The 144,179-nt window shown below is 35.2% G+C and overlaps 1 protein-coding gene across 2 annotated transcripts; it reads right to left on the bottom strand.

Moving 5' to 3' along the window:
• Positions 1 to 53,078: 53,078 nt before the first annotated feature.
• Positions 53,079 to 124,615, bottom strand: LOC126816431 (sal-like protein 1). 2 transcript variants are annotated; one of them, XM_050542982.2, is made up of 5 exons: positions 123,856 to 124,614; positions 94,941 to 95,966; positions 74,724 to 74,840; positions 58,640 to 59,623; positions 53,079 to 58,460 (listed from the first exon to the last, which is right to left on the bottom strand). In XM_050542982.2, the coding sequence occupies exons 1-5, from the start codon at positions 123,944 to 123,946 to the stop codon at positions 56,302 to 56,304; spliced, it is 4,377 nt and encodes a 1,458-aa protein (XP_050398939.1). In that variant the 5' UTR covers positions 123,947 to 124,614; the 3' UTR covers positions 53,079 to 56,301. The 2 variants fall into 2 exon arrangements, with proteins under 2 accessions (XP_050398939.1, XP_050398940.1); XM_050542983.1 differs by lacking the exon at positions 74,724 to 74,840 and having other exon boundaries at positions 123,856 to 124,615.
• Between the last annotated feature and the right edge of the window lie 19,564 nt (positions 124,616 to 144,179).

Here is a 144,179-nt window from a genome sequence, read left to right as displayed (position 1 = left end):
GCTTGATAACGATACCTGTATGTGTATTGAAACGTAGCATGTTAATAAAATTCAGAAGTGGTATATCCATACAAGTGTGTTTATTTTTGCATTTGTATCTGTCTATTAAATATCAAGTTGTAGAAACCCTAAAGTAAAGTAATTTTAAAATAGGTATCTTTACTACTCATCTATCATATTAAAAATGAAATCATAACTGATAATTTCTTTTTTAATCTGATATTTATTTTCCTATTATTATATTCACTAACAAAATAACCCAACCGTAAATTATTGCATAACGTGGTTTAAAATATCAAAGCAAGTTAGAAATATTATAGTTGATGTTTTATGTAGAATATATCTTTATTACCGATCTAAAACTATTATTTGTACCAATTGCCTCTTTATGTGATGTGTGTGATATAATTTATTGGTGCAGAATGTTTGGTAGTCATATAATTAGTTAACAAGAACCCACACAGAATTATGATTTATAGAGAGAGAGAGAGAGAGAGAGAGATGGGGTTCAACGTCCACTCGACACAAACTAGGTCATATCGGGACTAACATATGGTAATTCGATTACGCGTAGGGGTCTTTAGCAGTGGGAGGAAACCGGAGGACCCGGAAAAAACCCACGAGGTTGGTTGAACAGTCGACATATTTCCTGGATGAGTTATGGTTTAATTTTATTTTAATAATTTGTTTGTGCGTACGGGACTTTAGCAGTGGGGGGAACCGGAGGACCCGGAGAAAATCCACGTGGTTGGTTGGACAGGCGACCTTACTTCTTGCCGCGTACAACCGGGGAATCGAAACCACGCCAGTTGACTCAATAGCAGACCTTATTGTAAAATACGATTTTTTAATAACTTTAAACAAAAATATCGACAAAAAAACCCAAAAAAAACTTAAGGTCCATCGCTGCCTAACAATGAAATTTCGAAATAATTTCCTTAATACTTTGGAAAAATCCATGCTAAATTGTAGCAGAATTCCATCCAGTCAAATCCATGGCTTTTTCTAAAATAACTAAAAACGACGCCATTATGCAAAAAACATTAAAAGAGGACATGATTTAGATCAAACTTCGAAATGTATCTTACTAAAACAAAATTATTATGTTTCATTTTAAATAAAGTTTTATAAAGACTGCTGACCCTAGTGGAGACTACAACCTGAAAGGAAACTCTTCTTGTTTGTTTTATTTATTGGCCTGACAATGACAGCTGTCTAGCCGTTCGAATGGGACGAAAAACATAGGTCCCGTGTACACATTTGCGTACACGTAAAAGATCCCTTGACAGTTGGAATTCGATATAAGAGTAGGCCGTAGTGCCGCTGTCCGGGCAAAATTTCTCTCATGTGCGTATGGCGTATGCCCGTCTTCATAATCCCAGTTCGGAGCAAAACTGTAGGACGTTAAACCCCATTTCATTTCATTTCGTTTTATTTATTCTTTGGTTATGTTTTTTTTTCTCTTTTTTACACATTATTCTAGGTTCCCACTATCCCGATTCGTGCTACGATTGAAATCATGGTTTAAATCGTGGAGTAATCGTGGGGATCCTATCAAGTCTTATCATATATTGAGGTCAGTCGTAGCAATCGTGTTGATCGTATCGAAAAGTTATCGAAAGTATCTGCACGTCGCACATCGTGGACTCAATAGGCACGATCCTATCGTAACGCATCGCATGACAGTGGGAAACTAGCATAAGAATAAATGGCCGTTGGCACAGTTTGGCACAGTACCCGGGTTGGCTCGGTAAACTAGTGTTTGGCACGATACCCGGGTTGGCCCGGTAAACTAGTGTTTGGCGTGGTACCCGAGTTGGCCGGTAAACTAGTTTTTGGCACGACACCCGGGTTGGCCGGTAAAGTAGTGTTTGGCACGGTACCCGGGTTGGCCGGTAAAATTAGTTTTTGGCACGACACCCGGGTTGGCGGGTAAAGTAGTGTTTGGCACGGTACCCGGGTTCGCCGATAAACTAGTGTTTGGCACGGTACCCGAGTTGGCCGGTAAACTAGTGTTTGGCATGCTACCCGTGTTGGCCCGGTAAACTAGTGTTTGGCACGGTACCCGAGTTGACCGGTAAACTAGTGTTTGGCACGATACCCGTGTTGGCCCGGTAAACTAGTGTTTGGCACGGTACCCGGTTCGCCGGTAAACTAGTGTTTGGCCCGGTACCCGAGTTGACCGGTACTCTAGTGTTTGAGATAAAAACAAGAGACAAAATCTTTGATACCTCGAATCAAGTAATACAGTACTCAGTAGACCGGATGCATAATACTCAGTGGGCATAAAAATATACATTACTCAGTAGGCATAAAAAATATACATTACTCAGTGGGCATAATGTACATTACTCCGTAGGCATAATATACATTACACAGTAGGCCATATGCATAATACCCAGTAGGCCTAATATTCAATAGCCAGTAGGCATAATATACATTACTTGGTAGGCATAATATACATTACTTGGTAGGCATAATATACATTACTCGGTAGGCAGTGGACATAATATGCATTACTCAGTAGGCATAATATAGATTACTCAGTGGGCCTAATACACATTGCTCAGTAGGCCTAATAGTAGGCTAATGAATAAAAGAAATATAAATTATTACCAAGGCAACACTACATAAACAGATTATAATAACAATAAAAACAATTGGGGACTCAGAAAAATCATCCTGGTTAGAAATCAATCAGTTCTTGTCTGTAATGAAATAAGTGCCAATTACGAAGACGTTGATAAAATAGATACGTAACCATTCGACAGAGAGAAAGAGAAATGGGGTTTAACGTCCACTCGACACAAATTAGGTCATTTCGGGAATAACATATGGTTCTTATTTTATTTCAATAATTCGCTTGCGCGTAGGGGTCTTTAGCAGTGGGAGGAAACCGGAGGACCCGGAGAAAACCCACGAGGTTGGACAGGCGACCTTTCCTCGAAACCACGCCAGTTGACTCAATGACAGGCCTTGTGATACAGCGCGCACGTGCTAACCATTCGTCCATCCAACCCCCCATACGAATCCATTCGAATACAATGTCTAGTGAACTTAGCCAAACCGAATACCGAGCCAAACCGGGACTTGATCTCCATTTTGAATGTCAAAATACTATCATCTTTAGATGGACAAAGAGATAATATATTTAGATAATGGTATATTACTATAACCATATAATATAATATAATATAAATCTTGTGACAGCCATCAAACCCAGATTATCAAACAAAGACAAGAAATATACCGCGAAATCTGATCCCAAAAATCATAAATTTGTTTATTAGTTTTCGACATATATCTTATCTAATGGTACGTATATATATCAATGATAAAACCTTCTTAATTCGTTTCGTTATATATGCTAGACGTAATCCGATATTTGAATCTATCTGTCTAATGAACGTGTATGAATGTTATTTGCGTTCTTTCGTTCCGGTAGATATTGAAATTAAAGGGTGATAATTATGGGTCGTATTTTAAAATTTGCCAAGATTACTTGTCATAAATATACCATCATTCTCCGCTTCGGCTCATAAACATAATTAAAACTTTGAAGTATATATTTTTTCTTAAATTGGGTTTTTGTTATTCCAAGTGTAGATATGAAAATGAATCGTAGTGTATTAATTACCATATCTCAGACACAAGGGTGAAAACTCGCCTATCTTGTTTTTTTATAGGCTGTCATTTTTTGTAACTTGTAAAAATTGTTCTGCTATGAAATTACAACGGATTATGACACAGTAATGTCATGTTAAGTATAGCTGTATGGTGGTCTATATTTACACGTGAAGCAGTCCCTCGAAAGGCAAAAATATGAAATTATAGTAAAATGAGCTCTTAGTAATTTAAATAAACTTTGTGTTCATTTGTTAACTAGTTATATTTTTCTCATTATTAAACATATATTATGCAAGCGCTAAATCTGCCTATTGCAGGTCTTTCTTTGGGCCTGAAATGCTATCTAAATTATTAATTGGGCATTGATTAACTTATCCAGACCATATTCAACTCTCGGTGCCATCGTTACCCTTACGATATTTATTGGATTTGTATATATTTTGTGATGGATTATTTAATATAAAAATGGTTAATCGATACTTTATTTGTTATCGTACCAACGTCAGTAATAACGACCGAGACTAGCCTAAAATTCCGTGGCCAATATCACGGTTCAGAGTGATGCAATTTGAAATTTTCAGCATATTTTGTTTTCATTATCTATTTTTTTTTAACTATTATAGTGAGAATTGTCAGCTCTTTTTCTAATCTTATCTAATGTCCCTCTAATTATGACACCGTGGCTCGGTGTAGCATACTGATTGGTGTAGCATGCACCTCGTCATAATGCCCCCGTCAGATCTGGGTGGCGTCCTTACTGCGCTGCCGCGACCGTACGGCGACTAGAAAATGCACAAGGTCGCCGGCAAACGTGAACACAACACGAGAAAATGTCCCAAAAAATTACAAACTTGAAAATTCTCATAGCTTTCCAGTTCAGATCGCAGAACCCTGGTGTTTGTTTTGAACATGCTCACAACAAACGCCGTGACTCAGCGATCATTGGCGACCATGGAGACGACAGCACGATAGCTGGCGTTTCTACCACGCTTATGGCGATCTTGATGCGTTCTAAAACCATTTTCCATCACCTTTGCAGCGCAGTAAGGACGCCACCCCGGTCTGACGGGGGTATTAGCCCGGTACGATTTTAAACAGATTTGAATCCGATCTGATATTCAACGACTGTGCATGATTAACGGTAAAAATGGATAATCGAGACTTTGTTTATTAGTGAAACAACGGTAACAATGACAATACAGTGTTTTTGAAATTCGTTTTTTCGGCTCAGAGTGAAGTAATTTTCAGCATATTCTCTTTATGTTATCTACGTTTTAACTATTATAACTAGACCTATCAACTCTTTGTATAATCTTCCATAATGTTCAGGGGTGGATGGCCGGATGGTTAGCACGTGCGCGCTGTATCATAGGGTCTGTCATTGAGTCAGTTGGCATGATTTCAATTCGCCGGTTGTACGTGACAAGGAATAGGGTCGCCTATCCAACCTAGTGGGTTTTCACGGGGTTCTCCGGTTTCCTCTCACTGCTAAAGACCCCTTCGCGCGAGCGAAATATTGAAATAAAATTGAACCATGTTAGTCCCGAAATGAATGGTTACGTATCTATAGGATCTGTGTTTTAATCAGATTGGGCAGAGGGCGTCTATGCAGACCGCTCCGGGATCACTTCACTTAGTTTGATAGTATTCTTATTGATAATTACTTGTGCGATAATATTCTTATTGATTATCACTTGATTTGATATTATTCGTATTGATTATCACTTGATTTGATAGTATTCGTATTGATTATCACTTGATTTGATAGGATTCTTATTGATTATTACTTGATTTGATAGTATTCTTATTGATTATCACTTGATTTGATAGTATTCTTATTGATTATCACTTGATTTGATAGTATTCTTATTGATTATTACTTGTGCGATAATAATCTTATTGATTATCACTTGATTTAATAGTGTTCTTATTAATTATCACTTGATTTGATAGTATTCTTATTGATTATCACTTGATTTGATATTATTCTTATTGATTATCACTTGATTTGATATTATTCTTATTGATTATCACTTGATTTGATAGTATTCTTATTGATTATCACTTGATTTGATAGTATTCTTATTGATTATCACTTGATTTGATAGTATTCTTATTGATTATCACTTGATTTGATAGTATTCGTATTGATTATCACTTGTATTGTCCATTTATTGTGTGTTTTATCTGTCGGTTTATCTTCTGAGGCTATATTTGTTTACGTTTGTAGCTGTTCTCGTGGACTCACTATTAAGATCAGCGTTAGCCGAGAAAGTTCGTCGGGATTTTTCGGCGTGGTTTCCCCTTGTCAGTGGTGCAGGGCAGGGGGCCTGACAAGGACAGCTGTCTAGTCTTTCGGATGGCGTGCACATAAAAGATTCCTTACCAGTTGGAATTCGATATAAGAGTAGGCCGTAGCGCCGCTGTTCGAAAATTGTCTGCGATATCATTTCGGTGAAAGCGGACGTTAAATAAAGCTATTTCACACACCGCTGTTCGGGCAAAATTTCCCTTATAGCACACGCGGTGGCGTATTCCCGTCTTCATTAGCCCAGTTGGGACAGAACAGTAGGACGTTAAAATCCATTTCATTTATTTGTACTTGTAGATACAAACAAAAACATTAGAAATGCAGAAATCATGCAATTTATGAGAATTGAGTCAAACTTTCTTTTTCTAGAGATAAACAAAATTGCGTATATTTCTGACTTATGTATTAACGTCCATGTGGACAATGTTTCGTCACAGCTGGAATTCGATATAAGAGAAAAAGTAGTGCCGGTGTCCGTGCACAAATGTCCCCGTAGCGCATTGTATGCTCGTCTTCATACCCCCCCCCCCTCAACCATACACATACACACATACACACAGACCACACACTCAACACAATCACAACAACATATTCACCAATGATACCCAACTAAATCGCCTAAACCAGAGATAGGGGTCCAGAATGAAAAACTTCGATTAGTATCGTGAAGATCATTATAAGCTATGTGTAAAAGTTATTGGATGATATTGAAGTATCTGGCATAATTTACATGAAATTCAATTAAAACTTAAAACTTATATTTATTTTCGGGGCTACAGACCTACGTGATACATGGAGACCAAACGAAAAAAAATGTGATTTTTTTCTTGTTAAGAAGAAGAAAAATGATTGTGTGTTTAATATCGGTGGTGTTAAGGATAAATAGTATTTTGGTGTCGATTCTATTATATAAATTGTATGAAATGAATCCTCACTGACAATAACTAGTCACAATTGACGAATGAAGTATGAAATATAAGCTAAAAACAAGCGATCGGAGATACACCAGTTAAATCTTAAACAATGCCCACACCAAATAAATAATTTCATTTTTGACACGACAGCACAATGATGTTTCATTCATAAGATATTTTGTCTAAGTCCCTTTCGGATTTTTATTACGTTCTGTTTAATGGGCGACAAGTTAAGAACGCCCAGAAACTTCTCAGACCAGATTAGGTGCAAGCAATCGGATCTGACTGAAACTCATAATTTTAACACGGGGCATCAACAGGGGGTGGAGTAAGGGACTCTCCTTGTCGCACTCCGGAGATTGATGAAACGACTTAAGTTCTTACTGTGACCCCTTGAGAAATACAGCCCATATTTGCAGGTGTTGTCAACGACGATTTGACTGTTTATATCCATTGTTAGTGCGTCTACGCGTGCATTCTAAATACATAATTAGTGGAAATGTGCACGCTATAATAAACATCCTCGAGACAGCCAGATTTCCGTGACACTAAGTCCTCACCGATTCATCTATGTATCAAAGATTAGGTGAAATTGTTGGATATATATATATATATATCATTTTTATAAACTAGAAAAAAAATGACCATTGAAATTTTCTGCGATATCGCCAAGTAAAAATTGTTTCAATGACAATTATTAATTGAACTGAAATAAATTGCTTATGACTGAGCAACGTTTCAACTAGGTCTCTCTAGTCATTATCAAGCAATGATAAAATATGAAAATATAACAAGGCAACATTATAATCCTTAATTAAATTAGATTTCCTTTAGGTACATGTAATTATCTCTAGTTGGTTAGCATTAAGCAAGTATTGTTGTGTACATATATATATTGTCTTGTTATATTTTCATATTTTGTTATTGCTTGATAATGACTAGAGAATCCTAGTCGAAACGTCGCTCAGTAATAAGCAGTAATTGTATTTCATAGAATTGTGACCTGGCTATCACCATGTGTAAATAGGTTCACCATATGGAAGCGGGCGATAATAGTACCTAGTTAGTCGGCCAGTTTATAAGCCTCGGTCAACTAACAAAAACCACCGTATATATTCATCATTACTTATTAAAACATTAAAACAGCATGTTTCAAAAATCTAATCCGGGCATCAAAATTAATTTTGATAGCGGACGTAAAACCCTACGAACGAAAAGAAAACACGGTATATATTCGTCCTTAGTAAAACAGCATGTGTAAAATCCAATCCGGACACCAACAATTATTTTGATAGTGGCGTGTATCTATATTATAATAGGCCTTATTATGTAATAATCCCCTCGGTTTAGCTGTTAAAGATACATCTACAAAACTATGTGATATTCTGACGAAGTCAGTTCTTTTGGACTCTTGCGAGGGGGCGGTGACGAAATATTATGTGATAAAATTTATATCCAGTTCCACAAGGGTATTATGCATTTAAAGAAATTAAAAAATATATAGTTTTTATTTTTCTCAAAAGACATACTATCTATCTAACATGCCATACCTGTTATGTATATCGTCGGTGAAGTGTCAAAAGGGTATATCTCGGGGAATTAGTCAAATACACTTTTTTGCATTTTCAAACTTTCCCAATTAATATGCACATTTCTATCTAAGCTGTTCTGTGTATCATGTGTCCAAATGTTGTATCTTGATCTGTGGAAATTTTGAAATGCAAAAAGTTCAATTTCTTAATCTTTAGAAATTCTTAGATACACCCTTTGGACACTTCACCGACAATATACCATTTCTTCTGACAATGCTGGTGACTTTGAGAGACCGGTGCCAGATTTGTTCTATTGATTTCATATGACGTTGATAAATTCCATTTCATTTTATCTGTGCAATGAAAACAACAATAATCACGTCCTTTATGTTGGCTGTATACGTTGAGTTGTCTCTGACTGATTGTGTTTACTCTCAAATGAGGAATTCACATTTTAATTATATATAAAAAAAAATTATCGACATTCAGGAAAATGACTCCTTTCAAAAAATACACTGGAATTTTCTTTGTATATTTAATTTTAATTCAAATTCAAATTTGATTGAGAATGCAAAAAATAACACTTTGAAGGATTATTTAACTTCTAATCCTACTACATGTATTTATTTCAAATCCATTAGCGTTACATTAAGATTCTGTAATTCATTTTCTCTAAATCAGTTCAGTGACGGATTCAGAGGGTGGCTGGCTAGGATGAAGTAAGGGTCCTTCAAATTAGTTAACAGAAATTAAATTAAACTGTATTGCTAGTTTTAAATTAATACATTTTATGGTAGATCATTTCTTCTTTGACTGTATAGATTTTGCAGATGAACGGATGATTTCGCATTTAATGATAAATATTTATTATGAATTAATTTTACAGCTAAGTAACCGACATTCGACTCTGATATACAGCCCGGGGTGGGTGGTATGCGACCGAAATCCGGCTGTATATCAGACATCGCGTGATAACTTGAATCAATCCATCAAATCTATACTAGAGGACAACTTTGCTGATTTGTTCTGGAAGTAAATAACCATAAGTGAGGCTGGGATGCACAAGGATTTATGAACATTTAAAAAAAACTAATGTTTTGTAAAAAAAAAATAACATATTAAGAAGAATATAATAATTGAATAGTACAATAACACATATTAATGGTCTGGCTCGCTAGCCTGGAGGTCGGGTGTTCGATCCCTGCATTGGCCGAGAAAGTTTATCCAGATTTTCCGGCGTGGTTCCTCCTTGTCAGTGATGCAGGACGGAGGGCCTGACAAGGACAGCTGTCTAGTCCTTCGGATGAGACGAACAACCGAGGTCCCGTGTATACATTGGAATGCACGTAAAAGATCCCCTGGCAGTTGGAATTCGATATAGGAGTAGGCGATAGTGCCGCTGCCCGGGCAAAATTTCCCTCATAGCACACTGTATGGCGTATGCCTGTCTTCATTAGCACAGTATAGGAGCAGAACAGTAGGACGTTAAACCCCATTTCATTTCATATTAATGGCAGAAAACTTACTAATTTATTTCAGCACCGTTTCGAAGACTTTTCTCTCGAAGTTTTAAAGCTAGTTACCCAATTAGATTAGTAATTGTTATTCCATAGTTATATTCATAACAAACACAACCCAAGTTATATATGGATATAACTACTTGTCTATTATTTAAAGAGAGAATTTCAAGTTTTCTAAGAAAGTCAAAACATAATTATTTCTATGTCTTTTGCTCAATAGGTTATCAATTCACTATTATACGATCATGGGCATTATTTCCCACCCTTAAAAATCTATGACACAGGAAATAACAACACAATTACCTTCCCTGTTTTGCTATTGACAACATGGGGCAGCCATTTTCCAACTTTGGATTTTGAAGTTGAAAATGATATTTTTGCCAATTTCTCAGCTGGCAATAGCGAATTATAGGATTAATAGGATTATTCTTTAACAAGGTAGGACTGTTTATGGATACCATCTATTTTAAGGCTTTATTTTAATACATTTTAAAAATATAACTTGAAAATTTGCAATTTCCGCTTTAATAACAACGTTTCGTAACACATACAGGTCACGTTTTTAAGTTTAATAAATAGAGAAGTAGTTATATCCATATATACCTTGTGTTTTGTTAGGACTAGATGAATATTTATCATTAACTTGAAAGCGTGACCTGTATGTTACGAAACGTCGTTATTAAATAATAGAAAAGTAGTTATATCCATATATACCTTGCATTGTGTTTTTTTCTGAATAGTTAACAGTGCATCTAAAGAATTGATATATCTTATAGCTTATTAGTTTTAAAGATCCATATTGTCAGAATAAATCGCAACAATAAGTGACATTGTTTCTAGAATTATCTTTTGTTGGGGGGGGGGGGGAAATTGATCAAATATACCGTTATCGAGCATCTTCTTATAGTAAATTACTCCATAATATTAAAGACATTCTGTTTTCAAACCTGAAAAGATAAAGCAAAAATATTTGCGACTCCATTTTGTATTTCGTGTTGAATGTTATCAACAATATTTACCTTGAAAACTTTTAATCACAAACAAACGTGTTCTCGTCTCGGTACAAGATAAAATGTTTATTGTTTACTTCTGTGGCTCTCTTACCCTCGTAGTATTTGCATATCTGGTCACGTGATTCACAGGTAAACAAGGTGAGGGGAGGGACAGTTGTGTAATGGATTGAGGTAGATTGGGGCAGTTTTGTGAATGTGGTAAAAAGATGTCCACAGCTCCCCCCACCGAATGGATAATCGAAATATAATTGCAGTCGGGTTCATAAACTATTTAATCCGACACATCGACACATACATTTGTATTCCCCGTGCAGTCGTTTGTCAACGGGCGCCTTGCGCCGCTCCGCTCCCCCACCCCCACCCCACCCCCACCCCAAATCCGTGATAGAACAATATAACATACTTATGGATGAAAAGTTACTAATTGCAAGAATTATGACACTGAAAACCACGAGTGTTGCTAGCAGATCATTCTTGTAAAATAGTTCTGTTTGATTAGGAATACAATTTAGCTAACAATTAAGAATACAAATTCAATTTTTTTTTTATCATATTGGGAAATATTTATATATTTTTATTAAGTTCGGAAATATTTATAAATATATATTAGTAAGCATATTTTTTATATTTTACGACTTTCAAATACACAATACCTGCAGGCGAGAGAGAGAGAAAGAGAGAGAGAGGGAGAGAGAGAGGGATGGGGTTTAACGCCCGCGCGTAAGGGTCTTTAGCAGTGGGAGGACACCGGAGGACCCGGAGAAAACCCACGAGTTTGGACAGGAGACCCTACTCCTTGTCACGTACTAGCTAGGAATCGAAACCAGACAGTTGACTCTATGACAGACTTTATAATACAGTGCGCACGTGCTAACCATTCGGCCATCCAACGCCCCTCCCAATACCTGCAGATAGAACCCTACCCACGTTTGAAAGACACTAACTCCCGTAGGACCCCAGTTTACCTACAACCCTATGATCACCACGCGACGGTGTCAGTCAACCCCAATGTATCCCCACCCCTTTCGTCAAGATGTGTAAGAAAATATTGGCAATTGACAAAATTCGACAAATCAACCGGAGGTCGACACAAAACGAAGAATCTGTAAAATTTTAGTTCGGATAAAGATTTATGCTTAGATAAACTATACACCTAGGCTAACCGTGGGAAAAATAATATTAAAACCGCGAGGGTCGGGCTGGTTCAACTTCAAGGGTTTATAAGAAATACATGAAAAATAAACCATGCAACCAAAACGTACATTTCCTTTGTGATCCGAAGTACGGTATTTTAATCTCAGCAAGCCGTAAACAAACTGATAAACATTGTATTATTGGCCTTCTCTTATTCTCTAAATTATAAAAATGTCGAGAAAAATTTACTTAGAATGAAAGGTGTTTTTATTTTCTTTCGGGAAAGGTTTTGTAATTTCCACACTTTGCTTTGATAAAGGTATTATCGTTTTCAGGTGTTTTTGTTCCTTCATCCCAATGCAGAATTAGAAATAAGAATTTCAAATACCACCTCCCTAAAAAAACGAGAAATGCTGTTTGTGGATTAAGATTCTTACCTCCACTGTTTCTGAATGTCGAATAAAAATCTATTTGGATTAAAAAAGACTACTAGCACCTTTCCAATGTTGCTCTTTTGAAATTTAATCGAAGATTTTTAAGAAAATTTGAATGTTAAAAGGTTTGACAAGATTCTAACACAGTATAATACTGAAACTGGCTAACTAGAATTTAAAAAAAATAACTTGAAATGGTCTCAAAATTTTTGAAGTATATTCAACAATCATATTGTCACACTATGTTAGTTAAGATCGGATTTTATTGAATTGGGTATTATGTTCGATTTAGGTCTCTTTACGGATCGTCTTTGAATTAATAGTGATAGTGAACAAGGTAGCGTTTATCTGTGTTTATGTATGTTTGTTCTAATGTGATTTTTCTTTTTTTCTCCTTACATTTAGTAATTGTATGCTGCTCCCCGTGGGCGTTTTATGCAATAAAACTTACTTATAAGAATTATATAGCTTTTGTAACTATATATTTCAGTGTGTCTCCATGAGTAAGGTTCTGATCCGCTAACTAAGAGGTTACTTATTCGATCCCGCTGTTAATCGAGAACATTCCTCGGTATTCTCCGGCGTGGGTTCCTCTGTCAATTGTGCAGGACGGAAGGCGTGTCAAGAAACAGTGTCTAGTCGTTTGGATGGGACGCTTGACGTGTGCCCGTTTTTCATTAGCCTGGATTGAGCAGAATAGTAGGACGTTTTAAACCCCATTTCATTTAAGTTGAAAATCAACAATTCTATCAATACCACACGACACGCATAAATAAACCAGATACACAGATGTACGTCGTGCGTGAGACAGTGCATGCGGCCCTGCAAGAACACCTGAAACCACATTTCTCTTTTCTGAAAAAAAACCCACTTATTTTAATATCTGTATTTAATTGTTTGCTTTCCAGACTGATTACTTTCTTTTTCCGGAATTAAAACTCAACTTTTTTAAAAACAAATTATGTTTACTGTAAATATTGAAAAATATTTGTATTTGTGTGAAGATTTGGGTTTTTGTTTTCTCAAAAATAACAAATGCGACAAATAGAACAAAGCTGTTAGCGTTGTTTCATTTCTTGAGTAATAAAACAAACATTTCGACATTGTAGACCTAACACAATATGGTATTTATCTCAAATAATATAGTATTTACCTTACACAACATAGTATTTACACAATGTACATAGTATTTACTACAAATAATATACATGTAGTACATAATATACATAATATACATATAGTATGTGTCTCACATAATATACTACATGTATTCACTATACATAATATACATATAGCATGTGTCTCACATAATATATTACATGTATGTACTATACATAAAATACATATAGCATGTGTCTCACATAATACACTACAGGTATTCACTATACATAATATACATATAGCAAGTGTCTCACATAATATACTACATGTATTTACTATACATAATATACATATAGCATGTGTCTCACATAATATACTACAGGTATTCACTATACATAATATACAGATAGCATGTGTCTCACATAATATACTACATGTATTCACTATACATAATATACATATAGCATTTGTCTCACATAATATATTACATGTATTCACTATACATAATATACATATAGCATGTGTCTCACATAATATACTACATGTATTCACTATGCATAATATACATATAGCATGCATGGTGTCTCACATAATTTAGTATTTACACAATATATAATTTACTATACATAATATACTTGTAGTATTTGTCTCACACAATATATTACTTACTATACATAATATTCTTGTAGTATTTGTCTCACACAATATATTATTTTTTATACATAATATACTTGTAGTATTTGTCTCACGTAATATTATTTATTAGTATGGTGCACACCCGTCTTCATTAGCCCAGTTGGAGCAGAACAGTAAGACGTTTAACCCCATTTCATTTCAGTATCCATTTCACATTATCCGGTTTCCTCCCACGGCTAAAGACTCCTACGCGCAAGCGAATTATTGAAATAAAATTGAACCATATGTTAGTCTCATTTATCTCTCTCTCTCTCTCTCTCTCACACACACACACACACACATTATCCAGGCTAGTTCATCTTACGTCGCACTCTACACGTTACCATAGAAATTTTAGAAAAAATAACCATGTCGTTGTCTCAAAATGACCAAATAATTGCTTTGGCTAGACATTTGACCCTAGTCGTATGAATGGTTATTTTCCAAAAAAATATTTTTAAAAATCCAGAAACAAACAAATTTAAGGAATAATAATAATACAATTAACAAGACGTTGACTTATCCTTTACCTCGGGGATGTTCCAAATAGATTATAAGTAGAGAGGGTCCTAGGATAGAAAATAAAATGGGGTTTAACTCCCACGCTACTGCACAATCCGGGATATTGAAGATGTGAATACGACATGCAGTGTGCTACGAGTGAAATTTTGCCTGGGTAGCACCGCTTCTGCTTACTCTTCTTTGTATTTCTACTACAAGAGAATTTTTATGTGTTGGCCAATGTGGACATGTGGAGTTTTCATTGTCAGGCCTCCACACGACACAAACTATGTCATTTCGGGACTAACATATGGTTCAATTTAATTTCAATAATTCGCTTGCGCGTAGGAGTCTTTAGCAGTGGGAGGATACTGGAGGACCCGTAGAAAACCCACGCAGGTTGGACAGGCGACCCTACTCCTTGTCACGTACAGCCGGATTATATAAATGCATTTCTTGTGGAAATTGATGACTCCTCCCTAATACATTAACGAATTCGGGACGTAAACACCCTCAAGCTTCTATGTTATCACCTTTCCAACCTCGTGGGTTTTCTCCGGGTCCTCCGGTTTCCTCCCACTGCTAAAGACCCCTACGCGCAAGCGAATTATGTAAATAAAATTAAACCATATGTTAGTCCCGAAATGACCGAGTTTGTGTCGAGTGGACGTTAAACCCCATTTCTCTCTCTCTCTCTCTCCATGTTATCAGGTATTTAGAAAATGTGTATTTTTATCGAGACGTTGAATGACATATTTTGAGTTTCGGTCATACAGACATGGCGTCCAGGTTTTAATCTGGTCAATATTGGTCCAGTACGGACTGACAGTGGACTTAGGATCGTTACAGCTCCATGGTATGTCATCTGACAATGGACTTCTTTTTACTCTTGAATTGTAACCCATCGCCTTGAAAACTCCCGACAATTCCAACCAGGTGAAATAACTCGAACACTCAGCTTAACAGGTTAATAAAGAGAGGACAATTCTGTCTTAAAATTGAAACGGAATACCTGGCATACGTGGATAAAAGGCATGCCTCCAAGGAAATTCTCGCTTACCTGAGAGATAAATGGCGAACAAGTGTGCCATCATCCGAAAACACACCCCCCCCCCCAAACACACATAAAGAAATATGACATACGAAGGGTGTTAGTCGTGGTAGGGCGGTGCTGGGGTGGTCCGCGCCAATGCTACCCACTGTAAAAGAGTGGTAATTTACTCGTTCCTGGCATCTTTTTACCAATGTAGGTGGTTAATTAGAACACTCAAATTTGATTCAGAGCCGTATATGTAAGGGAGAGAGAGAAATGGGGGGGGGGGGGGGTAACGTCCACTTGAAACAAGCTAGGTCCTTTCGGGACTAACACATGGTTCAGTTTTATTTCAATAATGCGCTTGCGCGTAGGGGTCTTTAGCAGTGTGAGTAAACCGGGGGACCCGGAGAAAACCCACAAGGTTGGACAGGCGCCCCTACTCCTTGTCACGTACAAACGGGGAATCGAAACCACGCGTTAACCGAATACATGGCATATCCTGGATATGACTTCAGTCCGTTTAGCTTTTTACTTTTTATTTGTTTTGTTCTGATGTTCATATATCAAGCGTACAGACTGGACAACAAAATGGCGACCTTGACAACGTTTCAGTCCGTTTAGGTAGAATGCCTGGCATACCTCGCAGAGCATGTTCCTCCCCGGACGAACTATCTCCTATATCTCCAGCAATCCAGATATTTTGGTGATATTTTATATAAAAAGGATGATTGCCATTCCCGACATAACCCATCGATTAGAAAAGCAACTGTTGGCTTTTAATGTTTAAATTCCTAACAGCACAGTCATATGAAATTCCACAAAAAAAAATCGACGGACATTATGACCTCGTGTCGTGTCTCATTCATTTGGTTAAAAATTATGAAGTTTGGGGAAAACAATAGCGCTAAAGAGAAATAAGAACTTTAGAGATTTCTGCTGACTGGTAAAAGGTACCGTCTTTAGTAGCCCAATTGGTGCAAAAAACGTGAGCTTTAAACCCCATTTCATTCATTACGTAATATAGCCTGTAGTGCAGTGGACGCTAGTGAACAATGTTTGTTCCACGTTGAGAGAGGGGGGGGGGGGCATGGGACTCCCAATTATTGGAACTATGTAACAATATTTCGTCGACAGTTGAAATATATTACCATTAATTGGAAAACATACCCAAACGACCGGGGAAAATACACTTTTTACGAACAGGCCTGTCTTTCTGGATACTTAAAGATTAGCTCAATTTACATGGCAATATGTGTATTATATGCGAAAATCCAATGAAATGGGGTTTAACGTCCTACTGTTCTGCTCCTAAACTGGGCTAATGAAGACGGACATACGCCATACAGTGTGCTGTAAGGGACATTTTGCCCGGACAGAGGCACTCTGTCCTAATGTTATTTCGAATTTCAACAATCAATGGTTCTTAGACGTGCACATCAATGTGCACACGGGACCTCGGTTTTTCATCCCATCCGAACAACTATGCTTTGTCCCTTGCCTGGCTCTCCGTGCTACGCCACTGACACCACTGGAACCTTTCCAGACAAGATAAAAAGTGGTAATGCAAACACAGTTTTTAATTCCAGTTTTCCAGGTTAAATCACCTAAATAGATCGAACATATGACCTAAATATTCCCGAAGAAACAGACCTTTAATACATAGACAAACGATAAAGGCCTGGGAAAATTAATTAATGAATTTATTCGCCGATAAATTATACTCCGTGTGTTATGTTCTATCATAGTTTAAAACTGTTTCATCACTCAACGGATGGGGGAAGTATCTAATCTAATCACATTATAAACTAAATAATTCACCCACTTCACTGACCTTTGTCAAAATCACCTGTACTATATCGCCAGTCCTCGGTTATATATTAATGTTCTTATGCCTCCTGTCAGATGGCATATCTAGACAAAACAGCCATAAAGTAAACTTAATTAAAAATAATGAGCGGTGAGAAAATGAGGGAAATTAACCGTGAAGTACATAGAATTATATTATGAACAATTATTCTAAATAGTAGATTTAAAGAACATTAGATTTCGCCGTCCTGTCATGGCTCTATCTAAAATCATCCATAAAAAATGACAGAAGATAACTCATCAAGGATCACGTGATCATATATAAAAACCTATTGCTCCATCTAGCGGTGAAACGTGGGATCCGAACAGAAGCCAACTATTGTTATTAACTTTAGGGGATGGTGGGCGATTTGTTGCAACTTTGTAGAAATGGATCTCGCACACACACACACACACCCACACACACACACAAATAATAATAATTATTACGGCAATGGTTACAAAATTATATTGGAACAGATATGATTCATAAACAGAAAATACCTAATTATGTCTCTTTGATGAAATAAATAAAATATTACACATACAATAATCCGGCGTTGCCCCCCCCCCCCTCCTCCCCTCCCGTCCTTGTCAGTGGTGTACGACTGAGGACTAAGCAAGGGGAAATGTATAGTCGTTCCGATGGGACAAAAACATAACTGCACCCGATAAAATGGATATTTTTTTTTTAATTTCAAATGTATTTTGGGGCTAGTTTAATTGTGTTAAAGCATGCTCATAAGAATGACTAAAATTACTATTGCTATGTTAACAAACTTTGGCTTTGGCTTTATTCTTTCTGGATTGTTTGGTGTTTTGGGGGGTGTTTTTTTTTTATTTGTTGTTGGTGGGTTTTGTTGGGGTGTTTTTTTTTTGTTTTGTGTTTTTTGTTTTCAATTTTATTTTGACTTTATTTTATTATTTTTTTCGAGCGGGTGGGGTACATTGTATATAAACCCAAGATATGTCTGAGTTATGATCTTACATTGGATTTAATTGCAAATGAGTGTTTTTTAGCAAAAGATGTTCCTGGAAGCCGTCTTCCACTACTGGTAGGCATTGGCACAATCTAAGGTTTAGGCCGTTGTTTCCTCTACAGGGGTGTGCGTCTTCATTAACCTAGTAGGAGCATAACAGTAGGACGTTAAACCCCATTTCATTTCATTTCTTCTAAAGGGGAGTTGTAATGTCCCCCTGAATTACCAATCTCATAACAAGCACTTTATCTTTGAACATACATAAATATATATATGGTAAAAAGATCAACAGAATGAAAACCTATCAATCTGTGTTATCTTTTTGCGTCATTTTATTTCAAAAGCAATTTATAAAATTATAACGATGTGTGTTGTTTCCATGAATCATCTAGGAAAGAAGATCAGAGAGATGAAAATGGAAATTATGATCCTGGACAGCGTGGTTCGGTGGCTTGCAGGGGTTTGATGATGCCCCAGATCTAACACCTTGATTATATGCCCTTTATACTCAAGTAAAGTGTCCCGTACAGTGAAATAGGAGAATGGAAGATGAAAGCATAAAGTAGGACGGGGCCACGGTGGCTAAGTGGGTAAGAAGCTGGCTCGCTAGCCTGGAGGTCGCGTGTTCGATCCCTGCATTAGCCAAGAAAGTTCACTGGGATTTTCTGACGTGGTTTGCCCTTGTCAGTGGTGCAAGATGGAGGGCCTGCCAAGGACAGCTGTCTAGTCGTTTGGATGGGACGAAAAACCGAGGTCCCGTTTATACATTGGCGTGCACGTTAAAGATCCCCTGTCAGTTGGAATTCGATACAAGAGTATGCCATAGTACCGCTGCCTGCGGAAAATTTCCCTCATAGCACACTATATATGCGTATGTCCGTCTTCATTAGCCCAGTCGGAGCATAACAGTAGGACGTTAAATCCCATTTTATTTCGTACGTAGACCACCTTGTAAGTTTTTGGAACATAATCAAATAACACACTATTTATGGTTAACAATTGGTTATTTCATTTCAACAAGATTTCAACCATGTTCATAAATAGATAACAACTTGTGAAATCTTGTTGAAACGTTGCAGTGAAATAAACCATAGTAATTGTTATTCCATAAATAGTGTTTTATTTGGCGATACCTTGTACAGCGACGTTAACCACGGTAATTTTAAATTCATAATTGTTTAATTCCATTCTTTGATTGGCCACCCCCATGAAATGAATGTCTGCTCGTCGCTTTACTTCTCTACACGTCACTGCAGTGGCGGGAAACCTACTGGGATAAAGATGCATAAGTAGTCTTAGATAAACATGATAAATACATACATATCCACCTCATCCCACCTCATACGCCTGTCTTCTACCCTGAGCAGTTTTTCGTTTAGTTTTTTATGTGTACGGTTAAGCCTCCAACATCAGATAAATAATGTGTGCAGTGGAATTGTTAACATAAGAAAGTTCGACAAAGAGTACTGGCATATTCATAAGGATGGTACACCCCCCCCCCACCTCAACCCCAACAACGGTAAAGAGCCTACTGGGGGAAAAAAATCTAAATAATGGGTTAGCCCAGTTTAGTTCGGACCACGTTACATTAGCAGCCGGATGCTATAAAGATTATCATATTTGTTTTGTAGAAGAATAATAACATAACAGCAATACACCGCAACATTTTTACCTTTGTGAACTCCTCAACTTGAAGCGAGGGGGGGGGGGGGCGAATGGTTAGCACGTGCGCGCAGTAGGTCTGTCATTGAGTCAACTGGCGTGTTTTCGATTCCCCGGTTGTACGTGACAAGGAGTAGGGTCGCCTGTCCAACCTCGTGGGTTTTCTCCGGGCCCTCCGGTGTCCTCCCACTGACAAGGACCCCCACGCACAAGCGATTGGGATAAAAGTTAACCATATATTAGTCCCAAAATAACATAGTTTGTGTCGAATGGACGTTAAACTCTATCTCTCCCTCTCTCTCTCTCCCCCTCTCTCCCCCTCTCTCTCTCTCTCTCTCTCTCTTAAAATCCACTTTCACCTATGGTGATATCGCAGACAATATGTGAACTCATCAAACTAGAAGTGATAGAATTAGTTTAAAATAGCACACGTGATATTCATTAACCAATCAACACATTTATTACTAACTAGAACAATTAAATGGCGGCAATGTCCATTAAGTTTGTCAGTAGTGGAATGTTAAGGATAATGGGCGATGATTCCTAGTTTTTATAGCTTATATTAACTGGTTTATAGATAAACCTAGTATATTAAAACTTCTTTAAGTTTATAATATATCTACAGGTAGACACAGGCATACACAGGTATATCGTTCATCTGGTCATCTCTTTTTTTCTTTCTGAATGAGGTGTGGGGGGATGGTTAACGGGTGCGCATTATATTACTAGGTCTGTCATTGAGTCAAGTGGCGTGTCGTGGAATACTACCGAACAAAAGTTAGGACATGATCTAGGTCTATTAAGGATTTTGGCCTCATCTTAATCTTACTAGGGTTCCGACCACATCGAAATGTGTTAAGAGGGCTAGGGTTGACTTGATTCCGGATTAGTGGCCCTATCTTACCCGGATATATCGAATCGGCAGGACGATTAGGGTAGGCTTGGTTCAGGATCTGTTTTTCCCATCGAATTGACAGTACGGATAAGGCTGTCCTGGACTGGGACTAGGGTAAGTCTGCTGCGGAACTGGTATCATTAGTTTAAGCCAGGGGTATCACGAGGTCGACATACATTTTGGCCCCGGGAGGACCATGTAATATTTGGAGTTGGTTTAGGCTATAGTTACCTTCCATCTTGTCTAGGCCTATACCAGGGGGTACCTTGAAACTGGTCCGGGTTAACAGACTGAGAGTATTGGTTTAAGCCAGGGATAACAACTCATGGTTACATCGAACGGAGGCAGATCACCATTCATTTCCCCAATGACTTCAATGTTATTTCTGGCCTCTTTGTCCACCTCCAACTTTTCCCCAAATTTTCGTTGGGCTGAATGCTTTTCACTACAGACAGAGGAACAAATGGTCATGTTTTTGCACTAAAATTTGTATGAGGTTGACCACCAAAATTTTGAGATACACAAACTTGAGGAAGCATACTAAAAACATGTAACTAGTTGCCGTACATATCACCGTAACCAACCTGATAACCCCGTTATCCTTCCGCCTCAAAATCATGAATATTTACCAAAACCTGGCAGAAAATGTTAATTCAAACTCTCGTCGTCCATTCTAGACCAAAAAATCAACAAAAATGGGCCTGCAAAGGGGGACAAAAGAGACAGAGAGAGAATTGCTACAAATAGACGAACTTTAATTTGTGGGTACCGAGATGGTGAAATTTAATGGTGGTCTGCCTCCGAACTGGGTGTATTTCGCTATGGTTCCTATTGACCTGTTTATCTCGAGATGTCATATCTAGATATATTGTCCTCGCTACTGAGATAGTAACTCATCTGTTTTGGAAGACATTTATTTTCACACAGTGGTTAAATCTAAACTTGTATATCATGTATACCACTGCCACAAGGGTTTACTTGTAATAATCTACATGTATTTGATCTGTTGACATGGGTTCTAACAGTAACATTAACTCTGTTCTGTGTTTTCATCTACAATCCCAAGCAGGAGTGTCAGCTTCAATAACAGACAATAGCCGATAATGTATAGAACCTGCGAAATCCGACCAGACACAGGTTAAAGGTCAGAAATTGGTCGTGTTAATGGGGTGCATTGTTGATAATATATACATTTTAACATTTAAACATCTCGAATCTTTTTCTCGTCAGATTCTCGTTTCCTTTCACTGGTTATAATAATTACATCTTCACCAGTAGTCTGTCCAGAACACCTGATTCCAACTCCCGTTTGCTTACCCGAATTCACACAGCTTACAAGGTGCGTTTCTTCTGGGAAAACCGTAAGGTGCGTTTCTGTGAAAACAATAAGGTGCGTTTCTTCTGTGAAAACCGTAAAAGTGCGTTTCTTCTGTGAAAACCATAAGGTGCGTTTCTTCTGTGAAAACCGTAAGGTGCTTTTCTTCTGGGAAACCCGTAAGGTGCGTTTCTTCTGGGAAATCCATAAGGTGCGTTTCTTCTGTGAAAACCATAAGGTGCGTTTCTTCTGTGAAAACCATAAAGTGCGTTTCTTCTGTGAAAACCATAAGGTGCGTTTCGTCTGTGAAAACCATAAAAGTGCGTTTCTTCTGGGAAAACCATAAGGTGCGTTTTCCATGTAGGCGTTTTTCCGGTTAATGCAAATGTAATAATTTGTTTGCATGTAACTAGCGAAAACGCGCCCGCACACGCCACGCAAACGCGTACATGGAAAAAGGGAGCCTAAGCCGGAACCAAGTTTTAATTTTGTAGAGTTGCAATCCCTGTGCACTGTTTATCAAACTTCAAACTATCACTCAATTCTCTGATCGACGGAGGCGATGGGTGGTCTAATACATCCGCTTTAGAACATAAGATCTGTCAGGTCATGTGGTTTCGACCTCCGGCTAGTACGTAGGGTAGCCTCGTGGGTTTTCTTTCGGTCCTCCGGTTTCCTCCCACTGCAGTGGGAATATAGTATATAAATTGGTCTGTATTTTGAAATTACGAGGCAGGCTATGCTTGCTCGTTTTTGAACATCCTATACCACTTCAGTTTTGAAACATTCACCAAAAAAACAACTTTTTTTCCACTTTTGTATTTAATTAAAAAAAATAGGGACTACAGACAAAATTGTTTTCATGGGTGTTATAAGTTAAAACAATGTTTGTCGACGATGGCTATTCTCAGAAGATAGTATTCGGTACCAGATAAAGACAACTGGTCATAATGAGTTGAGTGGAAGGGGAAATTAAAACTATAAAGTTGCTATTGAATATGTCATACAGACAGACGATATGCTTTATCACTGAGAAGAAAAACATGGTTTATTTCAATGTCAAAATCTTATCATTCAGCTCAACCCTCTAAATCTTACAATAAACATTCTCTTCATGGCGGTCAGAAATGACCAATAGATTAAATAGCCACACCCACTCGCAGCGAAACAACTTAAATTGGGCGTGTCAGGGTTCAAAAGGTCTCTGTTCAAATTAAAGTACCGCCGAGTGTCGATAAACCTTGTTTTGTGTTATGATTATTTATGACGGGGTTTTCTCTACTTGCAAAATTCCCATTTTCTGTTTAGCATTTTTCATAGGTTCGTTTTAGAACAATGAATATTTTTTTTATAAATATACCAATTATTGAAATTTTAAAATTTTCTGAAGCTTAAAGTAACCAAACCTTTTGGGTTTTTGGTCTAAATAAAGTATGGAAGAAGGTTGATCGATTAGTCGCTGAAGGTATTATTATTTCGAATAATTAAATGCTGTGGCGTGTAGAGAATGGGAGGGGGGGCGTGGGTCAGAGAGTGCACCGTGGTTCATTTCAGGGAGGTATCTAATAATGGGGTGAAATTATAACTCTTATCAATAACAAACAAAAGTCGCATATAAATATTCGCCAAAACTAACGTTGTCGGGTGCTACAGTATAGGCAGGGTCGTAACTAGCTCAAAGCAACGAGGGGACGGGAATTGTTCTCAGGGGTGCTATAAAATTGACGGAGGACGGCCAAATCCATTGATGGATTCATGAGTTCGATTCCATGCTTCCTGTGGAGGATGCTATAAGACCCCCCTGCCCCATCCCCCACCCCCACCAAATCACCTACTGATAAATCATTAAGGTAATCGATTCTACTCGTAACCATGCATTTCGTAAATAATCACGCTAAGCCTTTAACGCGCCATTGGCTCAATTATATCTCTATTTCCTAGCTATCAATGAATCTATTAGCTTCCAAAAACAATATTTCTTAATTTAACTCCAGCTGTTACAGGGACTAAGAGTAAACTATACGGTGGTCATCGGGGGATGAGAGAAACGGGCGGGTAGTTTATGGGCGATTCGACGCCGTTCATCTAATCTAATTGTAATAATACAATAAAATTTAAGGACCCGATAATTAAATTTTCGGTGTCCGTATGAAATATGAGGTCTCCCTTTATCAAATGTTTTCTTTTGGCTAACAATACTAAATAAAATAAGAAAACGGCATAAATACGCCATGATGGATGGTGTAGACGCCATTTTAACTTGTAACGACAACGTGAAATTAGATTACTGAAATAACTATTGTCCTTTGGCTATTGATGGGCTATTCACAGACTTGTTAGATACGATATAACTCCTTATTACAAAATTATACATTCTCACTCCCCGATAGAAACACCAAAAACATTTTCGATATGGCGGGCACTGGTCTAGAGTGATTGAATTATTGCCAACGTTCCACGACTGAAATCTGGAAATTTGAAGGAGAAATATGAGAATTATCGACCTCTACGCACCGATTGAAGAGCTGTGTCCAGTAAAAGACGAAGACCACTCGACAGAAAATTTAATAAAATTTGGTCATTTATTTCAATAGGTATCTTGATTTGGTTCTACAACCAATAATTTTGTTTATATTGGGATATCATAGCCTTCGTGATTTAATATAAGTCGAGATTTCCCCGCGGTTATTCACTAGCATATATTTTAAAACAGAAAACGAGAAAAAAAACAATTTAGACCAATTTGTCATTATGAATCTGTAGTATTGAGATTGGGTTAAAAGTCTGATTTTAGTTCAATACCACACAAAGGAATCTCATAAACTATCAGTAAAAGATGAAATAAATCAGCCCTTCTTCTCAGATATTTACCATTTTCCGGAAATGACGTCATATTTTTTTTTTTGCCACAGTGGACACATTTAAGCGGTTCAGAAAGTACAAAAGGGTTTCTATTGTTATTCAATTTCTGCCAACCCCATAAATACGTATCAATTTCTGAGATCAACGATTGCGGAGAGAAAACTGGGGTTTAACGTCCACTCGACACAAACAAAGTCATTTCGGGACTAACACATGGTTCAGTTTTATTTCAGTGGAAGGAAACCGAAGGATCCGGAGAAACCCCACGAGGTTGGACAGGCGATCCTACTCCTTGTCACGTACAACCGGAAAATCGAAACCACGAAAGTTGACTCAATGACAGACCTTATCATACAGCGCCCACGTGCTAACCATTCGGCCATCCAACCCCCACCCTCACCCCCCATAAACGTTTGGTCTTAAATACAATTTTGAAACTGTGTAGACTAAGAAATGAAATGGGGTTTAAATTCCTACTTTTCTTCACAAACTGGGATAATGGCTTCTATTCCTCGCTTGTACGTGACATGGAATGGGATCACCTGTACAATATCGTGGGCTTTCTCTTGGGTCCTTCAGTCTCTACCCTCACGTTTTTATCGAGTGGACGTTAAGCCCCATTTTTCTACCTCTCTTGCTGAACTACCATGGCTCCCTGTAGCAGTCCAAGACAAATGGAAGGTTTGAAAGCCTAAAGAACTTCCATGGGTAGTATTGGTCAAATGTGATAAAAAAAAATATAATAAAACGGCAGAACAAATGTTGATGTTGATTAATTTCATTTTAAAAATTTATGAAAAAAGACAATAATCTGTTTCTCAGTTTATTTTTAAATTCTCAAGAATGTCCATGACTAATTTTCCAAGATGGCCATCGACAGGAAAGCGATTGCTTTTGTTTAAACTATGCCAAGATCTTAGACATTATTTATCTGACCAATATTACATCGCCTAGTCGCCTGCTCATTAATTATTTGTGTCCGGTGAAAAACAAATGATATTTTTGTGGCCCTTGTCGCCAGTATGGTGTGATGTCCAATTTGTCTGTACACCGTCGACGCCACGACAAATTATTTTGAAATGTTTGACGTTTCCCAATTCACGACAGGGTCATCAATTTGCGTGGAATACGAAATGGTGAAGATGGTCTTTATTTTTCATATACTTTCTTGGATATGTCTCTAGAGAAAGATTGTTAGATTTTTTATTTAATAATAATTTAGATTAAGAAGTAAATATTTAAAGATAATGATCTTTTAGAGACATTTAATAACTGGGGAAAGCAATAAACTATAACCCATTCTAATGGAGAGAGAGAAAGAGAGAGAGAGAGAGAGGGGGGGAGAGAGAGATGGAGTTTAACGTCCAGGGGAAAGCAATAAACTATAACCCATTCTAATGGAGAGAGAGAAAGAGAGAGAGAGAGAGAGAGAGGGGGGGGAGAGAGAGATGGAGTTTAACGTCCACTCGACACAAACTAGGTCATTTCGAGACTAACATATGGTTTAATTTTATTTCAATAATTCGCTTACGCGTAGGGGTCTTTAGCAGTGGGAGGAAACCGGAGGATCCGGAGAAAACCCACGAGGTTGGACAGGCGACCCTACTCCTTGTCACCATTCTAAAGGAAGAATAATTACTGATTTGCTTAGGCGACGTTTCGAAGAGTATTCTCTCAATGTTTTCAAGCAAGAACAGTAACAAATGTATTGAAAACGTTGAGAGAATAGTCTTCGAAACGTCGCCTAAATAAATCAGTAATTGTTCTTCCATAAGTATGTGTTATAGTTTATTATTTGAAGATATATTTTCAAGACAGCTATACATATATTTCCAATTTCTGATTAAAACGGTCGGTTTCCTTTAAAATCAGCAAAAGTAAAATAATAAAGTTCGGTATCAAAGTTTTTAAAATATATTTTTCTATTTGAATATCAGCTGCTTTTAATTTATCAGAGATTGGTGTTTCGAATTAAAACAATGAAAAGGAAAACAAGAAAACAAAAACAATTTTTATTCAATTTACATTATCTATTTTTTTAACTATTATAGCGAGAACTTGCAGCTCTTTATCCAATCTTACCTAACGCCCCTTTAATGAAAAAAAAAACAACGTACCGGTTTGTGATGTTTCCCATACATCTGAACGATATGACTTACCTGGCTTTTACGTGAGTAAAGCAATGACTTAGACGCGATTTGATTTTTGAGGGGGGGGGGGGGGGTTACGGACGGCTTAAGAGGGTAAGGCGCTGGCTCGCAAGCCTGGAGGTCGGATGTTCGATCCCTGCATTGGTCAAGAAAGTTCATTGGGAATTTCCGGCGTGGTACCCCCTTTGTCAGTGATGCAGGGCGGAGGTCCTGACAAGAACAGCTGTCTAGTCGTTCGGATGGGACACAAAACCGAGGTCCCGTGTACACATTGGCCTGCACGTTAAAGATCCCTTGACAGTTGGAATTCGATATAAGAGGAGGCCGTTGTGCCGCTGTCCGGGCAAAATTTCCCTCATAGCACACTGTATGGCGTATACCCGTCTTCATTAGCCCTGTTCGGAGCAGAATAGTAGGACGTTAAACCCCATTTCATTTCATTCATTCATTGATTTTTTGTAAAAGAAAACAAAAACAATTCGTATTCAATATCTCCCACTTTTAACTTATCGAGGCTGATTTGAAATGTAATAACTTGTTTTATTTTTTCTCATTTTTGATTTTTAGGATTTTTTTTTCTGCTAATCGGCCTCCCACCGCGGCTGCCACCGTCTCTAGATAGTTTGTATATTAGTGTACGCGTTTCTCGACGAGGATGCTGTGTTAATAAAGAGGAAAGCGAAGGAAACTCGATTCGCGGTTATCGTACATCAAACGGCTGTTGTAGCATCTTTATATGTTCTTAAACCGTTAGAAATAATATATCTGGTCCCTGGGTCGTTCATCAGGCAGAAAGAAAGGAAATTCAGTCTTTAGAATAAGAAATAAAATCACCATAATGTATAAAATATGTGTGTGATTGCCCGGATGTTGGGGTATAAGATGGAAACTAGTATATGAATGAATCTAGTTAATTTACGAGTTAGTTTGTTCCCCGTTCACCTTTAATTACATACAGATTAATATACTCTGATCCCATCATCATAATATCACCTGTTCTTTGTGTATATAAGTTATATGTTTTCATGTTCCAGGCCCTTCCCCCCCCCATTTTGTACCGACCGCACCCAGAGATAAATTATCATACACACAGACACATTTATACACTATACATCATAGACAAAAACATCATACATCATTTATTTAATATATTATACACACCGATCCATTTATTCAATATTATTACATACACATTTGTTCAATATTTTATACACATAGTCACATTTATTCAATATATAATACACGTGCACACCTACTCAATATATTATACACACCGATCCATTTAATCAATATAGTATACGCACGTACACATTTATTGAATATAGTATACATACATACATACATACAGGCACATTTAAACCGATCCATTTATTTAATATTTTATACACACCGATACATTTATTCAATATTATTACATACACATTTGTTCAATATTTTATACACATAGTCACATTTATTCAATAAATCATACATGCAATCCCGTATTTTCGTGACATGGAATGGGGTTTGGGGGTGTTGAGGGCGGGGGGGGGGGGGGCGACCTCCCCTACCCGAAAATAAACTCTCCATCTTTCATAATCAGCACGATAGAAGCTGAAACTTAAAATTATTTATTCTTCCATTATCGATATTAAAGTTATAACTAACTGAAATCGAACCCAGCCCCTCAGTAGCAAAACTAAGATTCATCATCCTATGTACAGGTTAAGTGCTTATAGACCTGTCCCGCTGCAGCAAATCGTTAATTTCGTCGGCTACTAAGATAAATATCTCTCACCCACTAAAACATACTTGAACATTATATTCAAATTGACAAATTTCACAGACAGGGGGCGCTTCAATCGTTACTATTATCTGAGAGGGGCTATTTAGCAAAATGGCGGATTTAATATGTTGTGATAACATCATGGAGAGAAGTCGTTTGACATCTGCCTGAAAGGAGGAAGATAAAAGAGAAATGGCGGGAAAAGAAGCCTAACTAGGTATCGTCTGTTTTATTCCTGCACGTGGTCGGTGATAAAATATTCACCAGGGATTTACGATATTAGGACGAAAAAGTTAGCAAGTATTTGATCTAAAGTGATTCAGTGAATGTTGATGTAACGCGATCTAGCTAAATGACTTTCTCAAGCCCGGATATAAGTGTTTCATAAAATCTTTGATATGATATTTTGTATCCTAATAAACAAAAAACCTCCTGATTTAGGTCTCTGTGGTGGAAGCCAAATCTCTCACCAACCAACAAACTCACAAGAGTATCCAATTCTTCTAGAGTATTCCCAGGAATTAATATCGACGGCGTTTTGATATTCGAATTATTGAAGCGGAATGGACTGTGTTTGTGTTTTTTATTTACACTGGAAAAGAATCTGATGGCCATATATTTATTTTATTACTCGTTTCATCGAGTGCAGCGCCCCCTTTTTTTCTTTCTTTGATATTCAAGAAATCTGTTGTGTGAGTTTCAAATACGAAATTAATTACTTGGAAATAAAGAAGTTACATCTCGTTGTTTTAATGTGGTGAGCGAGTGCTTCGTGTTTTACAAAAGAACAAGCATAATAGACTGTACGTTCTTTAATATAAACCACAATCTGTCAAAAATCTAATGACGTCATATTACCCGGGGTTTATATTTGTATACACATATCGGCCATGTTATAAAACAATGTTGCTATTTAATCAGGCTTTATGTAACAATATTTCTTGATAAACACGACTAATTACCAAAAATTCCGTTATCCAGTGCTTTTTATATCCGTTTGATATTTGAATGAACCGACAAATATCTTAATTAGTAATTATAAAACAACCCGTGCAGAGACAGAGAGAGAGAGAGAGAGAGAGAGAAAGAGAGAAATAGAGAGAGAGAGAGAGAGGTAACGCCCAATCGACACAAACCAGGTCATTTCGGGACTAACATATGGTTCAATATTTTATTGCATTTACACGCTTACGCTTAGGGGAATTTAGCAATGGGAGAAAACCAGAGGACCCTGAGAAAACCCACGAGGTTGGACAGGCGACTTCACACCTTGTCACGTGCAACCGGGAAATCGAAACCACACCAGCTGATGAAATTTAAGTTCCAGCGTAGGCACCGCTGCATTAATGGTGGATAAGAAAATATTTAATTTATGAATTTTTTCGTTTATTCTGTTCAGAACTATCTTTTGAAAGGCAGAATCGTATTTTAATTATTTCTTTTTTTTTAAATAAATCTAAATGGGTCGAAAAGGGGATCACTTTCAATAAACATAATTCGGTATTAAATCAATATATTTGAACACCCGTTAAAGACTATCGGTTTGACTGTGACGGAAAACATTCCCTTTAATAGAATCAGAGAATTCATTACATTTTAAATTGTCAAATAATGAAAATAACGAAAATAAAACAAAGTACCAGTTTGAGTTTATTTTTTAAAATTTTAACGAAGAAAATCTGATCAGTGTTAGTCGTAAATCTACAATTTGTACAATAAAAAATACATTTTAACAATTTTAATCCCTTCCTTCAAAATTTTAACGAAGGAGATAAAAATAATAAAATAACTTTATTGATGTAATAAACATTTTTTTAGAATCAACAAATCCAATAATTTCTATAAATATGGGTAATTATGATAGTTATTTAATAGTCGTAAATAACTCGTGGCCGACATAACTCGAATTTGTGGTAATTATGTCGATACTGTATCTAACGATATCACCGGCATATATCTATCCCAGCATACATCTTTACCTCATCAAAATTCACTCCCTCATTAGTTTTGGCAGCGCACGTGGTTAATATTTAGAATATTTCTCCTATATCAATCATATGCCTATTAACTGTTTGTTTTTATGGTGGAGGCAGGGGTTCAACTAACGTTCACAAAGAGATGGGTAATTTCAAATCTCGGCTATCTTTTAGAAGAACTTTTCCCTCCATCATAATCAGGCTAATCATAGAAGCAATGGTTAGCTGGGGAGTCTGTGGAGCATCGAGACCAACCACGTGGTAGCGCGCGTTCGTGGTGCGTGGCGCGTGAAGTATGGAATCCTGTTATTCTATCAAGCTTGTTAGCAACTTCACTGACAGGTAAAGATGTAATCGTTGAAATACCCTTCAAAATATACGTAACCTACCTATAATAATACTATTCAAAATACACGTAACCTACCTATAATAATACTATTCAAAATACACGTAACCTACATATAATAATACCATTCAAACTACACGTAACTTACCTATAATAATAACCTTCAAAATACACGTTACATGCCCACAATAACACCCTTCAAAATACACATAACCTGCCCAAAATAATACGTAACCCTACCCAAAATAATACGTAACTTGTGACGTTTCGTCGAAGCTGCATGAGCAAGTTACCAAAACGAGAGAGAGAGAGAGAGAGAGAGAGAGAGAGAGAGAGAGATGGGTTTAACGTCCACTCTACACAGAATAGGTTATTTCAGGACTAACATATGGTTCAATTTCAATTTCCTAATTCGCTTGCGCGTAGGGCTCTTTAGCAGTGGGAGGAAACCGGAGGAACCGGAGAAAAACCACGAGGTTGGACAGACGACCCTACTCCTTGTCACGTACAACCGGGGAATTAACGAAATGGATGTAGCGCTCCTTTAAAAGAACTCGTTAAGGCAGAAAAAAAAATCGGCAACTGGACATTTCTTAATATTTGCCAATTCGTTCGGACAGAGCTCCGGAAACGGAAACGAGACGTGGTTATAATAAATATAACAATTTCACTTCGTTAAAACCGAACAAATAATTGGCAAAGGTCAGGCGGGGTCATGTAGTATAACTATTTCTAGTTATCTATATTAATGATAAGAGGAAGGACTATAAATAAATCTCTGGACACTGCACGTGTTTTATGTCTAATTTAGACGAGGAAAATAAAAACAATGGCACCTATAAAACTAAGATGATACTTCCAATTAGTCCACAATATATGTCTACTTTATTATCGGCAGATTTCAACAATATACAATGACACAGGAACATGCGTCATGTAAAGAGAGAGAGAGAGACAGACAGACAGGGAGAGAGAGAGAGAGAGACAGACAGGGAGAGAGAGAGAGAGAGAGCGAGAGAGGGGGGTTAACGCCAACTCGACACAATCTAGGCCATTTCAGAACTAACATATGGTTCAATTTTATTTCACTAATTCGCATGCGCGTAGGGGTCTTTAGCAGTGGGAGGAAACCGGAGGACCCGGAGAAAACCCACGAGGTTGGACAGGCGATCCTACAACCGGGGAATCGAAACCACGCCAGTTGACTCAATGACAGACCTTGTGAGACAGTGCGCACGTGGTTACCATTCGGCCATCCAGCCCCACTAACTCGCCATGTAAACGCTGTCAGTAAGCCTACACTGCCATTTAGTGACGTGCTTTATTTTTAATGACGTATGTATTCTATAATATCTCACAATATAAAAAATACCACGTAATATATAATACACAAAAATACGAAAACAGAATGTAAAGGGACTCGGTCCTAAAACAGAAAGTTAGCTATGTAAGTGTGCCTGGTCCTAAAACTGAGAGTTAGCCATGTAAACGTACCTGGTCCTTAAACAGAGAGTTGGCCATGTAAACGTACCTGGTCCTAATACAGAGGGTGTGTTATGTAAATGTACCTGGTTTTGAAACAAAATAATTGCAATGGAAACCTGCGGACAGACCCACCCACCCCCACGCCCCGTTTGGCACTTAATAGAAACCGCAAACATTTTATTCCATAATGATCCCTTTTGACCAACTGATTTTCTTTGGCGTAAGAAAAAGGGTTAGAATACATTATTCTTGATAATCTCGGGGGGGGGGGCAAATTAGAATTGTAACAATAAAAGCACGTCAAGTTAAAAAAAAAATCAATTACTTCTATTTTTTCATTCATTTATATTTTTTGAGCGGCTTCAGATGTTATAAGTAGAACGTTAAACCCCATTTCATTTCATTTCAGATGTTATAATGCATACATCTGTTATTTACATAAACTTGTTCCTGTTTCGTTGCCTGGCAAACTGTCTTTATTTATTGTGCATCTGTCAATAATCTTTGCTAGAGTGCAGGCGCTCTATAATAAGTGAATTATATTATTATAATAAAATCGGATGGACAGGAACTGATGTTTTTTTTTATTGTGCATCAATTGTATTTATTTATTGTGCATCTGTTATTTTTAAATATGTAATAATGTCGAGGAGTAGTAATCTTTACTGGAGTGCATGCGCTCTATATGTTCATTGCATATTATTATTATACAACCGGGTGAACAGGAACTAATGTTGTCATTCCCTTGAATACCAATACATTAATATACCCCAGTCTAACTGTCTCCAACTTCTACATCTAGAACCCACGCTCACATTAAACCACGAACTCGCCCAATATTTGCCCTTTTGACCAGTCTCCATTCATCAAATATCGTCTCCTGTATTATACAATAAATAAACAATGGCCGACTAATTATACAATATGGGCATCAAATCAGTCCTTATCTCAGATTTTTACAAAAATTCTGATCATTTCAAGGACAAACGTGAATTACTATAATTAGAAGTCTTTCACACCTCGCCTTGTATTCCGATCTTTTGTTTCCAGTCATGTTCGGCGCCAATATTTAACAAAATTTGAAATGATCACATTAATGACATAATATCTTAGAGCATTTCTTAACCGGAAGCACGAAACTTTGTCTATAAATGCCGATGTATTCAGGATGGTGACGTAATGGTGTTTACAAAATGACGTAGTTTAAATGGAGCCATGTTTGTTGATGATGACGTACCGTTGGTTATCGGTGATCCGGGGTATTTTAAAAATTGACTGACCCCGCTACTCCGTGACTTAAAACAATTTCTATGTAAATATCTTTTAAATGCTTCAGTTACTTTCCAAATACTAATCACCTCGTTTAAATTTCTAGATGATTATGGGTTTAAGGATGTGATATGATGCGCATGCTTAATTTGTATAACTGTTTGACCAGGGTGTTTATTCTGTACAAATAAGGAATGGGGATGGGTTTTGGGAGAATAACTGACAGATTTTAAATATAACCGGATAATGGATATACGAAATAAAAACTCGAACACATTTATTAAAAATATATAAGCTTATTGAAGAAAGATTCCTGAAAATATAATAAAACATATTCAATAGTATTCATACCTATTGCTAATCGATTATCCATTTTTACGTTTAATTATTTTTCAAAAAATGTATTTCAATCCGCTAAATATCGCAGGCTAGCGGTGACACCGAGAGTTGAATATGGTCTGGATAAGTTAATAAATGTCTAATTAATAATTTTGATAACATTTCAGGCCTAATTATTTTTAAAAAATGTTTTCCAATCCGCTAAATATCACAGGCTAGCGGTGACATCGATAGTTGATTATGGTCTGGATATGTTAATTAATGTCTAATTAATAATTTAGAAAACAATTCAGGCCTAAAGAAAGACCTGTTATAGACAGATTTAGCTCTTACACAATGTATGTTTAATTATTTAGATATCATTTCAGGGCTAAAGAAAGACCTGCAATAGGCAGATTTACCTCTTGCATAATGTATGTTTAATGAACAAGAATACAATTTATTATAAAATGTAGATAAATCATCTACCGAATCTCAAGCGAACAGGATACTAATTTTTTTTTAAATATTAATGAAGTTTTACTGAAAGAAAAGTGAACAAAAGTACAATTTCTAATGGATAATTATAGATGATAGTCAAAATGGCGGAATCGTCTGTTAAACTTACTAAATAAAGATGGCACATTTTAACAGAGAAGGTTGTTATATGTAATTCTGTTATTTGATGAAATAATGCAGATACTTCACTGGTTAGATATTTCGGTGAGAAAATGTCATGACTGTAAATTAATCAAGACTTTCCCTTAGCGTTTACCTGTGTCAATAGAGTCTTAGATTCAACATAAACTACCTGAAGAAGTTAAAGGTAAGGGAGAGTTACTAAGTACGCTAAGCACGTTTTAAACTTAATAGGTTTTTTAATTACATATTTAACATGGCAAAGGCCTGTCGTTTCACAACTGGCGATATATAAGGGAGAATAAACATGAGTAATCCTGTTCTAAATGGCGTCTCCAGATCACTGAAATTAATATGTTGATTGAGTTTCTATTCTACACATTTAACAAGAACGCGATAGATTTATTTGGGTTTGTTTTCGCCATTTTCAGCCAAAAAACTATTATCAATGAATGTCTTCTTAAAAGCGCGTGCTGTGTATCATATGAGTGCGAGACTGTGGTCAGCGCGTGCATTGTTAAGGGGAAGAAACTTTGATGTGACGATGATGGCCGTCCGCCCAGTATTAAGACAAACCGTCGAACATAGAATTAAAATTAGTTTTTAGTTGATTTACGTGCTGGGGATATTGTGGCTAGATTTTTCTTTGTGTATAGTAGCATTACTGATTTGTGAAAACTTCGAAATAAATCTAGTTGTCATGGGCTCGGCAAATTTGCAATCTTTTTCCAAATTTCACAGAAAACGTGTATGTTACAATCCTAATCAAGTTTAATGTATCGTATATGGGGGGCACGCCTCTTTACAGAATCCCCCCATGACATTTCCACGCGTTTTATTTTCAAAACGTGATATTTGAAATTAGGGAAAAGTGCGGATATACCTGTGAAAAAGACAAACACCTCTGCGAAGATTAAATTGTCATTTGGAAGGCTGCCTGAGAAATGTAACATTCAACATAGAAATAAGTAAATTCTATTTAAATGATTCGTTAGATAAGTATTGAGATGGGAATAGACTTAAATTAATCAAACACACATCATGGCTGACATTTAGAACTTAGATATGAAAAAAACATCCCAAGTTGAAATACAGACCAAGGTACTAAAATAAACACACACGTGGATGGGTTTAATATTTTGATATGTTCAGAATTAATTAGGTCTTTAATGTGTGACACTATCACCCCTCTAGTATTACGACAGTTTATTTAACTAGACAGCTACTAGTGTCGTGTAAAGGGCAGGGTATGTTGTCCAAATACAGATACCCTAATTGCCATTCTGATAGGTTTGTATGCTCTGTGATTACATCAAAGAAAAATTGTAATTTACAAACGAAATAAAATGGTGTATATTTTTCAGACATATTTAATTATTTAACAACGATATGGACAGATCGTATAAATGAGAGGATGAATGAGTGGATGAATGAATGGATGATTTTCCCGGGTAGCAATTGAATTCCAATTGTCAAGGGTTCTTTTACGTGCACACCAACGTGTGACCTCGTGTTTTTCTTCCCTTCCGGCAGATCGTAAAATTGTATTTTACTACAATCGTATGTTTCAGGGATAAAAGCCGCTTTGATTTAAGAATAAGTAAATTGTTGACATAGGTTGATCACTAGGGTTAGGGTTAGGGTTATCTTTATTTCACTTATTGGTTTGCGTGCTGGGGTCTGTAGCATTGGAAGAACACCGCCTCAACGTTAGGCGTTATGATATATGTGCACACGTTAGACAACGTAACAATATACTCCACACCTCGTTAATTCCCATAGGCTGAGAAAGTTCATCGGGACAGAGGGTCTGACAAGGACAGCTGTCTGGTCATTCGGATGAGACGAAAAACCGAGGTCCAGTGTATACATTGGCAGTTGGAATGTTGGAATTCGATATAAAACTCGGCCATAGTGCCGCTACCCTGGCACAATTTCCCTCATAGTACACTGTATGGCGTATGCCCGTCTTCATTAGCCCAGTCGGAGCAGAACAGTAGGATGTTAAACCCCATTTCATTTCATTTCGTTAACTCCAGCGTGCACCTCAAGCAATAACACCTTGGATAACAATAACAACGATTCGCCCCATTTCTGCCCTTCCTCTGGGTAGCACCTGCGGAACTGACAAATGACTTATTGCCCTGTCGGTCGGAAAGAAAAACATCCACGCGTTGCTGTTGTAAATCGTCGAAGAGTAGGCTGAAACGTCAGTGACGTCATTCTAAAATCCTTTTACTTTTAGCCTTATTTATAATAACCCAATCCAGTCGCATATAAAGCAAACCTGGCCAAAATGATTTTAAATTAAATGACTTTAGTACTGAGTTCATAAGAATCTACATTCCAGTCATTTTGTTTTATCAACCGATCATAGCAATGACGTCAGCAATTCTCTCCATATTTTTATTACTGTGAATCAACTCGATCATCATGACGATCACCATCCGTTTATTTACAGTATTAAGGAAGGTGTAGAAAGTTCGATTAATAGTTGTATATGTTCTCTATAATAACACAAGTTCAACTCGATTCATCTCTGTTTACTGCCTTCTGTCATCCGCCATCTTCCTTCCCGATGATGGATGACAACGGGTAGGCCGTCTGCTATTTTTCACCCTTTTTCCAAATATCACTTTCGAACAACTATCAACATTCCTGATTGATTATTTAAACAATAATCTCATATCAAAGAAAGCAAAATGGCTGACACGTTGATGTACGTCGTTCTTGAGTTCAAATTTGACAATAAGTGTCGTCTGCTGGCAATAATAGAAGCGGGAATCATGACGGAGCAATAACTTTTGGATGTAGCCGTATGACATTAGTTACTATAACTATGTTTGATTTGGAGTCATAATCTCGGCCACAAGAGCCATTATCCGTCACTGTATTATAAATGGTCGTCTGATCAATATCTTCCCGCGCTTTTCGTGCTCATAACGAGATTTTACCCGCCAAATTCACCTCATCAATATGAGCGTGATGAGAGCATATCTCATAGCCAAAACTCCTGATAGCGCATGATCGTTTTCATGATTCCTGGTGTTTCTTTGACTGTTAAAAAGAAGAAACTTTCAAAGGGTTTAAAAGCAGGCTGAGTTTTGGTTAGCGTAAATTTATATTCTAAAGCCCTGGTCAAGCGTCCGCGGCCGGACACTGACTTCTCGACTATAATTTCCGGACCAAGAAGACTTTGACAGATGTGACGTGGCGCCCGTGACATTGACAGGGGTGTAAAGCCAATGCATTCGTACTGGACCGAAATTGATGTCCACCCGTGTCGATACATTGACGTGCACGTGGAAGCCTTGGCAGATGGAATTGGAATATAAGTAGTCGGAATACCGCTGCTGGGCAAAATTCTACCCTTCTCACTGTATATTATGTAACCACATGGTAATCGCTAGAGCGTCGTGCTGCTTTAACGAGAAGTTAAACCCCCATTCCGTGCCTTCTGACTTGGTGGATAACCCGAACTCTAAATCAAGATTTGTCCGCCACCGTGAACCCTTTAACTATGGGGGACAGACAGATAGGCAAAATATAACCACAATCTTAAGACGACGTGTGTTACTGGTGTCAGTTCCTCAAATGAGAAGTTGCATCAGGTGTTCTAGGAAAATTAAGCAAATCCTGGCTCGTGCACAACAGTCATTACTAGCTATATTTAGCAGCAGGCTACTGGATAAGAGATAACCTTGGGGTTACAGACCACCTCCAGCATCAACAACCCAAGGTTACAAATCAGCCACCAACGTCATCTTTTTTTAAGATCTTCTTAGCTGCGCCATACATCTAATGTCAACCGATTTCGTTTGGGAGGGGGGGGGGGGGTGATGGCAGAATGGTTAGCGTATGTGCACGCTGTATCATAAAGTCTGTCATTGAGTCAACTCGCGTGGTTTCGATTCCCCTGTTGTACGTGACAAGGAGTAGGGTAGCCTGTCCAACCTCATGGGTTTTCTCCGGGTCCTCCGGTTTCCTCCCACTGCTAATTATTGAAATAAAATTAAACCATAACTCATACAGGAAATAAGGAAAAACATAATGCTAATCTCTGAATACCGAACGGGTAGCTGAAATCTATTCAATTTGGACCGGGTGTGTGAATGGTATTGGAAGGTTTGATGGAGCTTTATGGTAAATTGACAAAGTGAAGACAGGATAAATTGACAAAGGCCACGACACGGAAAGACACAGATTATTTATAAAATGTTGTACAATTGACCTCTTGATATCCCATCTCGCCACCATATTGAGCAACGCAGCAAATTTGTCATATCGCTTTTCGCAAACAGTTCCTTTGAGATCTGTGCTGCAGACGATATGTCAGTTTCCCGCCGTTCGTTTGCCGTCTGATGCACGGCACGTGCCGAGGAATAACTACCGATCATGTTAAGAAAGGATCAAGATTTATTATGCATTTCATAAGTATTCCTTTACACGACCCGGACTGTTGACACTGGCCATGATTGTTTTCCAACTTCAGAAAATTAGACAAAGCCAATATTTTATTCTTTTATTGAACATAGATCAGCTTAATTTAATTCTGAAAAGAAAAACGTCGGGGATTGAAATTTCTTCATTGTCATACTTGACCTGGTAGTAATTATATTTGGCTCGATGATAGATGAAGGGTTACTCATCGGTTGTCGGAGGCCAGCAGTCAAAGACACAATGTCAATTATAATACAGCAGTCCCTTTAACCAGAGAGAGAAGGGCTAATAATGATGAAAAGGGACTTAACGTTCTATTTTTCTAATGAGAGAAAGAGAGAAAAGAGAGAGAGAAATGGGGTTTAACGTCCACTTGACACAAACTAGGTCATTTCGGGACTAACATTTGGTTCAATTTTATTTCAATACTTCGCTTCAGCGTAGGGCTCTTTAGCAGTGGGAGGAAATCGGGGGACCCGAAGAAAACCCACGAGGTTGGACAGACGACCCTACTCCTTGTCACGTACAACCGGGGAATCGAAATCACGCCAGTTGACTCAATGACAGATCTTAGGATACAGTGCGCACGTGCGCACGTGCTAACCACTCGGCAGGTCATGCAGTATGCTACGAGAACATTTTGCCCTGGCATCGGCGTTTTCCTCTTTTGATCCTCGTGGGTTTTCTCTGGGTCTTCCGGTTTCCTCACTCTGCTAAAAAAAACCACACGCAAGCCAATTATTTAAATAAAATTTAACAATATGTTAGTCCCGAAATGACCTAGTTTGCTAAAGACCCCCACACGTAAGCCAATTATTTAAATAAAATTGAACAATATGTTAGACCCAAAATGACCTAGTTTGTGCTGAATTCTCATCTCTCTCTCTCTCTCTCTCTCTCTCTCTCTTAAATCCTACAAAATACCAATATCAAGATGAATTAGGAAAACAACTTCTAAACAAATAGTAGTGTCATGAACGAATAATTTGCTAAGTAAAAATTCCTATTTTGAAAGTTATTTCTCTACACGTGGCCCATGCCAGAAAAACGTATAAAATTCCCTTCGCATAGATTCACCAAACATCTAAATTATTTACCAAATTTATGATTGTTATTGTCGAATCTCCGCCAGATGTCTGCCCGAAATGATTTAATGCGCATGCTCCGTTTACACGATAATTATGACGTCTAAAATTTTGACACGGAACAGATTTCAAGAGTTGAAGCATTTTCATGGAATTGGATCGCCTCTGGTTTATAATGAGATTGTGTTAAAGTGTTTATACAATATATTACAAAAGTTCTCGCCTGTCTATGACATAATAATGCATTTGTATTTCTTATGAAGCTATAAATAATATTACTTACGTATACAGCAAGCCATCTAAATAGTCACTTTATCTATAAAACGTTCAAAATGTCATGCCAGCCTCGTTATGAAAGCCAGTATATCACTCAAGTCTAATTATTCGCGCCAAATAACACGTGCACCTGTAAAAAAATACCTCAAACATACAATCGTTATCATTATTCCCGCTCATTAAATTTGGAATATTTCTTCTTTATTTCATTTCTTTCTCGGCAATTATTTTAGAACGAATGGATTTAAAAATATTAATATATTGTTTACCATGAACTTCTTGTTAATGGTGAATATGCCATTAACTTTCTCGATTAAAACATCTGCAGATTTGAATTGTAGACTAGGTTGTACTAACCATAATTACGTCGAAAATGCAAGAAACATGGCGTCATTTAATGAACGAAAAACAATTAAAACTTGAGATGGCAATAATTTAATTGACGAATGATCGATTTTAATTATTTATTTTGGGATTGCTCGATTTTAATAATTCAGGTTGGGATTGGACGATTTTAATAATTTATTTTGGGATTGGTGGATTTTAATCATTTATGTTGGGGGTTGGTGGATTTTTATGATTTTATTTTTTTTTTGTAAGGATAGGATTGATTGATATTAATATTTTTTTAAGTGTTACCGGTATGCTATTTGGTAAGATCACTGTGGATTGTCTGTGGCTAGAAAGTCTATGTCTGCCCTTTAATATTTCTGTGGCCATAAAGTAGGTATCTGCCCTTTAATATTGGGAATTGATCAAATTACAGTTAATTAAATAAGAAGGTATTAGGGATCGTTAAATAAAAAGAAAGGGGGTTTAACGTGTGACAAGGAGTAGGGTCGCCTGTCCAACCTCGTGGGTTTTCTCCGGGGCCTCCGGTTTCCTCCCACTGCTAAAGACCCCTACGCGCAAGCGAAGTTTTGAAATACAATTGAACAATATGTTAGTGCCAAAATAAACTGGTTTGTGTTGAGTGGACGTTAAACCCCATTCCTCTCTTTTTCTCTCCTCTCTCTCTCTCTCTCTCTCTCTCTCTCTCACACACACACACACACACACACACAGCGTTATGGATAACAATCACTAGCAAATTTAATAGTGCAACGTTTCAACAAGACTCCTCTTGTCGCTATCAAGCACAAGGTAAATACCTCCAATACAAGTTGTAAAGACAATGTATTTTAAGTTTAGATGACGGTGTAATTAATGATGTATGCCAGCAGGATCTCTATATGCTATTAAACTATCATATATTATTAACATCACATATCATAATGGGTACCGATTTAGGTTTCTCACTGACACGTTATTGTGGAATCTGTAGTATGTATTAACTGCGAATCGTTCTATTTAGCTAGTAGTGACGAGCAGTGGCGGACTGGGTCTGAAAATATTGGTTGCCAGGAGACAAAGCGGGCCCACCCACCAATACAAATCTATCATTTAATTTTTAAAATGAATAAATTAAATTTTCAAAAAGTATGTAAGTGAAAACAAAAATATGTAATTAGAATTTTCCCGATTTTATTATTTTTATTTTTGATATTTTTTGATAATTTATATTTTAAATATATTGTCTAATGTCTAAGGGTGTACAATTCCTCAGGGCCCACTTGCCATTGGGCAAGCTGACAACCTGGCCCTTCCGCCACTGACGAGGGTCGTGCAGGCCAACATGGCTGTTCCCTGGTATATTCTGATATTAAGCTGCTACGTTTCTTGTAGATAATCATTACTGAATACGTTAACCGTATAACGACGTTGGTCGCATTGCAAACTATCGTGTGTGGGAGGGGGGGGGGGTGAATGGCCGAATAGTTAGCACGTGCGCGCTGTATCATAAGGTCTGCTGTCATTGAGTTGACTGGCGTTGTTTCGATTCCTCGGTTGTACGCGGCAAGGAGTAGGCTCACCTATTCAACCTCGTGGGTTTTCTCCGGATCCTGTGGTTGTTTCCTCTCACCGCTAAAGAACTAGTTTGTGTCGAGTGGACGTTAAACCCCATTTCTCTCTCTCTCTCTTCCCAACCCCCCAACCCCCCACTTGTCTGCACCAATCGGACTATTAAAGCTGGGTATACATCACGACGACTAGCGACATTTTGTCCCTGACCGCCTACTCTTTGTCGGGGTTTCCTGAGATCCGATGGAATGATGTTCTTTTTCAACCCATCCTTGCTGCACCACTGCCAAGGGGGAACTCTTCGGCCAACACCGGGATCGAACCCCGTACACCCTGGTTAGTAAACTAGTGCCTTACTCCCGTCCCGTGGCTCCCTACCTGGACAGAAGTTATTTACCTGGACATTATAAGTTATATTGTATAAACATGTTTGAGAACGGTAAGCGTTATTAATCATCATACGTACATCTGAGCTCTTCTACACATGTATATATATTATATAGGTATGTGATGTTTTTATCGTTATGATGTACGCCTATATATCATAACGGGAAAAACATTACAATCATAGAAATAAACATGAGCAAGAGATAAATACGATGTGTGAATAGCGAGGTTAATCACCCTGACCCTCTACCTGCACTAGAAACATTAGTTACCATGGGAATATTGGCATTGTGGCCATTTTTGATTTGCTACGTACCAACCTAGGCATTTGATTGGCCCCAGACCGGAAGTTTTGTGATTGTGGCCACACTAGACATTTAATAGGCCCCAGATCGGAGTGATGTTATTGTAGCCAAGGTAGACTTCCATTTGAGGCCAGATGAATTGAGATTTAGTACCAAACAAAGTATTTAATTCGTCCTAGACTGAACGTATTGAAATAGTCACCAAACGTGGTATTTGATTGGTTTTCAAACCGGAAGTACTGAAAGTATTGAGAATGTGAGAAAACATTGCATACAGAGAGAGAGAGAGAGAGAGAGAGTGAGATGGGGTCGACACAAACTAGGTCATTTCGGGACTAACATATGGTTCAAATTTATTTCAATAATTCGCTTGCGCGTAGGGGTCTTTAGCAGTGGGAGGAAACCGGAGAACCCGGAGAAAACCCACGAGGTTGGATAGGCGACCCTACTCCTTGTCACGTACAACCAGGGAATCGAAACCCCGCCAGTTGACTCAATGACAGACCGTATGATACAGCACAGAGCGCACGTGCTAACCATTCGGCCATCCAACCCCCCTAAATCGTTATATAGTCATGTGATTTCTCTCTAAATGACCTGACGTTTCCAAGAGAATCCCTTTCTCCAAAGTTTCGTATCCAGCGGAGTCTGCGCAGTCTGCCGTGATAAAATGAATCCTGTTAGAGGCGCGAATCCGAGGGGGGGGGGCACCCCCCCTCCCTTCTATTTTGTGCGGTGGCGAACAATGTTTTCCTCATATTTTCTCGCGGGAAAGGAGAACAAAAATACTTAAAAATGGTAGTGATCCCCGTCGTAATTTACTCCGAAACGAGCCGGTTGGTGACTTGGTTGATTGCCAGTCAGTTCGCCCACCGAGGGCCGGGCTTCGCACTCCCAAGTGGGGGCAGCACCCCCCTCCCCTTTCTGAAAATCCTGGATCCGCCCCTGTCTTCATCCTGATGTTGGATTCTTCATTAATTTGTGTTGCTTTAAGAACAGTTATCTGATGCATACACCTTTAATAAAAAACAAAAACGAATATCATTTTCCAAGTTAAAACATCGACTTCGTTAGAGGCGACTTTTTTCCCTCGATTGTTTGACATCAAATGAATGAGGTGACATCCAAGTTCAATGGTCGTTCAATCATTCCTGGTTTACGGAGGAGTCTAAATTTCACGCTTATCGATAAGACTTGAAAACATAATTATAGCTCAAACCTACAGTATCAGCTTTATTCAGATTAGCTACAATAGTCGACATAAAAATAGTCTCATCGGTATTTGGCGACTACACTCCAATTTTAGTGCCATTTCAGATAATTTCGTGTGTTTTCCTGCTCTTTTTATATCTTGGTCTTAAAAATGCCAAGAAACATGTCGCGGTTTATGCATAAATATCCGTATAATTGTTACGATTTCTGAGGCACCACGCTCTTGCGTTCTAATTCAACAATCGCAGTTGTGGCTGTTCACTACAATCATACGCACGCCATTTTGCGGTGACGCAATGGATTTGTTTGTTTGAAATTTTTCTATCGCAAATCACAGAATTACCTACCCCCACTCCCCACCCCTGTTTTACGATATAATTGATGAAAATCTCGTGCACGTTCAACAAAAAGGCGTTATAAACAGATTCGGTTTAAAACTTGGTGAAGTTGTTTATCGGGGTTTAAGGAAATAAAGATTAAAATGAATACTAAGTTTATCTATCTATTTATAAGTTACTATGGGAACGGTTTTGATTTGTCCGACGGTGAACGTCAGTTCTACGACGTAACACCCGGTGTGCTAAGTTTCGGAATTAAAGCGGAACAAGGTTGTATGTCATCTTTTGCGTTGTTGAAGGAAATTTAAATCTAGATCGCCCATTTAACGTCGTCGGTTGTCTCCGGGTCCTCTGGTTTTCTCCACTGCTAAAGACCCCTGCGCGCAAGCGAATTACTGAAATAAAATTGAACCATGCGATAATCGCGAAATGACCTAGTTTGTATCGAGTGGACGTTAAACCCATCTCTCTCTCTCTCCCTCTCTCTCTCTCTCCCTCTCTCTCAAATCTAGATAATAAGTAAAATATTCCTGTAAAAAAAAAACATAACGACCAATGTTGTCCTTTAAGTGCGTGCGATTCAGGTTACGTACAATGTCGAATATAGAGAAAATAAATCACGCATGATCAAAATATTTGAGAAAGGTTTTAAAAGCTATGAAATAAAGAAAAGGAGAACGTGTCATTTATGATGAAAAGTGTGAAAAATCGATGAAAGGAATTGTCGTCTGCAAATAGCTGGCAACACCTTTTATTTCGCTTCTTTCCGAGTGAATGATTTCAGCGCGAAATCTGTAATACCATTCTGTAATGATGCCATACAAGTGTTGGAATCATCCGCCCATCTCACCAAGATCAAATTTTCATCTAAAAGCACTCCAGACTATTTCTTCCCTTGTCACTAATTATAAACACACGGTTTTCATCCTACGACAACTGGCGCGCGAAAATGAATCGTCTTCCATCACGTGCTTTTATTCCAACTGCAGGCTATTTCCGGACCTTTTAACCTCAGGGAATATCAATCCGCGCAAAAGGCCAACGAAGTCAATTGTTATATTGATCATTCCGCGCTAAAGAGAAGTCCCTTGAAACAGTTTGTAACGGAAATAGAGCGTTTGATGAGGGAATATGATAGCTTGGATTTACCAGGCGTGAACAAGCATATTGTTAATTACATATTATAGCTTTATTAACATTCACGTTAACACGGACATTTCATGGCGAATTGACTGGCTCATTATGGAGTCGTAAAGATGGCGTATCGAGTCAAGTTTTTACAAAAAGCTTAATAAATTTCAATATAAGAAGGACAAGTTTGGCTACGGGAGTAATATGGGGATTCTTTTTTTAACCCAAATCAATGCGGTCCGGTCATTCGTGCGCAGAACAAATCGAGTTATTTGTTAGTGAGTTTGTTTTAATTGTCGATCTTCGGGGTTGAATTCTTACGAATTTTTTTTTTGCCTTAAGACATTTTAACGGCCCGAAATTGCAGGTGATTAAAGACTTTGAGAAATAACATTATAAAGTTGATTTTCCTCATCGCCACTCATTTCTTACTTAAGATGGCGTCTTTCATTTTCGTTTTTCTTAATAATCAAAGTAGAAAATATGACGAAATGATTTGTGACATTGGCGTGTATATAGTTATCATCATGCTCGCGGTTGAGTTAAAAGACATTACTGTTTTCAAAAAAAGTCTAATTACTTGGAGAGTTTGGTGGAAAGCTTATAATTGTGTGAGGACAATTTACACGTTCTGGGACGAAATGACCAAAAGAAAAAATCCTCGTGCACGATACAACACCTGCTCGCGCGGGACCAGACGACAGCTATAATTTGTCATGTCGATTTCATTTCAATCCCTCGTTTATTCTTTTGGCCATCGTTTCAATTTCTTCATCGATTTTTATTTTTAGCGAGAATTTGTGTTAAAGTGACGTCCAATGTGAAGATAAATGAAGACATTATGAAAATGGCGCGAAAGTGACGATGAGTAATAAACCATCGTCGATAACCAAGTTCATACACCACGTAGGAAAATGTTTTTATTGGGAATTACGACAGGGCAATGTTGTCGCCATGCTGTCTTTACCTTTGGAAACTGAGAATCATTGAAGTTCAAGTATGGATATGGGAGTACTTAAAGGAACTAATATAGATTACAATTAATGAAATGTTGTTTAACGTCCAACGTTTATTCACCAACCGGGTTAAAGGAAACGCCAAGCTGTGTTTTTTATGGGGAATTTTGCCCGTAAATCATTAGCAAATACCGTATTGAAACATATTTATTTTATTTATCTGCTGGGCGTATATTTTTGTCTTTTGCTCTGTCGCCACACACACACCCACCCACACACACACACACACACACACACACCCAATGGTTGGAACCCTAATTAAAAAAAAAATTAAGCCATGGCTCACGACAGCTGCAGTGGTTATTTCTAAAATTATTCACTCTCTATTTCAGAATTAGTATTTTAGGATGAGCCAATCTAGGGCGACAACGGGGTTAGGAACCACAGCAAAGAAATCCAGGTACACAAAGCAGATCCGATTCCAAGGAAGTGACGAACTGTGATACCAACCAACAACAGCAAAATATAAACTATAGGAACAAGCCATCTTGGAATTGTGACGTCATACCAAAAAATGAAAGTTCACCAATCGATGCGCAAGTGTCCAAAGAGCATATGTGCCAAGTTTCACGTCGAGCGGAGGCTTTGGACTTTTTTGAAGAGCGTCATTGTCACGTCGAGCGTACTCGGATTGGCAGAGCCTTTGGACTTTTTTGAAGAGCGTCACCCCAAGAAAAAGAAGACCACCAAATAAGTTGAACCACTTCGCTCTTGTTCTAGAAAAAAAGAAATATTATTTAAACATACATTATGCAAGAGCTAAATCTGTCTATTGCAGGCCTTTCTTTAGACCTGAAATGTTATCTAAAATATTAATAAGACATTATCCAGACCATAATCAACTGAAGATGGCATCGCTAGCCTGCGATCTTTAATAGATTATGAGCCGATTTACTGCATAACTTTCCTTCACGATCTAAAGATTAAATGGATAATAAAGACTATGCGGTTTGTCGTACTGGCTTTAGTAATGATGATCGAGGCTAGGCGGAAATTTCAACCACTTTGTTCTCGGTTCATAGTGGATCAATTTGAATGAAATTGTCAGCAAATTGCCTTTACATTATCTAGTTTTAAACTATTATAGTGAGAACTGCCAGCTCTTTATCGAATCTCCCATAATGTATCTTTAAACTAACACTCTGATCTGATTTCTAGAAATTATTTTCTTTAATTTTAGTGAATGAAACAGAGAATAATGTAGATTGTAGAAAAACATCTGAATTAAAATCAATAATTACCCGGCTGTTCGCGGCCTGACTTGATAAACTTTCTTTTATATCTTTTAATTTAATAAATACAATGCAATAGTTGGCTAGACGCCACCAAATTTACTGTCATATCTTCACATTTGGTCGAATATAGTCGTCCATCCATCATCAAGGAGCTTCGATAATGTCGTTCTCAAACCTATTTTAGATCTAAATACGAAATTAAACCAGAGATTCGGATCTTAATAATCATTACGCACTTGTTTTAAATTAAGTCTTATATAATACACCGTCTGGTCCGCGCCTTAAACAATATATATATACTTATATACATACATGTCACATAGATCTACATATAAGTAATAGAGTTAAGGCCCAACTATACGAAATGACATGAAATGGGGTTTAACAACAATGGCCTACTCTTCGGCACCAACCGGGATAATGAGAGAGAGAGAGAGAGAGAGAGAGAGAGAGAGGGAGGGGGGAATGGGGTTTAACGTCCACTCGACACAAACTAGGTCATTTCGGGAGTAACATATTGTTCAATTTTATTTTAATAATTCGCTTGCGCGTAGTCGTCTATAGCGTGTAGGAGGAAACCGGAGGACACGGAGAAAACCCACGAGGTTGGACAGGCGACCCTACTCCTTGTCACGTACAACCGAAGATTCGAAACTACGCCAGTTGACTCAATGACAGGCCGTATGATACAGCACGCACGTGCTAACCACTCGGCCATCCAACCCCCCCATCAACGTATACAGTTATGTTTTAATGACATTAAGTAAACTGGGTGATCGCGTAACATAAATCTATGGAATACGTCACCCAGTGATAAACGGTAATAATAAATATTCCCCAGAATTGTGTCATAACTAATCGTGCCAGTATCTAGCAACATTGCCTCTACCCGTAAATGCAAGAGGACGGGACTACACACAAACAGAACACATAAGACAAACATGCGGACACTACACAGTGCAAGCAATAAACAACAAACGTATAATTATATCAAAATACATCAAAACATCAAGTTATGTATATTTTTCAACTGTTGGGTTCATCGAGAGACAGAGAGAGAGCCGCAAAATTACAAAAGAAAGAAAATACAGTAGCGATAATCAATAGAAATAGTCCCCACTCCCTCTCACGCTCGCAGAAACCCTCTCAATGTTCGAACATTCTTCACCGGTTTCATTGAGGCTATATTGGGGGAGGGGGGTACTATACTTGCCTAACCCGTGCGCTGGCAACAAACGGGTCAGCTCTGACGACAGATAAATCCAGATGGCCTTTAAACGTTACCCTAGGAATCCTGGAGAAGGCCTTTACCCCGGGTCGAACAGTTTGAATCCATCGGTTTTTTTTTAGCTTCTAATATCCAGACTCGAGTAGTCTTTATTAACTAGAATCGGATTAAGGAGATAATGGAATGTTACATGCTATAAGACTATTAAAATATTAAATATAGAAAGGTTTATTTTATCAATAAAAACATTCGAGATATTCCACGTGTAATTAAATACAGGTAGATCGAGTATATGAATAAAATGTGGGTTAACGTCCTATTTTTCTGCACTAGGGTTCCTTTACGTGCAGCTATTACATAGCAAATCAGTGAAATGAAATGAAATGAAATGAAATGAAATGGGGCTTAATGTCCTACTGTTCTGCTCCTAAACTGGGCTAATGAAGACGGGCATACACCATACAGTGTGCTGTGAGGGAACTTTTGCCCGGGCAGCGGCACTACGGCCTACTCTTATATCGAATTCCAACTGACAGGAGATCTTTTACGTGCACGCCAATATGTACACGGGACCTCGGTTTTTCGTCCCATCCAAACGACTAGACAGCTGTCCTTGTCAGGGCCTCCGTCCTGCATCACTGACAAGGGGAAACCACGCCAGAAAATCTGGATGAACTTTCTCGGCCAATGCAGGGATCGAACACCCGACCTCAAGGCTAGCGAGCCAGCGTCTTACCCACTTAGCCACGTGATCCCCTAGCAAATCAGTATCTCTCTAGACCCGTAATATACAGTCGGGCATATTCGATATATCCAGATATCAAATTAACTCCAACTATCTCATTCAGGTTACAGCGATTTGGGAGTGAAAGTGGAGGGGCTGAGATTGGGGTGGGTGGGTGGGGGGTGGGGGGTAACGTTCTACTTTTCTGCATCGACCAGACTATACATCACTGTGTGTGCTATGAAGGAACTTTTGCCCAAACAGCGGCGCCACGGTCTACTTTTGATTTCAAATTCCAGTCGTTAAGGGTTCTTTCCTTTTACGTGCACGCCAACGTCATGGGTTCTTTCACGTGCAAGTCAACGTGTAAACGGGACCTCGGTTATTCGTCCCATCCCAACGACTAGACACTGTTCCTTGTCAGTGGACGATTCTCAGCCAATAACAGGATCAAATCGTTGTATAGTATTCTACTGGCGATAGTTCACGTTTGGAGTGAGAGTGGGGGCCGTGTGTGACAAAGTCATTGTTTACTAGGCCTACTCTACTGGCGATAGTTCACATTTGGGGTGAGGGTGGGGCCAGGGGTGTCAAACTCTACAGCCCGAGATATCGAAGACGTTGGATAGCCTAGTACGAGCTATTGTACAATCCCAGGACTGAATCGTTGAAATCGATTCGATGTACACAAATAAAATACACTGTCATAACACATGCCATAACCATAGTAATCAAAAAGAAACGTCCGTCTTCATTAGTTTATCTTTAACTAAGATAAAATACAGATTTTAGTAATTTGATTGGATAATATTAGTTTGATTTTAGTGCTTAGCCAATCAAAATTTAAGTATCTACTAAAATTTGGATTTTATCTTTAGTTAAGATTTCGAGAAACAGGACCTAGAACAGTAGGACGTTAAACCCCATTTCATTTCATTTAAAAAAGAAACGTTTCTTAGTCTCAGAATGATCGTGGTTAAATGCAGTTGAGACGTTCAATCCCATTGGAGTGCACGTAAACGATCAAGGGGCAATTGGCATGCGTTATTAGAGTAGGACGTAGTGCCGCTGTCGGGGCAAAATTTCCCTCTTAACGCACTGTATGACGTATGCCCGACTTCATTATCCCAGTCGGAGCAAAATAGTAGGACGTTAAACCGCATTTCGTTTCACTCCTCTCTCCACGTTTAAGGGGGGGGGTTGGATGGCTGAATGGTTAGCACGTGTGCGCTGTATCATAAAGTCTGTCATTGAGTCAACTGACGTGGTTTCGATTCCCCGGTTGTATGTGTCAAGGAGTAGGGTCGCCTGTACAACCTCGTGGGTTTTCTCCGGGTCCTCCCACTGCTAAAGACCCCTACGCGCAAGCGAATTATGGAAATAAAATTGAACCATATGTTAGTCCCGAAATGACCTGTTTTGTGTCGAATGAACGTTAAACCCCATTTGTCTCTCTCTCTCCACGTATAATCTACAAATGGCGGTGTACACAATGCCATTTACAACTTTTTACTTCATACATAATCATCGTTCTGTATCTGATAGAGAACTTGCAGAAGGGCAGAGAAGGGGGCAATGAAAATCATAGAAAGCCGCCAAACGTTTATCACATAGTGAATTAAAGATGAAATATTGCGATTGAGATTGGTATCAGCGAGTCAGTAATGGTGTATACAGCAATTTATCCGACCACATCACCAATTACCTTAGTTATCGTTAATAAATTATATCCTATCAATCCGATTTCTGCTCAATATGACAAGCTCAATGGCGCAAAAAACAAGGGCTCGTCATTTTTTGAAGAGATGAAATAATGTAAATTTTTAATAGGCGAACACAAATCATATGACCTGTTGTCGTGTTTTGTACAAGTCGAGAAATTAACAACCATTTTGAATGGCGCGGATCTGTATCGCTCATCATGTTTTATACGTCATCATCCACTAGTCCGACATTTTTTTGTTATAATATCCCAACCTTGAGAGAGCGAGAGGGAGAAATGGGGTTTAACGTCCACTCGACACAAACTAGGTCATTTCGGGACTAACATATGGCTCAATTTTATTTCCATAATTCGCTTGCGCGTAGGTGTCTTTAGCAGTGGGAGGAAACCGGGGGACCCGGAGAAAACCCACGAGGTTGGACAGGAGATCCTACTTCTTGTCACGTACAACCGGGGAATCGAAACCACGCCAGTTGACTCAATGACAGACTTTATGATACAACGTGCACGTGCTAACCATTCAACCATCCAACGCCCCTACTCCATCCCAACCTAGACTTAAGAACTAGGGGATTTTATAATAATCTTCTATTTGTTGGGGTGATGCTCTTCAACAAAGCCTAGGGCTTCGTCAATTCAAGTACGATTGACACAAATTGCGCATACCATGACGTCACAATTCCAAGATGGATGCGATGACATGATATTTTGCTCCTCGTTTATATTGCATGTTAGTGGTCCAAAAACTTAAAAAAATGAGGAATCAATATATGATATTTAACAATGTTTTTTATTTTTTTCATATGACAAAATATAAAGCTATAGTCTACAACCTCCCCTCCCTTCAAATAAATCATACGACAGATCTAAATAAACATGACGGCATTAAGTAAACAAAAACAAAAATATACACTTCCATCTTCTATCATACTCATTCCATCATCTTCAATTGGTGAGGATTTTAAACACACTACGTTCAGTTGATACACCAAGACTGTCTAATGATCGAGAATGATAGGAGATGTGGCGTAGAATATTTACTGGTAAATTGCGTAATGTGTGCACTCTTGTGACGTAAAGCTTTAAACCCATGACGTCGTTCAAATATATACACAAAAACATGTGACGTATATTCACAATAAGCGTTCGTTAAACTCAAAACAATACAATTAATTAATTAATTAAAGCTTTTATAAGTGATTGGCAAGCTAGAAATAAAATATAAAATAATATAACAACATACTCCAGACGGGAGAGTTTTTAAATTTAAACAAAAAAGGTCACTGGACTAACTTTACAATTCGTATTTAAGTTAGTATTAGTTACCAATGCCATAATTACAATTGCGTAGTAATCTTTGGATAGAATTTAAAATAGAATTAATTTGGAATTAAACAGCTCTTTTTGTGCGGTTTGAATTTTGATCTCGTTTGACTTTTCAATAGCAATGGATATATATGTATGTATATTTGTTTTAAAATGTTTAATAAAATCTCGCGAATTCTCGCGAATATTGACTGATTGTTCGTTATTTAATAAGATATGTAAAACACGTGACGGTTATTCGCTCAATGGATTTCTTGATTGGACGGTAAATCGTGATATGCTATCTTCGAAATAAATTTCGGTCATTTCGCATTCTTAAACAGGTCTACGTATTCTTAAAGCAAAAACAGTTAATTTATAAAATGCCTGAATATTATTTTGGTGCACGTTCTGTGCATTAAAGTCGTCTTAGCACTTTGTTTAAATTACATGTACCGAAATATACATTTTGTAAGTTCAAAGTTCATAGAGAATTGAGAGAAGGCATGAGAACCATTTCAAGCATTATTCATTCCAGAAAGCCTGCTGTTGGTTTATAGAAGATCGTCTCGTGACGAGTTTTATATGATTAATTATAACCAGCTATTGTTGCACTGGTAAATTATTCTTATACTCCACTACTATCATCATTTATTTATTATTTCATGTGGAAATTTACCTAAAATTATTTCCCCTTCGTGTCTGCGCTAATATTGTTCATATTCAGCCATTTTGGACATGCAAGCTGCGGATATAACGAGAAAATCTTGATTCATATATGATGCATATTTAATATTGAATCTAATCAAATCGATTTCTTTGACTTAAATGTCATAATTAATTCCTCTTATAACCGCACAATGATGATTGTGTTTTGAAAATTAACATCAATTTTTAATCATCTATAGGTCTCAACTATCGATAATTATGTTTCACCGTTTTTTTTTCTTTCATAAAATGTCTTGAATAACAAATGTCATGTGACCAAGTACAAAATTAAATCTTGCTGATATTTATTTTATGGAAATGATCAACAGAAACAAAAATGCTTGCGTAGAGACAAAAACACACACACACAAAAAAAGGTTTTGTGGACCAAACATACATTTAATGGTAGGCTAAATAATCAGCTCTAAATTACGTCACAGTCCATACTACGTCACTTCCCTAATCTGACTAAGAAAGAGACAAGTGGTGATTTGGGGCGAGACTGGTGTATTTAGAGCAGGTTATCCAGTCACATTTAATGGTTACCAATTAAGTAGGCAAGTGTAGACACGATTAACTATAAACAATTGCTTAAAAGGGAGGTAGTGGTAAATCATGGATATAGTAGTCTTGATTATAAAGACAAACTTACAAGGACTAGAGAGATTCTAACACCTAATTTAAGACAAAAAATTCAAAAATTGGTATTCAAAAAAAAATCTGAATATTATTTTTTAATTTGCCACTCTGTGTCGTATTTTTTTTTACATTTAACTCAATGCTTTAATTAATACGAATATTTAATGCATATCATATTTACAGTTTGTATTGAAAAAAAAAAATTAAATGTCTATTTAACTATTAATAATTGTATACGTTATTATCACATCACCATTTTAAACTATAGCATTAACTTATAATATGATTACATACACTGAACCTATATTCTATTTCATGATATGAAAGAAATGATACTGGATAATCAAATTAATGACTGGATAATGAAAAAAAATGATGTCATATGAAAAAACGTGTCACATGAACATGAAAAAGTGACGTAAATACCTACGTCAAAATCTAGGCGACGTAATATATTACAAGTATGCGTCATTTTAAAACATGACGTCATATAATAAAATTTAATGTCATTCTCTACCAGACAAAAAAGTATATATTCAAATTTGTCGTTACATACTCATAGTCAACACACATCGGTAAAGAAAAAAAATGTTGTATTTAAGTACTGGGTCAACATTCACAACGTGTGGTCACAACCGAATGTATTTCATATGTAAAATTGATATTAGCACAACATTTTACGACGTTTATGTATCATGTTTAAGATGAATAAAGTAATGGAATGCGCCTAAAAAGCAGTTTTGTTTCAACATCCATCTAATGTTCGATATGTTGATTTTCTAGTCGTCTATACACACATATACATATATATCTAAAGTATCTAGCCTCATTGTCATCTTGTAAACATAATAACTGTACACAAAAGGTTTAAACGTCATCAAAACATGTACACACGTTACACAATATCTGTACACAAAAAGTCCCAACGTCATCAATAGTTGTACACACGTAACATTTTATATATATACTATCTATACATGTGCTATTTCCGTGAAGAAATGGCACTTATATTTGTCCTGGGATTTCAAAATCTGTGTTATATTTTCGTTAAAACTAAAGTCGTTTACAAGAACACAGTCAAGCACTAAATAACAGAGTTGAGATTCCATCAAACAAAACACGGTCATCATCTATTTTCATAATAATTCGTAAAATTTCAAACTGGTAAACTATACACAATTCATTGGCCCATGGGCCTTTTGATTATAATATATTGTATTTGACACATCAGATTGGTTCTATATATACACTACACGAGCTATTCTTCACATCTTCGTGGTCTCAGTCTCGTTGCACACTGATCGTAACAGAACTCGTTAATGGTCAGAGTTGCCTTCGATGCTCATGCAACAATCGCCTTCTGAGTTTCACTAGCGGAGGTTTGTAGATGGTGAGATTGCAGATGTTGTTCTAAAGCAGCAGATGACGAGAAACTTTGGGAGCAGATATGGCAGCTACCAGCTTTCCATAACCATCCACCAGCAGCAGAACCTGGGGAACTCGAACCTTCTGATGGAGAGTCTTTAGTTTGAGGTGATGATGAAGCCGAAGCAGAATTACCCGAAGAATTCGATCTCATGCTCAAGTCCAACTCCCCAGAACTTGTGGTCAGGTGCTTGATTTCTGGGGATTTTAAATCACCCACTGAACTTCCGTTCATAACACGTTCCTCTTTTTTTTCCTCCATACGATGGTCCATCTTGGGCATTAACCCAGCCATTCCTGGATGCATTGGGACACCCATACCAGCCTGGATGCTTTGTAAAACAGAAAGATCGTTCATCTTTGGAGATAGTCCATTAAAGAATGGTGGATATTGGAAGTAGAAATCTGGAGGTCTTTGTGGGAAACCTTGAAGGTAAGGATTGTCCTTCATGTGAGACATCATGAAAGGTGGTTCAATAGACATTCTTCTACCTCTTCGGGAAGGACTGTTGTTCCACATGTGGGTACCCATATGAACTTTGAGGTTACCTCTAGTGGTAAAAGCTTTACCACAAACATTGCATTTAAATGGCTTGTCTCCGGTATGCGTTCTGTTGTGGATCATCAAAGCACTACCACTGGAGAAAGTTTTATGACAAGTGGGACACAGATGTTGCTTGGTTCCGTTGTTGCGGCGGGCGAATGGAGATTCGTCACTATTATTGCTGTTGTTATTGGCGAGATTCGGATTATTATTATTATTAATATTAGTGTTGCTGGGTTTATTTTCGGATTCTGGAGATTGCTTCATCGGTTCTTTCTCGGAATGAGCTTGAGATTGCGACTGATGACTGCTTTCTCTGATAGGAGTTTCAGTTCTATTTTCTGGCATTGATGATTCTGAGGGTTTGCTGTTTGAGTTATCATTAAAGGAGCTAGAAGGCAAATCTCGAATTTTGTGGGTGAGCATGTGTTGTCTCATGTTGCCTCTAGTGGTGAAAGTCCTCTCACAGACATCACACTGATAAGGTCTTTCTCGAGTATGGCTTCTATAATGTATATCTAGCGCACTTCTGCAGGCGAATGTCTTGAAACAAACGTTGCAAGTTGTGTGAGGTAATCCATCGGGTCCTCTTGGTCTCATGTCCATTCCACCCATCATTGGAAAACCTGGGATACCAGCTCCTGGAGGAAACATCATTGGATTAGGGCGCATCTCTTCACGGCTGTATTCGGAGCCATTTTCAGAAGCAGAATGGGATTTGGGAGAAGCTCCTGGTGATCTATCGCCATTTACGAGATCAAGCTGGGAATTTGGTGACAAAGATTTATCGGCAGGCATTCCATGACCAAGGCCCATATTATACCGGAATCTTTCAAATGATGACTGGGCAATTTGACTATCAAACGCTTTAACTCGTTCTTCCAGAGCCGCAAGAGAAGTAGAAGATGATAAAACAGGACTAGTGTAATATGACTGAGGTGGACCAGCAGAATTCGGTCTGGAACTGGGTGGAGACTGGTCGTTATTAGGACTAGAATAATCTTTGGGTAAATCATTATCATCATCATCAGTTTTAATTTTAAGAAGATCTGGTCTTTCAATATCATCGTTCTCATGAGCAATAGCAGCACGATCTTCTTCATCAATCTCCTCTTCTTCATCATCGTCATCATCCATATCAATGCCGAGTTTCTGGTCATCACTACTGTAGCCATTATAATCCTCCATGTCCTGGTCCGCTCTATGGGATTTATTGCTAAGATCCAATTCTTTAGGTTCGCCTTGAGATAAGTCATAAGGTCTCATCATCTTATGATCAAACTGCTGCATGGCGGCCCATTCAGGATGCATGTACATATGTTCAGGAAGCATGTTAGGCATGCCATGTTCTCCAGTGTGCATTCTGATATGTTGCTGAAGGACCAAAAGGTTGGTGAACTGCTTGTGGCAGACAGGGCACTGGTGCATCATCCTCAATGGTGGCTTGGCTCGATGAACACCCATGTGAGTTTTGAGATTTCCTTTAGTGGTGAATGATCTACTGCAGATTTTACACTTGAATGGTCTTTCACCTAAAATGATAATATAAGAATACATTTTAGTCCGAATACTGATAAACATCAGACTTGGATCAAACTGAACACCTTTTTCGAAATTTAAAATACAATTCTCATACACGATTCTTCTTTATCAAGTTGGAAATTATTGTACAAAATCTAAATAATATTCAAATGATAGTTAAAATAATTACCTGTGTGTATTCTGTAGTGCATCTGGAGAGCGCTCTTACAACTGAGGACTCGGTGACAGATCAAGCACTGGTTAGGGTCAGTTATCTTCTGTTCAATGTTCTTCACCAGCTGTTCCAACTTTGATGTCTCAGATTTGGAAACTTCCATGTATTCTTCTAAGTTTTCTGATGGATCAATCATCTTGGTGGGAAGAATTGTATTCTTTAACATTGATGATTCTGCAGAAACTGATGGTGCTGTGATGGTTGAGAATGGTGAACTCATGTTAGAAGCTATACTGGCCATACTGCTAGCTATACTTGCTGCCATGCTGGCCATCGGATGCAGATGTGATGGTAGTGGGAAGGAGCCAGGGGGACCTGGTAAATGGGGTCTTGGACCCATTGGACTTCTTAATGGTGGGAGAGGAAGTGGTTCTGAGACTGATGATGCCCTGGATGAAATGGTACTACTGGTGGAAGTTGGTGTTGGAGCAGTTTCACGATTCTGTTGAGGAGTTGATGGTGGACTAGATTTTTCACGTTTTATCTGTGGACTAGATGGTCGTTCTGCAGCATGAGTATTTGTGGTGATGTTTGGGCTAGGAAGGGAAGGAAGGGGTGGGGGATGTGGGAGATTCATAGCTGAAGAGTGGTTTATAGGGGAAAACATTGGTCCCATAGGCCGATGGAGTGATGGCATACTTCCACTGGGCATTCTGGCTGACATCGGAAAACCTGGGTTCATCGGCAGCGGCAATCCCATATTTGGCATCATTGGATTTCCCATGAATCCAGGTGGTAAGGGCATAGACGTTGGTACACTGGATGGGTTCATGGGCATGCCCATGCTTGATCCTTGTAGTCTGTCCAAATGTTCAGGAACTGGAGTTGGATTCATCCGAGCATTGGGATATTTTGCTTTGTGACGTTCAAAGTGTACTTTCAGGTTGCCCTTGGTGGAAAATCTGTTTCCACAAATGTGGCATTTGAAGGGCCTTTCTCCTGAAAAATATAAATTAAAACATACTTAAATATATGTGGGATTTGACGGGCCTTTCTCCAGGAAAAAATAAATAAAAACATAAATCCTTGTGAACTGAGATTTATCAACTCTTAATTTGATGTATTTTTGTTTTTCAAAAAAGATAATAAAATTGAACTGAGACAACATGAAGTTAATTACCCCACACCCAACTAATTTCTAACCATAACAATCAGATTCCAAGAAACATTAAAGCAGCTAGAAAGAATGAAATTCAAATTGAAGTGAAGGGTAAACCAGCAATTATTATGACTACAAATATGAGACAGAATCAAAAACTTTGAGAGCAATTAAGGCAGCATTTAGCCTGGGTGAATTGTTGGAAAAACGAAAATTTGTTATAATAACAAAAACCTTGTAAAAAATCTTATTATTTTTATTTCCAATTCTTTGTTTGGCAGATGTTATTTGTCAAGTAGACCTCATAGCTAGTCAAGAATCATTTTTTTCAACTCAAGTTTGGGAGGCTTTTTGTGAAAATTGATACCTCCAAAACAATCAAGGTGGAAGAAAAGCAATTACTTATGAAATTAACCAATTTTAGCTCATCTACATTTTAGTGAAATGCTCCATTTGTAATAATGTGAGAGCTGTCAGGTCTCGTTAGCTTCTAGCTGGATTATATTTCTGACACAAATTCACATTTTGACTTGTGTAAATCTCCTGATGGATGCCAAAAATCAGAAGGAATTTGGTCTGTGTTGTGTGCAGCTAGTAATATACATGAGTTGACAGGCCAGGAGCTATCACCTCCTTTCTACCATACCAAACATCAGATTGGGTGGTCTTTCCTCTTTCCCCAACCCATTTTTTTAAAAATTTACAAGAATTAGCAAATCAATTTAAAATAATTTCATCCTTTTCTCTAAACAATTTATAATGTTTATGTAATTTCATACTATTGTAGAATTTTGTTTAAATTTCCAGAAGCTATTTTGAAATAATTTTCTCAAATCTGGAAATGCCAGTCTTATGAATCGATTGAAAGGTATTTAGGGCTGTATATGTTTTAAAGGTACAGTCCCAGAATTACATTGATAAAAATGGGTTTATACTTTATAGTGCCAAAATGTGAAGCAATTACCCCCGTTACGGTTGACCCGAAAGTCTTTACGCAAAATGTTGAGCTGTTTAGTTGCTTGTTAAATAAATCGTATGAAGAAATCCACTGTTGAATTAAACAACATTCTCTAACACGTCTGTAGACACATGATGCTAGAGGATTCCAGTCCAATATTTTTAAATGAAGGGGAAGTACAGATCCCATGCCCAATCTAAGTTTCTCCAGGTTCTTTCCAGAAATTTTAAATGTGCGAGTCCCAGTGTCAGGATTCCAACCCAATATTTTTAAGTGAAGGGGAGTACAGATCCCATACCTAATTTTATTTTCTCCGGCTTCATTCCAGACATATAAAATGTTTGAGTCCCAAAATGACCTGATCGTGCTACATGAATGTTAAACTCATTTCTCTCACTCTCTCTCACGTCAAGCAAAGTTTGAACTTTAAAAGCCTACCCCTACTTATACATTTTTAAGATCATTATGTAAAAATTTCAAACATCTTGGTGGTATCAGTTTTTTTCTTATTGCATTAGATCATGAGCTGCGTGTGTCAGAAACATTTTATAGTCGATAAAAAAACAACATGATGTGAAAAAAATGTAGCCACAATTAGTCGGATTGAGGTTAAGTTTTTTAAAAGTGGCGTTCGGCAATATGATGAGAGAATTAATAGTATTAACAGAATGTAAGGTGATGTTATTCTTTATACCACACATACATATACCGACACCAGATATATAGACTTGGTTATCAAAACACAGATTTACATCAACAAATCTTTACTTTATCATCCAGACAGATGAATACTTAATACAAAATACCACTAGACTGTTTGGAAATGAAATGGGATTTAATGTCCTAACGTTCTGCTTCAAATGGGCTAATGAAGACGAGAATTCGCCAGGTAGTGTGCTATAAGGAAAATTTTGCCCAGAGAGTGGCGCTACAGCCTACTCTTCTTTCGAATTTCAACTGTCAAGGGTTCTTTTACGTGCACGCCAATGCGTACACCAGACCTCGGTTTTTCGTCCCGTCAGAACGTCTATATATCATTCCTTGCAGGCTCTCTTGTCCTACACTGCTGACAAGGGGGAACCATGCCAGAAAATCCAGATGTAATTTCTTGGATAACACCGGAATCGAACACGGGAGCTCGAGGTTAGTGACCCAACACCTTACACACTGAGCCAACATGGCTCCCTGGACGTTTGGACTATGCAAACTTTCCAAACAATAAAAAGTTCAACCATTCATTCTTGCATGAACATCCAGTCCACATAAATCAGCACTTTCATTTGTACGAAGCAGCAACTCCTTAACATTTTTTGTAATTATTGAAATAATTCACTCCTATGAACATCAAACCAAACATATTTCTCATTTACAATCAGTTTTTTGTCTCATCAATCACGATTTTGTCTACTTTCATTTTTTGGCGTGAATGCCCAAACAATAAATGACTGGTTAATCTTGATAATAACTATCCATATAAATCAAGATAACATCAATTTCGCTTTCTAAAAAATAATTAATTAACGTTAAACACTCAAAACAATAACCAGTTTTGAAAAATCACTTTCGTAAGAAAAAATGTAAAATTGTGATATTATCATTATTTTGAACTTAAAAGTTAATTCCAGATTTTTTCTTGTTTTTTTTTTTTTTTTTTCTTGGCAATCTCGTAGTGAGATAAAATTAACACGGAACTTTATTTACACGTCTTCTTGAATTTTTTCGTAAATTGAGCAGATCAACGATATAGACTAAACAAGTCAAAAATCCATTTTCCTTTTTTTTTTTTTTTCGTTTTATACATTATACTAAATATAATATTTCATGGTTTGGCTGACAGCAAAACGTCTACGAGACATTACAGAAAATCTGATAAGCAGTATGTTTCTCTTTCAGAAATAAAATCAATTATATGTATTTTGAAAATCAAAACTGAAAAATCTTACAAAATGACACTTTTGTTACAGCGAAAACATGATTAATGTTTTAAAAAAATATATAACCATTTCAAAAAATTCTTACAATAAGCCAAATCATTATTTGGTTGTCAAATTTGTACCAGCAGACGTGTGATTTTTCATTTATTTTACCTCCGGAGAAGATATTTAGATCTAGATGTCGATTGTTTAAAAAATCGTTAATTTATAGTTATTTCTAACAATATGGCCAGCAAACAACAACAAAAAAAAGGCCATTGATAAAATTTTAAGGGTAAAAAATGTGACAGAAAGAACCAATGGGAAGTAACCATTATATCGGATGAGAACAATTAAGAAATCTATCAAAAATGGAATTGAGAAAACTCTAGATAAATGGGGGTTTAACGTCCTACTGTTCTGCTCAGACTGGACTAATGAAAACGGGCATAATCCATACAGAGTGCTATGACGGAAATTTTGCCCGGGCAGCGCCACTATGGCCTACTTTTATATCGAATTCCAAATGCAAAGGGATCTTTAACGACCACGCCTATGTATAAACGGTTAACGGTACCTCATTTTTCGTCTCATGTAAACAACTAGACAGCTGTCCTTGTCAGACCCTCTGTCCTGCACCACTGACATTCTCGGCCAATGCCCATCTTCATTAGCCCATTGCATTTGTATAGTAAATTTGATCATTTACGTTAACTGGTTAAAGTGGATATAAATCGAATTTAATTACAATGTGCCCCCTGTACACCCCCACCTTTAACTTCTTGTGATATGGGATATAACAAAAATCTCCTCCCCTTATTGTTGCCCAATAACTAATAACTGTCCAACAAATGGTATAAGTAACAGCCAATTTCCTGTTCTTACTCAAATTAAGGAATTTATTAAATGTCCAACAAATAAATCAATGCTTGTCTTTAATTGTCTGACAACTCCGCCAACAATATTTACCATTTTAATCAGTGTACAACATTTCATCCTTTTGTTATTATAACTCTCCCAGTGTATCAAATTTAATTGCTGAAAGCGGACATCTTTTGTTGTTTTAGTGTTCACACAAAGTATCAAAAGCTATTTATTTATAAAATTTGTCCCTTAAATTATCAGCAATCATGAACATGTGACAATGATATCCTTAAACTTCTCTTAACAACTTTTAAATTTCATCTCTGTGAACCCAAACCATTTTCTTCTCTGAATTATAATTTACATAATCAAGTGTCGAAGCTTAACAGATTTATTGTTCATGGTTCATAAAATGTTACCTTTAAGTAAATTCCTAACAGATGGGCGACTTTTAGTCGTAGAGGTCAGAAAGATTAGAAATAACAATTAAAGAAGATCAAATTACAATCCTTTAACTCATGTTTCTACTGATGAAGTATCTTAATATTTATTTTCTTGTTTGTAACTTCTCCGTGTTATGATCATCCTCCAACAAATCAATTCCAAAATTCTTTCCAATTTAGAAGAATGAGTTTATAAAATTGAAATATATGTATATATAACAAGCAGACTTATTTTTTCGGATAAGTTTTCTGCAGGGCATATTAATAATTGATGTCTTTCTGTGGGAGTACACATAGTTCAAAGAAACTCTTTTTGTATAAATGATTAAAAAAGGATGTCCATGTCCAAATCAACTTAATTTACTTTTGATTAGCATAAAAATTACAGGAAATTGTCACAAGACTCTGGCAATTATAACATATGTAAACATTGATTATATATCAAGGTAATTAAATCAAAAAGTCTTTAATAGATAGAATAAAAAGCACATGTTATTTGTAAAATATTAAAACAATCCTTCATAATTGAAAAAAAAAAATTAGAAAGCCTTTTAAAAAAATCATATGGACATTCAGAAAATTAAAATAACCAGTAATCAACACAGAAAAGACACAAATAAAATCAAAGACGCTCTGGTAGTTAAAATATTAAAACAATAAAAAAAACAACCATTAATCAATATATACAAATCCTGGACACTCTGGTAGTTAAAATATTAAAACATAATCCAAATATCAAAGACACAACCGCAATCCTAGACACTGTTGGAGTTAAAACGATATTTATTTCACACATTGGTAGAATTCAATAGTAATATGAGGAGTATTTAACAGCAATAACTACTATTATTAGATGCAAGCTGATCAAAAATTGGATCCTCGGGTTAAATATTTGTTGGTCGTGACCGTGTCAATATTAACGGACGCTTTTCTAAAGTTAATTCCAAGCCCAGTAGTTCATCTTTACCAATAAATATGGCTAACCTTTGAACAGTCCTAAGAGAGACAATATTTCCCCCATTGAGAACAAAAGATGTGAAATGACCATTCGCAAGTCTTGTATTTAAATTTGCTTCTCATTGTTGTCTATCCACTCTCCTGATTGTGTAATAATTTGACCCCTTCCGTTAGGCCTTATTTTAAAATTATGACTATCATTCTTTAAGAATCAACACAAATATATTACAAACTTTTATTCACCCCGTCCATTTACTTTTTTTGAGAAAATGTATACAAAGAGAGAGAGAAAAATGGGGTTTAATGTCCACTCAACACAAACTAGGTCATTTTGGGACTAACATATGGTTTCATTTTATTTCCATAATTCGCTTGCACATAGGGGTCTTTAGCAGTGGGAGGAAACCGGAGGATCAGGAGAAAACCCACAAGGTTCAACAGGCGATCCTTCTCCTTTCCACGTACAACCGGGAAATCAAAACCATGCCAGTTGACTCACTGACAGACCTTATGATACAACGTGCACGCGCTAACCATTCGGCCATCCAACCCCCCCACTATAAGTAAACAAACATTTCAGTTACTGGCAACTTGTAAAGATCCAAAATAACGTATATCGATATTAAAATATTACACTTTTTGTTGACTCATCAGTTAACAACAAGAGTTAATTATCTATTTTAGAATTTTGTCAGGAAAAATAATTTCAAGAAGAAGTAAACGAGACCCCCTAGCTGCTTTTACTCATTAGTTCTCGACTAGACACACAAAACGAAAAATCACTCACTTTTAACATTTCGCTTAAATATTAATTTCAATATTCTTGGTCTCTATATATGTAATAAAACTCGGAATGTACCGAGAAAAGGCTAATCGTAAAAAGATTTATGAATTTTTATGTTGCTTCTTTTCAACAAACTCGAGAAAAAGAAGTGACGAGGAAGCCAATACTTTACACAGAATACCTCGCAATTTTTTAGACCTCACTCCAAGAAAAAGTTTTGATGGGTTAAACAGCGACGGCAGAATTATGATGATGATATCGTTGCTGCGATTGTTTATTGTTCTAGCAAATGGTGTGTTGCCGTTAGCGATGGATTAAACAGGGGTACATTTTTAGTATCACTTAATAATCATTTTATGGTTATTATCAAACCTGGAGAGTTGCCCGTGAGGAAAGATTCTCCGATTATATCATCACCCCAAAACACAAAATATGACCTAAAAATCACAGATTAACACTTTAACACTCTCAAACAAAAACATAAACTGCAAGAAAACTTCATAAAAATAACTTCATATAATAAAAATCTCTCAGACAAATCGTCTATAAAGATAATTCGGATACTCCCCCACCCCCCCCCTCCCCAAATAAAGATATGATATACAAGAGAGAGAGAAATGGGGTTTAACATCCACTCGATACAAACTAGGTCATTTCGGGACTAACATATGGTTTAATTTTATTTCTATAATTCGCTTGCGCATAGGGGTCTTTAGCGGTGGGAGGAATTTGCTTGGACAGGCGACCCTACTCCTTGTCACGTACAACCGGGGAATGGAAACCCCGCCAGTTGACTCAATGACAGACCGTATGATACAGCGTGCGCGTGCTAACCATTCAGCCATCCAACCCCCCTGAGATATGATTAGCTACCTAACATGGTTTTCTAACTTCTCTAAGAGTTCAATCTTGTATAAATTTGAAATGAAATGGGGTTTAACTTCCTACTGTCTGAACAAATTATTCTAATCAAGATAGACATACACCATGGCACTGTGGCCTACTATATCGAATTCCAAATACCAAGAGTTCTTTAACATGCACGCACATATGTACACAGGACCTCTGTGTAAATTTAACATTATATCGAATTGCTGTAATTTAATTTCCACACACTATGGACATGCATGCAATTCCACGACAGAATTCTACCAAAGCAGTGACATCTTTGGCTCAGCTTCTTAGAAATTAAAATCCATTTAACAACCTATGACAAACAATCCTGAAAATTCACTGCATAATAACTCAGTTGGCTTCCATTAATTATCATATACGTTAAAAGTTTACAATCTATTTCAGGAACCGAACTAGAACCAATTTAAATTAACCATTACATAATAAAAGCATACATTGATATAAAAACACAATCGTGATAGCGTAATTTTTTATATGTCTTGGAAGACAATAAGGCAATAAAAGGCGTTTATAGGAGGAGAAAAAGTCAGAATTGAAAATGATTAGTTCATGATGAAGATTTATGGAGGAACCTTCTGCTAAAATCATAGAACAATTGAATCCACTGGAACTGAAATTGTTTCGAAGCGAAACCAGAAACAGCTTACGATCTTATCATTATGATTATTATGACAAACCAGTGATATAGTCATCATTTATCGAGGTAAAAAACGGCGCTAATGTTCGCGTATTCTTAAAAAAATACATCTCTTAGATGGTTTAATGTTAAAATCATATTAGGCTTGTTGTAATTCCATTTGGTTTTTCTTGTCTGTTGACACGGGTGTTCGTGATTCATGTGTATTCATGTTGTGTAGATTTTGTATTCTTATAAACCATCTACATCTCCAGACAGACAAATTAGGTGGTGGGAGTAAAGTGGGGGGGGGAGGGTGCCCAGGAGATTCTTTGGGCATAATGAAACAATTTTAGGCCATAATCAGAGATTTTTGAGCAAATTATCATCTATGTAGGAATCTTTCCAACAGTCTGTACATATACCATCAGAGGGGCATGTACACCAATCATCAGAGGGGCATGCACACCTATCATCAGAAGGGCATCTATCATCAGAGGGGACTACACATATCATCAGTGGGGCATGTACACCAATCTATGCGCAAAATCTCTCAATCCTCAGATGGGTCTGTCTGTACCCCTATCAACATGGAAATCTCTGAGCGGCCTTTACCCCCACCCTACGTGGAAATATATTTAACACAAAATAGGCTTCATACACCCATACATCTCACTTAAGATCAACATTGGTATAACTTGATGATTATCATAATAAAATCATTACACAGCACTCCTGAAGAATTTGGTAAAAGAACAACTTTGAAGAAACCATCACTGCCCCCGTGTGCCAAATCTTGCTGTTTCTAAAACTAAAGTACGATTTACCATCTTCAAAACAATTTTGATTACGATATCAGACTACAGAAAATGTTTACTCAATTGGTATAATTTAGATTTTTCTTCCCTCGTTATAGCACAAGGTTAAGAAGGTTGGATATGTGAAATTTCTACATCTATTAAAGTGGTATCGGGTGTTCTAGAAACAGTCAGCATACCCTGCTACATACAAGATACCTGTCATTACATCATAAACTTGGAATTCAGAAGGGGAAGTTTCATGAAACAACTTTACTTCAGATGTTGATATTTGGTTTGGCAAAGAAGAGAGTTGCCATCCAACAGGAATTTTAGAAAGGGAAGTTTCACGAAACAACTTTACTTCAGATGTCGATATTTAGTTTGGCGAAGAAGAGAGTTGCCATCCAACAGGATGAGCGAACTATCTCGTTAGACCCACTGATCATCATCTGCATTTATAACGTTCAATACTTGAACCAGAACTGAACCATTTTTGAACTGATATTCCTTCCAGTGAATCGACTTTCACAATATTGTAGTCTGCAGGAGAACCAAATGACGGATGATCAGCAGATTTAAGTATCTTATTAACCCAATCTCTACAATATCCAAATAAGGGCAAACCAATCACATCCCATAATATTAATTTATAAATCCACTCCATATACAGGTTTATCTATATATATGATGGGTGTAATTGTTATGTAGAAAATAACCTAGGTCAGGAAATATATGACCAACCTTTTTATAATTAGACTTTTAATGTTTTTACTTTTATCTAAAGAAAAAGGGCGAGATGCAATATTTTTTTATCCCACGACAAAACGATCAAGTCAGACAGACAAGGTCATATGAATATGATAATTGAGGTCAAAGAAGGAATAATAATATGTACGAATTAGTCAGTTAATTATACAGCGGTGTACAGAGTGCTGAGAACGAGTCTTAATCTTACTAGATATATATACCTTAAAAAAAAGAAAAGAAAAAAAATCGCTCATTTCACCTTGGTTATTATTCATTTCGTAAAAATGTCAAATTCATGATCAAAAGACGTCCGCATCAAAAGATTATTTAACGTTAGCTTTATCACAGTATTGTTCCGTTTTAAATTTAATTTACATAAACTAATAGTTTCTACTTAAAATAAACCTGACTCAACTTATTAGTCAAAATAATTACATTATTACTCTGTATGTGAATTCATCAAACAGAGTATTAAAGGCTGAATTGTAAATTCTAAGATTAACTCCAATTTAATAATCAGAAAGCAAATTGTCAACAATCTTATCCTTAACTACCCTCTTTCAATAGAATTTATTTTTTCAGACCCTTTAACGTAAATGCACCTCTTTAAAGGAGAGCAATCTTGCTGAAACAAATATTGATATGATTGGAAATCTCACGTGATGAAATTTTAATTCGTGGGGACATCTGTATGTGTATATCAGTGGCGTAGTCTATCAGGGTGCTGGAAGGAAGGGAGAGGGAGTTGGGGCGTGGGAAGTCAATGAAAATCCTAACAAAGAGTGTACCACCTCAAGAAAGTGTACCACCTTTTTTAATCAGGACCCTGTTTCTCGAAATCTTTAACTAAAGATGAAATCCCAATTTTAGTGGATACTTCAATTTAGATTGGCTAAGCACTAAAATCAATCTAATATTATCAAATCAAATGACTAAACTTGGATTTTATCTCAGTTAAAATTTCGTGAAACAGACCCCTGGCCCTAAACTTAGCTGTGCCACCTACTATAAAAGTAAAATCTTCAAACAATTAATGATCATAAATTCGGGGACCGACCTCTCTATTTGGTTAAATTCAAGCTAAGACCACAGCCTCGAATGAATCACGAATAACATGCACATATAATATTCTTTTATCCATTCATATTTTAAAAGTTGTTAATAATTCTAATTTTTTATACCCTTTCAAGATTAAATATAAAATTGAAATTTTGTTTAATGAAATACTCTAATTCTAGTTTATTAACAAAAGGGTCTTTCACATTCCTCCTCCATATATTTAAATAAATATTAGATACATGAAATAATTACATTACAAAAACTCAAACCTGGACTGGAAAAGTACAATTATTTAAAATTCAGTGAAATATTTCGAAAAACAAACAAAACCGGCACGAAACAAACAATATATAATGAGTTTTTCCGCGTGGAATTTAAACAGGATTAAAACTGTAAGCAAATAGGTAAGTACATCTGCACAAATCAAACAATCAGGACAATTTTTTTTATCATGAAGAAAGAAACGAATGAATGATGGAAGGAAGAATTTGTCATGATATAACTAAGGCAGAAGAAACAGGACCCGCGTTTAAGAAATGAATTCGTGATCAGTACATCTCGAATCGATGTTATTTACATGAAATGATTAAAATTCCGTTATCATCCTATCGGTGTTTTCAAATCTACATCCTATTTCAAATTATTTGTTTTTATTTTAATCCTCCGGGAGTGATCGTGTCTTTAAATAATCGTGTGACAAGCGTTAGTCTTTCCTTGATGACCTCACCTAACCAGGGGTTAATAAAAGGTGTTTTTTCCCCTCTGATTAGTTGACTGAGGAAGTGATTTCCAGATCAGGTACAACTCTCGTTAGTGCCAGGTGTCATGCATGAGGCAGACAAAAACTTATTACCATTTTTTCTAGAACACCCGATATGCCACTTCAATTTTTGGGGGTGGGGTGGGGAGCGTGGCAGACATTCCAATGGTACTTTGGTATTCAGACCTGGATATATCTTCTTAATTCCCAAAACAAATGTTTTTGGTATTGTGTGAAGGACTACACACCATCACGTATACAGAGGAACAATTTACAAATGTTTTTGGTATTGTGTGAAGGACTACACACCATCACGTATACAGAGGAACAATTTACAAAAAGCTACCAGTTTTGTAACATTTAGCTCCCTAAGAAATGTTAATTTTTTTGACAAATGATTTTCTTTCCCCGAATGATTTTTTTTTAAAGAGAGAAAAAGGGGACTAAATGAATAATAATTGAAGAAGATGTTAGAATACTGGATGACGAAGCCAGGTGTATTGACATTAGAAATAAAAACCTAAGATTGTATAGGTCGCGGGGTATTAAGAAAGGCGTGATCAACATCTTTTACGCTAAGCTGTACTGATTAACTATGTAAGGTCGAAGGTCACGGATAGATACAATACGTAGATGCACCAATACATGTAGGTACTTTCAAATGTAAAACTTTAAGAGAAGGAGATTTCCATTGTAAATCCAAGTTTATCGTTCCATTAGAATTGGTCCACTGAAAATGGATTTAGAGGGTAAACCATGAATTGGTCTACTGAGATTGGATATAGGGGAAACAAGAATTGTCAACTGGGATAGGATCTAGGGAAAACAAGAATTGGTCAACTAGGATAGGATCTAGGGGGAAACAAGAATTGGTCCACTAGGATACGATATAGGGGGAAAACAATGAATCTGTCCACTGGGATAGGATCAAGGGGAAAACCATGAATCTGTCCACTGGGATAGGATCTTGGGGGAAACCATGAATCTGTCTACTTGGATATGATATAGGGGGGGACCGTGAATCTGTCTACTGGGATAGGATACAGGGGGGAACCATGAATCTGTCCACTGGGATAGGATCTAGGGGTAAACCATGAATCTGTCTACTGGGATAGGAACCGTGGGGGGGTGGGGAACCATAAATTGTCAAAAGTATAACAACCTCAATTACATAAATGTTCAATAAGGAAGTGAAAATTGTAATTTTTGTTCAGGTCGAGTATGAGAAAGGTGTAAGCTAACAAGGGATTGGATCAGTATTGTTTACTTGTCCTCCATTTTACCAATTAAACGTGATCATATAAAAACCTTCCTGCAATCATACTCTTGCACGTAGACGCACCACGATAAATTCTAAAGAATTATTCGAAAAATGTGAAAAACTGACAATTAATCATTGCGCTCAGCAGACAAACGTCAACTACTTCAGTTAACTTTTATTCAATCATCTTATTTTTTTCTCGCGTTCGAAATAAAAAATAAAATCAAGATTTTTAAAGCAGAGACTCTTCAGTTATTCGGGCGGCTGAAATTTTCAACTGTTTATTTTTAAGGTGTCGCAAAAAATATGTTCTTCATGGCTAATCATTCGTTGATTTTTTTTTGACCCAAGCTATGGTATTTTCAACGTAATTACACTAAAATGAGAAATACTTTCAAATAAGGCGACTGGCAATGACATTTATATTCATCGAGGCGTCAGAAAAAACACAGTAAACTTAAAACACATACAGCGGTCTTTAATCTTTCAAAACGTCATACTTATAAATTGTTTTTAAGGTTTTGTAAATAAATCCCAGTCAATGCGATCTAAATAACAATTATTTTCTACCTTGGTTTGACATTTACAAGATGTCTGATTAGGCTAGGGTGCAGGATCGTGGTCATCGAAACTTTCAATTGCTTTTTTGTTTCTTTGCAATTTGAAAATGATTAAAATAGTTTAAAATATGCCATTTTATTTTTTTCCAGAACTATTCTAAATTAAAATGGGTTGAACAACATATTTTTATTTTATTTTAAAGTCCTGGACACACAATGCATATTCTGTCTCTTGCACAATACTTGTTATTAATTGTGAAAAACATGAATTCCGTTCCAAATGTAAAGTATCCAGATTAAGCATATTCTGTCCCTTTCACAAGACCGGTCACTAAATGTTGTTAGATTTGTGATAAACTTCAATGATTAATGAAAAAGTTTCAAATTTCCAAGTTGAAGCCAAATTCTACATTTTAAAGGAATTTGAATAATGTAAAGACATTTTAAGATGAAAACAAAAGTCACGATTTATCACTTGAAACAAAGTATTAAAAAAGAACGTCAGAAATTCCTGTCGATTGAAGCCAAATCTACAGAAACAACAATATTAAGTTATATTTATATTAGGAATAAATTCTGTTTCTTCTACTGTTTTTGATTCCGTGTCTGTGAAGTTGTGCCAGCCAATTTAAACAAAAAAACTGAATATAAACACAGCAAATTAATGTTGAAATAATAAGCCATACATCCCCTCAGCCATTTACAGATCACCCAGGCAAATTAACAGCCAAACAAAATATTCCATGTATAAAGTCAGAACTATAATTGTCCAGAAAAAAAAGATTTTACAATTATCTTAACAATAATATTTCAACCATGGCTGCTCCCCCATTCAAACTATTAAGAATTGTAATTTATGTCCAGCAGAAAACTCGTCAGTGATTTTAACATGAATATTTCAACCATGGAGGCTTCCCTATTACAACTATCAAGCAAACAAAAACTGTTCAATTTCAAAACAGAATTTTACCAAATTAAAAGCCAATCCTAATGGTTATGAATTGGGTGAAATTGGGCCTGGGCCCTGGGCAAATAACGCTTTATTATGATCTGCACCCCCACATATGTGGTATCCAATTAACCTAGCGAATGTGGGCCCTGGGCGAATTGGGACCATAAGTGAATTTGAGCCCGGGCAAATTAGGACCCATCAGCAAATTTGAGCTCCAAGCGAAGTTGGGTATCTTGTTAGTATCAAATACATATCAAGAAGTTTTTCCCAAATTTAAAGTCAATATTAATTGTGATTCTATGATTATGAACTAATCGTCACAATAGTCTTTTTATCGTAAAGTTTACATTAGCACCAGCGTGCACTGTCACCGCATATAACCATATATATATATATATATATATATAAAGCTATATTATAATTTGTTTCACATATTGTCAACTAATTGGGCTTTTGATGTTTACAATTCAACTTTCTTCACAGGGTCCACCCCCTCAACTAAATATTAACCCACTCATAAAAAGAACTTCATCGACCTAGGGTTCAGATTTTAAAAAAGGGATATCGCTGTCATACTTCAACGTGTACATAAGATTGTCCCCTATTTGACCCTAACATTTGTTCTTGGCTCTTTAATTGGACGATTTCTCCTTGTTATTCCTTTCAGATAAATCGGATTTAATTCATAAAAAAATTACATATCTATATGACTGGATTAAACAATGTCCATATATGGTAATGGGTGGTTATTGTGGTAAGATGGCTAATATAGTATTATAAGTTGGATGACTGATTCATAGGCTTGTTCAGTATATCGTAGTAACTTCATATATGTTTTATTTGAATAGTCTGAATGAACTTAAATATAACAAATTGTTTATCTAATATATACGATAGTGAGAGAGAGTTTGGGTTTAACATCCACTTGACACAAACTAGGTCATTTCGGGACTAACATATGATTTCAATGTAAGAAATTGGGTTTAACATCCACTTGACAGAAACTAGGTCATTTCGGGACTAACATATGATTTCAATGTAAGAAATTGGTTTTAACATCCACTTGACACAGACTAGGTTATTCTGGGACTAACATATGATTTTAATAATTAACTTGCGCGTAGCAGTGGGAGGAAACCAGAGGACCCAGAGGAAATCCATGAGGTTGGTTAGACGACCCTTGTCACTCACATACAATCAGGAAATCGAAACACGCTAAAAATAATATGCGCGTAGTGGTGGGAGGAACCAGAGGACCCAGAGGAAATCCATGAGGTTGGTTAGACGACCCTTGTCACTCACATACAATCGGGGAATCGAAACACCCTAAAAATAATGTAAGGTCATTTACCTGTGTGTGAACGCACGTGTATCTGTAGAGCGCTGTCACTTCCGAACACCTTGTGACAGAATCGACACTTGTGTTTAAAAAACGGGTCATCGCTAGCATACTGAGCACGCTCAAGAACTGAAATCAGAAAAAAAAGAGAGTGAGATAAATTTAGAAATTTTGTTATACTAATCAGAAAAATTTCAAATTATTTAGAATGTTTTTAGTTTTTGTAAAACTATCATTCTAAAATTTGAAATTATAAGTTAATTTCCACAAATAGTTTAAATGATTTAGAAATTTTTTAAAGTATAGCAATCTTGTTAAATCTAACAAGAAAAGAACCATCATTTTTAAACACATTGTCTTTATTTTGGCAATGCACACACACAGAAACATGTACAAAGCCAATTAAAAGGAAATTAAAGAAAAATTTACAACTAAATTCTGAAACTATTCACAGGAACTTGCATTCCTGTTTTTTATAAATCTGTTGGCAATCCACTAAAAAAGTCGTTTGTAATTCTTGTCAATTTATTTTTGATGATGAGTGATACAATTCGTCAAATTTGTTAATTATCCAAGATGGTTGCCTGATAGCGTCTGCCACTGCTGGTGGGCCATGATGGCTGACACATAGAAACAGCTGGACATACCTAGACAAAACCAGCATTGGAAAGAAATTTGATCAAATTCTGTTTTTTAAAGGAATTCTGTGGTACTGTTTCATTAACTGGGCTAAAAATAACCCGACATATGCTCAGAGAAGAGATTCTTATCTACACTACTCGGGCAAGCCGCCATTTTGGAAGTAAGGATATAGTAGATCGCACCATGTTGAAAGACTATCTATTAGCCTCTTTATCATTTCCCCAATTTGAAGAGGCTTCGCTATGATTTGTAATTGATATCTGCTGATGTTGAAAACAAAAGTTTTATCGCAAAAATTCTTTTATGTTTTGATCTAAATAAAACATAAACTATGTAAGTCAAGCTCATCACAATTTTTTTCTTCTTCTGTCTGTTGTCTGTTTTTTCAATAAAAACAGATCTTTAAAAACTCTTTATTCTTCCTGGCACAAAATAATAAATATGTTCCAATCTTTTCTGATTGGTAAAACAAAAAGAATAAATTCATGATATACGGGCTGGAACTGGGTTTAATGACAGGCGATCAAGGTTTCATATTATTTCTAGAAATTTCAATGGCAATGATATGTGACTATCTGTTAGCTAATTGCAAAATCAATGAAAATCATTTTGAAAAATACCATAATTAGCATCAGAATGTTTTCATTATCAGATAAATGAATATTTTATTGATTATGTGAAGAGACATGCTTGAAGCAGTTGATGTTTGTTTTCTCTTTTTAGAACACCCGATACCACTGCTTGTCAAATGAAATTAATTTTAATACACGATACATTTTGACTTTTAAAAAGAAGTTTAAGAAATCAATGAGGTTTAACGTTCTACTGTTGTGCTCCGAACTGGGCTAATGAAGAAAGGCATATGCCGTACAGTGCCGCTGTCAAGGCACTATGGCCTATTCTTATATTGAATTCCAAGTGCGAAGGGATCTTTTACGTGCATGCCAATGTGTACACGGGAAGAAGTTTTAGTTATATGGGGATAAACACTGCCAGGAATTTATATAACAATTTGTTAAAATCTCAGACAAGATTCAATTCCACTGTTAAAATATTCCACGCAGCCTATTTTTTAATTACAAAATTATCAAATAAGACATTGCTAAGAGGGGGAGGAATTAAGAGTGGGGGGGGGAGGCAGTCCCTAATTGTTTAAACGTGTCAAACAGAAGATTTATAATTACAAAATTATTTAAATGAGCAAGTAGGAACAATAGTATGTGTTATAATAAACCACAATTATTTCTTTCGCATACCAGTAATTCAGACCAAAACACAATCCCCCACATTTCTCAATATTGTTGACCTGTTTTTTTTTCAGCGTATCATATTTTAAAGCATGATATATCAGCTTCTATCTTAAGTATCCAAGATAACTCTGACACCAAACTTTATATCATTTCATAAACACCCTCGACATTTATTTCTTATAATTTTTATCTACGAGTCCATTAATCTCTCATTTTTCCACGGAGAAAGTAATTTTCGGTTATGGTCAATGCCTGGGTGGTAAATATATTTTCCGTTTCATCTCTACTTGTACATGGGGTTGGTCAATTTGGAATCTCTGAGTATCAATATAAGTCTCAGGAGATTTAACAGGGACCAGCAGGTTATGGAAACCTATACCATCCCATCTTTTAATAAGATAAGAATGACCTCCCCTAGTGATACTCTTCTCATTAGAGGCTCAAATTTCATGCTAATGGTTCTTTGTTTAACTGGTGACCTTTATCAATTTAATTTGAATAAATTTCACATTTGTCATGCCTTTGACATAACTGCCTTGATTTAATTAGAATTTATCACTCCATCTTCTAAATATTGTCTTTAATTCCATACTAAGGGAGGTAATTAAATTCAACTTTTCTTCGATTTATGAATAACATGACACTCTTGACACCCTCGTCTGTTTTAGAAAGTTAGAAATTAATTTTAGGGTGTTTAATCAAATAAGGATTTCTGATTCATAAAAACTGTTCAAGATCTCGACTTTCACAACTTTTCAATTTCATAATTATAGCGTTCGTGTTTTTTCTTTATTACGAGTCAACAAAATCTCATTAATTTCCTCAATTTCATAATTTCAATTATCTTTTTCGTTATTTAGCATCGATAGTTTTCAGTTCATTGTTAATATGAATTCTTCTTATATCAAAGAGGTTCCTGGCCAATTATATAAATTTGCCCAGGTCTTAAATCTGAAATATAAGCAACTTGTAAAAAACGATTAGAACTGTGGAATATTGATAAAAGAACAAAAATAATAATTCCTAGTAAGCTGAAGAACTAGTGGTGGTACAAGTTTTCGGAACTAATAAGGAGAAAACTTTTTGCTTAACAAACATCAAGTCACAGAACAAAACTCGTATGAAACCAAAATATAGATTTTCAGATAATCCCTTGAACAAGCACAAATTTTGGAACAATTCTGGATTCTAAAGGATGAAAATGACTTGCTTAACTAACTTCAAACAGAAATTATTTGTACAAAGACGTGGAATAATGGGCGGAAAACTTATGAAACAAAAATATAGATTTTTCCACTAATCTGTAGAATAAGCACAAATGCTGGAACCATTTGTAAAAATGCGGAATTGTAAAGCGGAAATATTGACATAAACTAATTCTCTCCATATCATTCTGTAACTAATCCTTATTTTAATACGCTACCAGACAACCAAAATCCCTTCCCATAATACATCAATAATATTTGGTAGAAATTATCCCTTATTATACCTCGAGACATGATATAGCATCGCGACAAATTCTTTTATACTAAATCTTTTTGTCGATATCACATCAAGGAAAGATTTGAGTTATAATGTTTCTATTCATAACGCGCGATGATATGAACAAGGTCTTTATTACTAGTTTCGATAAATCAAGTTTTTGTAAATATCGTGGTGTAGCGAGCACCCTGTAGAAACCATATTGATCTCCTAATTTCATTTACCGACCCAATAATTCTGCGTTTTCTCTCAGAAATAACTTTCTCGTCAAGATTATTTGTTTAATGGTCAGAATTGTACGGCTTCACACATTTGGACAAATCCCGATAGATTATCGAAATTTTCATTCTTCTAAGATCGGATCGGATCGTATGTCCAATAATTATGGGTTGGGGGAGACATAATGGAGAAATTTTATGCACAGATGAAAACACAGAATAAATGATACTCAACTCGAAGGCAGTTTTCATGCTATGACAACAATTCCCGTTCATTTCAACGTTATAGATGCTTATCGGAGCTCATGACTGGTTTATTGCTAATTATGGTAGTGATTATGAGACGAAAATATTCAAATTGTGATAAAGTGTTGTGGAATCCCACATGAACGCTAATCATATCCCTTTTATTCTGCTCATGAAATTTCTTTTCTTGCATTCTAATATCCAGATTAAGAGAAATGACATTCCATATCAGATATCATCTTCAGATCCATAACCATCATCCTTGATGACGACAATTCCACAGAAATTAATCAACCTCCGAGACTTGGCCATTATCGACAAAAACCTTTTGGTTTAAAGCATTTGGACTGAAGCAACGCTGAAGCTCTGAAGCGCGGAGATGTTTTCGCTTGAACATCTGGAAACAATGTTTTATCCTCCTCGCATCAAAAACACATTAGTAAACAATACTCATACAACTTTCTAATTAATTCCCTTTCTTTTAATTTCTATTTCTGCGATCGTCCCTGGCCTACTCACAATCGAGTTGTGTCGAGTAATTCTCTGGGAACTCGTCGATATTGTTGGCACAAATCTGTCGACATGTCAGGTTAAATATTGTCGTGATTATAATTCGAATGAAAGGTCACCTCGCACATCCATCATCCTCTTCCTTTTTCCCATCTTTTCCGTTTATTTTAGTTGCTCTGGGTTTCTAAATTGGAATTGTGGCTACCAGAATAAAATCGGAAAATAATTTGCAATGATTGAAATAGATCATATATATATATATATATGCATAGTTTTATTCTTAGAAAGAACTCAATGACATTTCTAAAGTCATTAGTAAGCTCTTTAAAGTCCATAAAAAAACAAATCAGACAAACAGAAAAAAAACACAACCGTGACAACTTAACATGAAAACAACCCTTGTTTTATCACCATAGATTTTAAAATTCTTGAATATTTTTTAAAGCTTTTGTTCATATTCAAACCAGATATTTTAATTTTTTTTTGCAAAGCATTAAAGAGACAACTTTAAACTCCAGTTCAATGATCATTTAATTCGTTTAAACAATATTTCATTCATGTGAAAAAAATTGAACAGGAACAGACAACGTCTACGTACAGATCATATAATTAATCCTCTTTGAAATGTTTTTTAAGAATTAAATTACCTTTCGGGCTATCAAATTACCCAGGTCAATTTCAAAATTACATTCCTGACCCTTTAAATTGAGTTTTTATTCAACAAGCATATCACTTGCTGGTTTGATAATTCTAATTATAAAAACTGGTCTTAGATAATTAATAAAACTTGATTAACATACATGTAGACTTACATACAATATACATAAAGGAAAAAAATTGAAATTTGAGCCCTTGTGGTTATCTTGATGTGAAAATCCTATCTAGGACATGTTGATAATATTAATGCTAAGTGCCGACAAGTTACATAACCCTACCATGATGGTTCCAGAAATTAATCTGCTAATAAAATTTCCATTTCTCTGACCCCACATCATTTTAATTAGTCATAAAAATAGCACAGAATTCTAATGGCCATTCTTAATTACCTCTAGTGAATAATTAATTATAGTCTCTGGTTGTGCAGATTGACCACAGAACATCATGTGTTCTTGTAGTCCAGTCACAATCATCAATTTTATTTCATCCTCCTCTTTAAGTATCTCAATTGAACAATTTTATTTGTTAAATTTTTCTTATGTTTCCATGGATCAATTCCATTTGTTTTAAATTTCCCCAATAAATAAGCATTTTGCAATCAATGGTTCCGAAACAGCAGAAATAAAAAACTTGATAAAAAGATAAAAAGAACGGAAAAATAAAAATATCTGCTGGAATTTCTTAAGATATTTTATTTTTTGTTACCAGAGAAAAAAAAGAGGGTTTTATGCATTTTAAACTGAACAGAAATTTTAAAAAATTCAACATTTATGAAGTCATTGAATAATTAATCTTTAAAAACTCTTTCTAATTCCTGATCCAAAAAGACCCAACCGAAGAGAAACATCAATGACCAAATGCTAAAAAACAATACCACCCAAAGATTTCTCCATTGTTTTAACAACCGAGTTGAAATTCCCTGGGCAGCTGATTCAATGAACTCTTTGATTGTTACAATTAAATATGACCCTTGCAGAATTACAATCCTTTGGACGTTTATTATTTATATCTTGACCCCATGGTGTTGGCCCCTCCTCCCTGGGGAACCCTTCATTCCTTCAGAGGGAGCAGGTGTCAATTTGCAGACACCGTATGATTGTTTCAATCTGTCAATTATTGCCTCAGGACAGCCATTTTGAATTTGATGCCAATTGTCAGATTATACTCATGCACATTAACAACTCTTTGGTTTCTATGACGATAATTACTCCTCATATTTCTGTAAAAAAAAAGACCCAGGAATCTTCCTAGTCATATTTCTTCCAAAAAGATATGTTGCCAGGGAAACTAAAGACGGTTTATTTCTATGAATTTAAAGCATTTTTTCACTTCTGTTTATCATCATATCAGAAAAAAAAACCTTGTAACTCATCCTTTCCGTAATTACATCAAAAACAAAATCTCTGAAAAATTTTTGTAACTTTTGGGGGAAATCATTTGAAGTAAAAGTTATTTTTGTGTTCTGCCTTCTGGCATATGTTATTCGATATTATTTTGATATGGGTGGGGATAAACGTTCAAAATTTTAACATGGTGGGGAGTATGAGACTGATCAGGAATATACTGAAAATTATAAAAAGATACGAGCATCATATGGAATTATGGTTGCATGTGGGTTTATATATGAAGGATTTTGCTGGCACAAGTCGACAGGAGAGAAAAAAGTAAGTGTGGATTATTTTGACTTTGAAAAATGCTGTTAATTACGACTGTGCTTATTGCCATTATGTAAACTCTGTTGGGGAAAAAAACGTTGATTTAATTCGTTGATAACTAGCTATCTCAAGATCAAGCGGGGAAAGTTGATCTTAAACTAACAGTGAATATTATCACATGATCAGATGTACACCTGTTGCGGGCCAACCCTTTTAGTTATTATTTCAAAACTAATGGAGTTTTACAAAATCTCTCGTTAAACCTAATATCATCAGTAACGATGAATAAATAATAATATAATCTTTCTTAGAACTTGCTGTCTGGAATGGTTAACACATCCCTCCAGCCATACCAAGATGGTTAATTTTACCATAATAATCAACAATGACGTAAAACACCAAAAAAAAAAAAAAAAAACGCAAAATAATTCTAAAATTGGCAATATCATCTTATACGTAATCTATACAAAATCTTTTTTTTATAGCTGGATGAGAAGCTATTAAAAGTCATAGCTTTTAATATTAATTCAAGATAGTTGTACAGGTTTCTAAGAGTCTTCTTTCCAAGAATCAACTTGCATGTAACTTAAAAATGTTCACCATAGGATGGAAACCATATATTAAAAATAATAGCTTTTAACATTAATTTAAAATATCAGCGGACCAATCGCTCCCCCACCACCCACACCGATATATTAGCAGACCAATCGGCATACCTAACCCCTCATATATTTTGTAGACCAATCAGCATCCCTATCCCCCCATATATTTTTAGACCAATTGCAATCCCTCCCCCCCCCCCCAAAGATACTGGTTTCTAAAGTGTTTTACTAATATAATTTTCTTATTTACAACAGAGAAACTATATATAACTGGGCTTTATGTACTTGTACAGGACTAGGATAAAGGCTTTTTAAGGTCTCCCACACAGAATTTACCCCTAAAATACACAACACAATTTTTCGACAAGTATTATCTTATCGTTTTCAAGTACAAATGTATAAACCAGTGATTGTTTTCCATATAAATTGTGTTGTGTTTTTTATGTGCTCAATGGGCTAAATGCACTCAAGGATTAGAATTAACCCCTGTTCGATTTACTAAAAAAAAAACTCAAAAAAACTCAAATGACCTCAACCACAGAGCGAGCATCAAATTGTGCAAGATAAGAATAAAGCTTTCCAAGTATCTTTCTTCACCACAGAATTAAACATCATTTGATTTACTAAAATATCTACGGTACATCTCCTTTAAGATAAATCATGGCCGATATATATTGGTAGATAATGCTATAAGTAAAAGTTAAAAACTATTTACACGAACTGTAAATGAAATATCTGACTGATATTAACCAGGACTGTCAAAATAAACCAATGAAATTGTTTCACTTCCATTGGCCAGTCATCTAAACACGGTCGCTCTGAATTCAATTAACGGCTAGAGTAGTGGGATCTTTTGCTTAAATTAAATATTGATATATTTTCCGTGCAATCTGCCGAAACATGGCTTTAATATAAAACGAGGGGGGATAATTCAAAGTCTTATTTTATCATAATGGCTGCCTTTAAATTCAACTATAATTCAAAATATAATCCTTTAGCTTTGTATATGAATATAACTCTCTTTCCTCCCCCACTCCTTTTTTCTCCTGATAAACCAGCTAAAGTTTTATATTTCTAATAGGACAGCCATGTTCAACATAGTTCATTTTTCCCATCTGATCAATTGAAAGTTTGAACATCATTTTCGCAGTTAATGGCGATCATCTGGTTTATGTAACGACCGACATAATTTATAAATCTTTAAAAATTGGGAACAAAAAAAAAAACAAATAAAGTAGTCAATTTGCTACATGAACACCTGTAACCATGCTAGTAGATAAATATGATACAAAAAAAAAAATTACGATTGATTTTAACTATGACAATTTATATCACTCTACACCATTTACAGTCTTTATAAAATACAAGTCCTTTCTCTTAGTAAACTATCAGTCGACAATAAGAACGTTTTATTTTATCAAAGTAGAAAGGTTTCGCAAAAATATCAATTTTCATTGTTGACAAAGATACGAAGCTTCGTCCATGTTTGATTACGTATTGCTCATTTCCTTCAAAACATGAAAAATAATAGATTTCTATTTTTTCTACAAGTACTGCTTTTCTATCATTTTGAACAATCTTAGAAGTATAAGTTAATTTCCCTGGTCTGTCTTGACACTAAGCAACCCGTAGCATACATTATAATTAATAATGCATGCAAGGGGAAATTACTAGACTCGATAGCGCCCAGAAAATTACAGGCAAATGAACAAATGAAAGGATGATAAGAAGAAGTTGACAAATGAATGAAATATTTGATATAAAATCATTTTTATCCGAGCATCATCTTTTTGTCAATCAGGAATGTGTAAAGATATCGATGAAGGTTATGCTTTTAATTTCCGCCAGGTGAATAAACAAGAATATTAGTTATGATATCTAGGTGTACTTTCTTTATCTATAAAGGTTTTGAACTAACTAGTTATGATCGACAAGAATATAGATCCATGACTTGTATACTAGGACAACACCACACACAAATATGAGCAATATATAGTAAAGAGAGAGAGAGACAGAGAGAGAGAGAGATGGGTTAAACATCCACTCGAAATAAATTATTCATTTTGGGACTAACATATGGTTCAATTTTATTTCAATAATTTGCTAGCCCGTAGGTGTCTTTAGCAGTGGGAGGAAACCGGAGGACCTGGAGAAACCCCATGAGATTGGATAGCTGACCCTACACCTTGTCATGTACAACCGGGCAAAACCACAGCAATTGACTCATTGACAGACCTTATGATGCAACGTGCACATGCTAACCATTCGGCCACCCAACTCCCCTCCTAAAATAGAAATGGTATCACATGTTCTAGTTACGAGTAGGCATACACTGCCTGGTAAACGACCCTTCAGTACATATATCTAAGCATCATAGAGTTCTAGAAGAGTAAGCATACCCTGCCTGATAGATGACACCCACCAATAATATATATATCTATCTATACAAGAAATGATATCAGGTGTTTTAAAAGGAGTAAGCACACCCTGCCTCATGTACTTATAGCTAATTGGAGAGATTATGTTGTAAGTCAGCCAATTTAACGCTACCAAATATTGGACAAATTATTCCTTGGGTGTGGGTGAGGGGTGGCGGGGAAGGGGTGGCGTATATCAATTATGCAAATGACCCAGTATCCACGGACATGTATATTCAGAAGCTTTGCCTACTATCTACTCTTATCGCCATTTTATTTTTTCCATCAACAATTAAAATAAAATTACTAAACAAACTCTGCTGTTTTAAACTAGTAATAATCTTAGATTGTTTATAGAAAACGACTTCAATTACCTTTAACTTTATTTAGATTGGTTTTGTTTAAATTTCTACCCTGGGTGGTCGAAGAAAACATTTGAAGGGAAAACCCCGAACAGCTCTCCGCTGAAAGGACAAATTAAATATCGTCATGACAACGATTTTAAGTTACAAAAACAAACATTTTCTGAGCACCTGCAAGATCTGGTGGGATTTTTTTGATACATTTTGTATTATTTCAGATTATTTAGAAATATTACGATGTAGATAAACGTAATGTAATAATCTTTTCTACACCAGTTTATTTTCTCAAACTATCATTTTATATTATTCTATCAAATTTTCTTATTAATTTTATCATTCTGGACTTTTAAAGTGACATGTTGTGGGGGAGAAACAGTACACCAGTGGCCTTCATCACGAAAACAGACTGTTGATTGGCTGATAGCACTGATTCTTAAATCTCATCCAATGAAAAGGCCATATTCTTAAAATGTTTTTTTTTAAGTTTTAATGATCCTTTTATAAATACATCTGTAAACGAACACTATTGGAAATTAATGCGTAAGACCTTATACCACTTCACATGGAGAAAAATTTCTTTTGTGTTATGCCATCAAATTAATAAATAATTTAAACAACAACAAAAAAAAAGTTTCGTATGAGGGTCACTTTAAGCAATAAATGATAACTATGAACTATATTACAAACATGATATTTCCATATCATAACATGCGATAATTTTCTCATTTTTCTGACCTTTTATTCATACGGCCTTTAATCTTTTCTTAAAACGTTCTTTGGGTTGTTTATTTGGTCTTATGATATTTCCCCCATGTTTTGACAGATGATGACATGATGAATAGATTGAAGAGAAAAATCTGAGAAAATTGTTATTAAAAATATGTTTATAACCGGGGATTATATAGTAGGATTGGCTTGAAGGAGAGAAGGAGAAAGAGAGAGAGAGAGAGAGAGAGAGAGAGAGAGAAATGGGGTTTAAGTCCAATTTAGGTCATTTCAGAACTAACATATGGTTTAATTTTATTTCAATAATTCGCTTGTGCGTAGGGGTCTTTAGCAGTGGGAGGAAACTGGAGGACCCGGAGAAAACCCACAAGGTTGGTCAGGCGACCCTACTCCTTATCACGTTGGCTTGAAGGAGAGATGGGTGTTACACAACTGAGCAGGTTAAGATGTGGCTAGGGTTAGGGAACATTCTGTTGCATTAACATACTTTATACAAATGACAATGACAGAATCAGAGTACGAGAGGTTATTTCGGGACTAAGATATGGTTCAGACGACTTGGAGAAAACCCACGAGGTTGGACAAGCGACCCTACTTCGAAAACATGAAACTTGAGTCAATGACAGGCATTAACCCTTTCAGCAACCCAACACCCCCCATGAGAGAAGCAATAAGAGAGCATATATTAATAATATGTTGAATAAGCAGGGATTATGTGATAAAGACAGTGAATATTATATGTATATTACATAGTGGGTGGTCTGGGTATAATAATACACCACAACGCACACAACAAAATGTTAGAATATTGATACAATGTGTTCAAATATGTGTTGTATTGTTGATATCACCTTAATATACCATCTTACATGATCTATCTATCACATCATCAAAATACATGGTATACCACACCAGCCTCTATATCATATCCATATACCAGGTCCATATGGCTTATATTGCCCTCGCAATATCTCACGACTTCACATTGCCCCAACTCCAACACAAGTGGTATGCGAGGGCTTGTGCCATGTGAAGGCAACATTACAAATATCAGTGCGATGAATATTTCAGATTGTTTGACCCTGCGCTTCATAAAGCCGTCGAACTAGATATGAAAATATGGCCGACAGAGTACCAGTAATTCACGTTATATTTCTTTCCCAAAACAAAAACTTGAGGCCCGCAGATGGTGTGACACCGCCGCTTTGACTTGCCAAGAATTAAAAAATTGATGTAGAAAATGTTGCAAAATTTGGATGACCTTTTCCTCAGTTATAAACTTAGCGATCGTGTTTGTATCTTAATATGTCGACAAAATGTGCAAGTGATTTATCGGTGAGGTTTGTTAGTATTGTAATTCACTACAAGAAAAAAAAGTACAGCAAAATTTATCATCAATATGAACTTTACAAATAAATGAGAAATGATATCAGGTGTTCCAGGAAGAGTAAGAAGTGGTGTCAGGTGTTCTAGGAAGAGTAAGAAGTGGTGTCAGGCATTCCAGGAAGAGTAAGAAGTGGTGTCAGGTGTTCTATGAGAAGTGGTGTCAGGTGTTCTATGAAGAGTAAAAGTGGTGTCAGGTGTTCTATGAAGAGTAAGAAGTGGTGTCAGGTGTTCCAGGAAGAGTAAGAAGTGGTGTCGGGTGTTTCAGGAAGAGTAAGAAGTGGTGTCAGGTGTTCCAGAAAGAAAGAAGTGGTATCAGTGGCAAAGGAAAGAACAAGGTGGGCTGAAGTTTATGGAAAAGAGACAAACTCTTTGATATTATGAGCTGCAATATTTATCAACTATATGACCTTAAAGTTGAGTTAGAATATGATGAAATGTAAATATATAAACACAGGGATAATTTGTTTATTTGTTTGTTTTTGACAGGACATGGTGTATTAATATAAGATATATCATGACGTTGATTTATATCCTGGTTTATTCTGTTTCTCATATTAACTGTATATTTATATAAAATATATGGTATTAATAAATATATTGTATACATATAATCCTATACATTGTTGCCATTTAAAACATTATTAGTAGTACAACACCCGTTATTCTATAACCTTCAATACAAATTAATTACAAATTTATCGTCCAATACATAATAATATGATATTATGGACAGGTTGATTTAATTAAGTTATTTACATACGAAGTAGTAATATATAGAAAATGGGTAAACACACTAAAACAAATACAAAGTTCTTGTATATCAAAAAGTCACTTTCAAAATTTGATTTCTCCTTGCAAATCATTTATCAACCGATCTATCAGCAAGGTCAATAACTGGGTTTATGTAGGAGACAGAGTAACACCACTTTTATTTTTAGGAAGTTTACCTACCCTTAAATATTATTCGAAATGATATACCATTTCCTAACAATTTCTTTCGATCATGAACTATAATGCATGACAGGTTTTGGGATGCCATGATGTTGGGTCATCACTTCAAGATGTTGGGTCTCTATATATTAATACATCATCCCCTTCATCTATATATATTCTTGTTCTATAATTTGATACACTGTAATAATATGTGGTTATAATAAATAAACGGGTGTTTACAATATAGCCGAATAGTTTGTGGGTCGTTTGGTATAAACAAAGCTAAAAGAATACAATTCCGTCGTCGCAGCAAACATTCTATTTTATTACTGCACATAGATATGAGAAATGTTTCCGCCATATAGAAAACATATTATTAAAATAAATAAAACTTATGTCAACATGTCTATGTATTGTTTTAATATCTACCATATAAGTACTTCTCCATCTTAAGGCCTGTCTACACTACAAAAATGAAATGAAATGGAATTTCACGTCCTACTGTTTTGCTCCGAACTGGGCTAATGAAGACGGGCATACGCCATACAGTGTGCTATGAGGGAAATTTTGCCCGGACAGCGGCACTACGGCCTACTCTTACATCAAATTCCAACTGTCAAGGGATCTTTTACGTGCACGCCAATGTGTACACAGAACCTCGGTTTTTCGTATTATCCGAATGACTAGACAGCTGTCCTTATCAGGCCCTCCATCTACACTACAAGCTTTTTGTTTTGATCATAGTGCAAACCTGTGTTGCATAGCGATCTTTAAGAAGCATTTAGTAACTGAAGAGAGCAATAAACTATAACATATACTTATGGAAGAACAATTACTGATTTATTTAGGCGATGTTTCAAGAACGTTGAGAGAATACTCTTCGAAACTTTGCCTAAATAAATCAGTAATTGTTCTTCCAAAAGTATGTGTTATATTTTATTGTGTTGCATAGCCTACACCATGGGCCGATACAAATGTGTTTAGAAAAATGTAAACATATTTGAAATGCCAGCCAATCTTAACTAGATTTAAATCTTAAAATATTGTGTTGTGTATTCTCAGCAACTGGTATGAATAATGCTAAAGAATTCAAATAATGAAAAAAAAATGATATCTCGTAATACAGAAATATTTCTGGCAACAAAACCGTGAATCATAAAACACGCAGCGAGGTCGTTATCAAAAACTGTATTCTAAATATGAGCCAATTATTTCCAGCATTTTTTTCCGTGAGTTATTTTAATATCATAAATCCTCATTATCTTGAAAACATTTAAATGATATCATTGTGTTAAATATAATATATTTATCATTGTCAGAATAATAATATTTACTTACAAATAACAGCCTGGCATATGACATTAACTATTCCATTGTTGCCAACAGTAAGCAATTTATACATATGAACTTAAAAGCTCTTTATTTTATTGTCTGATAAAAACAATCATACACTTATCTTACTGGCTTCGCAACAGATTATATTCTTAATAATAATACTAAAACTATCATGACCAATCCCAAAGGAATTCAAGTTAAGGTGCATTTATTTTTTTTGTTACATATGCAATGTTATTGAGAGAGGATTTTGTATAGACAGCTGCATTTTACCTCCTTTTCTTCAAATTTCGACTACATAGGCCTATTTTCGGGCCATTGCCTTGACTATTGATCGATTTCCATTATGTATCCCTTATTGGTACCCCCATCACATCAAAATTTCAACTGCCAAGGCATTTATAGTATCACTTTCTTGACTATTCATCCTTTTGCCCTTCTTTTCTTTGGTACTCCCACCCCATTCAGATATAGACGAGTCAGTCGAATATAAATATATATTTGTAAACTATAAAACAACTGGATGAAACGCCATATTATAACCTATGATATATCTATATATCTATGACATATGGAAAATATGAACAATGTTTCCACATTAGATTATATATATATATACATACATATATATCATGATTTGACCAAATCTAACCCAAATACTTCCCCCTCTAGCGCTGGCTACAAACGATACTTTCCCAAACGTGTTATTTATGATATTTTGGACAAAGCTGAGAGGAATGCTAGAAAAAAAATATAAACTAACAAATTGTGGAAATCTATATAAAACATGTGTTAAAGTTGCTCAATATGAAACACCTATATACACTACCCTTAATACTTTAAAGATACGATATCGCCAATATTTAACGGCAAGAATTTAAATTTTAATCTTATCCACATTTTTAAAATAAATATGAAGCCGTATTGTTGTATTTTCATGATTTGATATGACAAAGGATCATAATCAAACCAAGACATTTTCAAACATTCTCCCGTTCCTCTACACGCAGACCGCCATACAAATCACAAAAAACTCCCTAAAACGAAACAGTCACATTTCTTTTTACAAGTTTTTTTTTTTTTGTGTTTAAACTTTTGTGTCAACATTGTCTCAAAAATGATCTGTGTTGTTGTTGTAGACCGTCGGGTCTTGCCTTAAAACACGGGGCTAAAAACGCTTTAATGTTAAAACAGTAAACTTTGTTTACAAGTTGCGATAAATCTCGATACAATAAAGAGATAAATGATATTTTGCGGAGCTTGTAATAACAATGGCCTGTGGCGAGTGAAGGTGCGGAAACGAGCCCAGTTAGTTGCAGTGTTTACCAAGCGATGGCCTGTTCCTTTTTCCATTTCATGTATTTACACAGTAACCAGAGCCCAGTCATTTCTAGCTACCGGTCACATCAAAGCTTCAACTTTCTCTCCCATATGGTATGATTTGGTGATAAAATAATATAATTTGGAAGATATTAGTCTTAATGTGCCAATATAAAGAGCTTCAAGATTCCGACAGATTTCATACACTTGGATTTAAACAAGCTTAAATGTTTCAAGTTGAACGGCTTTAATAATATTTAAATTTAAGTTTTAACATCATCTTTTTTTTTTATATTTCAGATACACAAACCAAAGTCTGTTTCAAAATTTAAAGAAACCATTTAATAAATCTATTTAAAAAATTAAAATAATTCATTTTTAAATCTTTTTTAATTTTGTAAGAAAAAAGGGAGCTCAAAGTCGAAACCCTAAACAAAGAGTATTATGGTCTGCAGGGCTGAGAGCATAAATTATATTTATGATACATGTTCCAGAACTGTCCGATATTCGTTCATTTGTGGTCAATATACATTTGATTTGATCTCCTGTTTGGTTTGTCAAAATACTACAATACTAGAAAGTGAACAAACAAATTATTAGTTTGGAATGTAGCCCCGACTAAATCGAGTAAGAAGGAATATTCAAATATTTAATTACGATGTCCAAACATCAACATTGATCGTTAATGACTGGTTCAAGTCAAACTAATATGTTCTTGGCGCTACGATTGTTCGAAGAATGTTTGTCGAGACCAAACTAGTTTCATATTCTCATCGAGAAATCATATTAAATACAAGAAATAAACCCGCAAATTTGTTTGACTTCTCTCGTGCCACCATATTGGAATGATGATAGCGGAGAGGAAATAATTTGGTATCTGATTTATTTAACCTTTTGATTGGTCCAACAAACCAAGCGTATAACTCTCGTTATTATCAATGACGCTGGGGGTGAAGAAAGTCCTGCGATTTATTATCACAGTCAAATAATAACAGCATTTAACATACAAAAGGAGGGGGAGAGAGAGAGAGAGGGAGGGAGAGAGAGAGAGAGGGAGAGAGAGAGAGATGGGGTTTAATGTCCACTCGACACAAACTAGGTCATTTCGGAACTAACATATGGTTTAATTTTATTTCAATAATTCGCTTGCATGTAGGGGTCTTTAGCAGTGGGAGGAAACTGGAGGACCCAGAGAAAACCCATGAGGTTGGACAGGCGACCCTACTCCTTGTCACGTTCAACCGGGGATTCGAAACCACGCCAGTTGACTCCATGACATTCAACCACCCAAGTACAAAAGGCCCACCAGAAGATTGTTATCTATTAGAAATGGTATGAGGTGTTTATAAAAAAGTGTAAAGATACTGAGCCACATGCACAACACCCTATTATAAATTTGACTTTTCAATGATTTTAACCCTGAATAAATTTAGAGAGCTTGACCACTGGATTCAATACTTTCCTTAATAAATAAAGAATGCATATTCTGCCTAGTGTAACACCCCTCTTACTAACTGTATTGACACTGAATTCAATACTTTCATAAAGATAGCATATACTGAACAGTGCAACACCTCTTCTTACGGACACTGAATTCAATACTTTCCTAAAGATAGCATATCTTGCCCTGTGTATGCCCCATCCCACCCCCCTCTATTTCTATATTGACTTTCCTTTATAAATTAATACATATTATCTACAATAAATGTGATATTTATTTGAAGAAATCTTTATAAAAATCTATGTATGACTACATATATATGTATGATTTTTATTCCCTTTGATGTTCGGAGATGAAAGGCTCGTTACATCATGTTCACATATACCAATCATTCTCCTCTGCTGTACAACAAGACACAAATATTTAAAAGACTTTTCGATAGTGCCTATATTTCTGTTATCATGACGGAAGTACATCATATCAATAACTTAACCTGACAGAAATATTTCATATTAATAATTTCAGACTTTTTGATAGTGACTATATTTCTATTATCATGATGGAAGTATGTGATAATAATAACTTTAGATTTTGAAATTTGGAAATTTTGTACTTTTGGAATTAGGCCATGAATTGATAAACAAACAAAAAATTGGAGTCAAGCAGAGAAAATTCAACATAAATTTTGAGAAATCTTCATTTTTAGTCTTAGAATCATTTGTATAAAGTTTGAAATATCAAACGCAGTAGCTTTTTAATTTGTCATTTGTATAAAATATAACGAGACGAAAGAAGACATATATTCGTTACACCAAGATTCTAGAATTTCAAAATTTAATCCAATTTAAATGCCAAAAATACTGAACTTTTGCCACGAAAAGTGAGCAATGTTGGTATTTATTTCAAATATAAGGACATTTTTTTTTGTTTAACCAATGAAAATGATTGTATTTAGTCACTCCACCCTGACTAAACATGGTCGCTACTTCTCACCAACGCGGAATATTACATTAAACGAAAGCAAATAAGTCAATTTGACAAAAATGTCATATTTAGTGTAAATATGCTGGTTAATTACTAGTACTCCTGCTCTCCCCTATTCCCCCCAAAATATCATCGTCAACCACTTGAAAGAATAGAAAACAAATAGGCTACAAAAGATGAGTTATTTAGAAAAAATGTGATCAAGATACATTTTTAAACCCTTCCCGAAAAATAAATACTTAAGACACATCGTGATATATTTTCTTCTCAAAAATTTCTTATTGTAAATATCATTTCTGTGTTGACTTAAAATTATTATGAAGGGCGGATTTTTTTTTTCTTCTCTATTTTGGAAAGTTTTCATATTTTTGATGAGATACAGTTAAAATGAGAATTTAGCTATGTGAATTTCTCGAATAGGAAGTGGTAACAGATGTTATTGAAAGAGTAAGTATACGTAAGACACTACACTACAAAATAGCTATGCCACCAGCCACTGAAAATACTGTCGAAAACTTTACTCCCATTAAAGTTTGTTAGCTATGTGAACTCTTTAGAGGAGAGATGGTATCAAGCGTTCTAGAAAGAATACGCATATCCTGCCTCATGTATGATGCCAATCAGTACCCCTAGCTAAACAAATGAGAAGTGATATCAGATGTTCTATAGAAAGAGTAAGCGTACACTGCCTCATGCCCAACACCTGTCTCTACCTAAAGCTAAATGCACTGATAATTTCAATATAAGTTTGATTTCTTTCTTTAAAATAAATCAAAAACAAATCAAGAAAAATCCAAAATTAACCAATTTGAGGAGAGAACGATCACTAAAAACAAATTTATCTGAATAAAAAGACCACTGGAATGACTTTGAAATTGGATTTATTTCGGCTTTATTTCAATAACTTTGTGTTTACAGTGTCTAGTCTACCAGACCAATAAATGACTAAATTTCGACTAAATTACAGAATAACTAGAAAAAGAAAATTTGTCGAGGTATCGCTGATTTAATAAAAACTCGACGTTCATCTTAATAACGTCCAAACTCTTTATTTGAAAAAATAAAAACTCAACACCCAACAATGTTAAAGTCACAACACAAACATACTAGCGATGAATTTTTCGTGTGATCCGACATGCAGTCGTTTCCTTCCAAGATATGAATAAACATTTCTAAATTCCTTTTTTCGTTTTTAATACAAGAGTCAAACATAGCCATACTGTTTGAATGTGACTTCAAGCAGAATGTTAGCGACGAAGACATGGGGAGAGAGTTGAGGGAGGTTATATGGGAAGTTAATCTCCCCTAGATACAAGCCATAGTTTGTTTCTGATTTATGTTCCTATATCTAAGTCTTATTCAGCTTGTCGTTTTTCATTATTCAAACATTCACTGCGGACTCCAAATCAGGGTTCAAAATTAGGTCAGTTTTTTTTAATTCCAAAACAAATTCGTAGCTTTTTTTAGATTCTGTTTGATCAAGTGAAATGCTGGGTTAGGTCATGGAATCACAAAACGAGAACAATCCAAATATGGGTATCCTCAGGGAACAAGACAAAACACTGACATTGTAAGCCAAAAAGTCCTTTAATTATAAACCAAAATTTGTAGAAATGGACCCTTAATCAGAAAAACTAAATAACCTTAGTTAATTTTAACTCTTAACATTTAGTGTCTTATTTTCGTAAAAAAAAAATCAAATATTGATAAAATTGTATTATGTGTTAATTACTAAATACAAATCAAAGAAATTTCAAAATGTGATATAAGTTTATCTGACGTCTGATTCCGCCATGGTAATATTACAAACAAGACTGGACACTTCCAAGTCCCTAAAAATGCCCAATTGTTTAAAAAAACAAATTCATGGACTCTAAGATTCGTACCTGTAGTCATGGTTTCACCAATCGCAGACGATAAAATCCTTATTAGTACCAATTTCTTTTTCAACCAAATATACAAATGTCATGATTTGTACCTGGAATCTATGTTTAATGAATCAAATAAATATTTATTGCTAATATAAAAATAATACATCCTCAGATAAAATCTAAAATCCTCACCTGTGCCTCTTTGTGCGTATCCATCATCAGGTGGCGATAGTAGCAGATGTGGGGGTAGAATACTTCCGCGTTGTATCGGCATTTCTTTAGGTAGCGAATTATATGTCATATTGTTCATAGCCGCTAAGCTAGAAATGTACGATTTGTTTTCTTCGTTTGTTGTCGCTGACGACGACGTTTTTTCACTTTCACTTTTAACGATTTTATTTTCTTCTTCATTTATTTGCTTCATTTGCTCTGGTGTTGGTTCGTGAATCGGCGATGAGGGTTTCGGCGTTTCACAACTTTTGGATTCTATTTCGTCTGCATCATCGTCTGCTTCTCCTTCCATCTCGTCATCTTCGTCCAGTTCATCATCAGCTTTTGTCGTGACAATCTGATGCTGTAGTTGTTGAATTAACTGTAACTGAACGATCTGTTGTTGTTGAAGATTAAACAACGTGGCCTGTAACACCGCCATATCATTTGGCATTAAGTTATTATTTTCGGCAAACTGGGCAACAGCTGCTTTCGTTCCCGACATCGGTTCTAGTTTGACGTTTGACGTAGGTAAGATATTCGCCACGTTGGCCATATTTGCTAAGGACATAAGCTGAGGTAGCTGGGCAGCCATGGCCGCTTTTGATTGTTTGGACATTGTTAATTTGTTTTCTTTATTTTCTTCTTTAGTTTCCTCTTCGGAAAAATCGTCCTCATCCATTTTGTCGTTGGTGAAATCTCGGTTCACTTGTTCTGAGAATTGTTCAGGGTACACACCTTCGTCTTCCTCGTCAGGTGTCATTTCTTCACCGTCACTTACGCTCTGCGCACGCACGGGTACGTTAGTTTCATCTGCTAAAGCATCATCTTGTGTGTCCGCGTCGTACATTATCCGTCGACGCTTGGAATTATTTATACAATTGTCTTTATGTTCTAAGAGTTCCTCAATTTGCCAAAATTCTTCATGACAAAATTCACAGAGATGGGGCTGGGCGTCGGATGTGGGTGAGGGAATGGTAGCATCATCATCATTCTCAGGTTGAACTTCTGAAAAATACAAATTAAATGAAAAAATTAGTTATTGTCAGAATCTACTTTTCCTTATCATATTTGTCAGAAATAATAGTTCATACGCTGCCTCATGCATGTATCATGTCACTATTGTATCATCTGAATACGATCATTACATACCAACAGAAATGAAATGAGGTTTAACATCCTACTGTTCTGCTCCGACAGAGCTAATGAAGACGGGCATAAACCATACAGTGTGCTATGAGGGAAATTTTGCCTGGGCAGCGGCACTATGACCTATACTTATATCATTGCCATGGGATCTTTTACGTGCATGCTAATATACACGGGACCTCAGTTTTTCATCATATCCAAACGACTAGACAACGTACCAACAGCTAAAGAATGATTTTGATGTATATCAGAACGACAAACATATTTTAAATTTTTAAATATATTTATCTATCGCATATATAGAATTACTTGTACTTTATTTATTAACGATATATCTGCAGAAAAGTCAGATGTTAAAATGGTCATAAATCGTAACTAACTCACAATAATCATCAAAGGCCAGAACCAAACAAAAAAAACCCCAGATTTGACAAAACTTTGGGGAAATCAGAAAAATTATTTCATATTTCATAATAAAGTAGAAACACAGCATTGATGTCTGGGGACCAATTTAACAATGGTAGATTCTCCATACAACACTTCACGATTTTTTGCGTGTCCGTCTGGTGAAAAGATTTATTTCAAAATAATGTTCGCGTAACCCCTCGCTTGTCAAATTTTTCAGTGAGACAATCTGATTAATAGATACGTTTTCATATTTCTATGATACCATGGAGACGACCGCACCACGAAATATGGAAGATTTCAAAACTTTTCATCAAATCTCATCAAGATTTATGGAGATGGTATTATTTCATATTTTATTTTCCGGTGCTTAGTCTGCGTAAAATTCCTGCGAGACTCGGTCCAGATTTGTTGCAAACGAAAGTCAGATATTCCCACAAACAAAAGATTTCATTAAATGTGTCAAAAGCATTAATTCATATCCCCGTTAACAAATAACCCTTACAGCAATTCATATTTGTTGACAGCCAGCCTTTGTTCCCTGGAGAACGAAGACTATAGAAAGATCGTCATAAATATGATAACTAAATAAGGCTTTATGACCTCTGTCATTAATCATAGTCAATCAAAGCGCTAACAGCTTTCAGTCCAATTGCAATATTTTTTTTTTTCCTGCGGAGTCAAACCTTTGGATTGGTTATTGTTTAATAATCAGGATTTCAATAATCTACAAGGAGAGACTATATAGACCAAGCTTATTCCTTAATCCCTTTCAATTTTCAAATAAAATGTTTAAAAATAAAAAAAATTATATAAAATATAAAAAGATTTGTTATTTCGGAATGTCGAATTAAATTTGCTGTTACAGGAATTTTGAAAAGGGGCGAGGCACCGCATTAATATGGTGTCCACTACTATGTGGACTTTGCACAAAACTTTGGATTGATCCCCTGTATGGAATGTCAATTCAATATCTTGTATATATAACATATACAATTTTTACATATGATAATACTTTTACATTAACCAAACTTGTAATCTAAATGTTATCCTATCTGGTTGATCAAAGCTACAGAAAGATCACTTAGTTTAATCATATCACATAAAAGAATATTACATTCACATTTTACAACCAATAATTTCTATAACTAATGCATTTCGCTTATCTTGCAGGTTCATCACATATATACCTGATTGTGACGCAAATGTATAATTATGAAATCGCAATAAAAAAGAAAAATTCATAAATGTCAATGGAAATCTTTTATATTTTAATCATTAATATTTCAGTTGGATTCTCTTTTTTTTTACAGTTATTTATGGATTTTATTTTGTCTTTACGACAAGTATAATGGATGTTACGAATGTATAGAGCAAAGTTTCAATATCCATTTCATAAATAAGGGAAAAAAAATATTACCGGGACACAAACTTATGACAATGAGTATCAGGTGGAAGAGGGGGGATGGAGGAGAGGGATATTTTCCATGGAAGGTGGGACAATGGATATTAATTAACCCTTGCAATAATGTCTGAGGGGTTGTTAACCCTGAACCCTTGCCCATGCTTATTGAAGATAAAATCAGTGTTTTTAGAATTGGACCTGCCCTGTTAATGTCAATAAAGAGGGAAATTTACAAATCATGTTTTTAATATTTTATACTATCTTACCCACCCTCATTCATTCCTTCTCTCCCCAGCTCCCATTCCATCCCTTCCCCATCTCACCCCCTCCCTCTTTCCAACTCCCATCAACGCATCAAGCTCCGATAATAACGATATTGCTGATTGGGAATTGTGTTTCATTTCAGCGTTCATCAGTTATTAATTATTATTCCCTTTATTGTTTGCCGAGAATAAAGGAATTCATGGAGGCCATAACAATAAATTATACACAAGGCCAAGACAATCGAACAATAGGCTCGTATTATGATTAATGTTTAAGTATTGTTCTTACTTCGTGTAATATATTCATACTTAATATGGTTAATAATTGTAAATCATTGAACCGCATCCTCCGTCCGTGACAACAAACCATTTAACCCCATCTATCACTTTTTACATCATATTGTTGCATTTTCTTTTTTGTTTCAATTCGACAATATTTTTTATCTTTTGAAACTGAATTTGTAATTGTTTTATTCTGATCTGAAGAGATCTCGGTACAAATTCCCTTTTCAACTTTTATTTTTTAAAACTTGTATTTTCATTTTTTAACAAGATCTCTTTCAAATGTTTTTTTATAATAAACAAGTACAACAATATTTTGAAACTTTGTTCCTTAAATGTTTTTCAAAAGTACAACAATATTCTTTTTTTTAAGCATTGTTCTAGAATATTCTAGAATGGGAATGTCACACCCTGCCTCATGCACTCACTCTCTATGCACGTAACTTAATCAAGTAGAAACATCATTAATGAATTTTGGAATATGACATAAATCAGAATTGATATACAATAATTCCATGGTTTGTTGAAGAATCATCATTATCTAATGTTGTAATGACAATGTATATGTTATTGTTTAAAATCAAAAATTTGTAAAATTTTATGTCAAAATTATTCGTTGCAAAAAAGATAGTAAAGATTAAAATGATTTCAAGTAGTAAAATCATCGTTCTTCATCTTCTGCTAAAAAGAACAAAAGAAAGTGAATTGTTGACGAGTGATAATGGATCGATATAGACGAGCGGTGTCACTCTTAGAGAGCCAATCAAATATTAATAGCGCAATCGTATTCGTGCAATGATCGGCTATAGTATTAAATTTAATAAACATCCATTATGATCTCCTTCATGTTCTTCTGCTGCCTTTCACCTCCGTGACCTTTCTGCCTGTTCACATGATACTTGATTTCATGCTTAATAATAACTTTAACGACAAATTATTCCCGGACCCTGTCCGACGACGACAACATCATGGTATCATACTTCATTTCATTTCTTACAATAATTATTACTAGACGAACACAAGTGACAAATAACCCCCCATGTAACCTTGACCTCATCCTGTTAGTCGTCTAACACGCCATATAATTCGTTAATTTGATTTTCATCATAATTATTGAGATAAAATTCAATCTGGACACCTCTCCTACGATTAGGCTCGTCCATGCATTGCGATAATTAGATAGTATTTGACCCTTCAACTCCCATGTATCATGGAATCAACGGTTATTTCTTTTGTTTGACTGTTGATTAGTCACGAATTATATCGCATCCCCCTTCTCTAACCCTCTTCCCTATCCATCCCCCCCCCTCCCTTGCTCTTACACTTTTTCCTTTCGTGGGTGGGCTTTGCATGTTGGTCAAAAATTAATTTTTTATTTGATGCCCACCATCATTGGCAATAAATGCTACATATTTTAAATTTAAATTTTAAGTGGTACAAATTGTTTATAAATCTAAACCCCACGTTACTATGGCTACATCAGTGACTAAGAGTGAAAAGATTTTATTCTATTGAATACAGTTTAAAATAAAATTAATTACATTTATTTTCTTAATGAGAAGGAATAATATCTCTTTAAGGTTAAACAACTATTATTCATTTAGTGTTAAATCTTTATTTTATTTTCAAAAGTCATTAAAAGAGCCCTTTTAGATGTTTCCTCACATCAAATACCTTTTAATAAAAAAAAATATATGATTTTTGCCCATTTTAAGAGAATTACCTGATGCTTCACAAAAATATTTGTGATCTTGGCAGCAAGAATGTTAGCTATTTTGTACGAGTGCACAGAAAAAAACTTGAGTGAACTATTTGTTGGAGTGAGTAAGTGTAGAATTCAGTTATGAATATTTTATATTTATGCGTCTTCATCGCACACCCCTAGTTTACAATAAATTCAAATGAAGACTTAAACAAACGAAATATCTCGGCCATATTTAAACATCGTGCTGCCACCCTTGGAAAAAATCAACAAATAATTTCGTGTCACCAGATATAAAGTCAATATACGGTATTCCACTTTGCGGATATCTTTAATATTTCGCGTCTAAAATGTGCGCATATTTCACGAAATACCGACAATCAGGGTTTTTTCTCGAGCAATGTGGGAAGAGCGATGCCACGTTTTCTTGTTTGCTATCATCAGAATATTTCACAGTATAAATTTGTTCTAAGATAAAAATTTAACAGCCCCTAGAAATGACAATATTTAATTTTATGTGTGAAAATCATAACGTTAACATATCTACAGAAACTTGTTTGATTAAACTTAATTTTTGAGGAGATTTTTTCAAATTTCACAAAATCATCATCTTGTGATGTCGCCCATCTTCACACCATTGATGTGTTGCAACATCTCGACTATATTAGGAAGGGGGAGTTACACATATGATGCTTAATGTCCACACAACACAGGATAGGTCATTTCGGGACTAAAATATATTTATTTCGATATTTGCATTCTGCGGGAGAAAACCCACAACAGTATGCAGACAATCCAACCATTTCATCACATCCAAGCCTGGGATCCATCTCTTTGAGTTTATTGCATAGATGACAGATATTATGATCCCCTAGCGCATATTTTAGACCACTAACTTAATATAGCTCACATGTCATATAAATCAGAATGAGTTTTTCCTAATTATATCAAAAGAACAAGAAGATACTGAATGAGGAAGCAGCCATTTCTCTGGTTCTAGCTCATAATGCAAACCATTTCAGCAAAAATTTCATCACCTGACAATCTGTCATTTCAAAAATAATTCAACACGCCCTCTAATGACACGATTGTTGGCCTTTTAACAGAAAGTGTTGACCCCTGTAGAAATTGATACCCGAATTTACTCACTCAAATCTCCACAACGTCATATATCCCTGACCCGATATAATTAGTAAATTACAATATATTAATTAATTAAGAAGATGAAATAAATTATAAGATCTTATCACGGTACACCTAGAACATGTTAATTATCGTGCGGACGTTATATCGAGCGATACGATCTATCACAAGATAAAACATGGCTTAAAAATTAAATTACTTTATTACAACTCATCTCAAATTTCATCTCGATGATAAAATTTCAATAGTCTTCAAAAGAATACGAGTATACATCAAGTTCAACTTGCTGAATTTGTTAGGTTTTGAATGCATTATCTTCTTTTATTTCTCCAAGAACATCTGGTACCACATTTAGGCAGTTCAACCACAATAAGGGAAAGGGGCCTTAGATAAAGGTCCTAATACATTTCATTCGGGTAAAAATGCTAAAAAAAAGAAACGAAATGGGCTTTAACGTCCGACTGGGCTTATGAAAATGGGCATACACCATACAGTGTGCTATGAGGAGAATTCTGCCCAGGCAGTGGCTGCACCACTTACAAAAACTCCTAATAAGTTAGGAATTTAATTTCATGAGATTTTCCCTCGGAAAATTTTTTCTCACCACAAGTATGAAATGGCGTAATATATATTTTTCTTGATGATAGATGGAATCGACTAAGATTCGGAGACAGTTGTTTAATCTGATGTGAAGTTACGAACAACACAGAGATAAAATAGATGTTCAGATTATTCATACATTAACTGTATGACAGATGTGTGTAGAACTATACCGCGACAACTTTTTACAATATTCCCACACAAATCATCCTAAAACAAGAACAAGCCTTTCTACCTCATTAATTCATTAGTCACGCCTGGACGACTTCAGGCTGGATGTAACATATTGAAATGTTACTAAATGTCTGGTAAGACATGACCCTTGAACTCAATAAACCACCTGCCAAAATAAACCTACCTACATCGAAAATTAACTTTTAAAAAATCTTCCCAAACAAAAATCAGCTGAGAGACTAGACGTCATGATAATCTTGATATAGCTATTATTATCCAGTCTCTTTATGTAATTTTTAAGACAGCTTTACAAGACAGGAATATAATTTATCAACATTTTTCCTGTATAATAAATTAAACAAACAACAGAGTTTCGTCTCGAGAGCTCCACACATTAATCTGAATTAATATTCTCTCAAACTCACATCAATTTCAAACATATTAAAATTTCTGACTGCTTGAGTAGAGAGCTATTCTATTTATCTAGCTTATTTCAACCAATCTTCATTATTACCCAACAAGGAGTAGGGTTTCCTCCCACTACTAAACACCCCTACGTGCAAGCCAATTATTGAAATAAATCTGAACCATATGTAAATCCCGAAATAACCTAGTTTGTGTCGAGTGGACGTTAAACCCCATCTCTCTCTCTCATTATTGATTCAAAATATGTACCATATCCTAGTCCAAAAATAACCTAGTTTTATGTTCAATGGACACTAAACCCCATTCCTTTTACTCCAATTTTTCCTATATTTATTAAACAACTTCATTCCAATCTTAAAACATGACACCAACTTAATTCTACAAGAAGACAGGTTAAAAGATTTCAATTGGAGAGAAAACAGATTTTATACAAATTTTTGTGGGTAATAAAAAACCAGTAAGACATTCTCCCAATAACACCCCTTTAAAACAACAAATTTATCTACTATCGGGTCAAAAGGTTCCACAAGGGTAGACAAATTCCCATGTCATGTTAGTATATTGACCTTATTAATAGCAATTACCTGAAGGTGTGATACAGATAACCCTTACAGAACCTCTACAATATCTCTTGGGTGATTTCATGGATACTATGACCAGATAGTGTCATGGAGGTAAGCATGGAAAACAAGGACCTCTAGAGTAAAGACTTCAAGAAGCTGGAGAATGTTTGACCTTTTTTCCAAAGGGGTCTAATCACGTTCTCTTCTCTTTTCCTGTGGTCAGTCCATTTGTGATCAAAATACGTTATCCATGACCGCAACTTGACGAAGTCTGCGTGAAACCATGGAGTTGTTCACTTCAATGAAAGCTGTCTAGTTGTTCGGATGGGACGAAAAACCAAGGTCCCGTGTACACGTTGGCATGCACAGAAAAGATCCCTTGGCAGTTGGAATTCGATATAAGAGTAGGCCATAATTTCCCTCATAGCACACTGTATGGCGTATACCTGTCTTCATTAGCCCAGTCGGGGCAGAACAGTAGGACGTTAAACCCCATTTCATTTCATTTCATAAATACTGTTTAAACAACTTTTCACTGTATATGGTCATCTAAGCTTCGGGCCAAAATGTATTCTCGCATTCTGATCCATATTTGTCAATATTATTGTTTTCCAAAAATCATCGTCAGATGCCAAAGAAAGCAAACGTAAAATTCAGATGTATCAAAATCCACATAAAACAAACCAGCACACTAATTGTATTGTGTAAGTTTTTACAACAAACATGGCAGGTTTTGTTTCTTTATCGATCTACGTTTCAGGTTTTTTTTTCGTTAATTAGGCGTAAAAGGTCCCTGATAAATCTTCAAGATAGGAAATATCGTAAGACACCCCTTACTATTGAAATATGCCAGAACACAGTTCCTCGGAGAGGTGACAAGTAACAGAATTTGAACAGCTGATTATTTAAGATGTTTTTTTAACAGCCCAACGATTTATAGATTTATCTTTTAGTTTACAGATTTCATAGAAACTTCCACAAAGATATAAAAGAAAAGTCATTTCCTGTATCACAAACAAATTATTAGATGAAAAAAATACAGAAATCTTGGACCAGAAGTGTGTTCAATTTAAAAGAATATTTATATTAAGATACACACAAGGTTTCGTATTACTGCCACTGTTCTATAACTGAAAGAGCTGTAGTCTAATCAGGATTGAGACCGCTGCGGATCAAGACCACACACCAGCATTCACACATACATTTATATATACATACACATGTATATATATCTTCTATTCGTGTCATAAGTTTCTACTTAAATCTTGATTCATTCCGAAATTTCGTAAAGTTTTTTCTACGTTTTTTGTCCCTGCAACACGTGCACTAGATATTTTCTAATTGTTTATATATATCATGACATTTTCTTATATTATATTTCACGAAAAAACACTTAAATTTCTGGCAGGCCTGGGATGGCACTTTTAATAAAATCTCAGATCTGAAAGTAGGTTTTAATGCTTCCTGTAAAATTGTATACAAAATCTTTTATTTTCTTTTTAATGGAATAAAAGATAAATTTGATAAATTCAAAATGTTTCCTTTAATTTTCTTTATTGCGTTATCTTAATTGGATTTGGACAAATTTATGACGGCATGAAAACATACAAAAATATCTGCAAACTGAAAATGTTTTTGTTAAAGTAGGTTTTTATGAGATTATATATTACAGATAATTTTCTCTCAACTCTCTTTGCGATATATTTTATGATTACATATTTTTCTTAACTAGAAATATATGGTCTAATGCATATAATAATGGTTTAATCCTTTAGGTAGGTCTGAGCCAGTTAGTTACATGTAGTGATGAGTGTAGTGCACGATGCAGGGTATATTTACACCACTTTTCATTTTATATATTGTCTTAGTAGCATAATGGAAAGTAGTGGATATATGTATATGGGATGATTATCTAGGTAGACCATCGCGCCCAGTCAGTCACAAGTAGTAGTGAGTGTAGTGCATGATGCAGAGTAAGCTTTTTATTTCTAGAACACCCAATACCAATTCTTATCCAGGGTTACATATTTTGTCTAAGTAGCAAGTAGTGCATATTTATAGTTTGATCGTCCAGATAGGTTCAATTAAGCTCCCATTTAGATGTAGGTAGTGATGAATGTCATATCTGAGGCAGTGTATGCTTATAACTTCTAGAACACATGATATCACTTCCAATTTGAAGAATTCACATAACTAGCAACTCCAAGTGGAAGACGGATCGAAAAGCTTCTCCAATAGTTAATCTTTTTCCATTTCAACTAATCCAACCGACCCACTGAATTCTCCAATGCAACCAACAACAACCATAGATACCACGGAGCCAAGGTGTATAGATCAAATATCCTATCAAACTAGTCAAATATGGTTGATCTAATTTAACGACCCCCTACCTATGAAATTCCAATGAAACCAAAAATATCAAAGCACAGGATTATACATATATATCTCTATATTTATTCAATTAAACGTTCAAACTAGTCAAATATATTTTTTTTTCAATTTTAATAACGCCTACCTATCAAATTCAAACGAAACCAAAAATATTACACCAAGGGATATATATATCTATTCAAATAAATGTTCAAACTTGTCAAATAAAATATACTTTATTTACTTTTGTTAACCTATTTATAGACAGGAAATCCTTTACAATTAACGAAAAAAGGTGAAAATCCTAGATAATAATTCCAACTCGAAATCCTTTACAATTAACGAAAAAAGGTGAAAATCCTAGATAATAATTCCAACTCAGGTTCTACTTGTATATACAAAGGAATATATTATCATTTCAACTCAAATTATATTTAATAATATCATCTGTGTATTAAGAGTGTATGTTGATATAGGGTAACGTGGTATATAATAGTTTACTATGTATATATGATAATCTTAAACTTATATATACTATAATATACATAGTATACAATACTATACTTAATATAGATACAATGTATATCTTTTCCTATTGTCTACTCATATTATATAGACTATATTATCACATTCACATTATTTATTTAATCACGGTTTTAAAAGATTTCATATTTGAACAATTTTTTCTTCATATGATACACATGTCTATATTCGTCTTTATTCCTTGGCAGGAACAAACAAAGTTTGCCTTAAAGGTCATCAGCGCGAATTTTTGGGAGCGTTTTCTTCTTATGAATCATATTTTGGTCTATATTTTTTTCTGAATCAAAGTGTAAAAATGTTGTTTATGAAATGTCAATATAGGAGTGTAGGAAAACATCTTTCCATTCTTCTGCCGACATTTTTAAAATATTAATTGGCATGATATATGTGTCGAGGTGGGAAGAGGAGTAGAGGATGAGTGGTTACATAGTTTTAAAATAACTAATATTTACACGCTCTTACAATTTAAATTAGGAATGAAAGTTTAAAACATTTGTATGAATGAACCAAAGTCTTATCAAATTTGCGTGAATGAAGCAAAGTTTTTTTCAAATTTGCATGAATGAAGCAAAGTTTTTCAAATTTGCATGAATGAAGCAAAGTTTTTTCAAATTTGCATGAAGGAATGAATGAATGAATGAAATGAATGAATGAGTTTTAATGAATGAATGAAAAGATTTTTAATACTTGGAATGAATGAATGAAAAGATTTTTAATACTTGCACAAATTATTGAATGAATGCATATTAGAATCTGGACAAGGCAGCTGAAATAATCTGGGTCCAAATTCATCCTCAACCAAAAACGTTCAACCCTCTGTTTCATACTCATAATTCAATTTTTTTTTATCCAAACAAAGAAAAAGAATTTCAACTTAATAAAGAACATCTTTCACACAGCAAGACAAATATTGGACTAAATTACAGAAAATGAAATCAAAACACAAGTGTAGGCTGATCTTGAAATTAATTTCATTATTTATTCATAGCTTGTTATTTAAGAATAATAACCTTAGACAAGAAAAATTTACATTTAAAATCAGGCCGTTTTTGTCAATCGGACATTAATATGGGTTGTGGCACCATGTCAAAATTTTATCAATTTAAAAATCATTTTTCGTGGCATTGTTCAAGGCGGATCATATGACTGAACACAGAAAGAAGTTCTTTCATATAATAAAATTCAAGTAACTATCTGAATAAAAAGTTAAAGACGACATCTGCTTGGATATAATTATACTATATGGTTATAATAACTTCAATAAACACTGTCAATATCGCATTTTCTTTCTTCATCTTTGCCTCTATTATTCAATCTATCAACTTCAATTTTAAAATCTTTTCACGCTAAATTATCACAAATTTGACTGAAGCATTTCTATTACCGTAGAAAATGACGTCCTCACTCAGAGAAACGGGTAAATCCTTGAGGCAAGAAGCGGATAAACGAGCTTCGATTATCATCGTCATTTGTAGAATAAACAAGGTCGTTAATGATTGTTGCGGTAGCGTGTTGCCAGTATTCTTACTGTGTTGACATTACCCTTCCTTTATAAGTAGACGAGGGATTAAAACCTAGGGTTGAAACCCTTAAACACCCTTGGGCTTGTTTTCTTAGACTCAATGTCAAATTAAACACAGTCGCCAACAGAAAAAATGAAAAAATCCATATGAAGCCAAAATCTGTCATTGAGCCATTCATCTGCCTCCTTTACTCTCACAATCTTTTAATGTCTTGCATAATATTATGTTAAGATCCCTTTTATGTTATAACCCCCCTTAAAATACATCCTTTTAAACCCCTCAAATATATCCCATATTATACTTACACAGTCGACAATAATTCGATGAGTTTTCAGCCCCCTTTTTAAACCTTATTAGCTACTGTGGACACTCTTATTAATACTAAAGACAAATTGACACGGGGTCAACATCTCCCTTTGTTCTAAAGTAAACTCACGGCTACTTATAATGGAGATTGTTTTAAATGGTCAAACATGACTTCTGTATATATGTAAAGAAAGGTTTAAAGGGTCGATGTTACGTTTATTTTTTTTTGATTTGAACATTAAATAAAGTATAATCTTAAGCAGTTTCTTAGAGAGAGAGAAAGGGGGAGGAAGGGAGGAAGAGAGAGAAGGGGAAGAAGGGAGCACCAGAGACTAAAATATTGTATACTCTTCTTTCAACAATTCCCTGGAGACCATACTCCTTGTCAGGTACAAGCTTCCAATCAAAACCATGTGACTTAACTCAATGACAGACCTTATGAACTACAGCATAAACGTTAAACCACTCATCCAACGAAACTACTCTGGAAGCAACAGAGTCCACTAGTAGTTCTAGTAGTATTAGTATACTACTGCTTAATGTCCACTTCCATCAACAGTGATATAGCAGACTAGGGGTAACTATTGTTGGTAATTTTCACTATTACCATAGTATTGCTATTGGGTAAACAATATCTTACACCCCTACAACAGACAAACCTTGAAAGAGAGAGAGAGAGAGATATGGTTTTTAACATCCACGCGACACAAACTAGGCCATTTCGGGAGTAATATATGGTTCAATTTTATTTCAATCATTCTCTTGCGCATTAGCGTCTTTAGAAGTGGAAGGAAACCGGAGAACCTGGGCAAAACACAAACCTTGAAATGGCTGACATTGTTTCAGTAGCAGTACTATTAACCCTATTCACCTTTACATTTTATCTTTCAAGTTCACTTGTAATTCTAATAATGACTGGGTTATTCTAGAAGTATATCATTTAAACAGATATTTACATGTCAAATACTTGGGTATTTACACACAAATAGGTACAAAACCTACCAGCCATTGTCTTACACACTTTTCCTTAAAATCGGGAAACAAAAGAGAAGTGTTTTTCCTAATGTTAACATAGTTGTTAAGTCTCCACTCCCTTATTGGTATTGTCCATACTGACGTCGTTTTAGTTAAAAACAATTAAATTAAAACTAATTAATATTTCACTAGGTATGGAATACGCACGCATGAGTTATAAAATATTGTTAGACATAAATTGGATATATGATTCATCTGTATTAGTAATATTAAGGAAGCAGCATTTAGAAACAAACCACATTCAATCTCTGATTAGAGTTAAAAAACCCATCACATTTCTTAAATACAATGGGGGGGGGGGGGGGGAGGGGGGTTCGAATGGTTAATGCGAGCACGTTGTATTATAAGGTCTGTCATTGAGTCAACTGGTGTGGTTTTGATTCTCTGGTTGTATGTGGGGTTATCTCCGGGTCCTCTGGTTTTCGTTGCGCAAGCAAATTATTAAAATAAAATCAAACCATGTTAGTTCCAAAATGATCTAGTTTGTGTCGAGTGGATGTTAAACCCCATCTCTCTATTTCAATGTTTGAAACTCCCAATTCTTATATTCGTTACTATTCCATATGATATGAATCTGGCAATTCAATTTATTATCATCTTAAAGCGAGAATTTCAAATTTTCTAAGAAAGTCAAAACATAATTATTTCTATGTCTTTTGCTCAATAGGTTATCAAATCACTATTATACGATCATGGGCATTATTTCCCACCCTTAAAAATCTATGACACAGGAAATAACAACACAATTACCTCCTCTGTTTTGCTATTGACAACATGGGGCAGCCATTTTCCAACATTGGAATTTGAAGTTAAAAATGATATTTTTGCCAATTTCTCAGCTGGCAATAGCGAATTATAGGATTAATAGGATTATTCTTTAACAAGGTAGGACTGTTTATGGATACCATCTATTTTAAGGCTTTATTTTAATACATTTTAAAAATATAACTTGAAAATTTGCAATTATAACTTTAAGAATATGGATTATAATCATGAATTGAGCCCACGGACAGAAAAGGGGAGTATACCTTTAAGAGGTGGCCAGTCATTTAAATCCTTAAAATGTCCTTAATTTCAACTAAACTATTCATATTGTAATAACACTTGGACACCACCCCCTCAGACATATTCAATAAGTTATTACGTCTGGACAGTTGATCGTCTCAAATAGAAAGACATTTTGTGATCGTTGATGCAGACATCTTTTAATAGCTTTTAACATAAAATGTTGCCATTGAACAAACAGCAAATCATGTCACTGTGTCCAAAATTGCAAAACAATGGGCGTCTATGGATGCTCAGCTTTCTTCGCAGCCCCTCACTGGAAAATGACAAGTCGAAACGGTTCAACGATTCTCAATAAAATTTATCATCTCCGAGGAAATCTTTTGTTCGGTGAGTAACAGTATCATTTCTTGAGAGCTGACAAAAATTACACAATTCTCAATATCCAATGAATGGAGCTTATACTTGTAACTGGACAATAAATATGACCACCTGTGTCTTGTCTTTATTATCCAGGCTTTAGACATTAGGCAACAATAAGATATATCAAGTCAACAAAGGAATTTCATACATTTGTAATAATTTCGATGATCCCTGTGTAATTGTCCGCAAAATTGAAAAGACTAGGGTCACATTTTGTTTAGGAGTAGCCAGTCCATTCATTATAATATGCATTGTATTAATATAACCAGGGTCATTGAAGGTGTTACGTAACAAAAATTACCATGTAGGGGTCACAATAAAAGGGGTTTAATAAAGGGATGTTCTAGTGAATGGAATATCCCCATGCTTCATTGCTCTGAACATACTAATCACTTTTTAACATCTACCATAAATTTATATCAGTTTCTCATTATGTAATTAACCAGCAAACATTGAAAAGCCTGACAAATTACAGTGATATATTTATAAGGGATAATAAATATAAGGGTTTTTAAAAGGGAGTTATTGTTCCTGATCACACTGTGTGATAACAATCAAATACATGACATCGCAGATTTAGGGCTTTCATTTTAGGAGATGGGAGAACATTTACGGTAATAACCAATGTGTATTAAAATGAATCTATGTCTAATGATTGTTCCGTTTCAGCTGGGATGATTTTCAAACCATATGTAGAATTTCTGTCCCATTCAAATAATCAATCAAAGATACATTATGTAAGATTTAGATAAAGAGCTAGCCATTCTTGCTACAATAGTTCGAAAACAGATAATGTAAAATGAATAATTTAAAAATTTCATTCGAATTACTCTATTGCAAGCGAAGATATTAGCCTTTGAAGGTTTGACAAAACGTGTGCAATAATTTCAACCACCGTTACTGGTTGTTCGAACCTAATTCCCCTCCTCCAATTTTTAGCTTAAATCAAAATATGGCTGAACTGTTCTAATCTATTTAATATCGGAGAAATCCGATGCCATTGAGAGTTGATTATGGCCTGGATAAGTTAATTAATGTCTAATTAATAATTAAGATAATTTTTCAAGCCTAAAGAAAGGCCTGCAATAGGCAGATATAAATTCAAACCATTGCTCAAACTCTAAAAAAAAAAAAAAAAAATCTGCTTGTCATTGTCATTTTTTTTTTATTTTTGCGATTCTTTTAACTTAACTTTCCAACAAAACACCCCAAATTCGCAACTTTTAATGCATCAAAAACTTTTACACATACGTTTCAACTTTCCATGTGTCAAAAGATTTTTTTTTGCAAACACCCTCAAAACAAAAGCCGCTGCGCTAAGAATGACCCAAGTCTCAAGATGTCATAAAAAGAAAAATAAATGTTCGGCAGGGTTGAGGTTGGATGTCGTCCTTCTCTTACATAATTTAATAAAAGACAGCAAACTTGTGTTAACTTTTATATTATTTTTTCCAATATGTTACAAAAGTCTACAGATGACACTAATGAAAGCCAAAATAAAGAAAAACAGTGCAAGTATATTATAGTGAGTCCCTGTGATACAATCTTACATAACGGGTGTTAAGACAGCTCAGAGTGTGAGAAGTTGGGGGGTAAGGCAGATATGTGCGAATGAAATTCCCTATACAATATCAAATATCCAACATGACACTAATTAATACAGCGATTAAACTCCCCATTTTTACATTTATGTTACTTAATCATATTAATTACCCTCTTTTAAATAAAAACAAGAAATGTGACCCTCAGGGCTGTGTCCCTGTTCAGTTCCTTAATCCTGGCTAAATATACTCATTAATATACATGTCATATGAAAGGGAAAATAAGGGTCTGAAGTTTTGAAGGAATCAAAATACGTGTATATGTACATCTATATCATTTAACTGAATTGAATGTAGAAATTAATTAAAATGAATTGGGGATCTAATTTGATCAAGTTGTAATAGGGTGAACAGGAAAATAGGGTATTAAAGATTCAAAATATATGTACATTTATACTGAATGGAAAAAAATAAATAAATGGAATTAGTAATCTAATTGATGTTATAAAGTGTTGAATTGACATATACAGGAAGAGGAGGGGATTACAGAAACACTCATGGCCTGTTCTCTAATCCAGAATAAAAATACATTTCAAAACACAGAGAATCAATTTGATTATTTATGGCCAATTAAGTTTGAATTTTAGTACGATAAGGGGAAGGTCACAAAGTTTACTGATTTACAAAATTAACTTTATAATCCAAAAATATATTTTCCTCAAGATAAATAATTTGTCTTTAAAACCACAACCAATCTGATATCATGTTGGATGAACAAAGGATTAGGATTATTAATTTACAAGGCAATAAAACATTTTAATGGTAGATAACCTTGGCGTTTTATAACTTCCATCCAACGCCCTTTCCTACATAATAATTAATTTTCTAATTTATTCCTCAGGAATTTCAAAAACCCTTGGTTTATATAACAAGGTAAATTGATAATACACTGATATTATACGAATAATACGCCACAACATGAAGAAGTATTGAAGATGACCTCCATGCCATAAATCAACGTGGTTATTACAATATTGCAGACCTTCTTATCAAAGACCATGTCAAAATCTTTCCAAGTGTCTTAAAACAATTATGAAATTTATTGATGTTTTTGCTAGCCTTCATCATAAATAAATTCTGTTTCCTTTGTTTTCAAATTAGGCAGAAAAATGGAGATTGGTGAATATCATACTAAAGGTCAAATATTTTCAGGGGTTAATCTCATAAATAGTAAAGATTGATATCGGAGGGATCAAATAGGATATGATATATCTTCAGGGGGTTTTGTTGTCCCGATTATGAAATATTGTATGTGAATCTAGGATTTCGATATTGGATTACGATTTATTTTATTAAATGATCAAAGCTTGGTTATTATTTAAACATTTATTAATATTGAAAGAACTGGGGATTAGTTTGTCGCAATATTTCATTCTATAAGGATCAAAGTTCGAAAAATTTATTGGTAGCGAATCTCAACAACTGCGATTTCATGTAGCAACTGCATGTTAAGCACTGCCTTGGCTAAAAGTATCTTATTGACATAACTATCCCATATGATCATGAACATATAATTTTTTTCTATTCAGAAAGATTTTTATCAATTGTATCCAATACCTGCACATGAGTTCAGATTTGAAGGTTTTTTCACTACTTCTGAAATGAAATGGGGTTTAACGTCCTACTGTTCTGCTCTGACTGGGCTAATGAAGATGGGCATACTCCATACAGTGTGCTATTAGGAAATTTTGCCCAGGCAGTGGCATATTGGCCTACTCTTATATTGAATTCCAACTGCCAAAGGATCTTTTACATGCACACCAATGTATACACAGGACCTCGGTTTTCCATCCCATCCGAACAACTAGACAGCTGTTCTTGTCAGGCCCTCCTTCCTACACCACTGGCAAAGGGTCACAACTTCTGAGGTCTTACTGTACTTTATTCATGGTCATGTAGGCCAAACCAAGATTAAATAATAAATAATATTTATATACGAGAAAAACAAGCCCAATATAACCATTTCATAAATCAAATTATATCTAAAACATCTAATAACTTTCATCTACAATATTTCATAACTCAATGATAAACCCATATCATACATCATCACAGAATAAATACAAAACTTCGTTTTACCTCTTTTATCTTCTTTAGGCATATTTTTTTTGGATATTATAAAAATATCTCGAATATTTATGATGTCTGTCTATACTTATACCTGACAAAAAATATAAAGCCATTTCTCTAATATTACAAATACAAAGAATCTGATATTATGTTTGATGTTTGTGGGTATTATAAATATTAGATTTAAAGGTTTAATAAGCTGTTTTATGTGGGTTGGGAATACACATTGGTAGATTTATTAGATGTTATATTAATGTTTATTAAACCAACACTTATAAATTATATAATATATTAATGTTTATTAAACCAACATTTATTAATTATAATTAAAGTGTGGTATAAATACTAATTGGATGGAAACATTGTTAATATATTAATGTTTATTAAACCAACAGTTATTATTCATAATTAAAATGTAGTATAAATAATAATTGGATGGAAACATTGTTGATAAATATGTAAATTTTAATATAATATATGGCTACTATGTCATATATATTGTGTATGGATGTGTATCTATTTGTGAATATGAACAATGCTATAATAAAATTATTATCATTCACAATTTATATAGAGAGAGAGAAAGGGAGAGAGAGAGAGAGATAGATAGATAGATAGATTTGAGGTTTAACATCCTCATGACACAAACTAGGTCATTTTGGGAAAACATATGATTCAATTTTATTTCAATAATTTGCTTGTGTGTAGGGGTCTTTAGCAGTGAGAGGAAACCAGAGAACCTGGAGAAAACCCACGAGGTTGGACAGACAACCCTACTCCTTGTCACGTACAACTGGGGATTTGAAACCAAGCCAGTTGATTCAATGACAGACCTTATGATACAACGTGATCTCGCTAACCATTCGGCCATCCAACCCCCTCCCCCCCCCCCATTTACTATAGAAAACAATCTATTATCATTAAACAATTTCTTTTACTTACTGAGTTGTATTTGTGACTAGTTTGCTACACCATATTTCACTGTCAGACCAGAGAGATCGAATACGAGGGATGTTTCGGTCATCATATCCCTTTTTATGGATTATTAAATAAGTTGTTCAACACATAATGAACCTATCACATGGTCAACATACCTTAAATCTCTGTAGGCCTAAATCTTTTAAACTGTTTAATTCTAGTCTCTAAATTACAGACAGGCTAAGAGATTCCTATCAAATATTACATAACACTGCATCACATATATTAGTTAAGTGAATTGCTGTAAAAGGGGTGGAACCCCAATTTCTTAGAGTTCCTAATAAGGGAAATGATTGGAAGTCATGTGATTGCTATGAGGTAATATGAAGTAACACTTACAAAATGGAAGTCAGAATAAATTACAAATTCACACAGGAAATAGGGGGGTTACACCTATTATTATCCCCTTTCCACTTTTCTTAAATATAATACAATGTTCCTTAAGGGGGTAGCTACACCCTAGGGATGCTTGACTGCTTGTCCAGCTAGGAACAAAGGGGCTATAAGTTAAACCTATTCTATCTATTCAACCATTGTTTGCTAGTCAAATAACTTGTTAAATTACACAAACTACTTTACTGAAAGAACTCTTTAACTGAACAAAACCCCGACTCTTTTTTTATATTACATAATTTCAAATTTCCTTTCGTACTTTCAATTAAAGTATTTTTTGCCATGTAAGTAAAGAGAAACAGTTTGATGAGGTTGAAAATAAAAAGTAGTTAAAAAGATCAAAGGATCTAACATCATCTGGAATTTGAAAGAAAAGCAGTGATTAAACATATAAACTGTAACTAGATACAAATATACAAAAGATGTTCAACTATTATCAATTCTCGGTTAAGTCTTTGATCAAAGCCTTTTACTAAAGAAAATGTTTCGTTTACTAGATGCTCTCGTTAATTAGATGGGGTAAATTTGATGTATGTTTTCCGAGGTTTGAAATATAATAAGTGGGATGATAGAGGAAAGATAGATATAAATTATAAATTAATTTACTTTTGGTGATAGTGTATGATTAAATTGGAGCTATGGAGATTGAGTTTACTTAGAAAGAGAAGGGGTGGATTTAAGGCGATTCTCAAGTTTCAGTGTCACGAAAAATAATGGTTACTTAACTTACAAGCGTTGCATTCTCAAATTTATACTCAAGTTTAAATAAAGATCACCATGTAGAAAGGAGCTTTTGTATACAATTCGTTCATGTCTTTATAAAGTTGTGTATCTTTGTATAATTATGTCCATGTATGTATCCTTTGTTTGTTACATGTATATTTCTATTATTTTTATTTGTATATGCACATAACCGTTTAAGGTTTTTTTTAAGCAATAAGATTTCTTCTTCTATATATAGTATATTATGCGAGTTCTTGGGGAACTCCATTTTTAATGTTTTCCTGTATGGTCTATTTTATACTGAGCTGGTTGTCTTTATTATCTGATAAACGCCATTGTAAAGGTTAATAAAATTGAGCAGAAAATTATTGAATAAAAAAAAAGGATTATTTTTCAAATATTTTGCAAAAAAATAGAAACAACATCTTGAGACAATGTTCTGATAATATTAAGATTGACAAATACTAAATCAAGTTTCACATGTCAATTATTAATAATATTTAATGTAACTCGAGACCAATAAACATGGAAATGACAGAATTAAGGAGGCCACCCAATCAATAAAATAATCAAAAATTCTATAATTAATTGATGAATGATGATAATTGAATCTGTTATGATAAAACGAGATGATATCCATGACTAAATATATCCCAAAAATGAAATGAATATATTAATTGACATGATTTTGAGTGGCAGCTAATATATGTCAGTCAAATGTAAATTACCATCAGGTAGTTAGTTAGCGAAGCTTAAACAAAGGTTGATTGTTATACAGGTAAGAGGACTCACCTGTATGAAAACTCGTCAAGAAGATGTCAAAGATGATGATGAAGATGATGAACGAGACAGAGAGAAAGACAGAAACCAATAAATGTCATTTTATCAATTAAATAAAAAGTGTAATTAGTTTGAATGAAATCTACATTGACAGGTTATTATTGTTGGTATGGCCTACAGGTAAATTTGTAACATAGGTACATATATCTGATACATAGATCAGCCTTAAATTCACTTATCACTGACAAAATTATAGCCTAAAGCAAGACTTTGTAATAACTTTATTCTTATCTATAGCGTAACCCACTTTTTTCTTTAGCAAATCCTTTTTTTTTTTACTTTGTAAGTGCAAGTATCACTTATCCCTTCAGTTGATTTAATATTTGTTGTTTTGTGTAGATTGTGTCATGTCCACAGGTTTGTTTTTCCTTTGTGTGTAGTGCAGTCCTCCTACACCTACTATGCATATCAAAAGTATTAATATATCATTTGAATAAATGTTGCTTTAATTAATTGTAACCTATCTCCTCATATGTCAATCAACAAGTACAACTAATATTTATGTATATCTATCTGGGTTAATACACATTACATTGTATATATATATTCATATCAATACACAAACATGACAATTAATCTTGCAAGTGTTGTTCACATTGTGTAACCAAATCAAATTTATTAACATTCAATATACACATTTAGTATACACTCACCAATAACATCCATATCCTATTATACACTGAATATACACTAATGAACAACATCTCAAATCAAATTATACATTCAAAATACACACTAATCAAATATACTTTATACATTCTCCAATGTGCAATATACACTAGTATGCACTTATCAACAACATCCTAAATCCAATTATACATTCAAAACACACTAAGCACTTCCATTTCAATTTAAAATATACACTATCAAATATACTTTATACATTCTCTAATGTGCAATATACATTAGTATGCACTTATCAACAAAATCCCAAATCCAATTATACATTCAAAATACACCAAGACAAACTGCTTTCATTTCAATTTAAAATATACACTCTCATCAAATATACTTTATACATTCTCTAATGTGCAATATACACTTCTGAAATATACATTTAGTATGCACTTATCAACAACACCCCAAATCCAATTATACATTCAAAATACACTAAGCACTTCCATATCAATTTAATATATACACTATCAAATATACTTTATACATTCTCTAAAGTGCAATTTAAAATGGATATCAATACTCGACAATAAATTATATTTAATTCTTTTGGAGCAAGTTTAAATGGGTGAAAAGTTTCCTCTATATTGCACTTTGTAAAATCAAGATTTCTTTAATTAATCCAGTGAGCAAATGAATCCGATTAGTTAACAATATAAATCGTATAAATTATCAGGTCAATAATCTGTCTACCTGAGATAACGAGATTTCATCACTACAGGTATGAATTATGATATGATAATATTGACTCTATATTATATCCAGGTGTAATTGATTGTTTCTATACATGTCACATAGTGTAGATTACAGTTGACAAGACGTTTAACAAGATAATCATCAGTGTGTATTAACTTCATAACTTGATCAATCAACAGGTGTATTAACATCAATTACATTAATATCATAAAATACTTCATTCATTCTGCCAGGTTATTTAGTATTTCTTTTATATTCTTTTATTATATCTTTTGATCTGATCAAAGACAGTCAATATTATTTACAATATTAACAATCAAAATCCACAATTTTTACAAAAAGTAGGATAAATGGTAATGAATGGCTCTCTAATAAAATCCTAGACTAACAAATCAACTCCTTACTGAAAGTGCAGTCGATGAATTACAGTGCAGGCAAGATATGGCTGGACCAAAATAAAATATTTTCAAAATAAGTGAAAGATTTTCTTCAGCCTATAAGGAGTTTTGAGAATGAAACCATGTGTCTATACCTCTATTGTGCACGTAAAATATCCCTTGGCAGTCGGAATTTGATATGAGAGTAGGCTGTAGTGCCGCTGCCCAGGAAAAATTTCCCTCATAGCACACTGTAAGGCGTATGCCCATCTTCATTAGCCCAATAGGATCAGTCAGAGCAGAACAGTAAGATGTTGAACCCCATTTCATTTCTAAGATGTTACAACTCTTATGTCATACTAAACCTAATTGGGTTAATGAGAGATGTTAATCAAGAGTAAGACCGAACTATGAATAACCAGAGAAAGGGCTTCAATACAGACTCTAGTCAGCCAGAACTCAAATATTGGATTGTTTTCAACTTGTACCACTAACAGTACAACTTGACAGTTGGGTCAACAAATATAACTCACAACAAAAATACCCATATTTTAACTTTTAAAAATCTGTTTCAGCAAGCACAATCAAATATATTCTAACTTTGGGAAATTAACTATCAGCAAACAAAATGGCTATAGAATCCTTTATTCATGTTTTAGTCAAATTAGTTTTTTTTGTAGTTCTCCTTTCTTAAATTTTCATAGATTATGTTTGATCATGTGGATGTCAATTTAATATACATGTTTATCTTATATACCACAGTAAATAATGTATATAAATATGATAATATTAAAACAATGTTGCTACTTATCTGATACATTGTTTAATTTACTGTGCAATATCTGATATATATGCACATAACACCGTTACCAATCTTAGTCATGCATATATAGCTGTATTTATTTTGTGAGGAGTTGACTATTTGAAACATTTTTCAATGTTTTATTTTGTTTCCGGTTTTATGCAAACTTGGTTTAAATGATTCTTGTGAGTCAGGACTAAATCACGGCATGATAAAGGAATTGTAAAATACTGAAAGGAATCTATTGCCAGGAATAAAGAGTACGAGAAATCAGGAATCATTAAGATGAAGAAAAGGTGAAGAAATCTATTGAAATGTAATTTAACATAGTATACCAATCATTAATTTTTAATATACTTTAAATCACTCTACTTCTGAAGAAATCAATTCAGGATGACTACACGTTTACCCGGAGTCGACTGTACTCGACAACATATACCCAATAGGGTAAATAAAAAAATAACACTCAAGTAACCATTTTAACTCAGGGTCCTATTGTGGTGTATTTAACGAGCAGATCAAGGTTTCTCCCAACCTCGTCACTTCATCGACTCAAGTTTGACTAGATTCGTTCAACATGTATCACAACAGAAATAAACAGCAAAAATCAATTTTTTGTCCAAATAAATTTACATCGCCTGGAAACTGAGTAAAATAAACAACCTGTATGTTCTATAAAAACCTATAAATATTCCTATTTCGTAGCATTGTCAAACATAGGATGATACATCAAATTGTACGTCAAAAATATGCACATCACCCAGCTTCCTTTTATTCTATAATTTGCTTTTTTTACAACAAAAATGAAAGCTTTGCATCCTTTTATGGATGTAACATCATTCCTGATAATTTGTCATTTTTGACAAAGAAAATTACAAAATCACAAAAAAATGAAATAGAATACTTCAGATTTCTCTGTTCACACACAATGTGCCAATTCATCAAATTCTTATAATCTAAATTTGATGAATGAATAATCATAATCTTAGATGTCTAGAATACTTGCAACTCCACAAAATCACATGGAAGAATTCTCAACAAAACTCTTTCATCTTTTAGATACAATTTGATTGATATAAATATTGCAATTTGATTGATTTCAATATTGCAATTTGATTGATTTCAATATTGTAATTTGATTGATTTCAATACTGTAATTTGATTGATTTAAATACTGCAATTTAGAACCAAGGGTAATTAATCACATATAACAATATTGATATTATTGAAATTTTGAAGATGTTAGGGGTACATTGATAGTAGAATCCATTTTGGTGCAGGAAGTGGATGTAAATGTTATGCATTATTAATGGTTATAATACAGAAGGTTCACCATAACTTGTATTAAATATGAAATAATGAATTGTTGTTTAGTTTGGGTTTATATTTCAAGTATCTACATATGTTATCAGAGTGGTTATCAATTTTATATATTAATATAGAAAGGGTTTTATATGTTAAACAATTAAAAAGTATGCTATAAGTTATAGTATTAATATAGAAACTGTGCATTACAATGTAGTATTGTACCGTGGGTTATAGTTTAATTATATACTTATACATGTATTAATACAGAAACGGTGTATTACAATGTACTGTAGGTTATATTTTGTATGTTAATAGTTTAATTTGAAACAATGTATACAATAAATTGTAATAATGTAATATATACTATAAGTAATAGTTTAATCATACATACAGGTATTGATAAAGAAACAGTGTATTACAATGTACTGTAGGTTATATTTGTATATTAATAGTTTAATTTGAAACAATGTATACAATAAATTGTAATAATCTATTATATACTATAGTTTTATTACAATTTAATATTAAATTATAATAATTGGCAACAATATATAAAATATTGTATACAATGTAACTTTGATATATTGTTATATACCATGGTAAAAGTGTTTAACTGATAGAGAATAGTTTTATAGATAGAAATAGGTATAGTATATATATAAAACCACTATTCTCGATATACATATGGTTTATTTCACTGTTTCTCTTATTATCTCACATTAATCTGGGCAACATTTCGGTTAAAAATATCACAGAACTAAGATTCAGATTTTTGATCTTCCCTACAGCTATATTCTCAAATCTCAAAGACTTTCATCTAAACTGGAATCATGCTGCTTAAACCCTGTCCAAGTTTGAAAATGTCAAAAATTCACAAACCCTTGAGTAATATTAGAGGCCACTTGAAACTGAGTTGTTCTTTAGAAAATATTCATTCAATAATTCATCTAAACCATGCAAGTTAATTAACTGTCTTTAACATTTCGAAAAAAAAACAACTTAATCAATATTTTTCATAAATTATTAATTTACAAATTACAATCACAGAGTTCTTGAAAATTATTGTATTACTGGCTCATAAAAAATACAACATAATCAAAATTACAAAATCAATATATGAATAAACTAATTGAATATTCACAAAATCAATAACAAAAATGTCTGGATTTGCAAAATTATTATTCTATATATTTTCTCAAGTAAATAGCTTGTTTTTAAGTCCCATGTTAAAAGGTTTGGGTTTTTTTTTCAAGGGGATTTCAACACAATCAAGGGTTTAGCTTATTACTATACGTTTTGTTAAAACTACACTCTTTTATAAAAACATTGTAATTGTTAAAAGTGTTAATACACCAAGACTTAATGTAATTTTCCTCAATTCAATAATAGTTAATCTTTATGTTTTTGTAAGGAACTGTGTTCTTGTGAAAACACCGGATGAAAAGAAAAGAATCCCAAGAAGAATACGTCTATTGAAAACCGTTCAATGAAACGAAGACAGTTTTTGATTAAAATAAATCCACTTTGTTCGCCTTTTATAATCAAATTAAAACCTTGAACGAACAAAAGACAGTCGATCTCGATTAATTATCATATTTTAATATAACATGTTTATGAAATATTAGACAATTCAACATCATGATAAAAAGGCTTCACAATACGGCAAAATAAATCAAACATAAGAATCCATTTACTCACACGACTTCTGATATCTTTGTGAATTATTCTTGAATTTCTATATATCGTTTCAAATCTAGAGAATTTGAAAAACCTTTTTTATTTTTTTTGTTGGTATTTTTTTGTGAGGAATATTAGATAACGTAACATAACTGATAAACGAATTGCACGAGAATACTGCCTTCAATTCATATTGTTAGATGAAGTCATTTTACTCGCAACTGATACACTACTATGAAATATTATCAGAAATTATAACCATTAAAATAATTTGTATACAATTCACCACCTTTTGTGGGGTAAAAACGCGCGAGGCCATTTTATGATTTTATTCATAATCACTGTTAATATCGAACAAAAATTGAATATTTTAGAAGACATTTTACGAGGCCTAACTCTTTTTTAATAAAACGTAAAGAAAAGAAACTCTGAAGTGCCCGAGCTCGGTAACAGGGGCATAAAAAACACCTCTAAATATTGAAATGTTAAACGTTTCGCCATCTGCCCATCTCATTTATATGACTGATATAATTTGAAATGTTTGAAAGTGATTGAATAATCATCACACGTTGACAAACAGTTCGTATAGAGAGAATACAAGTTTGTAAAAAGAAGCGAAGATTTGAAGAGACGGGCGTCCAGAGGCGAATAAAACAACTCAACAACAATACCAACTCACGAGCAACTCGCGTGCTTAGTGGGTGGCGAAAAGAAGAAAAAGCTCTACTTTTAACTCCAGTCTGACACTGACAACTTGAAATCCCGTAAATTAAAATTATACGTAACTCGTTTCTCGAAATACTCGAAACTACACTATCCACGAGGCAATGTCGAAACTTAGAAACGACTAAGTACAAACGCGCGGCAATTGTCAGGATAACTGGATGTCCAATAAACGGGATTGCTAAAAACTTTTCTCAAAACTTTGACAACTCAAGTCCAGAAAGAAAGTTTTTTTTCTTTAAAAGAAAAGGCTTTTTTACTTGAAACCTCTAAACAAATGAATGTACCGCGAAACAAACCAAGACGGTAGTAAACATAGACTATCAGTAATGAAGCTTGCAGACGGCTATAAAATTGAACCTGAATAAGAGCAGACGATCTAAAAGAACATGTGCACGCGAGTTGTCAAAGACATTTTAAAAACAAACCTATAAAGTAGAAATGGTTGAAACTCGTACGAGAGAGAGAAATAAAAAAAAAACAAGTTCCGGATTTGTAAACAACACTTCCAAATAAGTAACAGTATAGACATGATTTAGTTCCTGGGGAATCAAAGAAAAGAACAACTATCTTACAAACTTTTTAGTCCCAAGTAGAGATCCTCCGCTTGTTACATCACAATAAAACACAAGTCCTTATTATATATATGTCCATAAGTCCATCATATCAACAAACATGTGCTGAAACTATGTAAATCAGGCTGCGTATCTCACTTACCCTGTGTGGTTAAATCCTCGGCAACAGTTTTACCTAAATCTTCCAATTCACTCTCAAAGTGTCTCGGTCGTTGCTGTTTACGGCGTGACATGATTTCGACCCCCGGACGTCTTACAGTAAAATGATTATGGTTACACTTTCAATATTTCCATTATATACTTCACCTCACTGCGCATGTCCAAATTATGATTATCAATAATCCGGCCCGTGATTATCATAATCAAATTGTAACCGGCGTTTTGATTGGCTGTTATAGCACCTCCCTATTATCGTTGAGTCGTGTTTGACAGCTGAATCGCGAGATTGTATGATGATGGGTAAGGCTCAGTGAGCAATGTCCAGTGAGAGACAATCACACAATCACACACAAACTTATAATACACCACTGTCCATCTACAAACACCATTGGCTTCAATACATATCGACTCGCTTGTCATAGATTCATCTATTGTTCGACCTCTGACCTCCCAAAATTTCTTTCCAAATTACGTAATGGTGAACAGGATTAACTAGCTGACTGTTCGCAGGCGGTCCGTTCAACTCTATTCCCTTTCATAAATGATAGACCACACAATCATACAATAATATAAAGTTCTTCACAACTTGTGACGAGGATTCAACTGTATCATAACATCACCCGAGTAATGCATCTAACCTCTGTCAAGTCTAAAATATCAATAATACCGTCTCCACAAGACTTTGTCTTCTAATACAGCCGGGCCATAACCTTACAGCGCGAGACAAATACACCATAATTCTCAGCTAACTTTAAAAAATGATATCGCTCGCTATTCTCCAAGTTATGAAAAGAGGCAAGCCTTAGCTGTGTTGAGTCAGCCAATAGGTGGCCCGCCTTACTTTTATATTTATGGAAAATTATCGTCCTGCGTCTGTGTTTTAATTTGTGTAGCTGTTTACTTTGTATATCAAAAAGACATAGAGTAAAACTTGTAAACTTACACTCGACGAGCACTTGAAGAAAATAACGGAGATAACAAGAGCGAATTTAAGACTGGATACAGCTTGCCAATTAGTTCATCTCACGACGGGTGTGCTCCACAGAGAATAATATTCTAATCTGTATCCCCCTCTAGGGACCACTATACGAGTCACACTCAATAACGTTATCAATAAACGGCACAAAATAAACGTTCACAACTTGAACATTGTGATCTGTTTATTTTTTTTTTATGAAAGAAAGAAAAAAAAGCTTTAATTCTGCATTATGATTATAGGTTTTTTGACAGCATTTTCAATCGTTTTTAAATGATTTTTTTTCGAAAATTTAACGATGTTAATACCAACTACACTCAATAATTTCTTCAAAACAATATAAATAAGTTTTTACAATGCTTATTAAAATAATGGGGCTGTCACAAGTGATTTCAAGCATCACCTATCTTCGTGCATGTGTAATAAATCTTCGTAAAATTTGTAATAATAGTTTAAAATGTGTTTTGCTCTGCTTCAACTTGTTTACGATTCTGTAACGTCGATTCTCGAACACAAAATATATTAGAGACCAGAAATAATGAAAACCCTACCGACTCCAAAAATACTTTACACGTTAAAATTCCTGACCACATGGTCTAAAGTGTGTAACCCCCAAGTCTTACTCGTGGAACGCGACTCTCCACACCGTTTCGTCACACGATTTTTCTCGCGGCTCGGCGACAATTCCTCAATATTTCACACCTGATCCGTGAAGCTAACTCACTCTGGGTCGCCCCTCCCGTCAAAATCTTCACCCTACAGGAATTAAAAGAGTTGCCGATAGTTGACATGACATCAAACAACCCTGGGTGATATTTGTGTTCAGAAGCTGGTTTATTTATTTACCAGGGTCGGTTTACCGGAATTTAATTTGGGGGGTAGATTGAACTAACTCGAAAAGTTTGGAAAGATGGATGGATTTGGAAAAGGTAGAAATTGTTTGAACCTGTCATTTCAAATTTAGTACCCTCCCCCTTTAGATGCTAAACCATTCACTAAGACAGTCAATTCAGCCCCCTTGTTAGTTTAGGAAACTGTCGATGTTAAGATGCTTGCCCCGTTTCATTTTATTGACTCAACTAAACCCACATTCACTCGTTGTTTTAGCCCGTAATTTGACAACTTCTTTAACCCCGAGAGATACAAAAGGTACAGACCGCCATTTTTGTTATTTTCTTAAATCTGATTGCTGCTGCCTATATATAATCACGATATTATTTTGTCAGGTATAATTATATATTTTTTAAACGATTAATTGACCTTTTGTTTTATTCAAACATTTCACACCCCTGTCCAGAATTCAGGTTTTATACCTTGATGAATTGTAATATACAAACTTCCGTCGTTAATTCGTCATTCAGAAACAACAACAATATAGGTTGATTCAAAACACTATTTAAATAATCTATCTCTGTTATATATATATTATTCATATATTATATTGTTTTAATATACAATAGGCCTATCTATTCTAAGGAGTGTCATATCACTTAAAAATCAGTGTTTTATTTAACGAGGTAGTACTATATTGGTGGTTTTCTCTGGTTACAATTTCGTTACATCACGAATGTTCCATTTGTATTGACTGTAAAATTTGATACACATCCTTGGGGTCATCGCTGAGATGTAAACGTTTTAGTGTTCAAATTACGACTCGTACAAATAGTTTTCAAATTACGACTAGTACAAATAGTTTTCAATTACGAGTCGTACAAATAGTTTTCAAATTACGACTAGTACAAATAGTTTTCAATTACGAGTCGTACAAATAGTTTTCAAATTACGAGTCGTACAAATAGTTTTCAAATTACGACTCGTACAAATAGTTTTCAAATTACGACTCGTACAAATAGTTTTCAGTGATGTATAAGGAGTTTAGAGAATACCCGTGACAAATGCCTTAGTCTTTAAATAGGTCAGATTTTGAATTTTCGACATTTAGGCGAGTCTGGCGTTTGCCTCTTTAATATTATAATTTTCAAACTTATATTAGTTCCAAAACACAGTATTTTAGTTGACCATGGTCCAATCCAACTTAATTACACGTTTGTTTTCTTTACTGTAGAGACTAAAGGCTCAAATAATTATGATGACGTCTCCTTTCATGTAGGCCTATTTAACGTTATTGATATACGAAAGGCCTTTAAAAACATTCTAAAATCAATGATTTATTTAGATCGATTTAAGGTGTTTTTTGTTAATTTTTCAAAGATCCAATCGATTTTATGAGATTTGATTATTTTTTCTTTCATGAATAATTACATTTCTATCAGAATAGCAATGATTTTTCATTTTGATATTTAAATCTGTTTGGTGTAAATATTTAGATCTTCTGCATTTATCCACACTGTCTTAATTATATACAATCACTAATTGGATTGGGTCGTCTATTGATTGAACGTGGATCGATACACCGAGTCATTTGTGGTCAAAGAGACGGCCATTCGTCTCAAATGAAGCGAAAGCTGCTTTTATTGTGAGTTGAAGATAAAACTACATTCATGAGTATAATCAACCAAACTTGTAACTTTAGACGTTTTCCATTGTCCCACCTTTATACACTAAATAACATACATATACCAACTTAAAACAATCTACATAAACAGTCCAATAACATCCACTGCCATTACAAGATTCCACCATTTTGTGTTTCAAAGCAGTATGGATGCATAATTTCTTTCAATAATTTATACAGTATAATAATATATTATCCCCCCACCCCTCCTCAAAAAAAATAATACAAAAAATACAAAAAAAAAATACAAAAAATACAAAAAAAAAAAATGAAAATTGACAAGTGGGCTGAAATTAAAAATCTCTGGCCTTTGGAAGTCAAAAAATAAATAAGAAATAAATGATGTATTTTATATCAAATCTTTTAAGTAAATAGTCATTGTCATCGTTAAACGAGAAGTTTAAAAGTCTAGAAATTCGAATTCGACAACATTTTTGCATCGTTACGTTAAGTATAAACCCAAACAGTTAAAAGCCATTGAAAGATTAGTGAGATATCAATCCTGACATTGGTCAATTGCTATTTTCACTAAAATTAAATAGTAATACAATATATACATTATATACACTATAACACATCCAAATCAGATACTAAGAACACAAAAGGTCAATTTCATAAACAGGAGAGAGGGAGAGAGAGAGAGAGAGAGATGGGGTTTTAACGTCCACTCGACACAAACCATGTCATTTCGGGACTAACATATAGTTTAATTTTATTTCAATAATTCGATTGCGCTTAGGGGTCTTTAGCAGTGGGAGGAAACCGGAGGACCCGGAGAAAACCCACGAGGTTGGACAGGCGACCCTACTCCTTGTCACGTACAACCGGGGATTCGAAACCACGCCAGCTGACTCAATGACAGGCCTTATGATACAGCGCACACGTGCTAACCATTCGCCCCCCCCCCCCTTTATTAAACAATATATCACATGAGTAATTTCTGATAGATAGAAAACTGTATTTATTTATTTATTTCTATCATAATTATGTTCCTTATATTCCTAATCTACTGTGCAATAATCACCATATATATTCTATGTACCTATGTAGGCTATAGCAAGTGATTTGCCTTGCCTTGTAATAAAGTAACGCAAGATCTGGGGCCTGTTTCTCGAAATCTTAACTAAAGATAAAATCCAAATTTTAGTAGATACTTCAATTTTGATTGGCAAAGCACTAAAATCAGTCTAATATTATCCAATCAAATTCCTAAAATTTGGATTTTATCTTCCGGTCGGTCGGTCCTGGCGTTTAACGTCTACGTCCATCAAGGGTGATATCGAAGACAAATCTGTATTCTTACACAACTTGTGTTTAATAGAATTCTAAACACACGAATCCTAAAACATCGAATCAAAATTATATCTAAATAATTATTATTATTCACCATCTTGGGCGATACTTTCACGGAATTATCCAAGCTGATACTTGGCCTTTGAAGTCGAAATATTTAAAAGATATTAATTAATGTTAATTAACTTACAATCTATTCACGCTGGGCTTCACATTTCAAATTGTGAGTATTCATTATTTTATATTCTGTAAATTAGTTAACGTAATCACAACATTTGAAATTAATGAAATAGAATAAATTTAAAGAGCTTTGTATATGAGTATTAATTATTTCGTATTAAAGCGTCTTTGCGTCCTTTTGAGGGATTAAGGAGTCCGTTGTAAAAAGGGTTTTCAGTTCAAAATGACCAAGTTCCGTTGAGTATTAACAAAAATAGGATAAATTGAAAATGTGTCAACATTTTTTGACATTTTTCACTCTGGGCATAAAGTAAACAGATGAAAACAAACTGGAGTCACCTAGATTTTTCGCTTAAATATTTCGATGGACCTCTTTTTAATCCGATTGAATCCCTTCTAGGGAATTATTTATCGTTGTTATCTATTTTAATCGGGGGAGGGGGGTTTCCCTTGATTAAATGTTGAAAAACAATTTGAGTATATTTTTGCCTAGAAAACTTTGTTATTTTCCGAAAAATGCAAATAAATATCAACACCAGTTAAAACTGAAACATTGATGCCCTAGACTTTTTAAAAAAATTACCTCGGTAAAGACCCCCCCTCCCCTCCCCATCTTTCAATGACGTATCTTGAAATTTGACACGTTTCGTATACTACACATATTCACGAGTTGATGGAATTGATGTTGTTGTAATGCATTCTTATTAATTTTAATTAATTCTTAATTAATTCAAGAGGAAAATGATTTTCATTATTTTATCTATTTGATTTAGCTGAGCTTATTTGTCATGAATATTTAAATTAACTACGAGAAAATAATAAGCCCTTTGTTTTTAAAGAATATTTATTTACAGAAACTGGATTAGGGAACAAGCAGAAACCTTTATACGATAGAATAATAGATCATTCCCTTCTTCGTAAATATACAAATTGAAAAATATGAGCGCTATCAATTATTTATATTATTCATATGTTGCTGAATAATCTTCTTCTTTATTAGAATACGTCCCCTGTACACATTGGCCTCCACGTAAAATACCCCTCAACAGTTGGAATTCGAAATAAGAGTAGACCGTAGTGTCGTAAAATTAAACCATATGTTAGTGTTAGTCCCAAAATGACCTAGTTTATGTCGAGTGGGAGTTAAACTCTCTCTCTCTCCAGTCGATCGAAGCAGAACAGTAGGACATGTTATACTTCATTTCATTTCATTGGAATATTAGACATTTCGGCTGTTAACCACTGTTCAAGGATCAATTCAACCATTTTGATTTTGGTTATGTCCGCGAACTGTCTTCATTGTATGTCATATTAATTTGAAAAAGATAATAAGTGGTACGCGGGTTCCCTCTGAAATCCAGGTCCATGCAATTGCTGCAGGTCCGTTTACACGCGCAGGTTAAACTAGTTTAAAAGCCCATGCAAGTTTAGCTTGAACGTCTGAACGAAAATGTGGGGCAAATAAGCCAGTTTAAAACCCCCAGCTATATGCCTGTCTATGATCAGGCTTTTATTAAAAGTTGTCTTATATGGACCGTCTGAAAGGGTCTGTTTAAAATGGCCGGTTACAGCTTGCTTTGGGCATGCGTAATGAGATATCTTCCTGGCAACGTGGCAACATGTGCTCCGTCCTCCTGCACCACTGACAAGTGGAAACCACGTTGGAAAGATACTATATCACAATGACTGGCATTTGATAATCACTTTAATTTGGCTGTTTCTGTGTTTTTTAACCTCGACAAGGACTGTGAACTATTTGGCATGAGTCACTAGTGTGTAGGTATCGTGTTCCATTCAAGATAATGTTATTACATAAAATTCATCCCAGGTCGGCTTTTTTATTTAATCTACAATTTTACGTCATCTTCTTCGCTGAATATTCACGCTAACTTATCTCCACCAGAACTACACGTTGCCTTGAATTACCAGGTTTCGGGTTTCGGCTGTTAAATTTATTCTTTTTAGCTTGATAATCGAGACTTTTCGAGAGTCAACATGAACTGCGATATCATCGTGTGGAGAAGAGGACGTTAAGGCTTACACTCCTTCAGTAAATCAATGGGGTTTAGACGCATTCCAGTTGTAAGGCAGAGATTAGCAAAGTCTAAAATCTGTGATTCAAACCCCTTCTTTGTGATGAGGCGAAATCAAATGGGGGTTAACATCCGATTCGTTTGCTCTACTCCAGGGGGACATTTTATACGCCATACAGTGTGCTAAGGGGGACATGTTGCCCGGACAGGGTTCTTTTACGTGCACGCCAATATGTACACGTGTTCTCGATTGTTCGTACCACCCGAGAGAGAGTTTAACGTTCACTCGACACAAACTAGATTATTTTGGGACTAACACATGGTTCAATTTTATTTCAGTAATTCGCTTGCGCGTAGGGGTCATTAGTAGTGGGAGGAAACAGGAGGATCCGGAGAAAACCCACAAGGTTGGATAAGCGACCCTGTCACGTACAACCGGGGTATCGAAACCCCGCCAGTTGACCCAATGACAAATCTTATGATACAGCGCAGCGCCCACGTGCTAACCATTCGCCCCCTCCCCCCATTGAGACAAAGTAACGTATACATTTCCCAACATAAACGCCATTGATACTGTATTACCCTCAGTTTACCTATATATCTGTAAGAATCGTGGTATACTCGATTTGTTCAAGAATACATCGGTTAAAGTGAATAAGTTTGTCTTCTGCCGTAACCAAAATCGAGGCCATGAACAATGAGTTATTAAAATAATCTGAAACCGTTTCAGTATTGTTCCAGCTGTCATCTCGGATTCTGCCTCATTATTGTCTAATACATCTACCCATACTAATACTAAACTAAGGCTGTCTGCCTACAGTTCGCTCTGCTTACGAATAGACACTAAGTTAGTTGACCGACATTTTAATTCCTATATCGACGATTTTAGTCGAAAACACTATGTATACCTCAAGAATGGTGTTAAGTATTTATTCTGCATCCATTTAATAAAATTGAAAAAAGCTTATTTATTCTTTGTGTGTATGACAGATGTGAAATGGAATAGAACCGTGTTACAAAACAGCATACTTATTTTTGGATATGGCGGCCATTGAGGGCAGAGATCTATTGTCGAAGTATAAAGTAGATGGTTCTCTGTGTGCATGTGGGCATGCGTCCACTTTCATAGACGTTATGACTACTAAAGATGTACAGACATCCCAAATCAAAGATAAGCGTACGTTAAATAAATTATTTTACACACTTACGCCAAATTAAGACTCATTAACCATATCTATAACCAGTGAGATGTTACAATGTGGAAACTCCTCGAGTACACAACAGTTAGAGTATAGACTCCATTTTGTTTAATTTGGATGATTTAAAGGGGTATTGTCCCTCTCGCCAAAACCATAAATGTGAAATGAAATGAAATAGGGTTTAACGTCCTACTATTCTGCTCCTAAACTGGGCCAATGAAGACGGGCATACGCCATACAATGTGCTATGAGGGAAATTTTGCCCGGGCAGTGGCGCTACGGCCTACTCTTATATCGAATTCCAACTGCCAAGGGATCTTTTACGTGCACGCCAATATGTACACGAGACCTCGGTTTTTTCGTACCATCCGAACGACTAGACAGCTGTCCTTGTCAGGCCCTCCGTCCTGCATCACTGACAAGGGGAAACCACGCCGGAAAATCTGGATGAACTTTCTCGGCCAATGCAGGGATCGAACACCCGACCTCCAGGCTAGCGAGCCAGCGTCTTACCCACTTAGACACGTGACCCCCACCATAAATGTAATTAAGTGTGAATGTTATCATATGTAAAACCACTCTTGACCCGCCTCTTTACTGACAATTCAATCACTGCCCTTCTTCCAGTATGGTATTTCGAGTTAGATTTCTCTAAAATCTTTACAATCACAAAAAAATATTTGCAGCAATCTTAAATTGACAGCTAAAGCAAAAAGTTTATATCTGAGCCAAATTTGTGCATGCATGATGTAACCGTATAGTCGAATTCGTATCACGTCTCAAATCGAAAATGATTTTTTTTACGTGGCCAAGACTGGCAAAGCACTAATATCGCTGTCTATCAAGTGTAATTTATAAGAAAACCACACCCTTGTATACCGAATCAAACTAGTTACAAATAATTTTAATTCCGAGCAATTTCTAATTAGCAAACAATAAAATTACTATAATAGATTAATGTGTGTACAAAGTTTTATAAACATATCTTGAACTGTTTATGGAATATGCAGCCGAAACAAAGTCGGTACGGGAGGTCGGATTGATGGAGCCTATTGCAATAACACTCCCTCCAATCCCTCCACCCCCACTCCTTATATCATTAACTTGGTCCAGGCAGGAAGCCAAGTGGGTAAGACACTGGTTCGCTAGCCTGGAGGTCGGGTGTTCGATCCCTGCATTGCCCGAGAATATCCATCGGGAATTTCCGACGTGGTTTCCCCTTGTCAGTGGTGCAGAACTGAGGGCCTGACAAGGACAGCTGTCTAGTCGTTCGAATGGGACGAAAATCCGAGGTCCCGTGTATACATTGGCATGTACTTAAAAGATCCCTTGACAGTTGGAATTCGATATAAGAGTAGGCAATAGTGCCGCTGCCCGGGCAAAATTTTCCTCATAGCACACTGTATGGCGTACGTCTCTCTTCTTTAACCCAGTCGGAGCAGAACAGTAGGACGTTAAACCCCATTTCATTTCATTTCTGGTCCTCCAGGCAGCTGTTGAAAGTAAGACTTACGCCTCTTATCGTGATCATTTTGTCGTACAAGTTGCGTTTGACACGGAGATCAAATACAGTTTGCGTGATTCCTACTTTCTTCCACGTAAATTAACATTTGAAATATGATCTATAAGACATAATTAATTAGACAGAAATTCATTAATGTGAATATTTAAAGAGTATCGGATATTCTATATTACAATCAACTATATCAGAACAGTTATAGGGGTCAACAGGCCCTTTTTATTAGTCTCTTAATTAATCCCTTATTGGCTTTCAGAAAAACAGGGAAAACTCGGAAAGTAAAGAGGGTTTAATCTTCAATTGTTCTGCACGTACCTCGATAATGAAGACTTGCATACACCTAGTCAGCGGCGCTACGCGTTGTATCATAAGATCTGTCATTCGATTCCCCGGTTGTACGTGACAAGGAGTAGGGTCTAGCCTCGTGGAGTTTCTCCGGGTCCTTCGGTTTCCTGCCACTGCTAAAGACCTCTACGCGAAAGCGAATCATTGACTTAAATTGCACCATGTTATTTCCGAAATGACCTAGTTTGTGTCGAGTGGACGTTAAACCATATTTCATTTCCCCCCTCCCACCCTCGCTCTCCATTTACTACATATACAATGGGGAGAATTTTGCCCGAAGTCAAATGAACTTTATAAGACCCGGTTATTTCAAAAGTAAAAAAATAATTCTGCTGTCATTTTCATACAAACTAGCTACATTCTTTATAAAGGTCTATTTGATTCCCTCATAGCACACTGTATGGCCGTCTTCATTAGCCCAGTCGCTGTCCGGGCAAACTTTCCCTCATAGCACACTGTATGGCGTATGCTCGTCTTCATTAGCCAAGTCGGAGCAGAATAGTAGGACGTTAAACCCCATTTCAGTTCATTTCTGACATGCTCATTACATAATAAACATATGATTTGAATCAATGTGAACGACATTTCATGGTATGCTTATCTATCCACCATCTTGCCACTTTCTAAATATTAATCGCTATATGTAAAACAGATGCAATTTATGCAAATTAGACTTGATTGACACCTCAGTGAGTTAATCTGACATTCTGTCACCGTTTCAATGACACAGCCGAGTCTAGAATGATTTTAATCCAGCACAAAGAAATGAAAATGAAATGAAATGAAATGGGGTTTGACGTCCTACTGTTCTACTCCGACTGGGCTAATGAAGACGGGCATACACCACACAGTGTGCTATGGGGAAAATTTTGCCTGGGCAGCGGCACTACGGCTTACTCTTATATCGAATTCCAACTGCCAAGGGATCTTTTCCGTGCACGCCAATGTGTACACGGGACCTCGGTTTTTCGCCCCACCCGAACGACTAGACAGCTGTCCTTGTCAGGCCCGTCCTGTACCACTGACAAGGAGAAACCACGTCGGATGGTATTTCAATAAAACAAAAACACTTCCGAGACAAGGTTTCGTTCAGTGAGACTGTAACATTTATAAACAAAACACCTTTAAGGCCGTATTTCGTTCAGCGAGATTAAGTCATTCATCAGTGCAAAAACAATTTCAAGTGGGATTGTAAAATTAATAAACAAAATCACGTTTAAGACTGGAGTCGTTCAATCTGATTATAATACAGATCTATATTTCGTTTCGTTCTTTTATACTTTCGATGGCCTCTACTACAGTGTAGTAAAGACGAGTAAAACAAAATTTTGAACTATAAAAAACGAAACAAAATAGGATCTGTGTTTTAATCAGATTGGTATTCGTTTTGTGACATTAGGGCATTCATAAACAAAACACGTTATTTCGTTCAGTGGCGTTGGGATATTCATAAACAAAAACACTTCAAAGGACTTTTTGTTGTTTTACAATAACGTTGAATCAACCATAAAATATCTTAAAGTAGTTATACTTTATAAAAAAATATCTTAACTTATAAAATATCTTAACTAAAGTAGTTTTACTTTATAAAAAATATTATACTTTATAAAATATCTTAAAGTAGTTATACTTTATAAAATATCTTAAAGTAGTTATATTTTATAAAATATCTTAAAGTACTTTATAAAATATCTTAAAGTAGTTATACTTTATAAAAAATCTTAAAGTACTTTATAGAATATCTAAAAGTACTTTATAAAATACTTTACTTTACTTATACTTTATAAAATATCTTAATTAAAGTAGTTATACTTTACAAAATATCTTAAAGTATATTATAAAATATCTTAAAGTAGTTATACTTTGTAAAACATCTTAAAGTAGTTATACTTTATAAAATATCTTAAAGTACTTTATAAAATACTTTACTTTACTTATACTTTATAAAATATCTTAAAGTAGTTATACTTTATAAAATATCTTAAAGTACTTTATAAAATATCTTAAAGTAGTTATACTTTATAAAAAATCTTAAAGTACTTTATAAAATATCTAAAAGTACTTTATAAAATACTTTACTTTACTTATACTTTATAAAATATCTTAATTAAAGTAGTTATTCTTTACAAAATATCTTAAAGTATATTATAAAATATCTTAAAGTAGTTATACTTTATAAAATATCTTAAAGTAGTTATACTTTATAAAATATCTTAAAGTAGTTATACTTTATAAAAAAAAAACTTTTGTAGAACCGGATAACATTTATCTTTTCCTTCAGGGAATTCTTTGGTACAAAACCCAAATTAGCACTTTCTCTATATATCCTTATTCCTGTAAAGCCCTTATAACAAATTTGGCACTAAAAGTTAAATAAGATTAAAACGTGTGACATATTTTATTGCCTACTTGTATATCAAAAAGTCCCCGATACTATTACAAAATCCATAGTATTTCTTTATATTGCCCTAAGCATTAACGGGTGTCGTGTCGTGGCAGCGTATGCGTATTCTATAATACGTCCTCTTTACTGGTGAAGCTCACGTAGTTAATTATTCAAACACAAATCTTTGATCGCTAACGATGGTGATATGTTGTTGTAATACTGCCTTGTACATGTTTTCAAGACGTCTATATCAGGAAAAATAATAGACGAAGTAGAAATGCTTTAATGAAAATACCATGTACCCCTCTCACCGGACAACAAATTCATATAATCCTGTTTCACTCCATTGGTCAGCGTGATAGAAACCACAAATATACCAAACTAACGATTCGGAATTATTGGTGAGACTTTATCAAAGCTGGGATCACGTTTGCTTGCGGTAGAACTGACGCCATCGAGGGAGCGCGATTCATTCCCATTGTAATGCCATGACTCTGTTCTCTAAGATCGTATAAAAACAACAAATTAACATTTCACCCCGATAGAGCCTCTAGAGATATCTTGATATGTATAAACTCTCCCGACTCGCCAAACTAAACCACAGTTAAAGTGACATCCGTGGTTTCAAAATAAACGGTTCTTAAACTGACATGGGGGGTTCGAAAAGTGGATAGGCACCTTAAAGGAATCCACTTTTCACAAGCGGAGTCACAATAACAGAAATAGAAAACTAGGATTACTGTTTTAAAAAAGAAACAAAATACATTTGATGTTAAATGCGCCTGTATTATAAATTAGAAGTGTAATCAGATGTTCTAGAATCAATAACGAAAGCTGTCCTAGCGAGAACAACGACGCTTCTATCTAGACAACGCAACGCTTCACTCTAGACAATCAATTTCATTGTTACGAAAACAATGTGTAAATAATTTCACTAATTTAAACGTTACGAACATTAAGTGTAACATGAATATTTAAAGATACATTATATAAGATTTAGATCAAGAGCTAGCCATTCTTGCTATAATAGTTCGAACAAAGATAATGTAAAATGAATAATTTGAAAATTTCATTCAAATTATTGCAAGCGAAGATATTAGCCTTTGCAGGTTTGACAACACGTGTGCAATAATTTCAACCACCGTATTGGTTGTTGGAAGCTAAGTCTCCCTCCTCCAATTTTAGCTTAAATCAAAATATGACTGAACTGTTCTAATCTATTTAATATCGGAGAAATCCGATGCCATCGAGAGTTAAATATGGTCTAATTAATAATTTAGAAACCATTTCAGGCCTAAAGAAAAACCTGCAATGGGCAGATTTAGCTCTTGCATAATGTATGTTTAAATTGTTGTTTTGTTGTTGTTGTTTATTACACTTTTAACATCCAGTTCATTAGTTATACTATTCACGAAAACACAATTAACATACTTGTCCAAGGAATTGGCTGTATTAGTTATTTATTCATTTAATTTCTAAGTAAATTATAAATATTCATGAATACCCAATTAACATATTTGTCCAATGACTTTGCTGTGTTAGTTATTTATTCATTTCAATCATAGCCTTATTTTTAGCTTTCTAAGTACATTATACCCAATACACATGCGTAAGGCAGAGTGTGCTTATCCTTTATTGATATCATTTTGTCATGGGAACAACGGTTTCTTTAACAAGTTTCCCTGGTGGACTACACGTACTACACGTGTCATTTGTGTACTTTTATAGGGAGGGTGGGGGGGGGCGAATGGTTAGCACGTGCGTGCTGTATCATACGATCTGTAATTGAGTCATCTGGCGGGGTTTCGATTCCCCGGTTGTACGTGACAAGGAGTAGGGTCGCCTGTCCAACCTCGTGTGTTTTCTCCGGATCCTACGGTTTCCCCCACTGCTAAAGACCCCTACGCACAAGCGAATTATTGAAATAAAATTGAACCATATGTTAGTCCCGTAATGACCTGGTTTGTGGCGAGTGGACGTTAAACCCCATTTCTCTCTCTTTGTACTTTTATATTTTATTTTTTGTATCTACGAACTTTTTTTTTCACTTACAGACTTTTAATTTGATAAACCTTCACGATAAATGATATTATAGTGTATTAATACACAACATTTGATTGAATTGTCTATATCTTCTATTCAAAGTAACCACTTGTGCACTTAACAGTAAATTTAGTATCTTCGCCAAGAGAATACGTCCAATATTTTGAATTTAAAATCTGTAAGAATGCTATTTTCTACTTTCTCCATGTTTACACTGACGAGGACAATTTTCAACATCAAATATAACACGATTCGTTTGTCAATAAACTTCAACAAATTGCTGGCTTGCAAAAATTTTACACTTTCTAATTTATGTTATAGTTTTTAAGGAGGAACATTTTTTTTACTATTTAGAAAGAAAGACATTTGTTAGAAATAAATACTTACAAATTTCAGTGTAACGCCTATTTTGTATTCTTTTAAACTTATAAGGATAATATTTACTGCTCGTTATATATCACTGATTGAGGGGTGGGAGGGGTGGTAGGGGTGGGTGGTTATCGCGTATCGTGACGTCTGTCATTGAGTCAACTGGCGTGGTTTCGATTCCCCTGTTGTACGTGACAATGAGTAGGGTTGCATGTCCCTTGCTAATTGCCCCTATAGCAAGCGTTATATTGAAATAAAACTGAACCATATGTTAGTCCCTAAATGACCTAGTTTGTGCTGAGTAGACGTTTTAAGGATTTGAGTGAACTAATGTGTGCGTTTGAATTCTAGGAAATGAGGCGAGTCTAGCGCCGTTTTACATAAAGAGAGAGAGGGGGCGGAATGGGGTTTAACGTCCACTCAACACAAACTAGGTCATTTTGGGATTAACATTATTAGGGTACAATATCAATTTAATAATTCGCTTGCACGTAGACGTCTTTAACAGTGGGTGAATACCGAGGGACTCGGAGGAAACTCACGAGGTTAGGCAGTCGATCCATCCCATTGTCAAGTTCAAACATGCATGAGGATTTCTTTAGAAAGTTTTATTTACTTCCATGGGGTTTTCTTACAGGTTTAAAATAACAGAATTAAACCTCTCAGATCGCTAAAAATTATCAGCAACAATTTGTATTTTATTTTCACCTCACCAAAAGATTCCCTTAATTTTTTTTTATTCCTAACTAAAAATATAAATGTTACAAACGCATCTAAAGATTTGAATCTCGGCTTATGATAAGTAAATGGAGCGAAATCTTATTATTATTCCGCATTTGCCTTTCTTTAACAAATCAACTCGCCTTTGATTAACCCAAACTTCTATTGAAGTCATTTCAATCCCATAACAGTCAGTTGATACACAGTGTCTATAACTTCATTAAATTAATTGCTAACTTTAAATGACTTAAAACTCTTCTAAGATATTACATTTTTATACTGGAAGGGTTTTCTCTATTTTCTTCAAATCAGTTAATTATCTTTTAATCTGGTTTTCTGAGATAATATTCCACCATCATGTGACAATTAAATGTCTGTGATCGGATCACTGTTTTTTTTATTTCTGTGTTTCAGTTGAACGGGAGGTAGCGAAGGTTGTCTATCAACGCCTCGCTCGTTCATTGAATTAATAAAAAGACACCCGCCTTTCTTTAAATACTGTAATTAATGCTAAAATTATCAATAAGATTACTAGAAATCCTTTTAACTCTCTTCAGAGAAATTTATTCTCAAAATATTTTTGGTTCTCTCTGGATACAAAGGACTATCACCTTTTCAATGCCACCATTGCTGCGAGATTAATGTCGACCTTTTTAAGTCCAGTCAGAGACTACAAAAGCTATTAGATGCGCGAATTTCCAATGTAAACAAGAAGAGGTATGGGATGTTCTGGAAATATAAAAACACGCCCTTTATGATATACCAACATTGATGACTTTATAAACTCGATTGTCCAGTGGTTTATACGATCTTTACTAAATACCAGACTTTATAAACACGGTTGTCCAGTGGTATATGCGACCTTTACTTATATACCATACTTGATAAACACGGTTGTCCAGTGGTATATGCGATCTTTACTGTAAACCATACTTTATAAACACGATTGTCCAGTTTATGAACGCGATTAAAATGTCTTTTAAAACAGGTCATATGCGGTTATTCTCAAAATATTTTAAGTTTTTGTTTGAAAATAGTTGGCGTGAAAAACGAGATCAGTCCGTTTACCCGTTGGCATGCACGTACACATACCCCGGGTATTGTAAGGCATGGGGGGGGGGGGCGTCTAGAGTGTCATGCTTCGGACTCTAGTTGGTCGGTCACTTCTGGCTTGTGGTCGTGGATTCGAACCCTAGTGCCAGCGTATGTGACTTCGAGATAGGGGCGCCTTCTCAACCTTGTGGGTTTACTTCGGATACTCCGATAGAAAAGACCCCTGCGCGTTCGCTGAGTATAGTTAAATAAGGCAACTTGTCCGCGATATCAATCTCGGTGGAAGCTGACGTTAAGCACTAATCGAAGAAGAAGACGAAGAAGAAGACGAAAGGCGGAGATGACGTTATCGGTTCAAATGCTCCACCATTGCATTGCTCACGTATCCGTGTACCAGTCTCAAAATGACCGACATATTGTGTTGCCTAGACGATAAATCCTAGGCAGATAGATGGGTTTAACGTCCACTCGACACAAACTAGGTCATTTCGGGACTAACATATGGTTCAGTTTTATTTCAATAATTGGCTTACGCGTAGGGATCTTTAGCGTAACCGGAAGACCCAGAGAAAATCCACGAGGTTGGACAGGCGACCGTACTCCTTGTCACGTACGGGGTGGGGGGGGTCGAAACCACGCCAGTTAACTCAATGACAAGCACATAAGGAAGGCATCAGTATGATTGTTCACGATATAAATATCATATACAGTTAATACGCCCGCCCTTTTATAAAAATAATTACATAATCATATGAAAAAGTTAAATATGAACAGATTGGCATAAAGCACGGCTTCCTATTGATGTTGGTAAAATTAAAGTTTTGATATCCGTGACTAGAGATTTTTTACAGTAACAATTTGTTAACTATTTTTGTGTGGTTAGTGAAACACGTCGTTTTTGTGAGAGAATTCTGTTAGAAGATCGTTTGACGACTGAAGTTAAAACCACCCTATATTCCTGTCTTAACTGGAACCTAGTACACGAAACACGTGAAATTAAACATCAAATACCCCATATTTAACGATAATAAATTTCATATTTACAAATTCTTTTAGATTCGAATGAAGTTTTCATTTCATACAAATGTCAGCGAGTGCAAAAAATGCGTTACTTTGAAATTGTAAGCCCCATGACGCGACCTTGCTCATATTCTGGTCGCTCACGGTTTTTGAAAAAAAACGAAACGAGTCTTTTCTTTATGCTGCGATTTAAATGTCAGTATAGTTTAGATCTGTACCACGTGCAGAAAAATGGCGGTTGTAAAATAAATTGAGAAGTTTGCATGCATGTACAATTATTATGTTGATCTCACGATATTCTTGTTAAGGCATTCTAACAGTTACACGTGCAGGCTAACAAAAGAAACAACTATGGTTTGCCATATTTAGGATGCTGCGTGTTGTCATGGCAGCACGCGACCGGACACCGTCTCGTGACATCTATGACAACCCGTATAATACTCAATCTTAACCCTGGACACATGAACACAATGACCAATAGAAAACACTGTATTAAAATAGGTTTTAGAAGTTAATCTGACGTCACACAGAAGAAAAGCATAATCGATTAAAACTAAAACAAGAAAACTTTTACATTTTTGTGGAAAATCCAAAAAAAAATCCGAACAAACTTTCAAAAAAAAAAAGGCTGTGACAAGTTTTAAAAATGACAAGTTTTAAAACTAAAAACATACTTTATATTATCTTAAATTTTCACGGTTTTAAAATGTCAAGCATCTTGTATTCTTTGCGGGTATAAAACAAAGACAGAAAAGGATATAGATTACAAAGTGAACGATAATAAGATAACCTAATTAGGACTCGTCGCTACTTTATATGACAAACTTTTTCACACCTTTCTTCTTATAACGGCATGCATTCAATATATTTTTAAATCTTCGTTTTAGTTTTAACGTGTGAACAATTGTTTGGGTTTAATTTTTTTTTTCAAATGTCAGATAGTTTCGACTTGATGAGTTATAGACGAGTTTACAAAAAGGCGTTTTGTGAAATAAATCTATAATGTTAATTATTATACTGGATATTATTGACTATCACGAACTAGGAATTAGAGTGATCCCTCTCGATGGGCCTCTAAATTAATTTGACAAATGAGCTATATAGTTGTAGGCCTAGGAATTAGAGTGATCCCTCTCGATGGGCCTCTAAATTAATTTGAGAAATGAGCTCATTTGTAGGCCTAGAAATTAGAGTGATCCCTCTCGAAGGGCCTCTAAATTAATTTGAGAAATTAGCTATATAGTTGTAGGCCTATTGATGGTAATATATAAAATAAATAGAAGTCACCGCACTAAGGCAAGGAACATTTCACTCAGTGGATATATAAATTAATCATTTAGAATGAGGGTTTTGTTGATTTCGAAGGTGTGGTTGGAAGAGGAGCCCATATTACATCGGCTGTAACTACAATTAGTAATAGATATTCTAAAACTTGTTGCAATCAACATATTGGTCTTTTGAATTTGACCCATATTTGGTGTCGAGTTGACGTTAAACCCCCTCTCCCTCTTTGACCCATATTTGATTGTATGTGAAACAAAGCAACGATACCATTTTTAATTTAACGAGTTCCCAAAGTGATTCGTGTGGTGTACTTTGACCATAAAGCTAAAATTAAGATTAGTTTTGAAAAAAACAAAACAATTTTTATTGTTTTATTTCAAAATTGTTAATATGTCCATCTTATATTGTATTTGTATTTGTTACCCCCACTATACGTTGGCTTAAATCATAAAATTGTCAATACAAACTGTAATTAATGCCGCGGGCGATTCATGTCGTGATTTTCATTATTTGACAATTTTAGACTATAAAAATATTCTTAAAATCACTTTGAAATGTACTTACACATTCCAATATATACATAAATAAATAATTAATAAATAAATAAAAAACATCAATCATTCCTATATATACCAAATCAGTTACTTCGTTATTATATATACCAATTCATATATATTGTGACCTATCCTTAAACTCTATCGACTGTGATGGTGAGGGCGAGAGAACCAAGATAGGTTGAAGTTTGCTAGAACAATGGCTATCACATCTTGACTGTATCCCTATTAGCTAACCAAGACCAATTTCTTGTACATACATTTATATCAATTATTGTTAAGAGTTTTTAAAAATAAGAAAATATTAAAGTAAATAATAACTCGAAATAACCCAGTACATAAAAAATGACCATTTTTTTGTGAAGGTTCTGTATGCTGTACAAGTTTTTGACAGATCATCAAATTTCAGTCGAGGTCATTTTTGTGAGATGAAAAAATCACTACCGTAGACTTAATGAAAACTGACACCTCGGTTTCATAAAATCGAAGAGTGTTTGAAAGGCAACATTTGTTAGAAAATGGCGGTCGATTGTTGAATGGCTGTTTGTGTATATAGCGGTTAAGCTGCTAAATTCACGCGAATATTCAATATTAAGAAAAAGCACACAATGCAAAATCCACCCAGAAAGTTATGCAAGATACACAATAAACAATCAAACTGCGATATTCAAGCAATAGTTTTGTGAGTTCCCGTTTTGAGCAACAATCATATATAAATTAACAACCAACAAAAGATTAACTATTGTTTATAGTTTTCAATTATTTAAAACAATAAAGAAGGAACCGATGGAAATGGACGATTTTAATTTAATTAATTT

The sequence above is a fragment of the Patella vulgata genome, chromosome 3 (genome assembly GCF_932274485.2).
Source record: "Patella vulgata chromosome 3, xgPatVulg1.2, whole genome shotgun sequence".
Lineage (NCBI taxonomy): Eukaryota > Metazoa > Mollusca > Gastropoda > Patellidae > Patella > Patella vulgata.
This window is presented reverse-complemented; position numbering and strand designations above follow the sequence as displayed.

Bases quoted from the DNA above. Each gene is read 5' to 3' on its own strand.
- LOC126816431 (XM_050542982.2), bottom strand. From the start codon at position 123,946: ATGTCACGCCGTAAACAGCAACGACCGAGACACTTTGAGAGTGAATTG. The intron at 95,967-123,855 runs GTAAGTGAGATA...TGTATTTTTCAG, and splicing joins CGAGGATTTAACCACACAGG to AAGTTCAACCTGAGAATGAT. The intron at 59,624-74,723 runs GTAAATGACCTT...TATATTTTTCAG, and splicing joins ACACGTGCGTTCACACACAG to GAGAAAGGCCCTTCAAATGC.